Source organism: Leptosomus discolor, chromosome 1 (genome assembly GCF_034619465.1).
Source record: "Leptosomus discolor isolate bLepDis1 chromosome 1, bLepDis1.hap2, whole genome shotgun sequence".
NCBI classification, from domain to species: Eukaryota; Metazoa; Chordata; class Aves; order Leptosomiformes; family Leptosomidae; genus Leptosomus; species Leptosomus discolor.
Window position 1 is genome coordinate 2,782,105 of NC_141391.1, and position 141,037 is coordinate 2,923,141.

A 141,037-nucleotide genomic window follows, 5' to 3' on the forward strand; every position below is an offset into this window, starting at 1 on the left:
CGGGGATGCCTGGCTCCGTGGCTGCACCCTGCCCCAGAGGAGGAGGAGGAGGGTGGGGAGCTCTGGGGTGCAGGGACCCCCCCCAGTCAGCTGGGCCCGTCGTGTCCCCCTCTTCACCCAGGGGGTCAGGACTGTCCCTGCTGAGCCCCACGCGCTGCTCCGTGGGGCAGCCCCCCACCCGTCTTGTCCTGGCAGGGCCCTACTCTGGCCACGGTGCTGGGGTGGCCGTTGCCAGCCCCTTCCCTGCTCTCTGGGGTGCTGGTGGGGGCTGAGACCCCCCCCCACTTTGGGCTGCAGGAGGCCATAGGGCAGCAGGGGAACAGCCCCCTGGCAGGAGATTCCCCCCCCGGGACCCCTCAAGCAGGAGCCGGGGTGCAGCAGGCGTCGCTCTGCGGGATGCTCTGGATGTGAGAGGAGTGGGGGGGGGGGGGTGGGGGGGTGGCGGAGGGGCTGGAGAAGACCCTGGCTGCAGCCCCCACCAGCTGCCCCCGGCCCAGGGAGCCGCAGGAAACCCCCGGGGACACCCCGCTGCCACAGCAAGTCTTTATTCCTCAGGGAGCCAGGGCAAGGCGAGCGGCGGAGCGGCCGGCTGGGCAGGGTCACCCCCAAAAGTAGCCCTGCTGCGTCCCCGCAGGTGTGTCCCCCCCTCCCATCAGCACCAACCCCCGTCCGGGGTGGGGGCAGCTTCTTGCAGACCCCACGCTCAGCTTCACCCCAAAGCCCCAGCCTCCAGCTCGGCAAAAGGCTCCGCTGGTGTCCCGGGGCTGCCGGCGTGTCCCGGGCTGGGTGGCACCACGGCAGGGCTTGAGCTGGGCACGGGGGGCTGCCACGCGGGGCCATCCCTGTGCCCCCAGTCCCTCCTGCTGCCCCATCCCATCCCACCGTCTCCGTGGAGCTGGTGGTTCCCATTCCGGACCCCTTTTCCTCGCCGTGGCGGGGGGCGGCAGCGGTGGCGTCGCGGCTCAGGGTCCCTTGGCAGCTGCCAGGGCCGTGGCTGCCAGGAGGAGCCCCCAGAGGTGCGGGGGGTCCCTGGGGACGCTCCTGCCTGGGGGTGGTGGAGAGGGAGAGTCAGGGGCAGCCGGGGGGGGGAGGAGGGGGCCCAGCTGGTGGGTCGCCCACCCCGGCTGCAGCAGGGGGGGGGTCTCGGCTCACCTGCGCTGAAGACGCACGGCCGGGTCTTGCATCTCTTCTCTGCCAAAGAAACCAACTCTGTCTGCAACGCCCCGACCCAGCCATGCCGTGCCGTGCCATGCCGTGCCATGCTGTGCCATGCCGTGCCGTGCCATGCCGTGCCATGCTTTGCTGCAGTGGTGTGTCCCCCCCCCCCCTCCATTGCAAACCCCGGGAGATGTTCGAGGACGCCCGCCACGCTCCCCAAGCCAAGCTCCCGCCGTTGCCCTCCCCGTGATCGAGGACCCCCCGCCTTTCCCAGCAGAGCTGGTGGGACTGGGTCACCCCCTGCGCCCCCGTCCCCTGCACCCCGGCGGCGCGGCGGGGCAGTCCCGCGGGGGCCGTCACCTTTCACGAACTCGCAGTTGTAGGTGCTGAGCGCAGCCTGGGAGCGGAGCTGGATGAGGGCTCTGTCCCCGTCGCGGGCGATGCCGGTGACCTCGAAGCTCTCGAAGGGCGGGATGAGAACCTCCTGCTCCTCGGGGAAGAAGGAGAAGTCCCTGATGGGGACGCCGTAGCAGGTCTCCACCGAGAAGAAGGTGTCCTGGCCGAAGGGCAGGGTGCTCTCGTTTCGGAGGGAGGCCGAGGTGAAGCGGCCGAAGCGGACGGCCTGGCGGTGCCGGGCGGTGAAGCGGATGCCCCGCACACCCCGGTAGACGCGGTGGCAGCAGCGGGGCCCGGTGTCCCGCAGGGTTCTCAGGGCCTGGCTCAGGAGGAAATGCAGCACCTTGAAGTGGAAGGCGCCCAGGTATTCCTCCCGGGAGCGCCCGGCCTCCCGCACGGCTGCGTTGAACACCCGGTGCAGGGGATTCTGCAGGGTGTACGCCAGGAGGGCGACCGCCTGCTCCGGCCGCAGCGCCGGCGGCTGGGGGACGCGGCGCCGCCGGCTCCGCCATTCCGCGGCGGCGAGGGTCCAGGCTTCGGCGTAGACGCTGTTGTTGGCGAACTCGGTGCGGTTGAGCTCCTCCAGCTCCTCCTCCATCAGGCGGCCGCAGCCGCGGTACTGGTCGTCGAAAGCGGTGGGGGCCATGTCCAGCGCCACCTCCTTGATGGGGTCGAGGTCTCGCCGGTGCCTGCCGGTGGTCAGGGTGCCGGCCAGCAGCACCAAGCCCAGCACCAGGTGCTCCATGGTGGGCAGAGCCAGGGCTCTGGCTGGGGCGAGAAGCGTTACCCGCGCCCCACGGCCAGCGCAGGGTCGTGGTGCTGCTCCCCGGCCCCCGCGACCCCCAGCCCTTGGGCCCCCACCCGCTGCCGGCCGGAGAGGTGAGAAGCGGCAGCGCTCTTTTTATAGCAGCCCCGGGCCCGGCTCCAGCCCCCACCTCCCTGATATTTTTAACACCGAGGGCTCGGCCTTTCCCTGCCGCCGAATCCAGCCCTGCTGACCCGGGACGCGATGCTGGCACCGATCCCCCCCCGTCACGCTGCTGAGGACGGGGCAGGTTGTGGCAGAGGTGGCACTGGGCCAGGGGGCATCCATGGCGGGTCAGCCCCCCGCCTGCAGCCCCCCGGGTTGTGGAGGGGGTTGGAAGGCAGGAGGCAGGGCAGGGTGCAGGCAGCACGGTTGGGCACGGCCCGGTCCCTGCCTGCTCCGGGCCAAGGAAACGTCCCCATCACAGTGCTCACAGGGACAGAGAGAGGTGACAAAGGCCGGGGGGGGCTCAGAGCTCACCCCCGCTGTGGGATCACACCCAACGGGCCGGGTAGAGCGCCCGCTCCCACCCTGAGCAGCACCGGTGCCACCGCTCCCCCAGCACCCTTCCCTCCCCAGCCGCTGCTCGGAGGAGCCAGGGGGCTTTGGGGGGGTGCAGCACTCCCCTCGGGCAGGGACCCCTCGCAAGGGGTCAGAGCCCCCCCCCACCCCTCGCACCCATGACGGGTTGCTCCGTGGTCTTGTTTGCACGCACCGAACATCTAAGATAGGTGGAGGAAGGTGGCGCCATGACCTTGGGATCCCATCCCGACGTTACCTGTGGGGCTGTGGGTGACCCCAGGCAGTGTGTGGGGGCGGGTCTGGGTGTCCCAGACCCCAACAAGCCTGGGGCAGAGGGGTGGCCAAGGGCTTCGAGCCGCTGAAGCAGGGACGCCCCAGACAGCAGGACTCCTGGCGGGGGAGTGAAGGTGCCCTGGTGCCGAGCTCAGGAACAGGCTTCGCATCGTCCGCGGCCATCCTGGGAGCGGAGCGCTCAGGGGCGCCAGCTCAGGGACCCCTTGGGGCAGCAGAGTTGGGGGAGGGGGGATGGACCCAGGGCCAGGCTGAGGCGCGTGCCCTGTGCCCAAACCTCTGCCAACAGCAGCCCTGGCCAGACCACTTGAAATCAAAAGCATTGAAGGATCCCCCTCAGTGCTGAGCCCAGGTCCTGCCCAAACCCGCCCCGGGTTGCCTCCATGCTCAGCCAGCAGCCAAACCATGCCCCCCTCCACCAACCCCATCTGCAGCCAGAAAGGGGGTGAATTAAGAGAACAAACACAAGAACTAAAGGTAACTCTTGGCTGGAGGCAAAGCCACTTTCATTAGCGAAAGGAAATGAAGCTCCAAAGCCCCAAGAGGTGCCCGGTGCCAGCAGCCGAGCAGGGCAATGCCCAGGCCGGGCTTGACCGAGGGCTGCTGTGGAAAAGCCCTCCCCCCAATCTGAGTGGGCAGCAGGGGAGGGACCCCTCCTCTCAGGGCAAAAGGGAGATGGGGGGCGTCCTTCCCCACAGGGCAAAGGTCCTCGTTCCTGCTCTTGCTCGGTCCTCAGCGGCAGTTCCACACACGATCCTACTCGGACGCTGTCCCTCACGCCCCCGTCTCTCCTCCTCCTTGCTGACCTTCGGTTTCTCGACCCGCTGCAAGCTCCACCACTGCATCGGCTGGATGGCTTGAACGTGAGAAATCCACGGAGGACCTTGAGTTGCTCCCCTCAGGCCTAGAGGAAGGAGACGGGGTCACCTCCCCCTACCCCCTCCAGCCAACAGACTGCAGGGAGAATGGGTTGTCCACAGAGTTAAGGTTACGCCTCTCTTCTGGCCCCGCAGAGGAAGGAGAGAGAAGAGACCCCCGCTGCACCATGGACCCTCTAGCGGGACCCGCGGGCAGCGCCCGCTCCTCGGCCGGCGGGCACGGCTGGGCAGCGCAGGCAGGGGCAGGGCACAGGGTGAGGGGCTGGGGCAGGATTTGGGATCCCCCCCAGCACTCACAGGATCTCCTCCACCGGTACCCATTCTTCCTCCCACGAATCTGCCAAGGACGGAGAGAGAGTTGAGGGTCCGGCAGCCCCAGCACAGCCCTGGCTCAGGGCTGCCGTGGGGTGTGGGCCGTTTGTGGGGTGCTCAGCGCCGGGGCCACTCTGCCCCTCCAGCCGGGCTCTCGCTGTGCGTGTGAGCCTGCTAAGACCAGAGCAGCTCCTGGCCCCACATCACAGCCCTCACGCCACGCCGCGCCAAGAGGGGGGCGGCCCGCCCCTCCTCTACAGGCTGGCGAGGGAGGGGAGTGGGGGGCAGCCCTTTCGGGCCTCCTTTCTGCACACTCCATAGAGCCCCCTAACACCCTCCTCCCCTGGCGCCCGCGCCATCTCCAAAGCTGCTCCCCCACCACCCACATGGCGAGAACCAGCTCGGGACACCCTCCCCCGTGGCCATGGCCACCGGGTCCCCACCAGGCCATCATCAGGGTCCCCCAGAGCTGCCTGACACGGGAGCCCTCTTGCCGAGTCTCTCTAAACAGACTAGGCAGACACTCCACAGGAGCCCCCTTCGCAGCAAAACTGCGTAACCGGGGACTAACGCGGCGTTCCTGCCCGCCCCGAGGCCTTCACGCTGCCACAAGCACGCCCGAACGCAGGCGCTGGTGCCTGTCGCACGGTGTCGTCCCCACCAGGCCGGCTGAGGCCGATATTCCCCCGCCAAGGGCTCCTGGCCTCCCTCAGCCGCCGGCCCAGCCGCACCGCGCAGACCCTGCCCCCGCCCCCCACCAGCGCCTCAAAATGGCCGCCTGACCCCTCCACCACCCAGCGCCTCAAAATGGCCGCACCAGCGCCTCAAAATGGCCGCCCGACCCCTCCGCCGCCCAGCGCCTCAAAATGGCCGCCCGCGGCGCCGCGTGGCGCTCGCGCGGCCGCGCCTCACATGGGCAGCGTCGAGAAGCTTCTCTCGGCCCCGCCGCCTCATTGGCCGGCGGCCTTGCCTGTCAGACGCCGGGCCCCGCCTCTCCCACCCCGCTGCCCGCGGTGGCTCCGCTCCGGAGCTCGGCCGCCATTTGAGCTGCGGGCGGGAGCCGGCCCTGCCGCTCGCCGCCTTCTCCTCCTCCCGGCCCCGGAGAGCTGACCCGCTCCTCGGCTTCCCCCTGGCCGGGTTCGGGGTGGGCTCCCGGCGGCTCTCCCGGCAGGGCGCAGCAAGAAGGGCCGCGAGCGCTTTCCCGAGCCGCCTTGGGCAGGTGGTGGCCAGGCGAGTCGCTGGCAACCGCCCTCGGCCCAAGCTGCGGGAGGTCGGTTCTGGCAGAGCTTTCCCCAGGCGATGCTTTCGGCGATGGAGCTTTCTGTCAAAGCAGAGCTGGCGCTTGCAGGTCCCCCTGGAGCAGAGGCGGGGGGCGGTTACTGCCAGCGAGGAGCCGTTCCTGCAAAGGGCGCCGCTCCCGAGGGTCCTGCCGTTGTCCGTGCTGCGAGGTCGGGCCGGCTCTGCCCAACAGCCTTGGCTGGGCTGGAAGCCCCGTTGAGGAAGGTCTAACGTGACGTTGCCACTCAATATTGTTCATCTCCTTGCCACCAGCCTAGAAAAGGGGCATTTTCCTCTGATCTCTCGTGCCCCAGGGGCCAGCCCCAGTCTCACCCAAGTTTCAACCCCCCTTCCGAGCCGAGCTCACGGACAAACGACTCCTCCCGAGCTGTTTTGCTGCGGTTGGCTTTCCCTCCTCTCGCCAAGCTGAGGAGCGCAGCGCTAAGAGCCTCACTTCGAATCCGTCTCTGGCCCGTGGTGCGTTTAACGCTTTTGATGGATTCAGCGGAAGACTCACTGGGGGTGCCCTGGTGCTGCCGGTACCGTCCCCTGTGCCTACGTTTTCCCGCTTAGGCCCTTGCCTGTGTGCCGCAGGGCTTCTTGGGGAGGGGCTGCCTTTGCCACACACGGCACCCGGAGCAGAAGAGATGGATTTGGACGTCAGTCTCAACGTTAACAGCCGTTGAAGGTATCGCCTCTGACTCAGCGGTGACCACGCTGCGCCTTGCCGGGACAGATGTCGGGCGTTGCTCTCGCCGTGTTGTCCAGGCGCCTTCCTTTGGCCACAAAAAGAGGCTCCTGCCCGTGACGGACCAGCCCTGATGAAGCTGTTCTTACAGTCTCTGTTGAGAAACGGGCGTCTTGGCTTTCCTGGGGACCTGTCTTGCCTTCACCTCAGCGACCTCCTTCCTCTGCTGTTGTTTAGCTTGATATTAAGTGCGTTTGCGCCTCTCCCGTGCTTTAACACTTCCCCGTCCTCCTAACGTTCCTCATTATACCTGCAGGAGTCCTGGTCAGTCTGTCCCTTCCTCTGCACTGGGCTCTATCAGCTCTTTCTGGTTTCAGCCTTCCTGCACTCTTTTATTTGCCCCTTCCTGACAGATGCATTTCTTTTTCCTTCTTGCTGGCGTTTGGCTCACCAACTTGCCTGTTAAAAAACGGAAGGAAAGTCACTTGGGGTCTTTCAGACCTTCCAAAAACGTTTTGTACCTTTTTTTTTTTTGCCTCTTTATGGGCTGGAAGAGGGGACTTGCCACCGCCACCTCTTCTCCCTTATGTCTTTACAGCATTTCGGTCCCATTTTGTCCCCTTTGCCCCAAATCAGAGCTCTCCCTCCAGCAAACACAACTGGAACGAAAGGGTACGTGGACCAAATTTGTAGCAAAAGCACCAGCGCATCCCGAGGTGGGATGTCCCCAGTTTGCTTGGAGACCCTCGTCAGTCAAAGCAGTGTAAGCAGAACGGTGCTGTCTGTAGGGCGCCCACAGCTCGGTTTGATGCAGCCTGGAAGCAGAGCAGGCTCTAAAAAGAAAAAGAGAGGACGTGCTGCCCTCGTGAGGTGCCTGTCAGTGACTCCTCCACGATAAGAAAAAACAAAAATGCTGAGTAGCGATGCCGAGAAACCACTCGGCTAGAATGGGACGGCCTTGGACGAGGAGGAGGCTTGGAGCAGAACTGGATGCGTTACTCTCTGGATGAATACCTTGTCCGTTTAGCCCAAGCAGCAGTACCACATGGAGTAACAAATGGGTTTCTGCAGTGCAAATCCTTCTGCTGGAAAAGGATCCTTGGGAAGACAGTGCTATTTGGTGGCAGTTCAGTTAAATGAAGGTTTTCCCTCTAAGGGAAAATCTGGACCATCCCAAAAGTTGGCGATTTTCTGCTTACTTCTACCCGGTTTTCAAGGGACCACCTTTTGCTGAAAGGGCCGGAGGAAAAAGGCCGATGCAGAGCTTTCTCTGCTCTGCTTTGTGGTTATCTTTTCTTCTTCTGAGCTTGGGGGTGAGGGTGTTTTCACAAGCTGTGAAAGGCTAGAAGAGAAGCCTGGTGGGAATTGGAGCTCCACCCATGGTCTGATCATTGACCGGCCCCCTGGTTTATCCCAAATTGGATTCACCCTTGCTAGCTGAACGCTCATCGGGAGGTTTTCCTGAAGTAGTTCCTGGCTTGGCTCTGCGCTGTCTGTTGAGCTCTGGTGGAGGTCACACAGCGCAGGATGGCCCTCCCGTCGTGTTTGCCTGAGCCAGATATCAGCCCCTGTGCCCAGCTCGCACATCCCCGTTACGTGGCATCCCCAAAGCGCTCTTGCTGTGGATTCCTTCGTGCAAACACTGCTGCCTCATAGTCTTCTCCAAGTCAGGCACCAGAAAGAGCTGGACTGACATCTATTCTCCCACCCTGAGAGTGTGAGTTTTGGGGAAACTAGCTCAGTTCTCCAAACTTTAAGTTCTCTGGCCAGAGTTTGCCGTAGACACCAGTAGCTGCTATCGAGCGGTTGCCAGGTTTCTCTACTGTCAGCTGAGCTTTTCCATCTCAAGCCCACACCGCCAGCAGAGCACGAAGAGATGTTGACCTCCATCCTGACCACAGGTGTATCCCTGACCAAGTGACTGGGCTGCTTGAACGTCTTGGGACGTGTCTCGTTCAGCGAACTAACGGGAGGGTTAGGCAGTTGCATGGGGCTCTTCTGGGTGACTGGTTGGAGGCAGTGGATGGCAGACGCCTTATCCAAACCGGTTGCAGAGCAGCAGCAACCATACCGCCCATCCATTCTCCCTCCTGGTCACATCGGAGGACCTGGATGGCCCTTCCAACAAATTCTTTCTAAATGGGTGAACCGGTTTCACCGGTGAGGAGTCAGTCAAAGCGTTACGACCTACAAACGGCACCAAATAAGTCAGAGATCAAGAATATTTCAATGGCTTGGGGTATGGCACTATATTGCCCGGGAGGTGCTTATAGACTATGAGAAGACAAAGGTTTGGTACAAATGCTGTCCCGGGGAGGCTTCGGAGCCACTGGGCTCCCAGCCAATGTGTATATTGATTATTTTTTCACCTTACATATGCTGAGCTTTCATACTCACTAACAGCTCATCCTGCAGAGGCATTCCATTCAAAGGGCCTTAAAGAGCTCGATAAATATTCCACGGAAGGATTTACTTTGCCCATTGGTGCAATGCAACCACTTCTGGGGTGGAGAGTCCAACCATTTCACAGAGACGAAACGAGGAAATCACAATGCCACCTCCGCAAGATGAAAATGCCGATGCAGTAAAGGGAGGGACTTTAATTTAAGCGGAATTCAGAGATTAAACTCCTTCAGGATCTTCCGGCAATGTGGCAGGGGATATTTCATGACCATACCTACACAGGAGCTTGGGATATTTGCATCTTGCTTGGAAGACAGTCCTCGCAGCGACTGGCAGAGCCAGTGCTTCTTCAGTGGTGAACCACCAGCCTTCGGCCTCGATATGCAGCCCGCTGAAATCAGAAAGCATCTTCTGGTTGCCTTGGCTGGGCTTTTAAAGTAGTTTCCAGTGAGGGTGAGTGACCGGTGATGGACACTTTGAGGTGGGTGGGTGTGATGGGACCCCATGTGCTAAAAGGTCACTGAGCTGCTTTGGTGCGGACGGTCCTGTGCAGATTCAGTGTCTTGTGAGCAGGCAGAAAGCTGTAACTCATGTCATTTCTCTGGCAGTAAAAGATGCTTTAGTGGCTGCTCTGCAGTTGTAGAATGACTTTCAGAGCAAAGAAGTTGCTCGTTGTCAGTTCCTTCTCCAGAGCAATCACTCGTCTTCCTTTGAAGTCAGATACACTGAAGGTTTCTGTTAAAGAATAATTTTCCCACGGGAAAACAGCATTTGAGCGGGTTTTGTACCATGCACTTAAGCTATCAGAGGACAACACTTCAGCTCGATGTACGATCCTATAACAGTTTTTCTAATTTCTTTTCCGACTTCCACAACTTGAAAAAAAAAAAACCAACGACCCCACCAAACCACAGAAGACGTCGACGTGTTGTCATCAGTCCAAGAAGCACCATCAACAGCAGACAAAGCCCGCGTGTCAGACCAGGGCGTTTCAGAGGCAGCCCACTGTCACCAGCCCACCCCTACACCATGGTACACAAGCTGAGACCTGTCACATTTAGAGCTGGTGCAGTCCCAAAGCAGTGAGTGCCGATACGGCCTGCTCCTGAATTCAGCTGGAAACCCTGGGGAAAAAAAATAATCTTGGAGATTACAATCCCTTATCCCAAGATGATTAATTAATTTTTTTTTTTTTTCCTGCTCTGCCTTTTAACTCATTATATGCTTAAATAAATCGGTTCAGCTGCATTTATGTTCGGTAACCACGTATATTTGTACAGCATCTTCCCTTCTAGAGCACATTGAACGACTCGGGGTTTTGGTTTTATGTCTGAACCAAGGTAACAGTTTCCCAACTATCCCAACAGCAATTCAGAGGGCAAAGCAGCACCTCGCCAAGCCTTGATCCAGCAGGCTGCAAGCACTCCTTCCCACGAAGCTCACGTATAGTCCCCACAAAGCCCCAAACCTCCTCTGTTTGACGCAGACGTGTCCCTGAGTAAGCACGCTGCGGGCTGACGGCTTGAATCCCAAAGGCCATTTCCAGGAGGCCTTTGCAAACATCCTTGTCCCCAACTATCTTGGCCTGGTTCTGCCTCGCTTGTGAAACCGAGGCAGAGCCCAGCACGGCTTCGCGGGGCAGCAGGTCTCCTTCACGGCACTCCGAACATAACCCCCGTTAAGAAATAGCTCGTGTTGTTTCCAAACCGAGAAGCTTTTATGAGGTTCTTTGAACGTTTATTGAACTTGTTAAACTGTTTTCCTGGTAAAAGCTTTTCTTTACGGCCACGGTGATGAGGTAATATCCTTCTGAAGGCAGTTTTTACAACCCCCTGCCACTTGACCCCCCTCCAGCTCTTTCGGACAATAAGCTTTTGTTTGGATTTTTCAACAAGCTGATTCAAACAACTCCTAAACTAACTGGCAGCCCTCTTGCAGGAATCAACACGCTGAAATAACTTTTCCAGAGAAAAAAACGCAGGTTCACATACTCGGGTTATGCTATAACCGGTGGATGAGTGTAACATCCCCAAGGTTTGCCAGTATCTTAGATCCATGCATCCATCGTTCCCTGAAAACAAGGCAAAGAACAACAGATTTTAAACGCAGCAGAAAAAAAAATTGGATTTGCCATTAAAGAAAAATTTTCTAGGATAGTTAAGAAGGTCGGAACAGATTGGCTTCATCACAGGTTGGTGAGAAAAGATTGAAAAAAAAGGGCGCCAGGGCCAAGGCAGGTACAACCAGTGCGGTGGCATTCGTGGCTGAGTTGCATCACGGTACCGTGACCAGTTGGTGAACCTCATCCCAAGCCGGCATAACTTGATGAGGTGGGGTCTTTCTTTTTGGAAACCCTCACCATGAGCTTGATCAAACCCCCACCAAAGATGCTTAAATGTAACCTGATGACCTCAGTGGATTTGAGATCGGCCTGTCTTGGTCGGATGACTTCAGCCTACCAACATGTTCCTCAAGCTACCCGGAAAAAACAGCAAAACAACACCCTTTCCCCCAAACCACCATGTTTTAGGATATTGAAGGCTTCAAAGAAATAATGCACACGTGGTTTTTAAGCAATGTGATTTCAAGTACTAAGTGTTTTCCCAGAAATGAGGTTTCTTTTATGGGCTGTTGCTCCATATTTTGCAATTGTGCTGCGGAGACACTGAGAGGGGAAGAGCCCAGGTGCCCAACGCTAAAGCCCACATAGCAAAAAGACACTCGGTGCCTCAAGAAATTACCAAAATTGCCCATTACTTCCTGTACAACCCAGTCGGTGTGGGAATAAATCTGGTTTGTAAGGGTTGATGTGGGGATCACTTTGTTCTGAGAGAGTGCTGCTGTTCTCCTTCATGACTCTGTCTCGTTTAAAACAGATATTTGAATTACGCATTTGAGTCTGAGAAGGCAGTTTTTCCATGAAAAGAATAGCTCTTCTAAGCACCGGGATAATAATAGATATTCTAAGCGTCATTTGTACTCCAAAGCACCAGGAATCTGCTTCCATATCCTCCGTGGAAATTGTCTAACGGTTGCGAGCCAACTTGAAGCTGTCTCCTACCGAAAGGCCATCTCCTCTGTGCCCATAACGTGACCAGAACAGCTTGATGATGTGTCAAAAATACCACAAAGTCTCTCTATCTGAGGTAGGGTTTATCTATATTGGGACACTCAGGAAACTCACGATATATTAATGAATATAACAAAACCATTTATGCATCTGACAGCGATGGTGAAGCTCAAACCACTGTCAGTTTACTTGCAGGTTAATAAACCCCCCTCGGAGTTTAACGTGGTATAACCTGAGCACATCTTTTCATCATCTTGCACTATTGAGCCTCTGATATATTGCACAGGGATGACCAGAAAGTCTTAGATAGTGTCTGTCAGCCGTTTGAAACGGGGGGTAGCGCAACCATCCTCACCTGCAACTAGAAATACAGACACTCAGAAATACCTTGGACGTAAAAGGGTCCAGGGTTTAGCGCCCACAAACCCAGATCTCTCATGGTAGTCTCTGTTGCTTGAGCTTTGCTGCTTGAGCTTGACCTCTCCAAAGGCAAAGCTCAACAAACTCTTTTAACCCCACATCTGTGGCTGTAAGTCACATTATTTAACAGGCATGCAGTGGCAAATCTTAAGCTTTTTCCTCTTCTTTAAACAGCTCACCAACGTGAAGCCTTTTGCTCTGCGCTTGGAATCCTTCCGTCCATCAGTGAAGTATGTTTTCTTGTCTGAGTGATTTTGCAATCATCTCATACCCCAATAAGAAGCATGTTTGACCCAGTCCGTGGCAGAAGGAGAAATTACTGTTAGCCACAAGGTCATCGCTTCCTTTCCCAAAGCTTCCAACACGCCAAAACTTGCAATAAAGTCTAATAAATCACCTCCGTAATGACCTGCAGGCAGTATCTCTCCACCACCCGTCATTTGAAAGGACACCGGCCCACATGCCTCAGATTCGGTGCCACCAAGCAAAAAGAGCACTGCTATAGCAGTGCTTCAAGTAGTGGCGCTTAAGTCTTCAAACAGCATTTCAGACAACTCCTGAGTGGTATTTCACCTGGCTGTCTCCAGAGTGAGAGACACATGCTTTATCCTGCAAGACTGTTTACTCTATTTTGTTAAAATTGCATTTAGAAATTCTGTTAATAGTAATTTAAATTATTTTCTGGCTTTGCTTTCCACAAAAAATGTCCAGAAGAAACTGCTTCTGGCTTTCCATAAGGTCAAAGCGAGGAGCTCCTGGTGTGAGTTTAGACCACATGTGAACACAAGACACGCTTAGTAATCAGGTGATGTTTTTGAGAACTCTTTTTTTTCTCTCCTATTTGCCTGTTGGCTTCACTTGAAGAAAACTGAAGATCATAGAATCATAGAGTCACAGAGTGGTTTGGGTTGGAAGGGACCTTGCAGATCAGCTTGTCCAACCCCCTGCCATGGGCAGGGACACCTCCCACCAGACCAGGTTGCTCCCAGCTCCATCCAACCTGGCCTTGAGCACTGCCAGGGAGGGGGCAGCCACGGCTGCTCTGGGCAACCTGCGCCAGGGCCTCCCCGCCCTCACAGGGAAGGATTTCTTCTAATATCTAACCTAAATCTCCCCTCTTTCAGTTTGAAATTGCTACCCCTCATCCTGTCACCACATTCCTGACCAAGAGTCCCTCCCCACCTTTCCTGCAGGCCCCCTTTCAGCACTGGAAGCCGCTCTAAGGTCTCCCTGGAGCCTTCTCTCCTCCAGGCTGAACACCCCCAACTCTCAGCCTGTCCTCACAGGGGAGCTGCTCCAGCCCCTCAGCATCTTCGTGGCCTCCTCTGGACCCGCTCCAGCAGGTCCGTGTCTGTCTTGTGCTGGTGCCCCCAGAGCTGGACGCAGCCCTGCAGGGGGGTCTCACCAGAGCGGAGCAGAGGGGCAGAATCCCCTCCCTCGCCCTGCTGCCCACGCTGCTCTGGGTGCAGCCCAGGAGGCCGTTGGCTTTTTGGGCTGGGAGCGCACGTCGCTGGTTCATATTCAGCTTTTCACCCACCGGCACCCCCAAAATTTGTCTCCCCAGCACTGCTCTCCATCCCCCATCTCCCAGCCTGTATCTGTGCTTGGGATTGCCCCGACCCATGTGCAGGACCTTGTTGAACTCCATGAGGTTGGCCTGGGCCCACCTCTCCAGCCTGTCCAGGTCCCTCTGGATGCCCTCCCTTCCCTCCAGCGTGTTGCCCGCACCACACAGCTCGGGCAGACGGGCAGGGCACGGCGGCAGGAGCGCTGCGCGCATCCGTGCGCTTGCTGCAGCGGCAGGAATTGAATCTTTTAGGATCATCAGCCGCAGGAACATCCACTGGAATGTAATAAAGGTCATGCCGTGATCTTCGAAACGACGCAGACAGATAACACCAGCTTTTTATGTGGTTAAAAAATTCAAATGAAGTTTCCTGGGGCACCAGTGAGTTACACGGGGTCCTACATAACGCCACGTACGCAGGTGAGATTGGCAGCGCTGCTCCAGCATTAACGCTCCGAGTGTCTCTGTTCATAAACCAGGGATGAAAGAAGCCACAGTTCTCCCTGGCTGCAGCTTGCAAATACTCTGGTTAAAAGAATCCAACAATCCTTATTAATTAACGAATTATTTGAAGCCCAAAAGGGATGATTATTTTGTTCGAATTCAGGCACAGTCTGGGTTATTAAATGACTCTCGTTGTGTTGAATGGGGACTGCGGTGAGCTATGCAAGGGACCGATTTAACCTCTCAAAGCTGATGAAAATCAAATGTAAGAATGAAACCTTATCCCTAGAGACTCCTCATTTTACAATGCTCTTGCAAACAGTCCCTTGTCTCACTAAGATAGCAAAAAGCAAAGATAAGTCTGAAATTCAGAATGTGAAGCCAAAACCGTAGCTAGCACGAGCTGGAAATCTGCAGGGAGCTCTATCAGTTCCATTGCTATAAAACCATTAATAAATTAACATGGGATTTGGGGTCGTATTTGAATTTTCCTCTGGGGGAAATTTTACTTTTCAGTCCCTGAATTATGGGTTAGAGCTCTCAGTCTACATGAAGCAGCAAATTAAATGCAATCTCCATAAACAGGGCATGTGTGCTGCTATGTTAAGTAACACATTTGAATTTTCTAAACATCAGTATTTTAAGAAAGTTCTGAGATAGTCATCTGCTCCTGTGGAAACAAAGAAAAATAGGAAAATCCTGTAGCGTCGTACGGACTTTAAATTCACCAAACCAGCATGAGTTAGTCACAGAAAAGTCACGTATCATCCGAGGATTGAATTTTTTTAAAAACCCTTTGGTGTTTTGGGCAAAACAAGCAGTGGTATCTTCACACTGCTTCCATAAACTGTTTTTTAGTGATTTATCCCCGGAGTAACTGTTCTTACACCTGCGATCCTCTCTGGTTTTATATGTAATTCTGAGCTGGAATTAGTTTCGCTCACTGGAGGAAACATATCTAGAGTTTCAAATTCAGAAAGCATTCCAAATCTTTTGATGTTAAGATCGTTTTGGTCATTCCAAATGCATTTTTCACACCTTGGGCAAAAAACCCAACAACCCAGATTTCATCTTAAACAGCGAGTTTCGATCCTCCGAGGTGAAGACGGGAAGTTCAAAAGGAAGGAGCACGGGTATTGTAATGAACCAGAAACCAGGAGGTGAATCAAACTGATACAACAGGTCCAAAATTACTAGTTTGAACCTCCTGATCTCGACAACGTGGCTCAGGAGACCGGATGCTTGAAAACAGCCCACGTTGCTACTGAAAATACTGAAATATTAGGGATTTTTTTCATGAGAAGAAAAAAATGGAGGTGCACTGGTTCCCAGAAGATCTTCCAAAGAAAGGCCACTTTTTGGAAATAATTTTCCTGATCAGAGACAGCAACATCCAGAACTCAAACACAACTCCTGGCTCACGATGCCCAAAACTGAAGCTCGAGGTATCGGCTTGATTGAGCACCCACATGTAGAATCGCATGATTTGGTAAAAGTCCACGCTGACGCGTCACTACGTAGTAAACCAGGGAGTTACCACGGGGAAAAGTTTGGCAGCTCTGTTTTCAACTGCTGGAAAGTACTTTGGAGAAAGGCAGACCACGGCTGCGAGGGAAGGAGGAGGACGGAAGAGGATGACTTCTGCAAGGGTGGCCATTGAACTCCAGGAAACTTGATTTTCCACTCCATTTTTCATTATTCTTCCCCTTTTTTCTTATTTTTGATGACTTCACCATTGAATTCCTTAAGACTGTAGTGCATGCTGAAGACAATGCTGGTACCACGCACGTCGACGTAGCATGAATATTGCAAAACCACGAGTACCACAGGTGAACTGGGCTTCCAGCGGGGAAGGTCCCCACTGATGGGAGCTGCACAGGGCTGAGGACAGGAAAGAGGAGGACAAGAGGACAGGAGGAGAGGAGGACAGGAGGACAAGAGGAGGAAAGAAGGAGAAGAGGACAGGGCTTTCCAGCACTGCATGCCACATTCAACACTTCCAGAGCTGCCCGGTCCGGTGGGAACAGGCATTTCCAGTGCTGCGGCACACGCTGGGGACAGGCGTTCCCAGTGCTTCTGCCGGGGCGGCAGGACGGGCGTTCCTGGCGGTGTGGAGACGGGTGTTTTGGCCCAGCCCGTGCCGGTACCTGACAGTGCGATGGGGACGGGCGTCTCCAGCACGGTCACCTATGCCGGGCAGGCGCTGCAGGGTGCCATGGGGACAGGTGGCCCTGGCAGGGCACGAGGACAGGACTGGCGCTCCCGGTGCTGCGCGGTATGTGGGGATGGTCCTTCTGAGCAGGGTGGGCGTCGCTTGGGTGGGGTGGGATGGAGGTGGGTGCCGGGTGGGTGGCTGTGTTGGGCCTCGGCGTGTGTTGGCACCTGATGTGGGGTGGCATTGGCGCCATGCGGGGCGGGTTGGCGTGGGGTGGGTCGGCGTGATGTGGGAAGGGTGGGAGTTACGTGGGGTGGGTCGGTGTAACGCGGGGTGGGTTGGCCCGGCGTGGGGTGGGTTGGTCTGATGTCGGGTGGGTTGGTGCCACGTTGGGTTGGTGGGCATGATGTGGGGCGGGTTGGCGCCACGTTGGGTTGGTGGGCACGAATGTGGGGCGGGCTGGCGCCATGTTGGATTGGTGGGCACAAACATGGGGCGGGTTGGCACCGTGTTGGGTTGGTGGGCACGACGTGGGGTGGGTTGGCGCCATGTTGGGTTGGTGGGCACGACCTGGGGCGGGTTGGCGCCATGTTGGGTTGGTGGGCACGAACGTGGGGCGGGTTGGCGCCATGTTGGGTTGGTTGGCACGAAAGTGGGGCGGGTTGGCGCCGTTTTGGGCACGAACGTGGGGCAGGCTGGCGCCATGTTGGGTTGGTTGGCACGAATGTGGGGCGGGTTGGCGCCATGTTGGGTTGGTGGGCACGACGTGGGGCGGGTTGGCGCCATGTTGGGCTGGTGGGCACGACGTGGGGCAGGTTGGCGCCATGTTGGGTTGGTGGGCACGACGTGGGGCGGGTTGGCACCATGTTGGGCTGGTGGGCACGACGTGGGGCGGGTTGGCGCCATGTTGGGCTGGTGGGCACGACGTGGGGCAGGTTGGCGCCATGTTGGGTTGGTGGGCACGACGTGGGGCGGGTTGGCGCCATGTTGGGTTGGTGGCCACGACCTGGGGCAGGTTGGCGCCATGTTGGGTTGGTGGGCACGACGTGGGGCGGGTTGGCGCCATGTTGGGCTGGTGGGCACGACGTGGGGCGGGTTGGCCTATCAGCAGGGCAGGTCGGGGTGACGTGGGGCAGGTTGGGGGTGCCGTGAGGGTCCAGCCGAGGCACCGCACCCCCTCGGGGACCCCGGGCCCGGCCGCCTCCAGCGCGGCCCCTCAGCAAGGCCCGGGCGGCCCTCAGGGCCAGGCCGCTCCCTGTTGCCATGGCGACAAGCCCCCCCCCCCCCGCGCACCCACCCAGCAAAATATTTTCGTCCCACCACGTGATAAAAACATCTCCCCACACACGTGACGGCGGACGGGCGACGTCAATCCAAACCGCCTTCCCCCAATCATCAGCCGCTCCTTCGGGCGTCGTCCCGCCTTCCGGAAGTCGGCGCTCCAATCGGCGCCGGCTCCCGTTCCAACGGTTTGACAGAGGCCGAGGAGAGGAGCGTTGATTGGCGTTCCTTGCAGCCAGTAGCGTCTCAACGACGCCCCCGGGCTCCCGCCTCAGGGGACCGCTGGCCAATGAGCGAGCGGGATGCTCCTTCCCTCCCGCCCCCCGCCGCCCGCCCCCCCAGCACTGCGGTAATATGGCTCCGTAGCGAGCGGCCCGGGCCGGTGCTGCTGCCGCCATTAACCCCTGGGTGCCCGGTGGCGGCGGTCGGGGGGACGGAGGAGGAGGAGCGGCCCGCGGGGCTCCTGCGCAGACGCTGCAGGTGCTGCCCGGCCGTTGCCCTGCCGTGAGGATGAGCTCGGCCGCCGGCCCCGCCGCCTTACCCCCGGGCTCCGCCGCCCGGGCCTTGCATGTGGAGCTGCCCTCGCAGCAGGTACGGCGGGCCTCGGGGGAGGGGCGGCCCGCAGCGGAGGGGTGCCCCGAGGTGAAGGGGAGGGGATGCTCCGCGAGGTGTGGGGTGCCCCGAGGTGAAGAGGGGGTGCTCCTCCCCGAGGTGAAGAGGGGGTGCTGCTCCCCGAGGTGAAGGGGGGTGCTCCCGGAGGTGTGGGGTGCCCCTAGGTGAAGGGGTGCCGCTCCCCGAGGTGAAGAGGTGCCGCTCCCCGAGGTGTGGGGTGCCGCTCCCCGAGGTGAAGGGGGGTGCTCCCGGAGGTGTGGGGTGCCCCGAGGTGAAGGGGTGCCGCTCCCCGAGGTGAAGGGGTGCCGCTCCCCGAGGTGAAGAGGGGGTGCTCCCGGAGGTGTGGGGTGCGCCGAGGTGAAGGGGGGCTGTGGTCCCCGAGGTGAAGCGGGGTTGCTCCCCGAGGTGTGGGGTGCTGCTCCCCGAGGTGAAGGGGGGGTGCTCCCGGAGATGTGGGGCGCCCCGAGGTAAAGAGGCGCTCCCTGCGGTGTAAGGGGGAACTCCCTGAGGTATGAGGCCACCTGAGGCCGAGTCCCTGAGCAGATGGAAGGAGGATCCCCTGAGGCGAGGGGTTTTGAGCACCCTTCGCTTGGGCTGGCAGGAAGATGAGAGGGTGAGGTTCCCTTTGCATGGGGGCAGGGGGCTGTGCTTTTCTCCTGCCAGTACTGGAGAGTCAAGAGTGGGAGTTCCCTCTCTCCGAGAGGCTGCTTCTGTGCCCATAGTGGTGCTGGGGTGCAAACTGTGAAGCTGGGAGTTGCAGGGTAGGTAACACCCAGATAAACTGGCTTCCAGCTTGAGTAACTGGTGAGGGGGGAGCCACTGGGGTGCCCTGTCCTCTCCTGCTGTGTCTCTTAACAAGGTGGGGGGTTGAGCACGGATAAAACGTGCAATGTATTCTGAAAAGTGGTGAAATATTCCCTCCCCATCACATCCTTCCTTCAGCTAACTGTGTTTTTCCTGTTTGCTGATAGTTGGCGTTTGGTTTACTGGGCAACCGTCCCACGTTTTAATTTTGGAGAGCATTGGGAGCGACGTTAAGTGAGGAAGTCCAGGCTCCGCGAGAGGGTTTAGCAATCCGTATCAAACCGAGTCTGTGCCCTTTCCCCTCTTGCGTGCAGTGACTTGGGAGCTCAGGCAGTGGTGGAGGGGGCAATAATTACTTGGCAAAGGCACACTTTTCTTTAGAAATACTCTTAAGAAGTTTTGGTTCATTGCCTCGGAGCAGTCGACGTTATTAAGCAGTAGACATGCGATCTGAGTTACTTGAGCTGTGTGTTACCAGGTGTGAAAATGAAGAATTAACTAGGGAAAAATCAAGAGATGGCCACTCGAAATGGAGAGATAAGTGCTTCTCAGAGAAATGTGATTTACCAGACATCCACTTCAGGGCCAAGGGAAGGGAATGGAGATGGCTCTTGGCCACAGGAGCCGTGCGAGTATTGACCCTAGTCGGAGAGCAAGCACTTACTGTAAAATGTGGGCCTGTTCTGGGGTAATGGGCATAAGCATGAGCACTGCTTTGGGTGAACTTGACAGGGAGCAGTGGGTCGTTCAGGAGATCAAGTGTGGCCTTCTGCCTGCTAAATTTTTGGTTTTATTCTTTCCCAGGCTTGTGCAAGAATTGAGTGAATGCTGCAGGGAGAAGCCTCAGTTATTAGTCATTGGACTTGGGTTTGTGAAAGTGAGATCAAAACACAGGCTTTTTTTTTTTATAGGAGCAGAAGCTTTTGTAGGAGTTTGTAGGAGCAGCAACTGAATCATCAATTATAGGATGTTCCAGTCGTGTAAATATTTAGTTTAAGTCATGTAGGGTGCTTGTGTGCGTGCTGAGGAAACGTTAATTGTAGTGAGCGTAAGGCTGTGACAAAGTTGGAGGTGTTGTTTTGCTGTGTGCTCTGCGGATACGAGGACCACGTGTGGAGGTATCTGTATGCTGTGTCTGGGCTTGCAATCAAATCAAGAAGCTGTGGAGCTGCAGTGGAATACCCCGATAACAAATCGTCCTCCTGCACTGTATTATCTGAGCTTAAAGTCTGCTACTGAATTGCAAGATACCTTGAAGGGGCCAATCACCCTGGAGATACTTTACTGCAGAATCATGAAAAAGCATGGAAAAGTCATTCCAGTCCGTGGTACCACTTCTATAATGCAGAAATTTGGCTGATCAGAGTGTGCTGCTACGTAACACGGGGTAATTGTTTGCTACCTGCAGCACAGAAATCAACTCGGTGGTTTGTTTCCGTAGGCAATTTTCTCTAGAACACCTAGTGCTGCATTTTTTGACTGTAAGAATGAGAGTAAGACAGTCTGAGTCATGACTATAAATCTCTCTAAAGAGCAATTTCTCGAGTGTGAGTGCTTTCAATGACTGAAGTGACTTTTTTCCAACTGAAATGCTGAAGGTATAATTTGGGTTTAGTCTAGGTTTAATTATGTGAGTGGAATTCACATTGATTAGAAAACAAAGCTCCTACTCCTGGCACATTTGCAGGAATGAAAGGTCACGTCCCAAACCTTTTGCTGCTGTGACCACGTTTGTGTCAGACCGACGAACCTGTTCTTTAGCCTGTGTGTTGGTGACGGGGTGACCTGGCCTAAAAGTGCCTTTTGCTGTCGTACTCTACATTTCAAGTGGGAGAAATAGAAGATATGGCTGTAAAGAAATGCATCTGGTTAAGCATAAAATTCCAATTTGTCTCCCTAAGTAATTGTGCCGGGATATCGTTTTCGTTTGCTGGAAGAATAAGTCTGACAGACCTGAAAATGTGTGGTGAAATAATGACACTTGAAAAGCAGAGATTCTTTAGCATTATCTCTTCCTGGTCGCTCGAGGTGAGAAAGCCGGGGATGTCATGGTAACTTACAGATTTCTAAATGCTCCAGACAGACTTTTCAGTGCTGTCCTCCTAAGCAGCTCAAAGCCACGGGGGGGAGTGGGGGAGCCAAACCTTTCAGACTCTTACCTTCTAGGTGGAAAGGGTTGGACAGAGAAAGGCAGTCTTCCCCGAGAGCGCCGGTCACGCTGCAGTCAAATGATCTGTTGAATGTTAGCGTGCTAATTGCTGACCAAACCAGATGTCATGGGTGGTTGTCTAGAGACGGGGAAGCACATCTTCGTGGCCTCCAGCACTTCAAACTTTTGCTTTGTGCTGAAATCGAGACGTTTTTACTACCAATTCCAACATTAGAGAGACCGAAGCTTCTCGTGAACTGTGAGACAGTGTTTGAAGACCCTCAAACCTGAACTTGCACTGCGTGTGCTGTTGTACCGACAGCTGTACTGACGCACAGCTTGTCCTGAGTGATCAGCGAGTTGTGAGGAAGAAAAAGAACCCATACTCTTTTTTTTTTTTTTTGAAAAAACAAATGATTTGCAGTGAGTGTGTGGTTCAGGCATTGAGTGAGATCCATGTCTGTAGTCTGAAGCGTCCCTCTTGTCTGGATGGACGTCCCTCTTGTCTGGATGGACGTCCCTCTTGTCTGGATGGACGTCCCTCTTGTCTGGATGGACGTCCCTCTTGTCTGGATGGACGTCCCTCTTGTCTGGATGGACGTCCCTCTTGTCTGGATGGACAAGCAGGGTATGAATAAACTACAGGCATAATTGGTTTTGGGTGGGGTGGAGGAGGATCCCTCAGAAATAATGGCCAGAACCACTTTAGAAAATGACAGAAACGTGCCCTACTTTTTTTGTTGGGAGAAGGCAGATGTTGGGAGAAGGCAGATGTTGGGAGAAGGCAGATGTTGGGAGAAGGCAGATGTTGGGAGAAGGCAGATGTTGGGAGAAGGCAGATGTTGGGAGAAGGCAGATGTTGGGAGAAGGCAGATGTTGGGAGAAGGCAGATGTTGGGAGAAAAGCAAACAAACCCTAGTGTGGATTCCAGCGTGGTAGGTGAGTACTAAGTCGTATGTGTAACGGCTTAGCACTTCTGTGCCTTGGCTCCTTGTGAGGTGTTTTCAGCTGCTCGTTCCCAAGGGGCCTGGCGGAACACCCACTGCGGGGACAACGCTCGTCAGCATCTGGTCCTCTCGTCAGCGTGAGGTTGCATCTTCCCCGGTTACTGCCACCGGTGCTTGCCAGTTGGAAGTGAAGAAGTTTGGTCTGCTCGTGTTGCTGACTTCCACTGGCCTGAGTGATGAGCGGTTGCCAGAGGCTTTCTTCTGAAGACAGTCTGGGGCTTGCTTCCGAGTTATAGAGGGAAAACCAATACGTGATGTTTAGGCTGTACGTGAGGCAGCCAGATCACCTCTGTCTCTATCTGCTTTTTTTCCCCAGGAAAGGGTTCACCTCTTGGACCCGTGTTGTTGACACCTTGATGTAAGCCATTTTCTGCTCCCTGGAGACAGCCTGGGTAATGGGGGGAAAAAAAGCTGGATATTACAGATACGGGGGGATGCACTAGGAGCTGTACACAGATTTGGGTCTTTTCCACCAGAAGTTTCAGTTCCAGTTCAGTGTTGGTCAGCAGCCCTTCGGTATGCCCTGTGTAGGGGTGTCCAAGGTGGGTTTCCAAGATGAGCTGCTCCAAGACTTTGGATATATTGCGTGGGAGGGAGTTAGGTGTGCCCTGGTGGGTATGGACGTGGTGGTGAGAAGGGAAGGGGTAAAGTGTGCCGCTGTGCGCAGCCATGAATAGTGTGAGACCAAAGTCCAGGTGACCCAATATCTTCTACGTCTTCCAGTTCACAGATGTCTCTTGTCAGATGGTGAAAGTTTCTGTGGAAAGGAGCAGCAATGAGCTTTCAGCCACTGATGGCAGGTGTTTAGGGCAGAGCAAACTGTTAGTGAAACTTCCCAAGGACACTCTGTAGCCTCCGTTCACTTCCAGACTGGGATTCATAAAGAACCAGTTGGAGTTCGATGGGTTTTTAGGAGCAACGCTTAGCGAACACTGCTCCTGTGGCTTCCGTGCTAGCTTAGCTCTGGAGCAGTTCAGCTCGCATAACGTGGGGCCGAGGTTTGAGATGAGGGCAAGGGAGATGAGCTGGTTCCATGATGAGCCACGTGAGGCTTCCTTGCACTCTGAACTTCAGCGAACTGCGGAGAATCACATTTGTTTACGCTCAGTACCGATACAGACTTGTCAGACTAGATGCACGTTGGTCTCATGAAATCCATGTTGGCATTTCCAGTAGCCAGGTAAAAATACCATGTGGCCAGGATATGTTTTCTTCCATCCCACTGCTGCTCAAACAACGGGTTATCCCCATCCTAAACCTGTTTGGCAGGGAAGCGTCCTTTGTTTTGGATACTGCAGATGAAAATGTTACTTAGGAAGTGAAAAACTTCTTTCAGCCGAAGCTCTGGAGCAGACCCCTAAGTGGTAGGAAGAGAATGCCCAGAAATCTACTTCGAACATGAAACCACACTGTAATGTTTACCCTCCATGAACGGGTTGACTGCAATAAAGGGATTGAATTCAAAGACTCTGAATGTCCTTTTCAGGTTTATACTCTTATTCCATGATCTTTCCTATAAAGTTGATGACAAAACCTGAATATCTCCTTGAGGACCGTAGAAGGGAAGATTCTATCCATTCTGTGACATTTCTTGCCCAAGAAATCATTCCATTGAGCTACGTTCAAAGAAAGGATACAACATTTAACAGTCTCTGAGCTTTTGGGGGTTTGGTGATTGCACAAGCTTAGTGGACACGCTTCAGAACCTTGCGTTGCTGCCCTGTTTGAATGCGGGATGGAAAGGAAAGATGCTTTTTCTTTTGAAAGTACTTCTGGAAAGAACTTCCCAGAAAAAAAAAAAGTAGTAGCAGCTTGCAGGTACTTCTGGATTCCAATAATAAATAAAACCATATTTCAGCAGTTGGAAGCGACAATCTCGTTTAATCCAGTATCTTGAGTATATATCTAGCTATTTGAGGTGATCCAAGTGAGCAGAGGGAAAGCACCAGCAGAAGGATATGGGTGAATTAGAACAAGGTTAAGCTTCAGTAGTTACTCCCTTTAAAGGCACTCGTCCCCAGCAGCTTGGGTGAGGTGGCAGAAACGGGCGATTCGGAGTGCGCTGGCAAACGAGTTTGAGAGGCGTTGTGCGGGGGAGAGGTGAAGCAAGGGACTAGATCTTCAGCTCGAACTGTGTGAAAAGAGCGTCTTTTTTTGAAACAGTTTTGTGTGGCTGTTGTTACATATTCCACTGAGTAATATGAAAACAAAGGCTGACTCTTAAATATTTTGCTTCCTCTTTCCTACTAAGTGTGCTGGGGGAAATCAGAATAGCGGCTGGAAAGTGTCGCATTTGAATATTGCTTTCACTTCTCTTTGCCGTGCGCTGGCTTTAAAGTGCTGCTCCAGTGAAACACCCCAGTGCGAGTGTCGACCTGGTGATCTTGCACAGTCGTATCCGTGTCCAGCTGTATCAGTGTCTCCTATTTGTGGGTTTTCAGTGTGAAATTGTGGCTGTAGCCCAAAAGGTTGGCTGTTGATCTGGGGCTGGGTTTTTGCCACCTGCAGTGTGCTTCCCACCCCCTCCCCTCAAGGGGTGCGAGGGTGTTTTGCAGACTGAAGATTTCTTGATATGTTGAGAGAGAGAGAGACTGTTCTGTCCGCAGCTTTGACAGTAAATCAGTTTTGATGCTTTATTTAGAGGATCTGGGGGGGGTTGTTAGGGAATATCCTTAATTGAGTGAAGGAAAAGCCTTGGTAGCCGGTAACTAAAGACTTATTTATGAAGAGAGGCTTGCTGGTTTGCCCTTGGTTTGTCGTCCAGTCGTATGATAAACATTAAGATGCGTCACCTTATTAATTGGCGTATGGTGTTTGCTTGGGCAGCTTGGCACGTACTTAAAATCAAGTGGTTCTTTAAGGTGAAAAGTGCCTTTGCTTTGGTTTTGTTGATGCTTTATTCCATAAGGCCCTGTTTACGTTTGGGGTCCTTCCTTCTAAGCATCATCTTGTTTTCCATCGCTTAATTCCCAGGTCATTCCCACCGCTAATACGGACTAATACTCTCCTGCCTAAGGTGGTGTTAAGAGGCTTAAGGGACTTCTCTGAGCTGCTACAGGTATTTATGAGGGCGCTTGCACCCCTACGTTCTCTTTCCTACCCCATGGCATAGTTCCCGTGTTGTGTCAAAGAAGCAGTGCCAGTTTTGGTCTTTCATCTTGCAAGTTGAGTAAATATTTATTTGGACAAACTCGGAGGAAAGCATCAGTAAGGAAAGATGGTATTTCTAGCTGCTGCTTCTTAAAGGTCTTGGTTAGAGATGGAAAGGCTGCCGATCTGGTTCCTTGTTATTTGTGTCTTCTATAAACACCCGGCAAGAGGAGCTTTGTCTGGCCAGCCGTCAGGGCTTGTAAGATTTTTCTTAACCCCCAGTTAAGAGCCATATTTTAGGGTGTGCTGACAGTTTTTATTCTTGAGAGTTGTGGTGTTGGCCAGCCCGCTTGGTCTGTCGCTCTTGATGTTGTAGTGACCATAACCAAACACAGCTGTTGAAACAATACGCCGAAAGAACTTGTCCTGCATGGGCTTAGGGTTTTGCTTTTAAACCCTTCCTGCTAACATTACCCATCAGTAAATCCTACGTTTTGAGTCTCGTTTTGTCGCCAGTTAAATAACAGGCTCTGTCAGTCTTTCGGCAGAGGTGAGCACCAATTTTGGATGTAGAAAGAAGGACGAGGATGCAGAAGATCAGTGAAGAGTGCGAACAGCTTTGCACTGAATATCAGTTTTGGTCTTGGATATCTCGTTGGTTCTGAGCTCTAAAAAAGCAGTGTAGCTTTTCCACGTGGGATTTTGGTGTGCAAAGAGAAGATTTCTTGCTCCTGCTGAACAGTTACCACCCGTTCACGTCGTTGCTCTGAGGTAGAAGTTGAATTCTGAGTCGCTCCCCAGTGTGAATGCAGTTATTTAGTGAGGAAAGAGTTCAGTGGGCTAGCGAGTAAGAGGGGCTGCAGGGGAGGGTAGACCAAAGGACATAGCTGCCTTTTAAGAGTAATATATAGCTGTCTTAATTTTTTTCCCGATTACTGTGTAATTAGCTATCTTAGTTACTTTCTGATACTACTGTTGCTGTTTTAATTAACATTAAAGGAGCGGGTTGTGCCGTAGACTGATGTATTTTGTCAGGTACAACGTTGGCTTCACACGTTGAGTTCTTTAACTCTGGGTTGAGCTAACGAAGGGCTCTTTCGAAATTCAAGTAGCTGGAGAATAATTATACTTCTGCATGGGCCGTGTCAAGTAGAGAGATGTTCCTTATTCTTCCTCTTCTGCTTTCTCCTGGTACGAATTAGGGAAGATTTGATGCCTTTTCCGTGGGCTGACTGTCCTTGTTGAAACCCTCAGTACAGTGCAGAAACAGGAGGGGTTGTGGCAGAGTGTGGATGATTCAAAACCTGTGTTGAACCTTCATGTGTTCAGGTGAAAGCTTCCTAGGTGTTTTCTGTCGAAAGTGAACCTTTCAAAAGCCTTCCAGGTGCCCCAAGTGTAACGGAAAGGAAGCTCCTCGATTTAAGGAACCGTGAACTAAAATCCACAGTTGTGAAAACTTTGAGCCCACGTCGATGAAAGTAGTTTTGACTTTTCTTGGGGTCTTTTATTCTGGACACAGATTCAGCGTGTCTCGTTCCTTGCCTCCAACCTTTAGGAAAGTGAGGGGGGAAAGCGTCGCGTGTTTGTCGCATCTTCACAGGAAAAACTGCGGGTACCTTCCTACCGTGCGCCTTTGAAGTGGTGTTGGCCTTGGGCACGGTTCACAGCAGACGTAACCTTTTGGAGGAGGGTTGCCAGAAAGGAGCGAAGCCTTACAAAGGGAGACGAGTTACTGAACTGCTCTTGAATCCCATCACTCGACGCGAGGAGATTGAGATAGGGAAGGGTTGCGATTATAAGGAGATCCACAAGCAATTCCTTGCGCTAATGGTGGTTGTGTAGCTTGGAGGGCCTTGCTGCCTTCCAGCGTGTGCTGGAAGGACATTAAAATAGAATTCCAAAAATTCCTTACGCTGTGTCCTACAAAATTGCCTGTCAAGTGCTTCTGCTTCGCTTCTGAAGTCGATCTGAAGTCCTGCGTGGTTCTCTTGACTCTGAGCTGCCAAAAGCTGAACTGTGGAAACCTGTTTGATTACAAAACTTCTAAATAAATCTTCCAGCAGGTGTGTAAATTGGAGCACAAGCATTTTCTTGTCCTTCCTGTGGGTTTTAAGCAACAATGCATCTGGATAGTACCTAAACCTCCCACTGTACATGCCTTGGCTGTTAAAGGCTTTGCGCCCTGCAGCAGACTTGACCCAAACCTTCTGCAAGGTGTGGGTTTGTTTTTTTTTGTGGTGGAATGTATCAAATTGGAAAAGAAGGCAGCTTGAAAATTGATATAAAATTGAATTAAGTGTGCATTCTTGTCTACCGCTCGGCTGCCGAGGACTCGGATCACGAGTACAGCTAGGTGAAAGCAAGTGGTTAGTGAAAATCTGAGGAAGTAGGAAGCTGTAATAACGAGGTGTGGAGCAGTGCTGTGACAATAAATAATGCTTATGTTGACTAAATACTGTTCGTATTTAGATGGGTTTCTTTCTTAGAGCTAGAGCTTTTATGCTGCTGACCACCGTGAACTACAAAACACGCAGCCCTGTGGGTTTTTTTTATGACTTAATTATGACAAGTCTTCAGAGACCCAAATAGCTGCCCTTGCAAGCTCAGTTTTGTTAAGTTTGAAATAACTAGAATTGCTGTAGTAACGTTTGTGTCGCTGACTAATCTTTGCACCCTGCTTTAATGCTGAAATAGTTGGAAGGATTTTGCTTAAATTCTTCCAGAGCTACTGTGGGTCATAAAAAGCAAGGAAGCCAGGAAACTCATGGGAAAGCCAGGTAAAACCAGAATATGTACCAGCTTGTGCAGAGGTCAGAGCTGATCCTGACCCGAAAAGGATTTATGGAATATTCTCCCTCCAAACAGTCGGGAGGAGGGCAGCAGGCTGAAAATCAGGGATGAAGGCTATGTCTTGGTGTTTGTTTAAAAACTCTCTGATGGGTAGGATGCTCCGTTAAAGGCTGAGTAGGGGGAATTCGTGCTGAAGTCGTAGCCGGTGTTGTGAGTCCTGTGCAGGGTGTCTTCTGGAGGAAAAATGATGGCTTTTCAGGTCATGGGGCCTCTGTGCGAACCCGGAGCGGTGAGTTGCTTTTTGGCAACTTTGGGCTTTTTAAATAGATTCTGTAAATTGTGACTTTGCTTGTACAAGATGGATTCCCAGCCTTCTTAGGCTGGTTTGACAGTTGTCTTTACACTTCAAGCAGACGTTAAGTTGTTTGTGTGGTGGTGTTTTTTTTTCTTTTTCCACCCCTCTACTCATTCTTTGTTGAATGAGAAACGCTCCCTTGAACCTGGATGATACTTTGTGCTTTACATGGGTTATACAGGATGTCACCAGGGGTGATGGCATGGGGGTGGCGGGGGGGGAAGCCTATTTCCAATCCGGGCACAGATTTATAAAGATTGCTGACTGGCCAGTTGAATTGAAACTTCGTTCTGCAAGAGGTGTTCGAATCTACCGAGTTCTTTAAAAATCAGACGATTCGAACAGACTGTCTGAAACTTGCTCGTGGGCAGGGATGCAGCAGGGCCGCTGTCACGCCTGGGTTAACATCTGGAAGAGGTTTCGGCCGAACCCTGCTTTCGTGGAGGGGGCTATTTGACAGCATCTTGGGCAGCCGCTGCTGGAAGGAACTAAACCGCCTGCCTTAAGTTCAGATGCTCCTTTGACACCTTTGCAAGTTGATTTAACGTGTCAAAGTGCTAGTGTTTCTGCTGGGGGCAGGAATTCATGAATAGTTTTGCTGAAAGAGCCAGTGCTGAAGAGGGCAGACCGTGCAACTGGGAGAGAGGGTGGGAGGAGTCAGATGGGGGACGGAAAGAAGACAGAGCTCCCCCTTTTCCCAGCAGCAAGCCATTAGATCATCTCAGCTGCTAATAAAATGATAGCCTTCATGTGATAAAGAATAAGGCGAGGCTGTCGCCCATATTAATGGCCTGAGCTTCACCATTCATAGCTGGAGCCTGAGCTGGTAAGTGTGGTAGATCAGTGGTGAAAATAGAAAAATGATGTTTGGCTGTGGTCTCATCCGGCTTGGATATACTTATATTCTTGTTGTTTTTTTTTTTTTCTCAGGGTCATCAGGTTCTTGTAAGAGAATAATAATGTGGTTAAGATGGAAGAGGAGTTGGAAGTCTCTGTGTTTGTTTTTGCTATTCATTATGTGACCTTGAACAAATAGTTCTGAAATGCCGTGAATACTTCAGGCTGTTGTAGGTAGTCACTGTTCTCCTTGGGGTTCCACGAGCAGTCCAGACCTTTTGTTAACAGCAGCGCACTTCTCTCTCTTGTTTTGACTTACTGCCTCTTCTTCCCTTCCTCCCCTCTCCCCATCTCTGCAGGGATTTTTATCAATGGTACCAGATTGTTAGACAAAAAAAACCCAACAACCCAGTGAATAGCCTTGTCACTGCAGTTTCACTGCGGTTTCTCAGGCCTGGAGAGAAGCAAAGACTGGTGTCTGCGTTGGTTTAAGCCGTCAAGAAACTGCAGCGTTAAAAAAGCTTGCCTGCGCTGTCCTGCTTCTGTGGTGGGCGCATCTGTGCAGCTGCAGTGAGCTGAATGGGAGGAACTTACCCAAGTTTCGGACTAACTTCTCTTTTTGCCAGCTTTACCTTGGTTAAATTCTCTGACCCTCACCATGAGGCTGCAACAAATGCACAAGAAAACACTGTGTGGGATGGGAACAAGTGTCTAGATGCAGAAGGTGGTATTTTAGGCAGAGGTAGTGAAAGATTATGGTATCTTAGTGTTGAGGGAACTAAAGCGTGAAGGGACCAGGCAGTTTCAGTCTTTTGAACTCATAAGACTTGGTAGACTGTAGAGTTCTGGGATCATCTGGTGAAAAAGCAAAGTATTAACAAGGCGGTTGATCAAAATACTTTATTCTTTAGCAGCCTGACTTGTTTATGCCCTGTGGTAAATCTGGAGAGGTTCCCAGAAAGTCATTGAATGGGAACACTGGCTACCTTAAACAACTGATAATAGTTCTTCGGAATGATGAAAACCGAGTGCTTTGCTTAAATAGGAAAAAAAAGACCCCTGGCTTTTGAGGGAAGCTGGTCATTGCTGAGTGTCTCTCGCCGCCGTCCGTAGCAGCTCTGTCAAGATGCTGCCGTTGAGTCTCGGGAAGCCAGTTCTGTGGGATGTAACCTGGTGGTGGGCTCTGCTCTGCTGAGCTCTTCTGATCAGCCTTTCTCTATACCTTTGGCATGCGTATAACCTGGAGCATCTTTGCCTCCAGCAGGGTTTTTTAAAACAAAAGCTACTGCTCAGAATTTCTTCTGAGGGAGGATTAGTGGATCTCTTCCCCTGGTTTGCAGTGATTTATTTTCAAGGTAGAAGAAAGCGCTGATTTCCTTCACGTAGGTCAACACGTAGCGTTGCTGTGCAGCAGTTGCTTTTACTCAGTTGCAACTTAGACTGGCGATGAAATCAGATGTTAACAAGGCCCACCGTGTGATTTCACTGCTCCATTGACTTTCTCGGGAATTGCAAAGGACTGGGACAACTGCGGTAATCAAAAGAACTTCTGTGTCACAAACCTAGAAGGAGCTGTTAAACCTGCTCTGCTGAGCCACGATCCAGATACACCGTCCTTCAGGCTGCCTGCACTGACTTCACCGCTGTTGGAGGAGTTAAATAGAGTTTTTAATGGTGTCAGCGCAGCTTGTCAGAGCTTCCATAAATCAGTGCTCTGCTGAAAAACAGCTGCTTTTTTTTTTTTTTGCAGTAGTATATCTTAAAATGCCTGGTATAGCACCGAGATCTTCAGTCCTATGTTGTTGATAGACTGTCAACTGTTTGAGGAGGTAGCAGTGAAAATTATCTGTACTCATCTGCATATTTTGCTTATTTTTTGTTGTTGTGGTTGTGAAAGCAGATCCTGCGCTATCAGCTTGCAAACGCAGCTGGCCTGTTTTAAGTTCTGTCGCTCGTGAGGCTGCCAAAGCGCTCTACCTTTGGGTTTTTTTAGCGCTCGTATTTTGGTTTTTAAACCGGGCTTTTTGGAATGGCTGCGCTGGTGGCAACACATCGCATCTGTGGGGGATCCTTCCTTGGGATGAAGATTTCTCGATACTTTTATGGAAAGAACAAATAGCTGCCACTCGGCTCTAACGCGAAGCGACTACTCCTTCCCGCTTCACCTAAAAGGAAATGGGAGAACTCTGGATGATTTGCAGCTCCTGTGTTCCCTCGAAAGTGCGATGGGTCGCTCCTCCGCAAAGAGCTGCCGTTTGAAATGTGCTGAAATCTCCTCGTGAACCCCTTTTCCCTTTGCCTGTAGAAGCGCCAGCCTGTACGGAGCTCCAGCTTCCAGTTTTCCAGTGATCCTGCCTCCCTTCGGCCGCTCGTTGCTGCGCTGCCCCCTCTTTCAGCGGCCCAGCTGCTTGTCCAGCCCCGCTGTGAACCGTGCCGAGGAACTGAGCGGGTGGAACTCACCCAGCAAGAGGGGGGTGGTTGGTTTTGGTCCAGATGAGTTCCCAGCAAGAGGGAGGGGGGTTGGTTTTCATCCCGATGGGTTCCCCAGTGCGATCCGCTGGGCAGCTGCGCGAGTGCTTAGTTGTGGCGGTACGAACGAGGGGGGCGACGCGGCGGGGGCGGCTTGGCTGATGCTGGTGATGGCTGAACTGCAGCGCAGTGGGTGTTTTGGTTTGTGCATTCTGATATCTTGAGGGGAAAAAATGATATGAAACGCATGGGAGGTAACAACAGAGATTTGGAAATTCCCTTGAAGTAATGCTTGTCGTCCAGAGGAGCTGCAAGCCCTTGATGAAGAATTTTAGAGCCGATTTGATTTGTCTCTTGGGTACGTCTTTGTGCTGATGGTCCCCTGGCTAAAGCTGTTTTATCTTTGGTGAGGAGAGGTTAATTAGCTCTGAATGCTGCCCCTGAGGAAGTCTGAATAATGCGGTATAATATTAGCGACAACGTAGTGCGCAAACTGGAAGGTTTATTTTCAGGATCCGAGTCCCTCTGTCATCATGACCTCATACTAAAGAACGTGAACAAGAAAATGGTCCATGTCGTTGGAAACTTTATTCCCTGTCAGCTAGGCTAACTGGACAAGTAGTGGGACAGGAGGGAGGAGGAGGGGGATGACTGAGTTGGTGACTTCAATAGACGTTCCTTGCCTGTTGCATGCGTGGTCCTGAACTCTGCTGTGGTCTCACAGCCCCACATTTAATGTTCCTCTTCCAGGTCGTTTGGGAGAAGTGAGGCTTTAGACTTTGGGGTAAATTCCAGCCTTTGAAGGGTGCAGAGAAGTCACAAACCATGGAGATAAGGACTTTGCTCTGGTCCAGAGATGCAGGTGTAGGTTACGACACTCTACAGCTTTTTCCAAACCTCATGGCATACAGCGAAAGATGAGAAACCTGTTGGGCTTTGCCTGAGGGCCACTTCGTTGTCGTGCACTACTTAAACCAGTCACACAATTAGTTGGCAATGCTAAAAAGACCTGGAGAAAGTTGCCCTCCCTGGTCCATGCTGTGTGGGCTAATCTTCTTAGGTTCTAAGGGATTTGGGAAAAAAAAAAAAAAAAAGGGAGGAATGAGCACGGTAGATGATTGATTGGTGTGCTGCTGCTGAGAGATACAGCACATAAAACTCTTGAATAATTTTTATAGGGAGTGCAATGTATGTTCAAAGCCGTTTCTTAAGGATTGTTTGACTTGCTTGTAAAAATGGGCAGCAAAACTACACGGCTTTAAGGTTGGTTTGACATAATGTGCAAGGTCCGTGTAGGTTTTATTTTTTAAGTGAGGCTTACTTTTTCTGTTGGTGTTCTTGATATCAATTTCTAACAAAATAATACCATGTAGTTCTGCAATTAAGCAGCTTAGAAGGTTCTTTTTTTGGCACTGCATGCATATACTAGAGGTATCTGGGCATCCCGTCTCAAGCTCTGTTTTTAGTCTAACTCATAATAGACTTTGCAGGAATGAATCCACTCAAAACTGTGGGTTTTTGAGTCTGTCATATGAACAGAAATTTAATCTTCCTCTTCTACAATTCCAGGAGGGAAAACTCATATTTTGCTTAAGCGATACTAAGTGATATGAAGTGTCATACAGTGATTTCAAAACAGATGATGGCCTTTCAGCTCATTTAAAAAGCTTTTTAGGACAAGCTGCAAACAGAAAAGCCGTCTTTTGGTTTCAAAAGCATTTTAAGTCTGTGTTTAGTCAATGCGAGAGTGTTTCTTTTAAGGTGGATCCAGTCTTAAAAATTAAGAAGCTTTTGGGAAAAAGTAGTATGCTGTATGAACTGAACTGCGTGGTAAAAGGGTGCGCTAAACCTCTTGTTTGAGGCTTGTAGGTGGTTTGTGGTGATCCAAAAAAGGACAGGGAGCCCTTTGTCAACATCCCCGTGGCAGATGGGCGAGACCCTGGTAGGTTCCAAGATCGATCGGGAGACTGTGATGCTGAAGGATTTGGTGAGAACTTCATGGATTTGAACTGGCCGTTTGCTGAGCGCTGAGGTCGTGGTAGTCCGCTTTAAGCGTGCGTGGGTTTTTCAGGGTTAAGAACCACAGCGAAGCGATGATTGGAGAGTGACCGGACAGCCCTGCAAAATTCCTTTGTTAACTAGTTAAGCTGAGCAATAATTTATTAATATTAAATATTTGTTGAAGACCAAGGGCGTAGTATGCTTTGAAACCGAGGATTTTAGCCACAGCTCTTAAAGCTGTTTGGCGCTTAGAGGGAGAGAGGTGGCGGGGGGAGAGAGATTGATTCAATAAGATGACTTTCATTCAAGAACATGATATTGTGGTAAACTAACACAATGTTGGAGTTGAATGGAATCACTTAAAGATTCTAGTGATATCTTCTAGTGTGTTCAATCCAAGAGGAAAGGACTCGGTTCTCCCAGCAGAAGGTAGCTGACAGACCTCACAAATGTGACTGTGCCCTTAACATTCCCTGGAAACCTGGCTATGTCCTTCTGCTGCCTTTTACTTCTATTTAAGGTTGTTACAGCGGTTTCCAGGATTACTGTGAATTCAGGCAGCTTTGTTCAGCTGGTTGCACGTGGCTCGGGCTGAGGTGGTGGTTTGTGTCGGAGCTCTTTGTCCGCTGCTGTGGCTGGGAAGCGTTTGCGGTGTGACGGCGCAGAACACCCGGGTGGTACTGCTGCTGTTTGATGCTAAATATCACTGCTCAAGTGCTTGGGGTGGTTTAGACCTGTGGAATAAAAATGATGTATAGGGCATGAGTAGGAATAGCTTGTCTTGTGTATCAGTGCTGCTTCATCTGAGCTCGTAGGTGCTGGTTGTGGCTTGCCCAGTCGGTTTCCCGTGGCTGGGCTGAACGCTTCGTGTTCACACTAGCTTTCTGCCAAAGAAAATGACGTGGGTGGTGGGATTTTTTTTTTTTGACAACAATTCTTTGGAGATCATTCAATTGCTTTAATAAAAAAAAAAAAAAGGTGAGAGGGTTCACTTTCCATCTAAGAGTTCTTTAACTATTTAGGTTTTTTTCTTATTTTTAGCGCCGGCTTCGTCATCTTCGGAATATCGCTGCACGTAACATTATCAATAAGAACGGTTACCGCCTTTTGGATACGTACTTCACTCTTCACTTGTGTGATAACACCAAGATATACAAAGGTAAACCAGGCCTGTTGTCAACTTTTTTACTAGTTAATCTTTGAATTCTTACGGTACGAATTCTCTGTCCTTTTTTTTTTTGCCTTGACAACCTGCTGCTGTTATTTGTATCCTAACAGTGGAAAAGAGCTCCTGAAGTTTCCTGAACTTTGTAAAAGCTTTCAGTATTGGCAGCCAAGGAAGCAAAACAGATGACAGATTTGGTAGAGTCTCTTAAATCAGCCTATTTTTGTTGTTGCTCTCCCCCCCCCCCCCCCCCCCCCGCCGCCGATAACTTGAGAAACTTGGGGACTTCCAAGAGCACAGAAAAGTTAAAGCTTTTGGAGCTTTAGTCGCTTTGCGCGGGGGAGAGCGTACCACTCTTGTGCAAACCAGTTAGTTTATGGAGCATAAACCAGCGCTTACTATTAGCGAAGTTTTCCAAAAATAGAATTACCAGCCCATGACACGAAGCACCCAGGCATCTGTTCTGCTTTCAGTAACTCTGGGCATTCATTTCTTTTTAAGAGCCTTCCACGACAAAGTGTAGCTCTTCATTTTGGAGAGATGCTGCTGAAAATATGGGTTTTTTTTTTTTTATGCTCCTCTTGATATGATCGACAGTTGGAGCTTTGCAGGCGGATTTTGTTTTTCTCCCGCTTTGTATGTTCGGCGAGTGTAGTGGAACCTTGGTTTTTTTTTGTCAAGGTCGCTGTTTTAGAAGAGTAAGGGTGCATAACCTGAGCTGGCTACCTGGAATTTCTCGTGGTGGTTGGCTGAAGCTGTAAGGGATCGCTGTTTCTGCAGGACTGTTCTGCACTCCCTCAGAGCTTTAATCTCCGACTCCAGGGATATTGTACAAAATCTGTATTCCAGCCTCCAGAGCTGCCTACCTAAAGACTTGAAGCTCTCACTTGGGCTGGGAAAGCCAAGGTCCGTGTGTCAGCAGTTGCTTATTTCCATTTAAATCCCGGGTTCTTGGCACCCCTGTGAGGCAGTTGGGCTGTTCACTTCCTAAGCATCTGGAACAGGTCACCCTTGCTCTTCAGGAAAGCAGCGCAATTAGTTTATCCGTGCTGCACCCCCCCCGGGGAGATGCTGTACGACAGACTGGTCACTTTGCAAATGTCATCCAAATATTGTGAAGTACTGGGGCGCGTTCTTTCCCCAGAAACCAAAGCCTCAGTGAATCCTTGAGGCTTATCTTGGGTATAAAGATGAAATGCTAAATTTAAGTAATGACTTCTAATAATTAAGTGTGAGGGAGTACTTTTAGTCAGAAGCATGACTGCATTTTAAAGTCTTTCTCGTGATCTGTTACCGATAAACTAGACCCACTAGCATTTGTCTTTCCTGAATGTTACTTCTTTTAGCCTTTTCTATTTCAAATACTAAGCTTTGTATCAGTGTTTAAGCTAATCTAAAGGTGTTTCTTTTTTTTACTCATTTTTTCCTTCAGAATTTTACAAGAGTGAGGTGATCAAGAATTCTCTGGTAAGTTGTTTTCATATGGAACAACTTCTTTTTAAAAACAGTGTATTTACTCCAGTATATCGATTTCTCTGCTGAGTACCATAACTAGTAAATGTCTGTTTCCACTCTTCAGTTCCGCTAGGAGCATCACATTCTTCTGCTTTTCGGGCTCTTTTCACGAGGGTTGGAATAGCAAGTTACTGAACAGTAGAAATGCAGGTTCCTTGTAAGAGCTGCGGAGCAATGGCCTGTTGGTGCTGCGGCAGAGGGGGCTAAACCCTCCACCGGTGGGGCATTTCCACCTGAAAACTGTCCAGAGCTCAGGTGAAGCTTTACAATGTAGATCCCTTTTAAGTATCGAGAACACCAGAGTAATGTTAACTGGATTTTTGCTGGTTTAACTTCTTTCAGTATCTGCGAAGCGTAGGTGTCATAAGTCAGGTTTGTTTACAGTTCATCCTTTGGGTTTTTTTTTTTCTTTTTTTGGTGGTGTTAGCGACAGAATTAGCTGCTTTTATTTAAATGTCTGCGAAGTGCTTATTCAAGGAGCACTTGTGCTGTGCACTTGAGCAACCCTGGTGTAGAAGCAGATGGGCCCTGCTTGAAACACCTCAGATAAAGGGAGAGTCAAACCCGCATATATATCCATCTATATTCCTTGAAGAGCCAAGAGCTTTAAGGAACTGAAGTTTGACAATTTCTTAAGAGAGTTTCTAAATTTTCCAGTTCAGGTCAGTGAAGGGACCAGAACAGAACGGTTTATTACCACTGAGAAGGGGTAGGTCTCTTTGAGAGTAGGGTGTTGTGAGCGTTGGGTAGGGGAGTTTGAAAACCTGCTAAACAGACTTTCTAATGTCTGCATTGAAAGGTAGAACTCACCATTTATAGCACGCTGGGGCTGTGCGTGCTTGGAAAACCACCGGAACGGAGGAAGAGCTGTCTGTGTCCACAAGGCTGTTAGCTTGTCCAAGAGACAAGTTCCTTCTGACTTCAGGATTTGGAGTTCTGCCTATTCTAAATCAGGAAAAGGAAATCTAACCGAAGCAAATATGAAATGGGGTGACAAAAATCTAAATAAAAGATGTCCTGAGCGAATTCCCTCCATCACCTCTGGGTGTTTGAATGACCTGGTATTCTTGTGCCCACATAGCTACCAGATATCCCTTTTCCTTAGGAAAACTTGATTCGTGCTTTCCTTCCGTCATACTTACTGGGTCACTGCTCCTCTCTTCTTTTTTTTTTTCAGAGGCTTCTTACTCTAAATCGCCTGATACCAGTTCAGAGATGCTTGGCCTGTTCCAAGCTGTTTGAGCACTGGAAGGAAAGGCTTGTTCTTTAGGGGGTGGTGGGTTCCTACCTTTATGGTTTGGAGGAGCTACCGTCTGTGTGCATCAGAGGAAGGAGATACAAAAAGCACTTTCCCATTTCTGCATTTGGACACCCGGTGGTTTACGGCCAGTGGAAATCCTGCGCTTGGTGTCTGGCTCTTGGCACCAGCAGCGTTGGGTTGACCTGGTTTGGTTGCCGCTCGTGCCGATGACAGCAGTTTCCGTCAATCTTTCCTTTGTTGTCAGATGTGAGTGCGAGTTCTCGGGATGTCTCGTGCCGGTAGATCTTGAGTTCTAGTGGAAGAGGTGTTTGCAGTTTAGCCGCTTTTGCAGTGTGCGGCTTCTGTAAAGCCCGAGATACAAGCCTGGTCTCTCAAAGTGAAGAGGAGCTCTTAGTGCCAGCGCTTGAGGATTGCCATCCGCGCCACTCGAGGGGGAGCAGGATGTGAACAAACCTGTCAATCAATTAGGCAAGCTTAATTATTGGGGAATAGATCAGCGTTTTAAATCTAGCTTTTGGAATGTAAGCTGTACTCTGGTTCTCAGAAGCTGATTTGTGACTTGGAAAGGAATATTCCATGCGCTGTTCAAGTTCCTGGTTCGGCTAAGCTGAATGAGTAAATTCTGAAGTAAATTTCTCAACGTCTTGTAATGGAAGGGAGCGGAGCCCACTCTGAGTTTCTGAAGTACTTTATGGCATGTAGCTCTTAACCCAGGAATTCTCTGTAGAAAACAGAATAAGGAAGCAGCAGAGCCTGTTGGTTTCAACTGTGTAAACCTTGACGTGGCTGATGTTCATTATTCTTAGGGTTTTTTTTTTTTAAAAAAAATCCTCGACATGGACTTTACTTTCTGAATTGTATCTTTTAGGACTACTTTCAGCTTGTTTGTGTTGGTTTTGTTCCTCTTTGAATACCTACAGAATCCGACATGGAGGAGTCTGGACTTTGGAATAATGCCTGATCATCTTGATACCTCTGTCTCTTGTTTTGTTGTGAGGATCTGGGGTGGCAAGAAGGAGCACTTTCAGCTTTTGATTGAGTGGAAGGTCAATCTGGATGGGTTAAAGTACTTGGGCCAGCAGGTAATGTGAAAACAGTTTTTTCTCAACTCTTTACTTAAGGAAACAAAAGATCTGGATGAACCAATATATAGAATGCTGAGAAAGGAAATGGATACGTTTGGAGGATGTATTTTAAAATGTGATTGCAGAGATTCGGCTTAGCTTACCTCAGAGCTTTAAATCTTGCCTAGCTGAATATTTTAAGTTACCCTTGTTGACTCAAAGGATGCTGCTAGCGCTCGCTGCTCTAAATTGCAATGCCAGGAAATAGTGATGTGATTGTAGAGTTTAATGGACACAGATTGTGACGTTTGTGTACAGGGTTAGTCCATTCTCATAGTAATGACAGCCCATCAAAGCTCTTCAGTCCGAGGAAGATAAGATCTGTTTAGTTCTGGTATTTGTCTCTTACTAGTAGCCTTTTGAAAGAGGCGAAAGGTGAGGTCTTTTCTGGATTGTGGAGGTTACAGAAGAAGTGGCTGAAAAAGAAATCCACATCACGTAAATAATAAAAAGACCAAAAAATTCAGTGCCTAATGGGCGCTTTTTGATTAACTGGTAGGATGTATTTAGAATAGATCACAGTTTATTTCTTGCTTTAAAACGAAATGGTTCTTTTTTGGTTTAAATTGGAAGGTTTCGAAGCCTGGGAAGAAAGCTTCATGGGGAATGAGTTGATCCTGGCCAGCACCCCCTGCACTGTGGGCTGGGAGAGAGCCAGAGGAGCAGAAGTGAGAAAAATCTCACGGGTTCAGATAAAGACAGTTTAATAACTGCAAGCAAAAAAAACCCAAACCAACCCCAAACACAAAACACCTCCCACCAGCAGACTGATGCCCAGCTAGTCCCTGAGCAAACAGCTACCTTGCAAAGACTGACCCCTGTTTTTTACTGCTACGAGCGGTGTTACACGCTCAGGAATATCCCTTGGGGCAGTTCAGGTCGTCTGTCCCGGCTGTGTCCCCTCCCAAACCTTTGCACACCCCTGTGGGGGCCGAGTGAGAACCAGAGGAGGCCACGACGCTGTGCAAGCACCGTTCGGCAGGAGCTAAAACACTGGTGTGTTACTGAGAGCGTGTTAGTCACAGATCTAAACCACAGCACCATATGGACTGCTGTGAGGAAAGTTAACTCCATCGCAGCCAAACCCAGTACCCTTCATGTTGTGGCTTTCTTTCCATTTGTTTTTGCTGGACAGAAGAACTGGCTTCCTGAAGAATATTCTCTAGTGCTTGATTTTACTTGAAATAATGTTCTTTACATCAGTAGCAGGATATTTGCTGTAACACTGAACGCTAATTTTGTGTCTGCTATGACCGCAAAAGCCCCGTTTGAGTATCATTTTAGGTAATATCGAGTGAAAGCTGATTACTCTTGAGATTTATCTCCAATTATTTTCCTGGTCTTTTATTTTTGTGAGCTGGAAATGCAACAACAGGAAGGATGCTCTGGCCAGTGTTTCTGATTTCAGGGTGGAATGGTTGAACGTACTCGATGGCTGTTATTAAAGCTGTGAAGCAAATGTGGGTTTTTTTTTCTATGGTTAAATTCAGTTTTCTCTTAGGTTTCATGTGTGTCTAGAATTACAGGTGCTGAAAAACTGCATTTGCCTGTCAAGCAGAGCGATTTATGCTTGTTTGCAGTGTGAAGTCATGGTGAGCTGACCGTAAAATGACTTGTTGCCTCTTACAGATACATGCAAGAAACCCAAATGAGATTATTTTTGGTCTCAATGATGGTTATTACGGAGCTTCATTTGAACAGAAGGTAAGGGTGTGGCTTGTTAGTACTGGTGACAACCTGAAATTCAACTTCTAAACTTAAATTTTCACACTTGGATGCTCAGAAGGTTAAAGTGCTTAGTTTTGAGAAGAAATACGTTTTTGACATAACAGATAAGAGCTGTTCTCTCGCCTCTGTTGCACGGACATCTGAGCTGTTCTGGGAAGACTTAAAGCACAGCATTTTAAGTCAAAAAAAAAAAAGAAAAAAGACAAAGCCTGGTTACTGGAAGCAAACCTTGACTTTATTCTTTGAGGCAGACACTTCATGCAAACGTAGAACGTTTTGGAAATGGTGTGGCTGTTGAGCCTCGTGTTCATGGCAAATACAAAAGTGAAGTTTTGGTTCTCACTCTGAAAACCAGAGTTGGTAGCATGGGAAGCTATTGATTCGCTCTATGTTGCGGCTGTTTCACCCCATGTTGTTGTTTTTCCCCGAAAGGCTCCGCTGCACCGTTTGTGCTCGTTCAGCCAATATTGGGATTGCAGCCAAATTAACGACACGGCGGTGCTGATTACGACATCCATGATGAAAAAGGTTAAACTTCCCTATTGCAAATAGCACAGTTGACAGGGTTTTTTTCTGGTTTTAATCCCAAATTGCTAGGGTTTTTTTCTGGTTTTAATCCCAAATTTCTGGGTTTTTTTTCTGGTTTTAATCCCAAATTGCTAGGGTTTTTTTTTCTGGTTTTAATCCCAAATTGCTAGGGTTTTTTTTTTCTGGTTTTAATCCCAAATTGCTAGGGGTTTTTTTTCTGGTTTTAATCCCAAATTGCTAGGGTGTTTTTTTCTGGTTTTAATCCCAAATTGCTGGTGGCAGTACTGTGGTATAGATAAATTGTCTAAGGAGTCCTCAACTGGCCAGAAAATGACTCCTTGATGCATAGCTACAGCTTCTGTGTTACCCACAACCAGCAAGGCTGGTCTTGTGGGGCCTGAATGGAGACAGTGGCTTTGCAGTCAGCCACGCAGGTAACCATCCATCCGTGGGGAGCGTGGAGCCAGGGACGAGGTGGCCACGTGTGCGGAACACTCTGGCTGCGTGCAAGCGTCCAGGCTGTGTTTTGGGGGTTGGCCTTCCAGTTGTACGTGGTTTGGTACGTAGCTCAGGCTCTGCTTCCTGCTGCTGTTACCTCAGCTTTCCTGAAGCAGGATACACTTCCAATTTGTCAGGATTTCGGTGTTACTAACCCAGGCCCGGATTCAGTCCGGGTAAGGCTGTCCTCTTTCCCGATTGATTGTTGTCAGGACTTGCTCCCTAGCTTTAAAAGTACATAGAATCACAGAAGGGTTTGGGTTGGAAGGGACCTTAAAGATCACCTCATTCCAACTCCCCTGCCACGGGCAGGGACACCTTCCACTACACCAGGTTCCTCAAAGCATCTTGGTTTTGGGTCTCGTACATGCTCTGTCACCGAGCTGCAAATGCGGTCGTAGCCTGTGTAGAGCACAAATAATCTCCTCCTTCGTCCCTCCCTATAATTTATTCAGCTCTTTCTGGTTGCAAGAGCTCGAAACTTATTTTGCCACCCTGCTTGGGAGCCTCTGATTGCTTTCTTTGTCAGGTCCTTGACGTAAATCTCTTCTGGTATAGTACATACCTCCTGTAGTTCACTGGCTTGTCTGCCATTCAAGCCCAACTAGTTGGCACAAGCAAACTCCTCCTGAAACCTTCAGGAGCTGTGTGCACCTAAAGGCTTTTTCTTTCTTTGCCTATTTCTGCTCTTGGTTGGTCTTGCTTTATAATTTTCACAGCAGTGCTGGATATTCTAAATATTATTCACCCGCACTTTGGTGGTTGTACTAAATATTGCTTATGAAGCACCTGCCTTCTGTAGGGAGGGATTTTTGGTGTCAGGATTCTGATCTCCTGCCGTGCTTTTTTTTTTTCTTGCTGGTGGTCGTGATGGGTCTCTCGAGTACTTCAAGACATCTTAGTCGTAAGCCTCAGTTTTTTGAGAGAATGCGTGGAGGGAATAGCGGTTTTAGTTTGGTGCAGGTGGAACTTTGTTATGAAAATAGATGCTTACAAATATCGTTTTGCAAGTCTAATGAAAACCTTGTGGACAAAGACACTTCAGTCAATGTTGGGAGTGTCCTTCTATTTTTACAGTCTTCCCTCCAGCTCAAAAAAAAAAAACCCTTGTTACTTTAATAATTCTTTGGACTAGGAATTAATTGCCACAGTAGATTTCTGGAGTCTTACAATACAATGCATTTTATTAGTATACAAGATATCTTTGTCATTAATGAAGACCACTTATGAGCCAAGAAAATGGTTGGAAGCTGACTAAACCATTCTGGTGAGATTTCATGGACTCAGAGTTCCCAAACACGCTGTAGATGTAGTTCTGAGCATTGCTTGATCCAGCTGGAACTAAATGCAGGTTCCCCTTTTCCGTCCTGTGAAGTGGGAGCCTAAAAGCTGTATCAGGATAAGCCTGAAGGAACATTAGGGACTGTCACAAATGCTGGTTTTACTGATGAAAATTGTGGATTTGTTGATTAAATGCGTGTCTCCCTCGTAAACAAAACCAGCAAGAGCAACATGCTTGAATAGGAATATTCTAATTGCTAAATTTAGTTTAATTTAAAATCGAAGCACTGGAAGCTTACAGCTTCGCTGGGTAACGTGCTTGAGCTGCTGTTTTAGAACCTTCAAGCCCACTTGCATATAAGGTAACCTTCCAAATACAGGTTTTCGCTCAAAATGCGTGCTTGGTAGGAAGCTCCTGTCATATAGAGGAGCAAAGTAGAAAACTCCCGCAGCAATACTTGGGGGGAAATTCTAGGTAAACCAGACAGTTGTCCTGTAGCAATTATTGTCTTAACAGAATAAAAGATCCATATCCAGGGCCTCTTTGTTGTTAATACCATCACTGACTCCTCACTTGTTTCTACTTGTGTCAAAAAGCCTTTAAATTCTGTCTCCTTGACAATATATAGGTATCAGGAATTTTGCCTTTCTTCCATCTCTCCAGCAGCAGCTTGGCTGTTGCCGATACGCGATGAGAAAAGGAACGTTTTCTTTGGGTAATGTTCTTAGTCCAGTTGCAGTTTTCTTGCTGCAGTGGACCCTTGGCTCATGGCAAGAAAAACAGCTGGGAAATAAGGTTTCAGAAGCCTTTGTGCGTGCCTTGTGAGCCCTGAAGGGTCTTGCTGCTTTACTGTAGGCGTCCGACGCTGCTCCTGGAACTCTTCTGGCGATTACAGCTTTTCTTCTCAATCTGTTGTGCTGCCAATATTGCTGCTTTGCTCTTAACCGTATTCGACTTCCACATAATCATACTTCCAACTTCTGGTTTTGTTCGAGCTTTTTTATTACTCTTTTTTTTTTTGTAGTAGATTATGCAGGAGAAGATTTCAGCAGGATTCTACTTCTTTCATCCCAACCATGCCCAATTTATTTTCCTGTTTCCTTTCTGGCATGGGACCACTGGCTTGTTCCTCTCTTAGTTTCATCCTCTCTAGTAATCGTACAGCGAAACTCTGTTTGGATTTGCTTGAACTGGACCAATGTTTGAATAACATGGATGTCAGCTTTTTATTTTTTGAAGCTGCCAACCTGGACGCATTTCGCAGTTTTTTGGATCTTGCTTGGCTTTGTCCAAGACTGCGTGCTTGTGTGTAAAACCGCCGGTTTACCCAGGTTCAACAAAATCGGTTCTGGGTGCTAGATTTGCTTTCCTAAAACCAGATTTCTCCTTCTCTGGTTTCCTCGATGCCTTCCTGGCTTTCAGGTTTTCTTTTGAACCTTTCATGCTCGCTGCTACAAACTGCTGAGACTTGCCCTTGCTCTTGCAGCGCTGTCTTTTCAGAAAGCGCATTTAGGGGAAGCAAGTATAGCTTTTAGTTAATGACTAGCTTTCTGTTGTCTCCTTAAAGAGATAAAAGCAGAACTAGTCTATACAGCTCTCCATAACTCAGATTTGGCTGTGGTCAGGGGTACGGTGGAACAGAAGAAGAACTTATATTCTTCAGGGATACTGAATTGTAGCTACTTTTTCAACTGCCAAGCAAGGAAGACCCTTATCTTTGGAAATCTGCATCTCTCCCTCCAGTATGTGGTCTCCATCAATGCAGGTAGAGTCTTTCCCAGCATATGCATTTATTTCAGCTGTTTTGGGTTTTTTTTTTTTTAGCAGCTACATCCTGGCCACTTTGTACCAGCAAAGTGGTGGTTTTCTGTGTTTCCAAATACACGTGCCTGTATCTAATAAATGCTGTGGCAGAGCAGTAGTTTCAAAGGGGAAACTCCTTTAATAATCAAGTCAGAAACTCTTCCACTGCAAAGTTTCTGCCAGTTTCCTCAGGGAAGAGCAGTTTGTGTAGACCACTTAGTGTCTGGCTCTTTGGGAATTCCCTTTCAACACGTTGCAGAACAGGGGGGGGGGGAAAGAAAAGGCTAAAATACGTTACTGCTCCAAATCCTTTTGCTCCTGAAACTAGTTCTTCTAGGCTGCTCCACTTGGTCTCTGAAAAACGTTGTGCTTTGCTTTCCGAAGGCAGTGTTTCTTGTCGTGGCATCAACTTCGTGGTGGAACATGGTGATGCTGGTAGCTGTGCATTTTCAGTTTCCCACCATCCTAGTTCACGCAGGCATTAAGATGTCTTCATGTTTGGTATTTTTTCGGGGGATATACGTATGGATTTCAGCAGGTAGGATCCAACACCTTGAGACTGGCCATGAGGAGCTGAGACAGCTGCTGATACGGTGCCTCTGTTGCAATATGGTGCATGATGTAGTGTATAGATGTCATGATTCTTTAGGTGGGACCTTCTTTTGGTGGAAAGGAATGTCTGCTGCGTGGCCTGGGGCTGACAGGCCACCTCAACGCCTGTAACGCTGCATTTCAGCATCTGCTGTGTGGAAAGAGCCTGTTGAGGCAGGAAAGAACACGTAGGCAGGGATTGTGGTACTCGGAAGATTATCTGGTCACAAGTACCAGCTGGGGCTACTTCATACACTAAAATAAATGCCTTCTTTTTTTCTTACAATCCATAAACTTTCTGACAATGCTGCCAGGTGGTTTGACCTACTTAGAATTTGCTTTATCACATGAAGAAACAGTTCTGAGTTTGTGGCGTTTCTCGGAATTTGTGTGGCTACGCCTGATAGGGAAAAGCTCAGTATCTGACCTTTGCAGCATGAAGAATTGCTGTTTCTGTTCCTGTTTCGGTGCCTCTTGTGCAGAATGTACACTTTGGTCTCTTAAGAATGGCACAAGGTTTTCTGTAACTTCCAGAAACTTGTTCACATCATTCGAGACTAAGGTTGCTTTGATCTTTTCAACGTGGTACAGCGTGGATAAAGGGCAGAGCTTTAGCTCGAGGTCTTGTGCACCTCTGGCACGTTACTGACTGGGCTCTGAGAGCTGAAGCTGGAGCATGGCAGTACTGTACATTGCATCCTTCAGTATTTCTGTGCGTAAAATTTGTGCAGTAATGGATTATAAAGTTCAAGAAAACACACCGTGTGTCTAGAACACAGATAAAGTGGTAGGTTGTTAACATCTTTCTAGGTAAGTGCTGTTGTAGGCCAGACTTGAACTTGGTGTTACTGCTGCCTGAAATTGTTTCTACCTATGGTACATAAACCTGTATGAAGACAGATTTAAAATACATTAAATTTTATGGATTATAAATAGAAGACAGATTTAAAATACATTAAATGCAAGATCATTTGTTCTCCTACCGAAAGTGCATGCTTTTAGTCAAGATGGAAAAATTTTTGATTCTTAAATTAACACTCTTTCTTTGCCTTCAGGATCACTCAGGTACCCTGAAGAATAGCCTTCTCCAGGTGGATCAGAACTGTGTTCGTAACTCTTACGATGTCTTCTCTTTGCTTAGGTAAGGTTTTGGAGAATATTCTGTGTAGCTGTTGTAACTTCTTGAGTGTGTGTGGAAGGAGCCTTTCCAAATATTAAAGAAACAAACAAAAAAAAACCCCACCAAACCCCAAACCTTCTGGACTGGAATGTGCAAAAGAGATACCAAGGTAGTGCTGATTTACTGGTGGTAGCAAGGAGATGGGGCTTGGGGTATGTACGTGCCTTGGTGGTCTCTGGGCTTCGGCCATGTGGACACCTGAGGGCTCTGAACTAGAGCTGGCTGTGGAGCTAGCCCACGGACCTGCCTTGTGAATGTTGAAATCATGGAGCGTCTTTGTTGGACAGCTTCTGTGGGAAGCCCCTCCTCTGTTCTCAACAAAAATTAAAGTTTATTTAAATAAATTAAAACAGTGGGGAAAGAAGCAACTTGCCGAGACTTAACTTGGTCGGATGCTGCTGTAGCTGGAATGACACAGCTACACACCTAAGCGTGTGTGTGGAGTTTTTTGTGTTTGTTTTAATGTTGTGGGCCCAGGCCATCCGCATGGAGTTCAACAAGGCCAAGTGCAAGGCCCTGCACGTGGGTCGGGACAATCCCAAGCACAGGTACAGGCTGAGGGATGGAGAGCAGTGCTGGGGAGAAGGACTTGGGGGTGCTGGTGGGTGAAAAGCCGAATATGAACCAGCGACGTGCGCTCCCAGCCCAAAAAGCCAACGGTATCCTGGGCTGCACCCAGAGCAGCGTGGGCAGCAGGGCGAGGGAGGGGATTCTGCCCCTCTGCTCCACTCTGGTGAGACCCCACCTGGAATATGGCGTCCAGCTCCAGAGCCCCCAACACAAGAAAGACTTGGAGCTGTTGGAGCAAGTCCCGAGGAGGGCTACCAAGATGGTCAGAGGGTTGGGACACTTTTACTATAAAGACAAGCTGAGAGAGTTGGGGTTGTTCAGCCTGGAGAAGAGAAGGCTCCAGGGAGACCTTCTAGTGGCCTTCCAGTACCTGAAGGGGGGCTACGAGAAGGCCAGGGAGGGACTTCTTACAGGGGCCTGCAGTGACAGGAGAAGGGGTAATGGTGGGAAGCTGGGAGAGGGCAGGTTTAGCCTAGATACAAGGAAGAAGTTCTTCACCCTGAGGGTGGTGAGACACTGGCACAGGTTGCCTAAGGAAGTTGTGGCTGCTCCATCCCTGGCAGTGCTCAAGGCCAGGCTGGATGGAGCCTTGAGCAGCCTGGTCTAGTGGGAGGTGTCCCTGCCATGGCAGGGAGGTTGGAACGAGATGGTCTTTGAGGTCCCTTCCAACCCAAACCATTCTGTGATTCTATGAGTTGAATTTACCTTTTGCATAATTCCCCCTCATAATCTAGAAAAGAGGCTGCGTAGTGTTTATATGGTATAAGAAAAGCATGGTGGCTGCACTTTTGGGTGGTTATGTAGGTGTGTCTGGTGGTGAAACCCACAAAATGCTAGTATGAAGGTACCCAAGAAGGCCTTTTCAGATCTGCTTTAATTATTTCAAGAAGGGTAGCTATGGGGAAATAGAATAGAGGTTTTAAACACTGTCAGGTTGGTTTTGAGAAATTTGTGTTTAAAAGGCATTTTACAACAGGTTGATAACTTCAGTTCTACAGTGATAGCGATAGATGTGTTAGAAAGCAAACTCTTGAAAAGGAAATGTTTAATATTCTTTGAAAAGTCTTTGGAAAAACACGTTTGGTTTCTTTATCAGTTGGAAAAGTTGAATCCATTTGGTGGTGTTAACAGTAGGTGTCAGTGTTGCCTGTATGAAGCGTTAGCTCTGTGCAGTGAAGAAAGTGGTAGGAAAAGTTAACTCTAGGTGGCTTGTTCAGGAATCTTGATTTTATAAATGCGCTTAAAATTGAAATGTGCTGTTTCTTGATTCTGTAAAGTGTATCTGAGCTAAAGGCTGCTTTCTAACTGACTGGCTCTTGTGCTTTTGGTGGAAAATGACCGCAGGGCGCATCGAGAGGTGGTTACGTTCTGTCACAGTCCGTTAGACTAGAACTCTTATGCTACCTAACGTTGTGTCTGTGTTAAATAGAAGGAAGAAAATGGGTGCTGGTCATCCTGCTTGCTTTGTTCACGTGCTGGTGGGGTTTTTTTTTCCCATTTCTCTTGCGCTTCTTTGTAGTATGAAGCACACTGCAGGAAAAAAACACTCACTGTTATACCAGCTGGTCATGAACTTGACCAACTGGAGCCCTCTCTAACCCTATCTAACCTGAACTGTGGTCCTTCTGAAAGCATCTGACTGTCATAAAGCTGACAAGAAATGAAGATGTCAGCTCTGCTAAAGCTCCCCTTGCTGGATGCTCACCAGTGCTGTTTGCTGGAGCCCTGTGCTTTGCTTCCCGGTCTTGGGAAGGTGAGAGTCCAGGCGCTGTCTTTCACAGTTTCTAGCCATGCTGTTGGGTGTAGCTCCTGGTTGGCCCTGCCTCTGAGCTAAGACATCCTCCTTTCTCTTTGCTTTGTCCTAAAAGGAACAGTTTTTTCCAGGCCTCAGCACCAGGCCTGCTGTTGATTGTATTTCCGTGGATTCTACGTACCCTATCAAGGAATATATATTGCCTTGTCTAGTTCCAGCAAAAGTTAGGTGATCCATACCTAGATGCTGTTTTTCCCTGCTTCCTTCCTAGCTAAGGGACCGAGGGAAAGCGCTCTGTGTACTCCTGAATCCTTTCTAGTCCCTCTCACGTTAACTTTGCCTTTTTACGGGTACCTTTCCCTGCTGCTGCTGCTGCCCTTTAACACCTAGCTCAAAAGACATGACAGCGTTTCTTTCTTTTAAAACAATCTCTGCTCTCTTCTTGTGAGGTGTCCTTTTTCTCCGACCATGCAGTCTGGTTTGCCACCTCCTCCAGGAGTCCAGGCTCCAGCAACTAGCCCGTGAGCCCTTTCCAAAGGTAGTTTTTTTTTTTGTGAGAGCGTAATCCACTTACAACCAGGAGAGAGAGAGGGGCACAGTTTGGGTTGTGATTCATTTGACAGGACATGTACTTTGGGAGGAAACGAATTGCTGTCTGCCTGCTCCTGTCCTTTGGCTATAAAGAGAACAGGGAGGTGTCTACACCGTGAAGGTTTGAATCTGGTCACATAAATCCCTCGTTTTAAAGACTTTCTCATTCTATATTTGTCTGTAAAATATATTTTAGCTGCACGTGTGGCTTCCTCATGTTTTCATGAGACATGTGAATGGGAAGAACAGCTTGTACTGGCTTTGGTTAAGCTTCTCAAAGAAGGAAGTAACTCTTGATGGTGCTGGTACCTGCACCCCAGATATTCGGATGGTACCGTGCTGCCAGGTGGGGCGTAGCCACTGTGGTCGGCTGCACAGTGGGAAAACGGATTGAGAGCACCGGTTCTAGCTCAACCCTTAACTCCTGAAAAGCTGCAAAATCAGAACATCTATGGTTGGTCTCTGTCTGCTCTTGAGATGGCTTTTTGGGGGAGAAATTATTTAATTTAATCTTTTTTTTTTTTTAACTTCTCAGAAGAAGTGAATAGCTAAAACTTAAGAAGCTTGTGAATAAGCCTTAATGGAAAGCACGTGCTTGGCTCAAAGTATGTTGATTTAAAAGAATTAATTAGGAATGGCAGAGTGTGTGAACAGTAGAAAATTTTTTTGAGTGTTGGATTAAAATAGTGCCTGTGTGCTCAGATGCTTAATTACATGGATTTACAAGTTAATTAAGCAGGAGGAAAGGTTTAAGTACCCAGGCAGCTTAGCTTTACACAAGGAAGTTCTCAGCACCTCTGTAGCTCATGAACCTCCTGGTTTTGGGGCAGGGACAAGATCCTGAGGCAAACAGTGCTGCTAATAAGTTGTTATGCCATATGGAAATGACGAATGTTCTTCCAGCCATTTGTTGTAACAAGGCCAACTAACAAAAATTAACCACCCCAACTGGAAAGCTAAAATTTGGAGGTTTTTGTCCCTTGGCCATATTGTCAGATTTCCTCAAATCTCCTAAATGTGATGTAGCTGGTAGTAATAGGTTGTACAATAACACATTTCACCTTTCACATAATGCTCAGGATGGGCCAGATTCATCTGAGGTCGTGTTCTGGACGTGGCTCCATAATCAAGCTCTCAGCACGTTTGCAGCACTAATGGGAATAGGTTTGTATTTAGTATTATCTGGGTTTTCTATCCTTTCTTTTCTTTCAGCTTTGAAAAACAGACCTTTCAGTATGAAGTAGTGTTGGGAAGATGGGATATACTGGCAATCTGTGTGTTAAAATTTTTACTTCTGTTCCTAAATACAAAAAGTAATACCTTGTATTCTACAGCAGCTCTTCATGGCATTGTGGTGCTTAGGGCAGTTGGCCTGCTAATAGCTTTTGTGCCTCTGAGCATGCAAGTGCCTGAAATCCTCCCAAATTCTGCCTGGAGACAAAAAGTGCTCTAAGAACTAGTGAACCCTGCCCCTTTGAAGATTTGCTTCCTGTATTTTTATCTCTTCAGTCCAAATCGCTTTCTCTGTGGTTTAACCATTCCTTCAAGCAGATGGGATGGCATGTTTGTGCTGTTTAGGCAGGCGGTTAGTGCAAATGGAGAACGTTTTGGTTGAATTTTTGTTCAAATACTGTTTTTTTTTAACAACAACAACAATAAAATCTGACCTTGGTACAATTAGAGTGCTGGAGATGAGACCAGCTCCAGGCAACTCCTGTAATATTGCTAATATCTCATCTGGCTGAAGTCGATTTAAGTAATACTTCTAGATGTTAAAGGGCTTCCTCTGCTACTGTCACACGGGCATCTGATCTGGTGGATTCAATCTCGAAAACTAAAGCAACTCCAGAGGCCACCCAGGCTGCGCCTTCATTAAAAACAACAGGTTCTCGCAGTTCTGGTACTAAGCAAATCAACGTGGCTGGAGTGCCCTGGGCAAGTAAACACAGCTTTTTGGAACCAAACTGTGACATGAAGTGAACCGTTGCCCTGTGTTTCCCATCACAGCAATGATGGCCCAGGTTCAGTGACTTTAAAGCGGTCCAGGATTGCCGGTGCCGAGACACTGCTCTGGGGAGGACTAGAGCCCAACTTCTGAACTCGCAGCTAATCGCTACGTTCTAGGTTAGGGGCTCGAAGAACCTTGCAGGGCGCTGTTGAGCACTGGGCGTGTGGGTACATGACAAATAAAATATCTGTGAAGTCCCAGTGCCTTAACTGTGCCCGTGGTCTTTAGATTTCGTAATGTCATAGGCCAGGGGTGTGCTTCAAGTGACGGGCTTTGTGTCAGGATTTGTAGTTGCCATTTCTAATGTAACTGTTCCTTTAAAGAAGCGTGTGTGTCTTCTCACGGGAGAGAGATTATTTAACGGGAGAGAGATTATTTAACGGGAGAGAGATTATTTAACGGGAGAGAGATTATTTAACGGGAGAGAGATTATTTAACGGGAGAGAGATTATTTAACGGGAGAGAGATTATTTAACGGGAGAGAGATTATTTAACGGGAGAGAGATTATTTAACGGGAGAGAGATTATTTAACGGGAGAGAGATTATTTAACGGGAGAGAGATTATTTAACGGGAGAGAGATTATTTAACGGGAGAGAGATTATTTAACAATACAAATGTAGGTAGTGTTTGTCTGCGGCCTGAAACTTTGAGATGTTGGTAAAATCAACTGTCTTAGGTGACCAAGCCTAAAATAGGGGGACACCATATAAAATCAGCTTTTGTTTAGCTCTACCTGCCTTCGGAAAGAAGCTTTTTAACACATATATCGCTTGTGTGTGTTAATTCTTCCATCTTTTGTTAGCAGTCTTATTGCATGAGGAGAATTTACACAAGGTGATCTCTGAAACTGGAAATGGAGACAAAAGCACGCCGTTGGCATAAGCGGTTGCAGTGTTGAGAAACTCATTGGTAGCTCCGAGTGGTTTCTCTGAGCCTACAGAGTCAGAGGAATTGCCCGTGCCAAATGCAGTGACGGCCTTTGGGCAGCTATTTTTGGCACATGGAAACGGTGCTAAACTCGAAGCTGCTTTTCATAAGCTCTCTAAGTGGGGAATGATGGAGTGAGCGAGGTCTTCGTGAGCTTAAACTGCTCTGTGCTAAGGGGTATCTCAGGGGTACGCTGACCCTAAGGAGGAGCACGAGACGTGTCAGTCTTGAACAACGTCAGCGTGTCCCGTCTTGACAGCCGGTAGCTCAGACTTCGCTATTGTGTAGTTGCTGTAAGCAGCAACCCCAAACTTGAGGTTTCCAAATGTTTGGTGGGGTGAAACGGAGGGAAAGCAGGAAGAAAACGTGCCCTCAGCTGCCCTCAGACTTGGGAGGGTTGCACAGCATCTGATAACTCACCCAGAGGTGAGCCCCCCAAAGCTTCCCTGGTGTTCCTCTATTTCTGGCCTCATCTCCACGAAAAAAGTGAACCCAATGGAGCTGTGCAGTAGGTAGGATTCGGCCTGTAGCCTCTGCAGTTCTGACTGCATGGAAAGAGAGTTGCTCTTCGCTACCCCGTTCCTTCTAGCGTGCTGGTAGATGCCTAGAGAGAAGGGGAGGTGGGGAAGATTATTTCTTTTTAAATGTTAAAATACGCACTGACAGTGAAGTCTTTTGTTTCTAGCTTGTTCCCTTTGCTTTTCTTTCCTCAGAGAAGGGTCCCGACTCGTAGCCTTGACCGAAACCTTTCCAAACGTTGTAGTTACGGATGTTCACGCAGCGGCAGCAGCGCCGCATCCTGAGAAGATGGGGTGTACGTGGCAGGAAAAGGTGGTCACTAATAGCCTGATGCTCTTGCAGTGCCTTGTTCTAGCTTTTTTCTGTGAGCATCTCGGGAATCAGATTGCTGGCTCGCACTGCAGGCTTTCAGATTTTAATGTTACTGCTGCTGCTGCTGCCATCACCCTTTCCCAGCAGATGTGGAAATAACCCCGCCTCAAGTGTGGAGTGGGTAGCCGGATTCCTCTTAGCCTGACCTGTGCTCTTAAATCAGCAAGTTCCTCTGCTAAAACTTCCCTTTGCCTAGTGATAAGTGTGGTTGTTTTTCCGTGATGGCCAGGCTTGATGTTTCTAACTAGGAAAGATTTCCACCTGGAAGACTTGGCTCTTTGTGTTGTATAGGCAGCCAAGGCAGGGCAGGCATCCCCTTGGCTTTGGACACGAAAACCCAGTGGCCGAAGGCCAGCGTAAATAAATCTGAGTTGTAATCGGACCTCTTGAGTGCCTCTGTGTGCTTTAATAAGCAGTACTGAAATGGCTGAACAGTGTAACAAGTGTCATCTCTCTTGGCCTAAAAACCACGTGGGTTGGAATTGTGGGCTGGTGCCTTCCTGGGAAGGAGCAATGGAGATGGAAACCGGGATCTGAAATTTGGTTTTTTGACAAGTTCCTTAGGGATTTTGATCTGTGGAATCAGGCTTTTGGACAAATCTGTTCCCAGGCATTTTACTCGTGTGGTGCTAAGCTGTACGGAAACTGAGGCTAATCAGTCATCAGAAAAGTCCATTTACAAGCCTGATTTTTGCTAAAATATGTAGAAGAGAGCGGCGTGGGTCAGGGCGAGTTGAAACAGTCCATGAAACGGGGGAGAGGTGGGGTTTTTTGGTGTGTTAACTGCAGGGTTAGTAGTCGTCTGCTGCTCTTAACTTCACCTTTCCTCATATGCCCTAAAGCATCCGTACAGCGGGAGCTTTTGAGCATAAGCGTGCTGGGCACGTTGCTAGCTCGTGATCAAATTCGGTTTGAGCACTGTTTGAAAGAGATGTTACACAGAGCTGTGCAGAACTTCAAAAAATAGCTTTGTTCTGCTGCTTTGTTTGTGCCAGCACGTAAAAGACCGTATCGATGAAGCAATGTTCAATTAGATTAGAAGTCAAACCCCAGTCCTCCTCCTTTTTCTGGCTTTATTAGAGCTGATGAAAACCAGAGCACGTCACTTAGCTGAAGAATTTTCTAACAGGTACCTGAAAGTGTTTAAGAAGGAGGATTTTGTGAGCAGTTGGGATTCTTTTATTTTTGTTACGACTTTGCCCTGGCTATGGCCGTAGGAATGGTGCTGCTCATTGCTTGATCTTTCAGCGTAGGCAAAGCTTTCAGTGAACGCGGCCCTGTCTCCAAAATGCTCAGGGATACCCAACTGCATCGGGGGGAAAGTCAACGCTGCGTTTTGAGAACAAATAAAATGGATTCAAGGTCTTGCACTGGGGAAAACCATCTCTTTGATAGTGGAAAACAGGGCAGGGTAGGGAATGCAGCTGTGACTGAGAAGCTGCGGGACGCTCCGGTGAGCGTTTCCACCATCCCTTTGTCTGGGGAGGAGGGGATCTCGCTTCTCTACTTCCGCTGCAGAACTCCGCTGCTCTTGGAAGCAAGCTTTGGTTTGAGTTTGGGGATCGCTTCCAGGAAAAACTGCGGCAGCATGCAGCCTGGAAAAGCGAGTCACCTGAATATTTGGTGTTTCTCCTCGTTCTTCCTCCAGTGGGTCAGGCCTGTGCTCAGTGGTCCCAAACACCTTCGCAGTTGCGTGGACTGCGATTGGAAGAACACCATCGACTTGAGAGCCGCTGTTTCCCTTTTTGGGTGGAGCCTGTAACCCATTCCAGCTGAATTTGTGCATCTTTCTTTTCAGTTGTGCGGTTAACTCCCGACTTAGGCTCGCTTACTGTCTCAGACTGAGAACTGAAACTTATATTAAGATTTGTTGGCGAGTTACAGGCCGGCAAAAGGCTGTTGGGTTCTACTGGTGTCGCTGTCCTTCTGGTAGGAGTCATCTTTACGTGTTTGAGCCCTTTGGAAAATCGATTTGCGTGTAATTTGCCTTTCTACCATGTGCCGTGTGTTGAATGGGATTCTGTCTGTTGCCCTGGTAGCAAGGTTTCTGTAATCACAAACTGATAAGCACCAGTACAAAGAACAAAAAGAAACTTCCTTTGTTACTTGGCACGAATAAGTTCGTTCTTTGGATAAAAAAGTCCAATCCATAAATCTCTCACAAGGCTGGAGTGAACTCTGTGAATTGGAAGGAGAGGACGAGAGACATCTCAGGTTTTGTGACTTCGTTTCTGGAAAAAAATTGTGCTCCACATTAAGACTCTCCTTATCTGTTCGTGCCCTGGGTATGAAGGGGATCTGTGTGCTAGCTTGCTCCTTTAGACGTTCATCACACTGGAGGCCAGCACCTCCCCTGCTGCCAGCCTGACAGATAAATTTTTTTTCCTTTTCTTTCTCCATTTGCAAATAGCTCAAAGCCTCCAGTGTTGCAGCGTCCACATGGACTTGATTATTCAGAAACTTAATTTGAGTCTTACACATGTAAGTCAATTCCGAGCTCTTTGAAAGAATGATGGAAAGTGTCTGTGCTTCCACAGCGCTGTCTTGTTGGAGTTTCTTACAGCCCTGGCTCTTGTAGGGGTTTAACACCATAAATGAACAAGTCAGACTTGCATTTCATTCTCTCCTTACTCCCTACTGTCTTCTCTCGCCCTACATCTGCTTTTGACAAATTGTAGGTATAGGTTTCTGAGGAAATTGGAAAAGGGAGTATATGATTATAAATTAGAAAAGTTTTTTTTCTTGTGGGAAAGCAGATGTAGCAAATAATGGTTTAAGGGGCTATGTAAAAAATATGTTATAGCTGGCTGGCACTCTCTGTAATCTAATTTCTGGACTGATATAAAGTAGCGTGCATTCCATTTTTTGTATTTAATGGGAAAGTCTTGGATTATTTTTTTTTTTTTCTTTAATGATAGGTTTGGGTATTTTACTTCCAGGATCCTACATCTCGCTTATTGCCAGAAGTGTTCTGTTCTATTTTCTAAATCCCTGGTAGTAATTCTCAGTTTAAATTTAGTCTCATTGTAAACTAAGGTTGTTCTGGCAAATAAGACCGTAGTCCTTTTTTTTTTTTTTTTTTTTTTTTTTTTTTTGTTTCTCTTATGAGAAGTAGCTGTAGTATGTGACTGCTGTAATTAATTGATGTATTTATGGCTTAAAGTTCTGTACATGAAAAATCCAGATGGGTCTGATAGAAGCAAATAGCTATTTGCAGTGTATGACAGAACTACAAAATCGTGTATCAAATGTCCAATAAAGTTGAGACTCTTTCATTAATGTAAATATAAGCATATGGGAGCTTAATAGGCACAACTGTCACTACACTCCAGCTTTCAGTTTTTTAAAGACTACAGCCAGGAATGAACTTGCTCTATAAACTAGTAAATCCCTAGACTGAGTCGTGACCAAGGGGGAGATCTTAGTTGCAGGATACTGCAGCATGTCTTAAAGTGCTTCAGCTGAACCTTCACCATTGCCCCAAACTTACTGCAAGCTGGAAGAGAGCAAATGCGTTGTTACAGCACATTCCCAAGTTGCAAAGCCGAGTTGTGTTGGATCACTGCATTGTGCAGTCTTGGGAAGTCAGGAAAACCGCCTGATCTTGCAAACGAGACAAGGATGCTGTTGCAAAGAAATCCTGTCATGGTGAAGGAGTCCAAAACCTGGCAACTTTTTTTTTTTTTCCCCTCCTCCAAGTCAGTTGGATTGATTGGCAGAACTTTCTATACCAGAATTGTTTCAAATCTTACAGCCAGGGTAGAAAGTAGGGCTGTTGGGGCGGGAAAAGGAGCAGTTTTATTTCAGGCTTGAAAAGCTTTGAAGAAATACCCCAAATAGCCCATATTTCAGCACCTTGGGAGCTAGCGAGCAGAGAGGAGAAATGTTGATATATTGCCTGGCAGTTTTTCCTGGATCAATTGGGGATGCAGCTTTTGTTGGTCTTAGCTTACAGTACGTGGCTAATGTTTTTATATCTATCCCACTGTCTTTTAGACTTCCAAAGGAAGGGAGAGTATTTGGTTTATTCTCGGTCTCCCTCATCTCAAAGCAGGTGACACGAGAATGGCAGTAGAACATGTGGATCTCCACCTCCAAACTATATCGGGGTCATAAGGCATTTTAACGGCTCTTTTACTTTCTAGTTCTTTCCCAGGCAGCAGCCTGCAGCTCACCTGATGCTGGACAATGGCACAGCAGCTCTCGGGGCCCTGCAGTAAATCTGTCACACTTTAACGTTCGTGTGACTCCGCTGCTGGCTGACAATGGCTGTGAGCTGCTGCAGAGACACCAGAGCAGCCTGCAGGCACAGGGTGACGACACTGTTGGCTGAGCTGTCTCTTCAAAAAGGCCTGAATTTCTGCTGGAACTGGCTTGGCTTTCCTGACCGCTGAAGGAAATTTTGGTAGCAGGCCAGTGGCCTCTTGAAGACCTGAATTAGCTCTTAAAGTGCTGTGGAAGTGCTAATTTTAATAAAAAATAATAACCCCCCCCCCCGCTCTTGAACGATCTGGGAAGAATCCTGAATTGGCTGATAGCGCGTGGATTACCATCAGTTGGCTCGTTGCTGTCGATTACTGAACCAAGCCAGATTGTACTTAAAGCCCAAATTGTGCTGACTTTAGGCTGTGCTCTTGGACTTCCATTCAGAGTAGGAATGGAAACAATATGCAGTCAATCAGCGTTGAAGTGTGTCTCCATTCATTTAGTAGAAATTTTAATCCAGATTTGTGGCCTCGACTTGCTGATCTCCGTTCGTTGGTGCGATCGTAATTGCATGCACGAGTCAGACTTTGTTGGAGGCAGAAACGATGGGCAGAATTTCCGTGCTGGTGCTCTTACGGCTTAGTTTGTCTTCCCGTTGTTGGATGACTGACGATTTCCATGTGGGTGCAGCGGGGGCTTTTTTGGCTGGGGAAGGGAGATTCCTGTTGGTAGTTGCTGCTTGTGTGACATGAAGTCCCTAAAACTTGAGTCTTGGAAGACTTCGCTTCGGATGTGGTCATGATCTTACTGTTGCCATTTAGAAGTTCATGGAAGAACAGGGAACAGACTGGGAAGGAGTCGACCCGTATCAGTAAGTTTTCTGTCTTGCGATGCAAATGGCACTATTTGGCCTCAAGGCAGCCAAGTTTAACTGTAGGGTTTTTTTTAATATTGCCAGAAATGACTGGAGGATGTTTGGCTTGAAACGAAAACCATTTCTTATTAGAACCAGACTTGTTTGCTGAATTATTTTGTATAGCAGTCTTTATGGGTTAGGCATATATCTTTAGATATAGAGTCACCAAACTGAAGAAGTATCCTGAGGTATGTACTGCTTTGAGAAGCCAGTCTGGATAGATGTTTGTTCCTTATGCTTGGGCATGGGTAGAAGAACTTGAAGCTATTCCAGAACTTGTAGGTTGTCAGCTGAGTATTGATCCAATGAATCACTGTGAGGAACTCAAGAGGGCAAATGACCCTTCTAACAACTTATCAGTTACATAAATGCTCTTTCAATGAGTAAAATGCTGTTGAAACAAAAGGTCTTAAGTGATTCCTCTGGATTCTTTAGAGCTTCTCGGACTGGCACAAGCAGCCTAGGAGCTTCTTAGGGGGAGCTGTGCCCCATCCAAAGGTAGATTTTGTCACCTTAATGGCGTGACGTGAAAACTTGTGAAAGGTCTTTCTTAATCACCTAAGAGACTAAACCAAGAGTGTTCTTCCAGTATAAAATGAGATGAAGGGGAAGGAGGGGGAAAGGGAAATGCCACTCAGTTATTGCTCTTTACCTCAAGTTTTAGCTTTGGGTAAGGCTTTCTTATGTCTGGCAAGAAAATGTTCCAGACTTGGAAAGAGGTAGGCTGGAAACTTGAAGTAGGAAACCTAGACCCTACTGTATGATGTGACAGCAGATCTCTGAAGGACGTTGAGGACTGTCACCAAACCTCAGCTTCGACCTGCGTAGCCCTGTGTTACGTAGCCAACAGCCTCAAGATGCGTTCGGGAAGGTGGGAGGTAGAGGTAGGAGTTCTCAGTAGGAAGTAGGTGTTTCCAGGAGGTCTCAGTACTCCCTTAGGGATGTGAGACCAAGCCCTTGGGTGACCCAGTGCTGTTGGCCTCAAGCAGTCTCACCGCCCTCCCCACCCCCAGCAGCAGCCAGCAGAACCGTGCTGCTTGATACGTGATGTGGATGGGGCACAGCTCCCCCGAAGAAGCTCCTAGGCTGCTTGTGCTCGTCCGAGAAGCTCTGAAGAAACCAGAGGAATCACTTAGATGTTTGTTTCCAATTATACTACTGGAGAGAGCAGTGTTTAGGAGAGGCAATAGCGTGAAGGAACTAAAAGTGTCTGATGACTTGAATGTGTTCACTCAGGAGTATTAACACGTCAAAGCCCTGAATTGCAGTGGCCTCGTTTAATGACTGGCGCTGCTTGTCCGTGTTGTCCGCGTATCACCTCCTCTCTGTGCGTTTGTTTGCTGGGCTAGGTGGGTTGGGTGCCGTCCTCACGCTGAGTAAATGAATACGTAACGTGTGCTGTTGAGGTGGGACGCTGAGGGGACGTGGTGTGAGGAGACCTGGTGCTTTGGGGTTACTGGTTATCTTGGTCTGGCTGCGTACAGACCGTTAAAAACCGTTGGCCAAAAACTTTAAATACTGATGTCTCCATTGCTTATAAATCTGCGAGGGGTGAGAGGGGGTGAAAGGAGCTGAGCAGCCTCCTCCGTGTGCTCTAGTGCTTTGGTCCTTGGCGCACAGCAAATCCGTAGCCTTGCTTTTGGAAAATTAAGCATGCCTGGGAAGAGGCAGAGACTTAATTTTGGCAGAATGGAGATGGTCCTTAAAGCATGCGTTGAAGCGGGCTTGGCCTCTTCGTTAGGTCGGCCTGGCAAAGCACTAATACCATACGGTAGGTTATCTGATGGCTTTCGCTGTTCTGGCAAGGTCTTGGTTGAGCTAAGCGTTTACGTGAGCAGCAAGGCTGTCTGAGGAATATCCTTACAAAAGGAGAAGCCAGTGATGGTGAAACTTTGGATGGGAAAAGTAAGCCTGGGTTTGCGTGCCTTAAAAGACATAGTCTCTGTCTGCAGCCTGGCTGTAATTTTTTTCTAATAAATAGGTTAACTTCCACTCCATGTTAATTCTAAAAAAGTTGTTAATGCTGCTTTTAGACCTGTTTTTGCCATTGCTTTCTTCTGCCTGATTTATTTTTTTTCAATACTCTGCCCTCGTGAGACCCCACCCGGAATACTGCGTCCGGCTCTGGAGCCCCCAGCACAAATCAGACATGGAGCTGTTGGAGCGAGTCCAGAGGAGGGTCACGAAAACGATCAGGGGGCTGGAGCACCTTTCCTCCAAAGACAGGCTGAGAGAGTTGGGGTTGGTCACCCTGGAGAAGAGAAGGGCCACCAGGCAGACCTTCTAGCGGCCTTCCAGTACCTGAAGGGGGGCTACGAGAAGGCTGGGAGGGACTTTTTACCAGGGTCTGCAGTGACAGGAGAAGGGGTAATGGTGGGAAGCTGGGAGAGGGCAGGTTTAGCCTAGATACAAGGAAGAAGTTCTTCACCCTGAGGGTGGTAAGACACTGGCACAGGTTGCCTAAGGAAACTGTGGCTGCTCCATCCCTGGAAGTGTTCAAGGCCAGGTTGGATGGAGCCTTGAGCAGCCTGGTCTGGCGGGAGGTGTCCCTGCCATGGCAGGGAGGTTGGAACGAGATGGTCTTTGAGGTCCCTTCCAACCCAAACCGTTCTGTGATTCTATGATATGGTTCTATGAATAAATATGGCAAATAATGAGTGCTCTCTCTTCACCCTAAAGCCAGGGTTAATGATCAGAAGCACATAATCATCATCTTTTTCACCCTTCCAATGTGATTCGGTTAGGAAACCCATGGTTTTTGTTACAGAAGGGCTCACAGCCTGCTGGGGGATCCTGAAGGGTGTTCCGTGCTCTTGGCCTGCGCAGCGTAGCTGTGTGTTATCCAAAGGGTGCTTGCTGCTCTTTGGAGCTGGCCTGTGTCAGCAGTGCTCACAGTGGCTGTTGTGTGCGTATCTGTCTTGATGTAAACAGAACTGAATCGTTACCTGCTTTCTCATCTGCATCTGCAGCTTTGCCTTATTGGCATTTATTGAATTTAACTCATGAAGAGGAGATTCGGAACTTGATCGAATTTAGCGACTTGCCGGCTTGCTTTGGATCCTCGTTTATAAACCGTGCAAGTTCCGATTCCTCTCTTCAGGGTTCGTTTCGAAGCAGGAGGTGGCACGCTGAATTTCACAGCGCTGCTGCTGGTTTTGAGGCGACTGGCGCGTTCGCCGTTGGGCTGTGTGTGGGGAACCTTTAGTACGGCTCTAACTCCTCTTCTCCTTGCAGGCTTCACAGAGCCCAGTGTGCAATTAAACAGACTCAGGTAACTGTTCAGAAAATAGGAAGGGAGATTGAAGAAAAGCTGAGATGCACATCTACAAGCAACGAACTGGTAAGTTTGGTTATTGACACCCGTGTTCTGCAGGCTTGTTGAAGCCTCTGGCTGATGACTTTGGCCGTAAAGTGGTTTTTCCAACGTTTTACCTGGAAATCTTTTTTTTTTTTTTTTTAAACCTGCGATTTCAAATGGGAGCTCATGTGAGAAGCGTAATGTGATGGACATCTAAAATAGATCTCTGTGTGTCGCTCAGATGGATTGATGGATTGCTTATCCTATTCTTACCTTAAGTTTGTAGAATTGCTTTTATACTTGTCACGGGTTGAGCCTGGGCCGGCCACTAAGGAATGACAGATGCTCTCTATGAACCCCTCTCCCCTCCCAAAAGGGAAAAGGAGAGAGAACAAGGGAGACTTACTTTACGGTTTGGAAAAGAAAAGTAAAACAGCTTTAATGGAACAATAACAATAAAAGAAAAGATAAATAATAAGAATAAGGAAAAAATGAAATCTCTACAATATGTACAAATAGATACCAACCCAATACCGAACCCAACTGCCCCCGCCCTGATGACAATACGTCCCCCCCACGCTGCAGGGCTGGCACTGGGGCAGTTCCAGGCTGGACTGGGCAGCAGACAGGGATGGGATACAGGAGCTGGACTCAGGCCCTGGATTCAGGGATGCACGGATCAGTCCTCCTCAGATGTTGGCCATCGAAGAAGAGAGGAAGAGGGCGAGACCCTCGTGATCTCTCAGCTTTACCCTGAATATGACGTCTACGGGATGGAACACTCTGTGGGTCAGGTTTGGGTCACCTGTCCAGTTCGCTCCTCCCTGTAGGTGCGACCCTTTTCACTCCCAGCACCCCAACATGGAGCACAAGACTCAGCAGTGACCTTGGTCGCCATAAGAACAAGTCCCAGCCAGGGCCTCTCTGCAGCCCATCCCTTGGTACGAGCTATAAACACCAGGCCTTAGCACTGCTGGGAGCAGTCACTGTCTGGAAAAACAGGCTGCTGGTTCAGAAAATGCCATTAGTTAGAGGAGACTTAACTGAAAAGTTAAAAGCACTAAACCAGAAGTAGTTCTGATTTAGCCCAAACCAGGACACTACTATAAAAGCGTAAACATTGCACAGTGCACGAGAGAGGTTTGTGAGGAAACCCAGACTTTTTATGATTTAAATAAATCTTGACAGGAACCTGTGGTGGATTTAGAGTGAGGTGTATCTCCTGACTGTATCTTCTTGCACCCTGTTGCCTTTGGGTGAATAGAATTCACGCAAAAGCTGCCACTCAAGTGGCGCTTTCATTTTAAGCAGGAATTCTATTAGATCTTGTGATAGCTTTTGACAGTTTGTTTTGCCTGTCCTCTTGCCCTCTCCAAGTCAGTGTGCTGGTGCTAGTTCCTGCTTTCCCCCCAGAAAGGCTGAGCTCAGCTCAAAGCGGTGAGTTGGCAGAACAGGAGCGGCTCGTGGTGATTTCGGTGCATTGATCCTCGCTGGCACGTGTCGGGTGCCTTGTGTAGGAAAGGGCAAACTTGCGATGCGGTTACTTTTATTGCTCTAAGGTAGATTCTGGGTTGAGAGTACTCAGCTGACTTCCAAAAGTGTCAAACTGGTTGAAGAGTTTGACCAAACGGAAAAATAGGAGTTTGTTTACCCACTCGAACTACAGGGTCGCGTTGTAGGCGAAAAAGCAAAGAAATCAGCTCCTTTAGTGGGCAGTATAGCATCTCCCGTGAGTGATTCCAACCCCGAGCTTCTGCTGGTATCTTGGCTGTTAAAAGGTTTTTAACCACCTTTTCTTTTCAGTTATGGATATCCTTGCCCCTCTCTACAAAGGCCTTTCTTTTATAAGTAGGTGTGAGCAAAGCTATATAGAGACCACCAAAAATGGCAGCGATCGTACACGTGATGCAGCTTCTCGGCGACCGCGGCCTGCGGTACGAGGAAGCAGCCATGGTCTGTGGTACAAGGAAATGATGACCTGTTTTTCTTTTCCTTTGTTCAATAGTGGAAACTCCCGTTGGGCTCCAATTCCCTTTTATAGGTGTGTGAACTGCAGTTTCATTCCTCGAGTCCTGTTTCCTGCTGCAGTCTTGAACCAGAAGGCTGAGCGTACGTGTGTAATCGAAGCAAATATGAACTGGAAAGAAGAGTTCAGCAACAGCTGACTTTTTTTTTTTCCCAGGCAGCTAGTGTTGAAATACCATTATTTCCATTAACTGCTTGAAAAAGGGAGAGCTGGAAGAGTTACACAGGGTGACAGTGCCTGGTGCTGACACCAGACTTGCTCACGAGTAGGTCTGACTGCTCCTTTAGGCTTTGAACTCTACCAGGGGTATGACTGGACTGAGGAGATGTAACTTCTCTTTTCCATTTTGAGTCTGTCTTTGGTTGTTCTCACCAAGTATCTATGAAGCACGTCAGGTATTCCCTCCTTAAATTGGAATCCGCCTTGTAAAAGGAAATTTTGCTGTAGAAGATGCTGCTTCGCTGTGCACGTGGCAGCACAATGTCTTAGTGGGGACGGTGCATCCAAGAAAATAACAGATTTCTTTTTTAAACACAGGAGTAGATTTAGAGCAGGTGCAGGACCATTCCTAAAACTTTTAAGGGGTCCTTCAACTGTAATTCTGTGTAAAGATGCAATCTGCTCCGTGTTGTGTTCTTTCCTTTTGTATCCTTTTGCTTTTTTTTTCTTTCTCATCACCCTGAAGCTGGGAATTGGATCTAATAGTGCAGCTCGGACATCTCCAACCTTTTTCCAGCCCCCCGCCTCAATTCTGTGTAGAGTCCTTGTTGCTCACCTTCTCTTGTTGCCGAACCCTTTCCCTGGGAACGAATGCCCCTGCTCTGCTGCGAGTGTCTATGTACTTGTCCTGAGGAAGAGTCCTCCCAGGGTCCTTCCTCCCTTGACTTCTGCCCTGGGTCAGGTTGTGTTGCTGAGCACAAGAGAGGAGATGCATCCCACGGGAGGAACAAGCTCTGTGGGACATCGCTGAGTTTCTCTCCTTCCAGCGCAGCGAAATAATTAGGATTTTTGGTAATTGGTGAAGTCAGCCGTTAGTCTGGCAGGCATTCGTCGCGTCCTGGTTTTTCCCTTCCCTCCTATCACCCCTTTTATGGAGCTATTTGTGTGCAGAAGACCTTATTTTAAACAAAAATATCTTTTTTTTTTCTTGCACTAGAAAAAGGAGAGTGAATGTTTACAGTTGAAGATCCTGGTGCTACGTAATGAACTGGAAAGGCAGAAGAAGGCCCTTGGCCAAGAAGTAGCCTTGTTGCATAAGGAAAAGAGGACTTTGCATGACAGAGGTGAGTGTAGGAACGTTACTGCTTATGTTGCAGACATTCATGATCCGCTGATCATAGCAGTAGTAGCCTACCTAATGATCATGGTGGCCAAAATGAAGGTGCTGTTTCGTTTTGGGTGTTTTCTTTGGCTCTCATGTGGTTGTGTGTTTCTTTATCTGAAGTTTGCAGCCAGATATAATGTCTTCACCATGTGTGTTACACTGAATTCGGGACAGCAGGTTCTGGTGTCCTGTCTCTAAATAACTTCTTAGTATTACACCTCTCTCAAGCAATGCTTAAATCTGTGCTTAATTAAAATTTTATGGGAAAAAAAATGAGAAAAGCTGCAGCGTAATGCAGTGAACAGGGGCTTGATGCAGGCACGTTATAATGTCGTGGAGGATGTTGCTGTGCCTGTGATTAGGCTCCCGTTTTAAGTGATAGAAGACAAAAATCTCTCTTAATAGCTTGTTGTGTAGGTGAAAAGTGAAATGCTCAGTCTTCTTGGTATTTTCTTTTACTGGGAAAGTGTTGTATAGTAAAATGCTGTATCGCTGTCTCTTTGGAGCTCGCCAGAGACCAAACTACACAAGTATTTGATCTTGTTGCAGGACTACTTTTTTTTTTTTAATACTTCCTTGAGCCTAAAATAATTAGTCACTACTAAAAATTACTTAATTCTGACTATACAAGTGTTGAGATGCCTTAACTGGATTATTCCACTACTGCAGGTATGAGGGGAACAGGCGTTAAAGGAGAATGAGGTTTCGTTGGTTGTATTTGGCTGGTGAATGGTGTGTAGTGTGTGAGGGCTTGTGTTCCTCCAGCGCTGTCATGCCCTAGTTTGGCAGAGAAACGTGGAATCTAAGAGTAAATGGAGGATTATTGCCAATGTTTGTGTCGGTATTTACTTTTAAAACTTCAAATAACTGAGAAAATAATCGGTGCTGGTGTTTTTCCTGATTCCTCGTATTGTTTAGAAGATGCATTTGAGGCTGAATACCAGAAACTTCAAGAGCATAACGAATCCCTGCATGAATTAAGAAAGGAAAGCACTGCTAAGAGGTAAAAGGACCTTTGCTTTTTCTGCAATGGGGAAGGAAATAACAGGCTCGAGTAGGCCATTTGAAGTGGGACTCCTGGCACCAAACTCTTCCTAATGTCACCCCAAAGCTTCTGTTAAGACGTCTCTGCTACAAATTGTAGGTATCTAAAGTGATAATTAACAGTGGCTAGTCTAGAAGAGAAGAAAACAGATGCTTGATGGCACGTGTAGACTGTGATAGGACTTTTAAGTCTGTTTTAGTGTAACAAAGCCGTGTAATACTTCATTGTCACAGTCAAAATATGCCTATAGTATGAGGTACTGCTGAAAATGAGGAGTTAGCTTTGTCTTCTGGGTTGTTTTTTTTTTTTCTTTTGGGAATTACCTAGCTTTTTTGGGGAGGTGATACTTGGAAAGACGCAGAAGGATAAGAGGGCTTGATACCTTTGCTTAACGCTTTTGAAGAAACTAATGGTTTTGGGATCTCTCTTCCCCAAAGAGAACTGTTTTTGAAGACAAACGCCCAGCAGACTATTCGATGCAAGCAATTGCTGTCGGAGCTATCCTATATCTACCCTATCGATCTGGTATGTTTTTGGCATTCTCAAAACCGCCTTGATGTGAAATGATCTTCCTATTTATGACACTGTGAGCAGATCCCGTGTTTTGTTCACGATGACACTTGCTCTTCACTCACGCTGTTTTTCCCAGCTTTTTCTTGGGTTTGGTCCTTAGATTGCAAGCCTCACGGGGAGAGGACTTAGGCCAGCATCTCTCAGATAGTCTCCACTGTAAAAGCAGAATAGCTGTAGCCGTAATTTAATGGATACTTTCAGTTTATGTAAAGTAACCCTGACAGTAGGCTAGCTGAACTCTAGCAGAGTGCACCTAAACAGTGTCAAAACATTGAGCTCCAAAACCTTTTATATAATGAATTGATTAAGATGAAACTCTTCCTTCTTTAAAAAAGTTGCATTTATTTGTGAATTATATGAAATACGGACTAAAACACCGTGTCAAAGTCACTCTGGGTTTCGTTGAGTATATATTTTTTTTTTTTTCTCTTTACAAAAATGCTAAGTTGTCATCGGATTTTGTGCAGGTTTCTGTTTTCTGGATGTTACTGTTCCATTCTCACTTTCCGTTGTTGATTTTAAACTTACAGAATGATCAAAAGGATTACTTTGTTTGTGGAGTCAAGCTTCCTAATTCTGAAGACTTTCAAGGTAGCTGGATATTCTTAATTTAGTTGTTACAGTTGACACTGCTGCTAAACTTCATGAGATTGAGTAAACTGATAGCAATGGCTTAGGACCCAAATTTCTGACTGGGAAGGTCTAGACTAGAAGAAAACCGATGAATTATTTATTCCTGCTTCCTGACTAGTACAAAGGCAGTTACTGTTGACTCTGTAGCCCTGTATTTGAAGTACCTCTGTATTCCAAGGCTCAATACTGAAACAGATTACCCAGAGAAGCTGTGGAGTCTCCATCCTTGGGGATGCTCAAAACCCAACTGGACCCAGTCCTGGGCAACCTGTGGTAGCTGATGTTACCCTGAGCAGGGGGCTGGGACTGCGCCGTTCCCGGTGGTGCCTTCCAAACTTAGTGATTCTGGAAAATATTTGCATTTGACTTGAAATTCCATTGTTGCTGCTTTCAGCCCATAAATCTTGATGGGGCAAGGCGTGTGAATCCCCCTTCAGTTCGCTGTAGTTGCGGGTAAACTTAGCAAATAAATATCTTGCAGAAGTAAGACTTTAAAGCTGGCTGACAGTATGGAGTATTTTACAAGTCAGCTTCTACTTGAACTGTCTACGATCATCCTGGTGTAGAAGCAAATATATAACGTGCCTGTCTGTGTAACAGTTGTCCAGGTAATGGCATGCCTTCGTCTACAGATGGTTGACATGAATTAAAATTCCCTTGAGAATTTCTTGCTCCCAGCACTTGCTCGCTCCAAGGCATGCGGTTTCTTGAGCAAAAACCTCAGTCCGTTGCCTAACCCTTTAAAGGCATCCCGTAGGAATTAACCTGTGCTAGCAACACGTGTATTGGATGGTAGAATGATGGAGGGATAATCTTTAAAACAAATTGATTTGGCAAATATGACAAAAATCAGTCTGCTTGGTTTGCCTGATTGTGGTAATGAAGTCAGTTTGGTAATTCCTGAGAAGTCAGTAGCGTGCATCTTTTGGCCTGTTTTCAGTTTACTGTTAGTAATTCTTTTGTGAGGAATTAATAATTCTTTATCAAAGCCTCTAGAAATACTGTATGACGTGGAAGAAGTCCTAAGCATTCACCTTGGTGAGGTGTGCAGTTAAATTTGAAAACGAGCTGTCGGACATGTGTCTTCTTTCAGACTCTCAATAGAGAATATTTTAAAGACCTCAAGCATCTGAAGTATCAAAACAATTTAATTCCCTAAAAAGTCAGTTTTGCTGCAAGTGAACTCTTTTTACAAAATCCTCTTTGAAAGGGGCGTAAGCTTTAAATCTGTAGATCGTGTCGTGTTCTAACAGAGCTCAGTGTGATTTCATAGTTGCTGAACATCGTCGTAAGCTTTCTTAGAAGGTCCTCTGTGCGGTTGATTTCACGGGGACCCCCTTGAGCCTCGGAAGGGATGACTGTGTTGTGTTTTTAGTGTTGATGTGTTCACTTACAAAGAAGAAAACCAGAGAAAACAGAAAGGAAAAGCCCTCACGTGGCTAAGGGATGTCATTTGAATGGCACGACCTGTGCGTGGTCCCGGCGGGTGCAGTTTAAGGTTGAGAACTTCAGTGTTGTTTAAGGTTGAGAACTTCAGTGTTGTTTAAGGTTGAGAACTTCAGTGTTGTTTAAGGTTGAGAACTTCAGTGTTGTTTAAGGTTGAGAACTTCAGTGTTGTTTAAGGCTGAGAACTTCAGTGTTGTTTAAGGCTGAGAACTTCAGTGTTGTTTAAGGCTGAGAACTTCAGTGTTGTTTAAGGCTGAGAACTTCAGTGTTGTTTAAGGCTGAGAACTTCAGTGTTGTTTAAGGCTGAGAACTTCAGTGTTGTTTAAGGCTGAGAACTTCAGTGTTGTTTAAGGCTGAGAACTTCAGTGTTGTTTAAGGCTGAGAACTTCAGTGTTGTTTAAGGCTGAGAACTTCAGTGTTGTTTAAGGCTGAGAACTTCAGTGTTGTTTAAGGCTGAGAACTTCAGTGTTGTTTAAGGCTGAGAACTTCAGTGTTGTTTAAGGCTGAGAACTTCAGTGTTGTTTAAGGCTGAGAACTTCAGTGTTGTTTAAGGCTGAGAACTTCAGTGTTGTTTAAGGCTGAGAACTTCAGTGTTGTTTAAGGCTGAGAACTTCAGTGTTGTTTAAGGCTGAGAACTTCAGTGTTGTTTAAGGCTGAGAACTTCAGTGTTGTTTAAGGCTGAGAACTTCAGTGTTGTTTAAGGCTGAGAACTTCAGTGTTGTTTAAGGCTGAGAACTTCAGTGTTGTTTAAGGCTGAGAACTTCAGTGTTGTTTAAGGCTGAGAACTTCAGTGTTGTTTAAGGCTGAGAACTTCAGTGTTGTTTAAGGCTGAGAACTTCAGTGTTGTTTAAGGCTGAGAACTTCAGTGTTGTTTAAGGCTGAGAACTTCAGTGTTGTTTAAGGCTGAGAACTTCAGTGTTGTTTAAGGCTGAGAACTTCAGTGTTGTTTAAGGCTGAGAACTTCAGTGTTGTTTAAGGCTGAGAACTTCAGTGTTGTTTAAGGCTGAGAACTTCAGTGTTGTTTAAGGCTGAGAACTTCAGTGTTGTTTAAGGCTGAGAACTTCAGTGTTGTTTAAGGCTGAGAACTTCAGTGTTGTTTAAGGCTGAGAACTTCAGTGTCAAATTGAAAAATGATATTTTAAGACAAAGGGTTAACCTGAGTTCTTCCAGTTATTGGCAGAGAACAGAGTTCACACCCCGGGGTCGGTGTCTCTCCAACTGGTCCCACTAAGGAACAACGCTAGGGAGGAATGCAGCTTTCCCTGACCCCGGCCATACGTGTCAGCTACATCTAGGGGAACGCAGAAAGATTAAGGCTTCAGTTTTGTCTTGGGAGTTTTGTTTCACTTTTCCTGTCGCTTCTTTACCCTCCCCCTTCCCAGCCAAAAATCGAGAAGAGTAACTTTTAGCTTGGAAAGTGTAAAATCGGCAGGAGAAGCAGCCATCACCCGTGTGACATTGCCCTGAAATGAGGGAGGCAAATACAGCGAACTGCAAACAATTGTAAAATCTGCGTTTATTTCCGACTGGCACCTATTCTGTGACCGCTTCTGATAGCTTCATTAGTGACATCATTCTCTAAGCAATAAGGGGGAACTTGTGCTGAGCCTGCGGTGAGATCCAGTGGATTAACTGACGGAATCTTTTTGTTATTGGCAGCAAAAGATGATGGAAGCATTGCTGTTGCCCTGGGCTACACCGCTCACTTGGTTTCAATGATCTCCTACTTCTTACAAGTGCCACTCAGGTATCCTATCATTCACAAGGGCTCCCGGTCTACAATCAAAGATAATATCAATGACAAACTGACGGAGAAAGAGCGAGAGTAAGTATGTTGCAAATATATTTCTGTACTTTCTTCAAAACAACAAATCCACAAAAAAAGCCTGAACCCCTGAACAGTTTTGGGTAGAAGTGACACGGAGTTGGAAGTTACTCGTTCCTGCTTTCGGTAGCCGTGGGACAGTCGTTTGAGCTTCTCCTGTTGGAGTTCTGGGATCGAATGGAGTAGTTCAGCTCTGCCATTCTAGGCCTGTTGGCCTGCCTAGGTTGGGTTTCTAATAATCTAGAAAAACCTAAATAGTGTGTCTTATTTTGTAAGTTTTGGCTGGTGATTGGAAAACTTGCCTTTCGTGTGCTGCTACAGGGATAAACTGCAGACAGCAAGCGTAGCTTCAGTAAGGAGTTGGTGGCAGTACTGGAGTAGGGCCTGATAAACATGAGAAAACATTTTTTTTCTTGAATGGAGTGGATTTTAATTGATTGAAAAAGAGCACTTTAAGTGTTATCTACTATAAATCAACTTAATACTCCATGAAGAGTTCTTCATTTGTTCTGTGATCATTGTCTTCCAACGTGTAGCACCCTATTGTTATTGCTGTGCTACTAGGAGACTGTCTTGCTGCCCTGAAATTCCCTCTCTGAAGGCCTTCTCCTGCATTTTGGCACTTCTTTCCCCCCTGTCTTTGCACCCACGTGCTCTAATTCCAAATAGTGGCAGTTATTGGTCCACCTTCCTCTCGTAGCCTGCAGCTGCAGAACTCAAAGGGGTTTATGGGCTGCTCTGCTCTGGTCCCGTATGTGCAGGGGAGGCTGCAGGATCAGGCTGGCGGCACCAGTACCTTGGCTTTGCCGTGTGCAGGGTTTGAAAAGGGAGCAAAGGAAAGGGCGAGGGGAGACACATCTGTGGAAAGTCGCTGTCTCTCTGGGTGTGGAGACTGTCTGAGCCTCTCCTCTTCGGCGGTATGCGATCAAAGTATTGTGATATTTTTGACACTAATTCCTGATAGTCCAAATCAAGATGGGAGGGTCTGATTGTGCGTGGTTGGCAGGATTTGGAGGCTTGGGAGTGTCTGAGTTCACTTTGAAGCTCAGTGGCTTTGGTAGGACAGCAGAGGGAACTTGCCTGAAGAGTTAAACTCACTGAGGTCTTCCTGTTTTGACACCATAATATATGACTGTATAATTATGACTTGCAAATTAATTTTGATACCATTTTAATGACTTGTCCAAACACTTCCTGGGTAACTTAATAGAACGTTAATCTGTTTTGCTTCAGTTTAGTTCTCTGAGCATATGATCACACTCCTTTCTGGACGTCCCTTTCAGAAGGGTAGCAAACTACAACATTTATATCTGGAAAACAAATTTCTGAGGAGTAGAGCTGCCTGTGTGTGGGTGTATAAAGATTAAAACAATTTCCTGTTGTCTGAGACGGATTGGAAGGTTTAGTCCTTCAGGCTATAGCCTTCCCAACCCTCATGACTTAATGCTTTATTTCACAACAGATTTCTGAAAAGGAGAAAGTTTAGCAAAGCGCATGAATCCCTGTTGGGCCATTTACCTGTGTTCTGCAAGATTTTTTCAGGATTAGCTCCTGCCTCAGATCTTCTCTTCCCAGTTATTGGAGGGTCAATCCTACCAACTCTCAAAGGACTCTGGTTGCTATAGAAAACCTTGAATGTCTTAACTTGCAGTTTTCTTTCTAAACTAAGCTCATGTTTCTCACCTGCTCCTCACTGAATTGAACATAGCAATTAGCAGGCTTTATTAAATGTCTTTCTTTAATGAAGAAATATTTATTCTTATTCAGTCACCTGTCCTTTGGCATCTTTTCAAACTCCAACATAAACTGTTCAGTAATTACTGTGAGGTTTTCTGTATACTCAGTCTTTACTGTAACACATAGCATCATGGTTATGGACTGAGTTAAACATTTTACTTGGCTTTGTGCTTTTTTTTTTTGGACTGCAGGATTGCGCTGAGATCCATATTAAGAGCTTCTAAAAATCGTGCTTTGGGGGAATAGCTGAAGTTTCCACTTGAGAGCAGTTTCCTAAGTACACGTTTGTTTTTAATGTTATACTGTATAAATGCGTTACTTCACTTTCAAGTTTCTTTACCAGCTTTTTAAAGCCTTTATGATAAGCTGATTAAATATTTTGAGAGCTTTCAGAATGTCAGTTTACGTTTGGGAAATACTTCATCAGATTGGTTTACTGGGATGATGCAGGTCACGTAAATGTCAAGGTTCTTGTAGAAGTATTCCATTTTGTCTGCTGCAATTGCTGTTATATCGGAACTTAAGAGTGTACAAAAGAGGTAGGAGGCCGTGGTGAGAACTTAGCACTTGTCTGGCCACATTACTGAAGGCAGAATGAGGTAGAGAATGCCTGCCAGTAGCGTACAACCTGTGGTCAGCTTTGTAATTGTAGAGGAAAATAGTGTTTGTAATGTATTCAGTGGCTGCTCCCTGCTTGTGTTCCATGAAATAGTTTGGGTAGTACTAAAAGACTGTCCGTTTTCTCCCATAAATCTAATTTTATGACTTTCTGAACCACCGAGATAAGGCAAGAAAACAATTTTCACTAAATATCTCGGTAATGCACTTCTTGAGTGGTCCCTTTCAACATCCCCCGAGCGCATCGAATGCGTAGGAAGAAAGAGTACCGCTCCTCGAAAGCGGCGGAGTCGGAAAGACTCCAAAGCAAACGATGGATATATAACTCCCAAATTTAAGCTACTTAAGACTGCAGCATGTTCCCCTCTCCAGTGACGAACAAACAACTTTGCTGAACGAACCACCTAAACTCTTTGGCGCTGTTCTGGTGGAACTGAAACCTGGCACTGGAGCACGTTCTCCTAAACATAGCGAGACTGCTGAGATGAAGCTATTTGTGATATGTTGTGGTGCTCTCTGTCCAGCCCTGCATTTCAGGCTTCTGTTAGTCTGCTCCCAGATTTTAAAATAAAGAATAGCTTCCAGTTTAGAGTGAAACAAGGAGGGTTACGTCTGGGGTGAGACAGACTTTGTGAAGTTGCCTGTGTTGGTGTTGCTGCTATTGTTGTAGTATTCATTTTTTTTTTAATATCATCTTCGCTTCAGTTCTCTTCTTTCCATGCTGTTACAAGCTAAACATCTCTCAAAATAAATGCCTGCGTTTTGCTGGCTCGAAGCTACTGAATCTTTTGAAACCGCATCAGTCTCCTTGGTAGTTCTAAAGCGAAGCACACGTACGCCATCTGTTTGGGAGTCTTTTGGCATCTCTGTGGACTCCAAGCTATGCTCAGTTGCTACTATTGATAATTGAAACTTCTCATGGTGCTTCTACAACCTGCCAGATGATTATTTAAAATACTCCTTTAATCCAATCACATTAGACAGCTTGGAAAGAGGTGTAGTCTCCTAAGAAAAATAATGTTCTTTGGAGTTTAATCACCTTTCTGGTACCCTGTGTGTGTCAGGACAGGTGAAACGCACATTCAGAGAAATCATTTCTGTTTGTATTCATGCTGTGTCTTTTAAAAGTTTTTCAAGAACTTTTACTTCCCTGCTAGGGCATTTGGAAATGAGAATGGTTTCAATAAATAGTTTTGCTAACGTTGCTTCCCTGTAGTAATAGTAAAGAGAAATCAAATAGGACGTGCAGTCTGTTCTGGCTCCTGCTGCACCTTCTTCCCACCAAAATATGTTAAGGGAGGATTAGGAAACGAGCATAGTGAGAAAGTAACCACCTCAAAGTCCTATTTCAGGTTAGGGGGGAAAAAAAAAAAAGAAGGGATAGAATACATGATCTAAAAAGGTTTTGTATTTAAGAGACAAAAAGAACATCACCGTTTTCAAGCATAGCTACTGGAGCACATACAGCCGTTTCAGAGTTGTCTGATCTCGAAGAACTGTTGTTTTTTCCTTGGGTTGTATGTTTGAATAGGGAGCTTGTTGCCACTTAATGTTATAAAGGTCAAAAATATAGATGAAGTTTGAAAACAAAATCAAAAAAAAAAAAGACCCAAACAGGCTCTAGGCAGTCATGGAAGAAGCCTGATCTTGTCTGGTGTATTTTTTTGCAGGAATATTTGGTATTAGCTGATCGGAGATAACAGTAAACTGTTGTAAAGGTTTCCTTGGCATTTAATAGAAGGATTTAAGGTCTTGTCTTCCACTGTGCTTGACAAACACAGGCATCAACAGGCCGAAGGATACACAAACAGCTCCGGTGCAGTCTTGGGCATCTGCATTCAAAGGCATCTGAGGTCTTTGCAGTTACGTTTTATGATTTTTATGTGCCTCAGGAACCAAATGGTTGTATGAAATGGCACGAGGAGGAGTGAAATTGAGCGTGCTGCAGTGGCTTTCTAAATTACACTGCTGCTTGTCCTGCCTGAACACCTCCTGTTGTCACTAAACAGAGGGAACGTCAGTCTCTTGCACTGCTGTGTCCTCACGGTAAAGAGGATAAAAGCGTATGCCCTGTTTGCAGCTAAAAGTGACAGGTCTGATCCTTAAGTAATTTCCTGGAAACTCTTTCTGTGATTTGGAGTTATTCCTCAAAATGGCTTTTTTCTGGAGCTCGGCTTCATCATTATTGAGCACTTCAAGCATGCCAGAAGATCGTAGTGATCAGTCCCTTTTTTGCCTTCATGTTTCAATTAGGTGGGGCTTCCAGAAGTAGCTGTGCTGAGCCAGGCTTGTGAAGATCTGCTGGCCTCAGACCTCAGCTGGAAACAAAGTCTGATTGCACCTGACCTCATATCGCAGAGCTGGAAACCAGCTGTAATTCTCGGGAAGCCAAAAAACTTAGAGGCCAGTTTCGTATCGTTGCTGTAGCCCACGTGGGAAGTGCAAGGGCGTCTTTCACTGGGGTGAAGCGGTCTTGTAGCCGCTGAAGAGCGTATCGAGCATGAAAGGCAGCTGCCCTTGTGGACTCTTCAGAGTAGTTGTAGGTTCCTGAAGGGTGTAAAGCCCTGAGTGAGTTTATCCCACTTACTTCTGGACAGCTAAAGGTGAGGTGCAAGTGCAGGACCGCACTGTGTGTGGTGAGTGTTAACGTATCCGCGTGGCTTGCGGACCGAGTCTGGGATTCAAACCAGGAGGTGGGTTCGCTCCAGTTTGGGATGCTTGTAATTAGTTTAGGGAGCCAAATTTGAGAGAAGCGGAGAAGTTAAGGGTAGTCGTTAAGATGCACTTTTAATCTGCACGTGCTCAAGCAGTTAATTTGATGTGTTGGTGGTGTATTTTTAGACATACTCATTTGCACCGATGAAGAACATTTTCCCCTATATTGTGTGTGGTTCACGCGGTGTGAAGTCATGCAATATGGGTTATTTACACCAGCATAAGCTCTGGTGTAAAAAAAGTTTCCCTTCTCAGGCCTGTGAGCAAAGCAAAGGTGGTCTCAAAGCCGGTTCTGCTGCCAAACTGCTTCCAAATTGCCTTTCTCAATCTGTTGTCTTTCAGTTCTTTCAAGGATGACAAGCTGGATTTGCAAATAAGTGGAGATAAGCGTTGCTGAGCAGGCATATGGATGACTTTGGAGCGTTTGGAAATCACTTGTTGCATGAGTGTAGTCTAAAAGTGATCCTCCCTGCTGTGGCCTTGCTCCTGTTCTGAAGAATGGGAGAAAAAAAGAATCGGAGTTTCAGCTCTAGTAGCTTTAGTACAACCGAAGGTGGTTGTTGCTTTGTGCCTGCTAACAGATAAGCCACTTGCAACAAAGCCATCTGAAAAATTGTGGTACAAGCAAGTGAAAAATAACTTTTCACTGACGTGAACATCTTCCAGCTCAATCGAGAAGGCTTTAATCGTATTGGGTGCTTCGGCTCCGATAATGAAATGGCAGCTTTGGGAAGAAATCTTGGCAAACTTAAATCAGATGGAGTGAGATGGTTTGTTGAGAAATCTAATAGCTGTCAAAGCAAAGCTGATTCTTTGTGGTAGATGGAGTGTGTGTTAAGTGTTCAACTACATTGCTCAAATAATACTTTTTGCCATGAACTTATCTTGAACTGCATTTTTACGTTCCACATTCTTGAGGACATTTAATTGGAATCCTGGCTTATTTTATTCTTGATCACCAAACTAATGCCTTCATTGGGTCAGCAAACATCACTGTGTGTAGATTAAGAATGAGATCAGGTGTGCTTTAATAAATTTAGAGACTCTTAAAGCTATTTCTGGGAACTAGAAGCTTTTCGCTGCTGGCCAGTCTGAGAAAGCGGATTTTGTTTGCAGTAGATGAGACCACTAACCCCAGACATCCACAGCTGAGAAATGTTTCTGTGAAGACACACTAGTCTTAATTTACTCCCGTTGGAACACTGTGCTCCTGACGAAGATGATTTTTCAAAACATTACTTCATTTTTCAGTGAGCGGGGACTTGACCTGTATGAAGTGTCCTCTCGTTTAAAAATGATCCTTCAGTGGCCGGGAGGTTTAAAGCCCCGATAGCGAGGTTGTCCGCTTACAGATCGTCCTGGCGGTGCGATATCCATCACGGCTGGGATGGAGCAAGCCTTGAATTCCAGCCGAAATGTGTCACCGAAACGCACCGTTTGCAGAAAGCCGCCAGTGTCGCTCGTGCCACGGATTGCTCGCGGTGGTTTTGAGGTGCTTGAAAGCCTTGTTTGCTGAAGCAGTAGGGCGAGACCCTCTTGGCTAAATTGACTGTCTTATCGAGAACTGCCTGACTTGGATAATCTGGGTCTTCGCTTGCTTTTCCTGCGCGCAGCCTGTGCATATTGAAACCATCGTACGTTCTCCCAGAGCAAGGTCACAGCAGTTAGACTTCTTAATAGAAGGATGGCAGTGCTTCTGCTTTCGATTATCTTCTTGTGGAGCTATTCAGAGAGGCATTTTGAAAATACATTTCATAAAGTTAAACTGCCAATGTGTTTTCCTTCCCCTGTAAACTAATTATCTTTGTATTGTGTAAAGCTTGAATGAGGATATCCTTCTTCCCCTTGGCAGTCTGTACTTTTGTCATCAATTTTGTTTTACAAGTGGAGCTCTTTCTCTCAAGTAGAAACTAAAAACCATACGGTAATCGAATCTGAATTCACTTGTGCTTTGTGATTCGTGTTAATGTCTTAATCTCATCTCTAACAAAGCAAAGTGCACACTTGTGATCCCTTTTTTTTTTTTTTTTTTCCTGCCTTTTCATCTGATTTTGGTGTTGCTCACCGGGTGGGGAATCTTAACTTTTTCCTTTAAACCTTTTCCAGTCATGCTGATTGTTGACGGACTAGGTAGCTGCTCATGGTGGGCTGGTAGTCGCCCTGAGGTCAGTTTGTGGCCTCCACCATCAGCTGGTAGTCGGAGCTAAAAAGGATCTGAAGCGCTCTGTGTGGCATCTCTATGACTGAGAAGTCTGGTGGTGACAACAGTTTCATACCATTGTATTTTGGTTGTGTTCCTTCCAACAAGCACTCACCTTCCTTGGGTTTGCTACTTAAGATCTGCGCCAGCCTCTGCTCTGGAGCTGGTAGAACCGTGGTGCAGCTTATCGGAGATGGAAGCGGGTTTTGAAGCTGTGCAGCCAAAGCTTCTTGCGCCTTGGTCTTCTGGTGGAGTGCGAAGAGGTTGGAGGTAGTGGGTGTTTTGGTGGCTCTTCACCAGCCTGCTTTTCCTAATGCTTTATTCCCCAGGACGCTTTGGATCACGCTGTCGAGTGAGCTGGCTGGACAATGGCAGTCCTCACTTAGAAGGCTTTCAAGGTTTGCTTTCTTCTGGTTCAGGAAAGTCCCAGCACTTTTAACTAAGGCAAGCTTTCTCCTCTGGATACAACATTCCTTTACGATGAGCAAACAGGATGCGGTTAGGACAGAGGGAAAACACTAGCTCCTTCCTCCCCTGCCTGCCCCCCCTCGCAGACCCCCAAAAGGGGCTGAGATTGAAATAACTCAAGCTTCAATAAATATTTAAACCTGGTTCTTGTACACTCCTCATACTTGAGTCATATCAAGCAAGAACTTGTGACTTTTTCAGATCATTCTCTTATCTGGATTGGGCTGTTGAGTTCTGCCCTTGTATAGGGTGTCCTGTCCATGGGCTTAAGCTTGAAATTCATCATTTTCTAAATGGCCCTATTTTTTGGTGGTGTTGTGGGAGGTGCAGTTGTTCCCTAGATCTGATGGATGACTCTGCTGTCAGACCAGCGACTGCTACAGTCACAGAAATTGCATATTCTTTATCTGTAGAACAGTGAATAATTGGCTTTCAGCTGCATTCTGCCAAGTCTGCTCTGCAGTCGTCTCCCCGCAGCCATTCTGCTTACTGTCCTCGAAAACAAGAAGTGAGGGGAAAAAAGCCATGTCAAGCTTGTTCTCTGACCAGTTCCTTGGATGCAGTTGGGTAGGAAGCATCAAGGTACTGCAAGTACGGTGATGTGAAAGTACAGCGGTACCAGCTTTGGTTAGTCGGTGGACTAAGTTTCTGATCTTCAGTTAACCACTGGAGAATGAGGTGTTCTTAAACCATAAAATGTCCTTGCTGTTCATTAAGCTTGCAAAGCTACAAATATTAGTGGTCCTCAGACTTTTTGCATCACTTGGAAAATTAAGGTTATCCAACACAATTCCAAACTAGATTTGGAATTTTGCTTACATTTGCCAGATGGGCTGTAATACGCTGTTTAAATTGTGCCACGCTTCAGCCTGTGCAAAACAGTTAGATGTGATGTGTAGAAATCGTTATTTTACTGACTTCTTCCCTAAAGAGCTTTCTGAAGTAGAGATTAAACTTTGAGACTTTAATATAATTTGGGATATGGCAGAAGTCTGAACAGAAGAGAGAATAAAAGATCTAAAACATATGGTGTAATACCAAAGTAGAAGCAGGTGAAAGCAGTTAAAAATGAAGCAATTTCTTAAGTCTTAAAAATAGTTTGTATTAAAGACAGGCGGTTATAGACAATAAAAATTGGCCACCAATATATTGGTACACATGTGATTTTTCTGGATACAGAGGAGTTCATAAATCACAGAACGCAACAGTAAATGCATTTGGACTTGAATTCGTAGGAGATGTTTGAGGTCTGAAATAAATGTATGGAATAAGGATTCTTTCAGCTTTTCCTAACAGTTACCATCTGACTGAACCAAGAATCCTGTGGTGATTTACTGCATGTTCATCAAACACTAAAGTTACTGTGTAAAACAGCTAAAGATTAGCTGAGGATATAAAATTAAATGAGATCTTGATGGCTGGTAAGTACTTGTCTAAGGTCAGCTGAAAAAGGGAGGACAGTGAGGAGGGGTTCTTAGTGGATAGAGCAGAATATTTAGCACAGCGTTTGAGTTGTCAGAAGGGTGGCCTAATGCCTAAAACACTGCCATTAGGCTAATCACATCTTCAGCTTTGCAGCAGACCTCTGGTTTTCCAGAATCAATACCTGTGGGCAACATGAGCAATCTTTAAAAGACCTTTTTTTTTTTTTTTTCCTGTAGTCAGTTTTCTGATTTTTTTAAATAGGTCAAGTATTGGTGAGCGGTTTTGGTTGGAGACACTGTAGTGGCAAACTTCCTGCCCATGCTGTTTTATCGAAACCAGTGGTTTAGTCCGTTTATTTAGAAGTCAGTGAGGGTTAAACCCCTTTCTTTTACTAAAAAGTGACATAAGGAAAAAACCCACCGAACCTGATTGATCCAAACTGCAGGTATCTCACCTTAAACTGGAAAATACTGAAAAAGAAAAACCCCTTGCAAGAGGCTTTCCTCTACCATCTACCCCTGAAATTTCTCAGACTTACTTTCAGCAGCATATCAGCACAGTCTCCTTCGTTATGCCTTGAGCCATAGAAAATATGGCTGAAATCAACACTGGAAGGTAGTTTAGACAATCTTCCCACCCCAAGGAAGGATGAAGTTTATTGAGAGGGAAGCGTTACACAGCTGAGAAGACAGAGTGGTTCGAACTTGCCTTGGAGATGATGCACTAGACTTGTTTGTAGCTTTATGAGTATAAGACGATCTGCTGGTGTCTGGATGAAGGGGTAGTTTCAGCAGTGTGGAGCGCTGGCCGGTGGTCTCGTGAGGCTGCACCTTTTGGACTGGGTTGCTGCCAAGATGCTGTAGAGTCAGAGTCTACTTCCAGCAGAAATGCCTGCTATAAAAACTCCTATACTGCCCCCGGACCACAAATGTCTTCAGGTCTATTCAATACATCTTGAACTGAAAATTGAAATTTGCCTTGGTTTAGCACTGATACTTCTGTTTAGCTGTTTTCATCTTAATGATTCAGCTGTAGTGGAAGTGATGGCAACCAGCCGCTGTGAGCTTTCCATATTGACTGGAAATGCATCTATTGAGGATTTTTTTTATAACAAAGACTTTCAAACCAGAGTTGACGATTTAGTACCCAGTCTACAGTCTTTGTAACCTTAAAAATGGGATTTGCTGTAGTAAGATTACACTTGGCTTTTCAGTTTCTCAGGGGTGTGGTTGTTACGTCTAAGAGATGTTCTACTTGACTAAATACTGTGTTAGAAAAATACCTCAGAGTAAAGGCTCCCAAGGAACAGCTCCCTAAGAGTCCTGTTGATGGTGTAGTTGAGTACCTGTAAGCTTGATAACCATCGGAACGGTATTTCTTATGCAAATGGTCAAACTGACTATTTTAAAACTTAGCATATGTGAAGCGTTGCGAGATCCTTGAAGAACTCAAAATTCAGTTCCATTGTCGAAGGTAGGGTGCCGGTTCTGCCGTTTCAACCTGGAGAACAGGTTGACTTTCAGCCCCGTTCTTCATTTAAAAGGCTAACTTGAGGTTACTTTTCCCTGTCAGAGTAGAGGTGAACAAAGCACATAACCTTTGCCTCGCCTCTTTTGTTTCCACAACTCTTTCGGGAGGGTTTAATGAGGCTTAGTACCCTGGAAACTTTCCCGTGGAGTCTACAGCGTAAAAGAACACCAATAGCTTCACTTTAGCCACTCCTTTTAGCTGGGATTTCTTCCTTTTCCACCCCTGTTTGCCTGGGCAGTTTACAAGGCAATTCAAGATTCCTCCTTTTAGGCTTGCACCAATCTGTGTTCTGACCTTTGAGTGCGCACTTTGATTTGTTGGTCTCATTTGAGTTTCCTACAAGTAGATGGATCTGGTTTATGTAGATCAGCGTTACTGCACGCCTTGACCTGTTCATGCTTGTTTGCTCACCCGTTGCCTGTCAGCAGAACCTCCTTGTGTGTAAACAGACAGAAAAGCAGTTGCCCCATGTACTTCAAAAGCCCTTTGTTTGTCCTTAGGACGGCTCAGGGTTAGTGGCATCCAGTTGTGTTTAGACCCAGGATTTCGGTGCTAAGAATAGGATCTGATTTGAGTATCAGGTGCTTTAGATGGAAGAGGAGAGTTTCTTGACTAGCTGTTGACAATGTGCCTCTTCCTGACTTCCATGCCAGGTTGTCTTGGATGAGGTTTAAGCTGAAGAGTTCTTTATCCAGCAGCTGACGTCCGCTTAGGAAGCGTGGCAGTAGTTAATAGGGGAGAAGTCGAAATAAAGCAATTGGTGTCGACTTGTGGGAATTAAGATTGCAGGTAGAGAGGAGATGCTTATTCTCGGGAACCCTCCAGGCAGGAGAGATGGGAGAGAGGTAAGGTGGGGGTGGATGAGTTGCCATCTCTATTCTAAACTCGGCTAAAATGAAATTATCCGATGATAATTAAAAGTGCCTTGTAATGTCTTCTGTGATTTTTAAAAAAAAAAATATTTTTTTAAACTGTTGCCCGTGAGAAATGGCAATAAAACCCCTCTTCTTGCGAGAGTGGGAAAACTTGGGTCTTTATTAGTGTCAGTGTAAGCCTCGTGTGCTTTGAGGCTGTAAGCACGACCTTGTTCTGGTTCACCGTGGAGGAAACCGTTCTGCCATTGTGGTGTCACAAGTGGAAGAGTACCACTTTTGTCCAGAGTAACGTGCTGTGAAAGGGGAGGTGTGTCTAAAAACGTCACCCGTGTGTGTTTCGTGGTTTATTAGGCATTTACCTCTGTTCCTGCAGCGTGGCTGGGTAGCACTGGCCATCTGACTTGTACCCCAGCGAGTCCCATAAAGCAGAACACAGGACCTAAAAAAAGTTAATAAAACCTTTGCGTTTGTCACAGTCCTTCAGGATTCAGTAAGCAAAACACAAAGCTTCCGAAAGAAATGTAAATTTTTGAGATGGAGAATCCTCTCTCGGTTATCTTCGGTCTTACAGGCACGTATTGACCATCTGGCTGAAATCAGTCTGCTGTGCGCTTTGGATCACTCTTACACGACGTTCTTCACCTTCTGAATTCAGAGTGGGACTTGTTTAATTTCAGCACCTTGGGCACAGTTGACGTAGAACCTTAAAGCTGCTTTTCCGTGTGCCTCCTAGCTTGTTACTCCCTTTATCGCTCCTAGTCCCTGTGCTTTTCCCCAGCTCACACTCTTACCGCTGCTGACCTGTCAGATGTCTGGAGCGAAGCAAGAACAGCCTCGAGTACGGTGGAAACACGAGGTGCAGAAACAACTCCAAATGGGCTTAACCTGGTGTAGGTTACTAAGTGTTGTGGGTTTTTTCTTGCAGCAGACATCTGTAGCTTTTTTTTTTCCCCCTTCTTTCCACTAAACATACCACTCCTTTGAATTTGTCCTCTCGGAGCGAGTGGCTCCGTGCTCCTCTCGGAGCGAGCGGCTCTGTTCTGTTTTAAAGGAGCTTAATGATTTTTTTTTTTTCTCCCCCGCCCAACGTATCAGCAAGAATGAGAACAAGGAAGGTACGTGTTGGCGTAGAATGGGCAGGCGGATGCCAATTTGCGCTTTATTGAGTGCTTTGTGATTATAAAAATATAAAATAGTAGTTTTCAACTGTATTTTCTGAGCAAGTATAACTCAAACCTTACACAGCAGACTTAACTTTTTGCAGCATGTCAAAGTGAGAGATTTCGCTTACAGTTGTGCTTTTCTAAGGGGCAGGCAAGAAGAATTTCGTCTAGGGAGCCAGCAGTTAAAGTTGCATTCAATTATACTCAATGAAGCACTATATAAAATGTCGTGGGTTTTTTTCCCCCTCAGGTTTATTGTTTGTGACCAGGCTTAGTGGGCAAGCAAGATAACACATAGAGAGGGAGACGTAAAAGTTGGTAGTATTTTTCTCTGAGTCATAAACGTGCATGCAGAAAGACATCCCTGACGTTTTTCAAGACTTTCATGTGAATGATTATGTTATGAAAGCTGACACGAGGGTGTATGTAGTTTAGCGTCTTTCAAGATTAATTAGTGGAAGTTAGAGGGTAGAAATGTGAATATTAGCAAAGCAGCAGAAATAACGTGATAAATAGAAAAGCTTAGTCTTTACTAATTAAAAGAAACTGTGTGTGGGAGGTGGTAGTGAGCACTGTAGGATGGTTTTTATCCTCTTTTCTGTACTGCATGTGTCAAAGAGCTCTGTGTCCAATAATAGAATACACGGTTCCCATTACTAGTGACTTAGTGAAATCCCGTCTCCTAGAGAAACATGTTCGTAATGGTGCTTTTATTGTCAAGCTTGAGTTAGTTTTATACTGTTAATTGTAAAGGTATCCTTTAAATCCAAATCCTGCTCTATTTGAGCAGTGTGATTGTAGCTATTGAAATGAATTCCTTTTGGTTTGTATTTGACACTTAGGATAATGGGTTGTGGAGCTTTTGTAGCATGGGTTCATTTTGAAAGGTTTTAGTTTCTTGCGTGGGGAACTAGCTGGATTTATAGCTCTGTTAAGCAAGGTGAGCTAGATATAGACTATTCACAGTGATTTTTATACTCCTCAACTTGAAGTGACCTAGTGAGTTTGTAAGAAGCATAAAACTTGAAGCTTAATATTTGATCTGCTGTGATCGTGACCTGTTAACCTTTAGCTTTAATGGCGCTATATAATTCTCCTTAAAACTAGCGAACGTATTCTACCGTGGGGCTGATGGATGATAACGTACGCTTTGCGTAATCGCCCCTCTAGGATGTCTGTTGTTTCTGGTAGATACTGATCTCCTGCGTTTGTTATCTTACATTTGAGAGAGGCTTTGGTTTCTGATGTAATGTGGGTTTTGTGCAGATAATAGGCTCAGCGTCTCGGTTAGGAGCTACAGAACATACAGTTCTTGAAAAGGCAAAAGCTCGTTTCATGGTGTAGTTCCCATAAACATACAATGCAGGTTGAACTAAGATTACCGTATTGACCATGGTGACCTCATAACCTCTGGTGGTCAGGAAGAGTCGTGGAGTCATAGAATCATTCAGATGGAAAAGACCTTTGAGATCAAGTCCAACCACCAACCCTGCTCTACCAAGGACGCCCCTACACCGTGTCTCCAAGCACCGCATCTAAACAACCTTTAAACACAGTGAGGGATGGTGACTCCACCCCCTCCCTGGGCAGCCTGTTCCAATGCCTGACAACCCTTCCAGTGAAACAGTTTTTCCTGATGTCAAGCCTAAACGTATCCTGGTGCAGCCGGAGTCCATTCCCTCTTGTTCTGTCGTTACTTACCTGTGAGAAGAGACCAGCACCTGCCTCTCTGCTGTGGCCTCTCAGGTAGTTGTAGAGAGCCATAAGGTCTCCCCTCAGCCTCCTTTTCACCATCCTTTAATGTCTTTTCACCAGACATTAAAGCTGTTTGAGAACTGCTTCGCTTAAGCGAAGATTCCTAGGACGTACACGTTCTCTAACGCAGCCTGCCAACCCGCCTCGGTACTGTAGGGACTGCAGTTTTGGTTCTCTGACCACGCAGCAGTCAAGACAGAAGTAAGCTGTGCTGCTTTCTTGTAAGCTGTTTGCTACATCTGGGTATTTAAAATGGTGAAAAATGCTTTATTAAAGAAGAAAAATAAACGTTAGGAATACAATAGTTGCAAGGGCTGTAGTGACCGATGATGCTGACTTGAGCCTTTGGAGGGGGTGTGTGTGAAGCTTGTTGAAAGGAATCACACGTGTGCTCTGTGCGTTGTTCTGCGGTAAGCGAGCCTGCGGATGTATTCGGTGCGTGAGGAGATTTATGCTCTTTCAGTCTCCAAATAACAATCGAAAGAGATCACCTTTCGTAAAAGACGATTTTCTGTTTGGAAACGAGCTAACCGAATGCGGGTGGCTGAACGCGAAGGGGTGACGTGGGACCTGGTGTTGCCCTTCGCTTCGTGAGAGGAATGTTGCAGCACTGGGCGAGGCATAAAGCATATTTTAAAACCCTAGAATACGTTAGAAAGTGCAATTCATGAATTGAATTGTGTCATCAGTTTTGAAAAGGCTGATTGACTGGAGTTGCAGAGGGTTCCTAAGCCCCTCCTGTGGAGGGGCTTCCTGGGAGAAGGACGCTTTTTAAAACCTATATATTCTCAGAAAAGGAGTCTGTGGCTTTTTGAAGTTAACTTAAGCATCTGAATAATTTCACCTTAAATGTGTTTTTTTTTTTCCCCTTTTTTCTTTCCCATCAGATTTCCATTATATCCAAAAGGAGGGGAGAAGCTTCAGTTTGAATATGGAGTGTATCTTCTCAACAAAAATATAGCACAGGTTGGTACACTGAGAGGTTTTTTTTTTTTTTTTAAATTTATATCTCCTGTCTGTTCAGAGTCAGTATGGCCTGAGTGTGCATCTGCTGTCTTGTGGTGCTGTTCTCTGTGGTGAACATCAGCGGACTGGTGGAGTTGTTCTTCAAATCGTTCTCTTCGCTTGCTTTACGGCTTTGCGCTTGAGATTTTCTTCTGTGGTGCTTAGAGAAGGGCTCGCCAGCTGATAACGAATCTTTTCCTTTTCAAATAGTAAATGCTGTGAGTCTGTACACACTGTTTTGAAAATTGTAAGTGTTTTCTGTTGGTTTTATTCTGTCATACTTGAAGATTCACATGTGTCATTCTCATTGCCGTGCCTTTAATTTTGCTGTATTATTACTTTAACTAGTATTCTTCCCCTGTACATACGATAAGAAAACACAAGCTGGAAAATCTTAAGTCTTGCAAAATGCTTGGCTTTATATTTTAAAAAAAAACCCCACCTCCTCTGATCATGCTTGCTTCCTTGCTCTTAACGTGTTTTAAAAATCATCCTTTACTTTGGCAAACGCGTGAGAGTTTACAAGTTTGCAAACTCGTGTTTGAGGTGGTATTAATACCTGCTGCGGACTCATTTGGGGTGGAATTCGGAAAATGTTCAAAAAGCTGCTCTGAAAGGGACCTGGGGAGGCCGTTTAGACTGTTGTCACATGCTGGGGTAGGGTCAGCTGCTCTTATGCTATCCCTGGTAGATGTTTGTGTAACTTTCCCTGAAGGAAAGCCTGTGATCCAAGTACTGCTTAGTTCCGCTGCTTGACTGTCTTGGCCATTAAAGTCTTTTCTAACATCTAATCCAAATCTGTCTTGCTGCCATTTAATCACGTAATCGTTTATTATAATAATGTGTTCATTTAAGTCTCTTCCTCTTTGCAAACTTTTATGTGTTGAAAGACAACCTCTGCTTTTTATAGTGTTGTCTCACGGGTCGTGCCTGTCTTGTTGTCTCCTATTCTCTGTCTGAATCCACATCTTCCTCGAAGCGCAGCGCCCAGAGCTGGGTACGCTGTGCAGTGTTGCCTTCAAAACATGGAGTAGGATGGGAGAAATGCTTCACAGATCGTGTCTTTTTTTTTTTTTCCCAGTTCATTATGTTACGGTAGTTTTGTGCTTTTAACAGCCTCACAGGGTGGATTTTGTGATTCAGTGCAGCCAGCAATACCCAGTCTCTTCTGCATTGCATCAAAAAGGTCCGTTCTGAATTTGTGCAGGTGACTCAACTCGTGTGTGACAGGTTGTGTCTTCAATGTGCCTTAGATGCCCCTTTCCCTCCTTAATTGTGCTTCTGATTTGGTGACATAACTCTACAAGATGGGGAAAGGTAGGTTGAGAACTCAAGCTCGGCTTCGTGCTGTCTGCATCTGAGCCTATTCTCTGCCCAGGTCACCTAATTAAAATATTGACTAGAACTGGAGTAAAGCCTAGACCCAGGTGGAGCCCTGCTTCCCTAGCACTTCCCTTTACAGCAGCGAACCGTTGTCTAACTACACCCAAAGAGTACTTGCTTGCTCTGTATTCATTCATACTTCATCAATATCCCATTTCCCCAGCATGCTTGCGAGCATATTACGCTGCGAAGTGCCAAGAGACTTACTTAAATTCCAACAGAAATATGACATTTCAGTTTCTAACCTGTTTGTAAGGCTTGAAATTAGATTGGTCTGACAGTTTTATTCTTGAAAAACCTGACCCTTTTTTATGCTGAGTTTCTAGTTGTTCAGTTTGTTTTTCCAGTTCTCTCTCCCACCACTTTTTTTCCCCCCATACCCTACCCCAAATTGAAGTAAAGCTTCTGGGTCTTTTTTGTGTTGTTTGTTTTTGAAGCTTGGATCGCATGTACCGTTTTCCAGACTTCTGGTATCTTGCCCGTGCTTAGTGTATTTTGGAAGATAACCTCCAATGGCTCTGAAATGACTTAAAGGCTAAAATGTCTTAAGATGAAGTTAATCAAGCCCTGCTAATCTTGGAAATTCACTTAACCAAGCTGTTAATGTAACTTAGACTGTGACTCTTTGCTGCTGGTATTAATAATGGCAGCCAGCTGTTCCCACTTGCCTTTCATAGGGAAGACTGGTGAGAGAAAGGGATTAAATACTCTCTTTTGAACGCTTTGGTGGCTTTCTCTCTCCATTGCTATCAAACCAATGCTTTCCTTAATCACTACTTAGGTAAATATGTTAATTCACTCTCGAACTTGTGAGTCGTGAGGCTGCTTGCTTTGCTTTTCAGCCTTCCCGGTGGTGGTTCTCTTCTGGGGTTTGCTGTTCAGTTGTGTGCACTGTGCTTCCTTCTTGACTGAGATTATGCCCTCCTCGTTCAGCCCAAGTTGGTGGTCTTTCCACTTCTTGTGGTCTGGGTTAGTTGGCACTTGTGCCCCTACTATTTTTTTAATAGGAACTGTCACCACTTCGCTTGTTTTCTTGTTTTTCTCTTTGCCTGGTCGTCTCCGGGTTGTTACCGCTGTTGGACCTACTGAAAATCTCTCGTTGCAATTTTGTTCTTGTCTTATTTCTAAAGAGCTATGAACGGTTGAACACATGGTCACTCACCCGTGGTGCCTTCCAAGTCCTTGCAGTTGGTTCCTGGCACGTGTTTAAACTCATAAAAGTAAATGAAGACTTTAAGTACGTATTTGTATAAAAAAAGGTTCCAAATTTACATAGGGTCACTGGTGCTGGTGCAAGCTCGAGTACTCGGTGGCCAGCCTTTGAAGTGGTTTGTACAACACCAGTGGTTCACATGTTAATGCTCGAGATTTGTGTGCTGTTGAATATAAAAACATAATAAAAGTAAATCGGAATTTTTGGGGGGCTTCTACTACTCATTTAATCAGGAAAGTGTTATTGAAGTCCGTATAAACTGTTGTAGTCACCTTTGTTTTGATATCCTTGGTCAAATATTGCAGCTTTTTATAGTCCTGCCAAGGGGAAATTCCATTGTGAAAGCAGGACAGGTAGATAACACGCAGAAATACATCACAAAACTTGTGTACTCAGGGGCTGACCCGATCTAAAAACCTGAGAGCGTTTGAATCCTTTGTGTGCCGCTTTGGAGGCTGGAACTGTTGAATTTCAGTAGCTTTTAGGAGATCTTAAGGGTGCTTTGAGAGAAGCTTCCAGATATGCTTAGTTCATGTGAATGTGTGAAAATAGTGAAGTTTGGGTGGAGAATGAGCTGCTGCCTCTTTCTTATCTCTAGACCATCACAACCTGGGAAGGGATCCTTTCAAGGCCCGAAAGTGTTGGCCTGAATTCAGAGAACCAGTCCTGCAAATTATTCTGCCGGGAATAAATGCAGAGCGGTTGCTTAATTCCCTCTGGGTGCTGTGGGAAGACTGGAGGTGCCTAGGAAGAGCAGTGCTGACTCTGCTGGAGGGTTAAGAGAAGAGCTTGGGTCTCCATCACCTTGCTTGAGTCATTCATGCAAGTCTTGATCACTGTGGGTACCAAAGAGCCTGGAAAAAACTCTTATCAACTTAAAAGAAATGCTTGAAAGGATTTGTGTAAGCTTCCCTGCTTTCATAGATTTTGATATTTATTTTTCTTTCCTTTCACAATTACCTGGAGTTCTGGTGGCGAGGAGAAACGTGAGTGGGGAAGAAGTGAGGCTGGGTTAATATTAAGTAAAATTACTGAAATAAAAACTCTTCTAGAGATAAAGTGGTACTGTTTTGTTGAACAGCGGGATAATAACAATGAAAACCACATCTTGCACTCGGGAGAATTCAGCTGGAATTAGAAGCAGCTCAGTGCTAGCTTGGTAGAGCATTTATTTGGAGAAACTTGCTTTGCTGTTACATTCCGAAGTCAAAACAATGTGTGTTAATTCCGAGAGTTCATAATAACTTCCATCTGTATGTGAGCACAAATTGTTTCAATCCCCATATTTTCTATCTGTAAAATTGAATCCCTCACGAAGTTCACAGAGTAGCTTTTTAAGTTGGGTAGTATTAGGTAAGACCATAAATTTCCAGGTTAAGATTTCAGCTCTTTGGCTCTAATGAACGTACAAATATGTTGCTTTTTTCAAAGGGAAATTAGTGACTTACGTCTCGTAACATCAACAACAACAAAAATCGCTGTCGTTCCAGAGCACTGTGAAAGGTGAAGCACAATACAGTTGCTAAAAACAGGAGCGGATTGCTCAGCTCTCAAAAGCGTTAGGCACTGGGAGATCGTTCCGTAAGTAGCTGGCCCCGAACTGCAGCTGCTAAGTTATGGATAGGTGTGGAGTATCTGAGGAAGATGAGGCTTTAGTAGGAGGATGAAATGAACTCTTGCTGGTTTTCACAGTGGAGCAGTTGTGATTATACCGTGAAAACTCCGTGTTACAGTGGATGGATGTTAGGAACTCACTGAGGCTTTGTGAGGCTTTTTGGGGGGCGGTAAGCGCACACACAGCACGGGCATCTCCGTTCTCATCGCTCTGGACATACACTGCGTGTGGCACACAGCTCGGCTAGGGCATAGATGTGGACCTTGCGAAGCTGAGCTCTCACACATCCTTCAGCAGTGGTCTTGGTGCTCCAGATTTTTATCTCTGTTAATTATTATTAATATTTTTTTAACTTCAGAATGCGTGGGGGTGAGTGCAGTGGCTTTGAGTTTCCAATCTCAAAGCCTGTAGAAAGAAAGAAGCTTTATTACTGGCTGTTTTGCTGTCTTTCCTTCATTCCCAGAGCCTTGATTCCTTGTGTCTGGCTTCAATGTAGGTTCTTTGTTACGTATGAAGAGACGATCTTATTTTAGCGACCATCCTTCTTGAGGTGAGTCCTTAGTTGAGCACGCACCGTGTCGCTACCCGAGAACATCTGGCCCAAAGTTGTACGCAAGATGGTATCACGTCATTATTTCTAACCCATGCATATGTGATGTGTAGTCATTGAGGAGAGCACGACCATCTCTGGTTCATGAAACTTCCAGGTCCTTCAGGTGTTCAAGAGTTGTCTCTTCTATGAGATTTGACAGGAGCTATTCCTCATCCCATTGCGAGATTGCTTGGAAAGGAAATGCGTCGTACCTGTAGAGCTCGTTTCTTCTGGTCCCGTCCAGAAGGGCATTTATTGCACGGGACAATCAACTTCTTTGCAGCTTTGAGTATCAAACGATGACTTGGTGTTTCAGTCAGCCACCGAAGCGGGTGGAGCTTGGTTCATCTCTTGATCTGGATTTCTTCATCTGAGTGTCAGCCCAGCCTCACCATAGTACCGTGGGCCAGAACAGTGATCACCGCGAGACCTCTTTTAGTCTTGTTGCTGCTGTGACCTTGGTCGTGACCTTGGTCATGGCCTTCATCTGCCGTTAGCGGACGTGGCCTCAGGAGTGGTGGTGTTCTGTCTTTGTCTCAATTACTGGCTCATGAAAGGAGACTTGCAAAGCCGGGTATCGAGTAGTTTGGACTGTTCTGCAACTCTCTGAGTTCCTGGAGGTAAGCTAAAGAGTGAACGTACCCCGTCTTACCCCAGTTCGTTGCTGGTGTTTGCCGGGGAGGATCTGCAGTTGGTGGCAGTCAGAGCGTCGCTTCCAGGTTTTGTGAGATCTGTTGGTTCGTTACACTGCATGAGTTAAGGGTTTGGTTTTTTTTCTGTTCAGGCTGAATGCGTGCTCACCATCACCTCACAAGGCAAGGCCCCTCTTCTGATCCGGCCTTGGTTTCTTTTGTGAGACAAATACCGAGCGGTGTTAGACGGATACCCCTAGTCCCATTGGCATGATTTGCTCAGCCCTGGCCGAAGAGTAGTGCTGCTTTCATCTGACAGTCGTTAGCAACAGATGAACTTTGCTATTCGACATGAAAAAGCAAAAAATCCCTCAAACAATCTTTTGTCAGCTCCCCCAAGGGTGTTTGTTTTCACGGCAGCGCGATGCACATCCAAGCAAGTAACTCGTGTCTAGCCCTCCCTTTGTGTGCCCAGAGCCGCTGTGTCCACATGGTGGCAGACAACGTTTATGTGCTTTGTGTAACCTGCTAGAGATGTGGATCAGCCAACGCTGCTCTCGTGGGAACGGTGCTTTTTGGTTCAGTTGCTTGTCGAATGCACGAGGTGAGTAACGTTCACAGAAGAAAAGCAAAATGCTTCTTGGTGCGTTTTAGTTGCAGTCAAACTGATATCTTTCTAATAGCCGCGTGGAATAAAAGTTGCTTATGTACCAGTGCCATATGTAAGAGACTGAACTGAAATTCAGCTCTTAAACGTGAAATGAGGCAAGATGTTCAGTTTCTGGCTCTATTAGACTATCAAACATGTGAGAAAATCGACTTTATAATAGAAACTATTAAACTTTTCCATGGGAAGTTGAACAGCAGAAATGTTAGGGCTAGAAATTTGTCTTGGCAATAAACACTACCGAGCAGAAGTGTCTTTAAGAGTTCTGTGGGTATCGGTGTAGATGCAGTGGTTATGACCCTTTGAATGTAGGATACTGTGACTTGCACACTACATCTTTTATGAGGCCCCTAAACTAAGGCCATAAAACGTACAGTTCAGAAAGAATGCACTGTCTGAATTTGTGGCCAATTTAACTGCACAGGGAAAAAGTGTTCTTGAAAGAGCGCAGGTTGAAGCCAGAGTCGAGTCCTCATCTTGTAAAGTGCCAAGCATTCATTTTAATGTTAAGAGGAAGGGGCTGCACCTGAAAAACCACCAAGTACCTTCTCCAGCTGTGTAGAGCCAAAAGCTTTTAGGAGAGATTTCATTCCTGAAAGTCTCCTAGGGTAGGAATGGGCTGATACCTAGCCAGATCATTTAGAATTGGGGAATTTACATATGTTTTTTGCAAACTTGTTGGAAGGCTTGCTTGCTTTCCTTTCCTGTCACCCATGCCAAGATAAAATAGGTTGAAATGGGACTGGATTAGCTGTAACAACAGTCACCCTTTCCTTCAGATGAAAGCCTGCCTCTCCCTGCCCGTAGGCAATCTGTACAGGTCAGCGAAGGCCCGTGTTGACTTGTGGTGTAGAGGAGCAGGTCTTGGCTCTCCCACCTCTACTGATCACCTCACCTGCAGCTCGGGCCCAGGCTGGAGGCTGGGTCGCTCGCTCCGGTTGCGGGGAGCGCGGAGCAGATGAGGTGGGGTGAGCGACGCGGTTGGGGGAAACAGGAGAGGTGGCATCACCAGCTGTACCTTAGAGTCACTCCTCCAGGTTTTGGGGACCACCCCCTGCAAGCGTGCCCTGCGTGCTGGATCACTTGTGTACTGTGTAGCTGTCATCGTCTCCGTGCGTTAACTCTTCGGCCTGCTGAGTCTTGTCTTTTTTTTTCTTTTAAAATGAGTATGTGTTTAAAATAGACCCAGAATTCAGTAATCAAAAGGAAAATGGATTCCTGATACAGTTAAGCTGACATAAACACATGTGATTTGCCAACTTAAACTGCTTTCTAGTAGATGTAAGCGCTACATTTGTAAATTGAAAGAGATAGGAAAGTGGGAAGTCTGTTATCAAGCCATGGCACAATGTGTTAGTGTAGGAAAAAAGATGTATAATTTTCCCCCAACGAGTAGGGTGTGTGCTCTGGAGACAAAGCTTGACTGTAGAGATAAAGTGTTAACACCTGTGGAGTTCACAGACCTCTTTTGGGAGCCTGTCTCTTCCTTCGGGAGCCTTCCCGCTTTCTGCCGTGTTGCCGTCTCTTAACGGGGAAAGAAAAACCGTGCTCAAATGCGTATCGTTTCCCGAACCCTCACTTGCTTTAATGCATAAAAATGACTCAAAAATGACTCTTTATCTGTCACTAGCAAGCAAGTGACAAGCTGTGACTTTTTTTTTGGCTAAACCTCTGTTATTTTCGCTTCTCCATCCACATCCTTTGTTCTTCTGTTGTATAGTTTAGTATGTATGTTTTGTGCTCCATGAGGCAGGGTTTGTCTTGTACTTCTCTGCATAGGATTTGGCACATCAGGGCATAAATCCTGTTTTAAAAGCTTTGGATATGACAGCTGCTTAATCATCCATAAATGCCTTTCAGGCTTATACACTGTGGTTGAAGTTTAGAGCAAGCTGCTCTCCGACAATAAAAGGAGTAAAAGCGTCTGATAGGTATTGGCTCATTTACTTTTTGATCAATCCAGAACGCTTGGGAATCCACAATTAAAGTATTTTGTTTTTCAAGAGACTGGAAATACTAAAGGGGCTGCTGTATCTTTCTTTGCTGGCCTTGTGGGTAATACATGTGCATATTTCTCAAGTTAATATTGTGTAAACAGAAGAAACAAGCTGCGGTTCAGCTTAGCAAATACGAGTTGCTAGTCGTTTGCAGGAAGGCCGTTGCTGAGCAGACCTTGGTTTACAGCTCCCCGGCCTCAGCTTTTTAGGTTTGAAAAATCATCCATTATACGAGAAAAGATTTCCAGTACTGGTGTGTCTTTGGTGCCATTCGGTGTTCCCGGCCTGACGGTGTTATCCTGATAGGAAGCAAGCCTTACGCAGGTTAAACTATCGATTCTATACTCCTCGAATGAGAGGTTTTCCCCATTTGATTAAAAATCTAATTTTTTTTTTTTAGAAGTCGTCTTTGCCTGCTAAAAGTAGCAGAATGGATACCTGCGAAGCAGTTTAGCTTGGGTGAAACGTGGGGCTGGGAGCCACGAATCCCCAAATTCTTTGGGCTCAGTGGCGTGGGCCGAATCACTTGCTCTTTGAGCAATACTTTCTCGAAGCGAGAGCCTTTTCGCTTGAAGGAGCAGCGTTCACAAACCTGGGTGAAGGCATTAGAAAAACTGCCAAAAGCTCCGTTTTATCCATGGTAAACCAAGGGCTTTCCCAACATAGAATGAAAGAAGAAATAGTTGAAAGACTTTGTCTTTGCAGTACCGAATGGAGTGCCGCCTTCGTGCACACCGAAATAATCCTTCAGGTTCCTTTCCCGCAACGTCTTAAGGTACAAGGTAAAGCTGGACTGATGCCCAAGGGGGTCTCCCAAGTAATTAGTGAATAGGACAAGAGGAAATGACCTCAAGTTGTGCCAGGGAAGGTTTAGATCGGACATCAGGAAGAATTTCTTCACCAAAAGCGTTGTCAAGCGCTGGAACAACCTGCCCAGGGAAGTGGTGGAGTCGCCATCCCTGGAGGTGTTCAAAAACCCGAGTTGATGTAGCACTTCTGGGCATGGTTGAGTGGGCACGGTGGGGTTGGGTCGACGGTTGGACTTGATGGTCTCAGAGGTCTGTTCCAACCTTACGATTCTAGGATTTGTCAAAATAGGAAGGTAACGAATAAATGTCGGAGGAGCGAGTAGCACCGTATGCGGATTTCCAGAAACGTATTTGGAAACTTCACTGTGTCGCTCTGGACTGTCACCAAGCGATGGAACTCGGTGCCAGCAGAGAGGAGTTCCCAGGCTTACGTGGGTGGGTGGGTGGGTGGGTGGGGATGTCCCTCCAACCCCCCCCGAGCTGATGGCCTGGCCGTGCAGCCGTTCAGCCTGGCTGACGGGTTTGGGCTCTGTGCTGTATTCCCTCTGATTTCCAGCCAGGACAAAGTGGTCGAGTTCTCTGTAGCTGCCTGTGCGCTCCTGAGACTCTTGCCCTTTTGGTGAATATAGGTCAAAAGCAAACTTGAGTGCTCTCCTGCAGCGCAAAATTACTCTTGGGGACCTAAACGTGTCAAGAAAACGTCACTTTTAAAGCGGAGATACAAAACGTTGCTGCTTGTTCTTCTGGCTCTTGCACGTCTGACCTTTTATTCTGTGCCTGATGCAACGAGCTTTTAGTACAACAGCTCGGGATGAATGAGGCCATAGGAAGTAAGTGTGCCCACGTCTTACAATCCAAGAAACACCGCTTTGTGATCCCGAGCTGTTTTCAGAAGCTCTGACCTGAACCTGGAAAGGTTGGGCTGCACGGTTTCACCGCATCGAGCTGTAACGCAGCAAGACGACAGCCCACCAGTAAACGTGGTTTTCGTTAGTTGAGTGCTACACTGGGGAAGGGGGGAAGCTTTTCTGAGGCCAGGAACTGCTCTGTCTTCTAAATTGCCTTTTTTAATATTCTTTGTGTAGAATGGTCGTGGTATGAGAGGCACCTTTATGGGCAAGGGGGCCCGTGAACGTTGTTTTTATAACGAGCTCGCTAGCCACCAGATTTTACAGGAATTGGTTATTTAGGTGAGTGGCTGTTTCCCCCAGCCTGTCTTTGACGATGGTTTCCCATCTCTTTGCTGGGACGCCGGACTCGAAGCATGAAGGCGAAGGTTTGAGACCTCTCTGGAGGGATATTGTGTTTACTCTCAGGAAGGGCTTCACAAATACGAGTGAGCGAGTCCTGGAGGAAACGTGGCTTTTGGCTCATCGAGATGTTGAGTTCAACAGTGTGTTCTGCATGTACTCAAACACGTACTCTTATTTCCTTATTTTCTTGTGGTCTATCTCCAATAAACGCTATTGCTGTGAAACCAAAATCCAGTATTAAATATTGCCTATTATCACATTTCAGTTTTAAAAATCAGAAGAAAACTACTTCATAAATGTTTGGCAGAATATTCCAAGTTCCTGAGCATTAGCATCCAGGCTGCTGCTGTGTTTGAATAATGATCTGACTTTGTATTTTGGTGGATGTGCGGGGAAAGAAGCAGCTTGATGTCATTCGGAGGGAAATAGGTCTGCTGTCAGATGAGAATAGGGTTTCCCTGCTCGCTGCTGAATCGCTCCTGTACTTTGATTTCATGCACGAATTTCCCCTGCCTTTCAGATGGAAGCGAATTAAAATTCTCCAGGCTGAGAGGAAAGGAGACCGGCTGTTCTTGGGGCAGCAAGACCCGGTGGGTGACAAAAAGTTACCGTAGGAATTTGATGCAGTTTGGGAGAACCGAATCCCTTGGAGCTCTGTGCTAGCCTGCCGCCCGCAGACGCTTAGCCATAACACAGAGACGAGCATTTCCCAATTTCGGCATTGACTGTCTTGGAGCAGTGACTTTGCAACACCTTGACTGTTAGTTATCCCCGTGGCAGCTCAGAATAAAAGAGGGGGAAATTCTTTTACTGGTAGCAGCTCGCTGCCTTGTAACTGGGGGGGAATCAGGCTGGTTTAGACTAAGCGTGTTTTAAACGGCAAGGTTGTGAGCAGCCTGTGAAGGGACAGCACCGAATGGAGCTGTTATCTCTTGGTCCCGCTTTGGTTGCTGTTTGTGTGCCTTATTGGTTCATGCTGCATCAAAACCGTGATGGGAGGCCTTTAAGAGGGTTTCAACGAAGGCTTGTTTTGAGGCGCGCTGGGTCGGCTTGAGGAGCTCGAACGCGTGCGCCCAGCGGGTTAACGAAGGACACGGGTCTTCAAGGATGGTGATGTAACTCCTTTTTCTTCTTCGTTTAGTCCTCTTAAGAAGGATTGCAAAGTAAACGTCTTGCTTTTCAGGGTGGACCTCTGAACAGCGTTGAAATCCACTCGGGGGGGGGGGGGGGGGGGGGAGAGAGGCAGGCGTCGGCGTATCAAGATCTCCACAAAAATAGCTGTGTGTTCGAGCGCTTCCTCTTGTGGGGATGAGGGCTGTCACTGCTGTGACAGTCCCCTGTTTGCTCCTTCTGAAAGCACGATTGAGGACTTGAAGACTTGTTGCAGCCACAGTGCTTGCTATGGTGCTGCTTTTTTCTCCCCTCTCCTACTTCCCCAAGAAACTTTAAAAAAAAAAAAAAGGCAAAAAAAAAAAAGCGCCTTGATTAGGTTGCTTTCCAAACTGTGATGAATACATACTGACAGTCTTTTGAATATGAAAAATCAAAATGAATTTTAACTGTTTGGCTTTGAGATATGCTATCTAAAGAGCTAATTGGTACCGCCGTGTGTTTCACTAACGTTGCAGCTTAAGGGTGGTTTTTTTTTTTCGGTAAACCCCGCGTAGCTGTTTAGAACTAGAACCACCAGCCAGATTTAATAAAACAAAGGCGAGCAACACGTTCAGAGTGCAAATAATCTACAATTTTATAATTTCCCCCAAAAGGTATAAACACACACAGCTGTTTATATAGCAGCAGGCATTATTTCACTGATCCCCCAAGGTTGTTTATATAGCAACAGGCATTATAACAACACTTTCTGTTTTCATTATTGCCGTGCTTAGTCATCTGAATCCCAGCCAGTGCTCCTTCATACTCTGAAAAGTCATCCAGGATCTTGTAAAACAATTAACTATGTCATTTTATTAAAACTTGCATTTTATATTTCTGTCCCAGCGTTTGACATCCTCTGAAAACCTTCTGTAAATGCTTGGCTTCCAACCAATGCTGCGAACTTGATTGAAAGAACACTTTTTTTGCTTCTATTTTTGTCGGTGGGTTTTCACATTTGTGGAGCAGATGTCCTTTGAAATGCTTGGTGCTATCGAGAGGAGCTCCTTCTTGAACTGAAAATAATTCAGAATTGCTCTTGACTGCCTTAGTGCGTGAGCTTGCGTAGGGGAGTGAGGGGTTGGGGTCAGCCTCTTGTGTAGATGCAGGCGGTGCTACGACACCGAGGACCGGTTGCCTGGAGTAGGGACGAAGAGAAATGCAAAAATACCGGAGGTTTCGGCGTAGGCTCGAGTGTTCTGCAGAACATGTACTGAAGTGGCTGGTGTTTTGAACTTGATTAACATAGTCTGAGCTGCAAGACTGCTTCCACATGGCTTCGCTAGAACAAGCCTGGGGAAACAATAGGGTAAATGGTGAACAGATGAGTTCAGAATTGGAGTCATTCTGCACTCCTCCGAAAAAAAAAAAAAAAAAGGATATTCCAGTCCAGGTACTCTGTGGTTTCTGGCTGGAGGTAAATGCGTGTGCTGGTGTACCATTAGTCATTAAACACTGTTACAGCAATTAGCGTAGAAAATGGGCTATTCTTCTTTGCACGTAAATGCAGGATGTTGTTTTTCTCAAGAGGCAGTCCCTTAGTGGCAAGAGCCCTCGTTTTGATCTGGGCTGCCATCTGATATTACCCAGAAATAAGAAAGATAGCTAAATGGGTTCTTTTTAAGCCAGCTTATTTGAAAAACATTAATAATTCTAGTACTTACCTTTCTGAGAGAGTAGCCGCAGCTTTGCAGGTTTGTGTTTTAATACCTTAACAAACGAGGCAGCTACACTCGTCATGACTTGGGTGAATGAATGTTTTAGCACTGAATTGTTGCCTTAAGGAAGGTGGTCACCTTTTAATGTTGTCTGACGTGATTTTAATTAACCGTACTTGTCTGGTTGACAGAGTAAATTACCTGGAAGGTGTTTGGATAGCAGGCGTGGTTTGGAGACGCTCCGGGTGGAGCTGATTCCCTGCCAAGGACTGAAAACTTCCTTCCAATAGGAGTGCAAACCGTTGCACAGAAGGAAATGCTGGTAGAACCCTGAGCGACTGAGTATTTATTTATTTATTTTCCCTCTTCCTGAAGAGTCTAAACCAATTATGCCCGGCTTGTTAGGAGTTAACTTTAATTTGTTTGTCATGCCTCACCTACAGTCGCGTTAGCTGGAACAGTTTTCTTAGTCTTTGATGGAAATGAAGTGTGCCAACGTTGTATTAGAAAGCTAATAAAAGTTCTAAGAATAAATCTACATTTCACTCTGAGAACGACCGCTTTAAATGCAGCTTATTTCAACACTTTGGGTTTTCCGTGGTGTTGGAATAAATGGCAAATATAATATAAAATACCCCCTGGTATGATAGGCTGGTGTTCTGTAGGGGTAGAGTTGGCCTTACCAGGAATGTAGTCTCCTCTTTCCTCAGATTGTCCTGTACGGATGTTTCCTGAGATTGTCTGAGGACAGAAAAAACCTTCAGGTTTTACAGCAGCAGTTTAGGCAGTTACCTACTGACAGTTACAGCGGCTGTCTGTCCTCTTCTCAAAGTCTTGTAACGCTGAAATTCTGACGTTTATCACGCTGGATTTACAGTGTCAGAGGTTTGAGATACAAGTGCTTTAAGAAAGGAATCAAATTGGATGAATCTAGAGTTGTTTTCTAAAATCTTGTAGAAACATGAATATGTACCTTTTTTTTAAAGTTATATCTGATTAGCTACTTGCGTCTCTAATTAAATAATTTGGAACGATGTCAGTTAACTTAGAAGCCAAAGCAACAAAAGGACAGTAAAATCTTGAAGCTTTGAGATGAGTAAAAGGAGTTAATCTGTGCAATTAAGGAAATTACAAAGTGAGGGTTTTTTTTTCCCCCTTAAATTTCAGTACCCTTATGTTCTTGTGTCTTGAACTATTCATAAAATCCGATGCATCTCTTATCTGCCACATCTTGTTTCTGTGGAGTAAGTATTGCTGGTAACTGGTGTGAGAGCAGACTCGGAGCCCTGTTGGAAGCGTCTGATGTCTTCGGCTTTTTTCCCAGTTCACGTTGACTCTGTGTTTTTGTTCAATCAAGTAACATTTCACGCAGCACTTGGGAAAACAAAGCTGTATGTCGGAGCTTAAATACTCGCGAGGTAACAGCAATTAGTGTTTTATTACTTGAACATCGTTAATGATTTACTCACAGTCCCACAGAGAATACGCGGTCATAAATGCGAACACAAATCTTGGACACTTGTTCCCTCCGAACAGGCACGTTTTCTTTGGATGGCCGGGCCTGTAATGTCCTGAAGGAACAACCTGATCTTCAAATCAAAGGCTGCTTTTGCAAACGACACTTGGTTCCTTTGGAACCTGCGGGGCGGGTGGAGGTGGGTGACGCTTAATAGCCATAACTGAAACGTGAGCTCCTTGCCTCTTCTCTTTATATCTTCTATAAGGCTAAATTCTATCTTTTAAGTTGCTTTTAGCTGTCGTGAGCAAAGCAGCTGTCCTCTCCCTGCATCCTTCTGTTTGGAAAATGATTTTGGTGTCAAAGGGTACTTGTACGAATCCTGCCGGCCCAGGGGACGGTTATTGCTGCTGTTCAGTGTCTCACGGTTTATTTCTTGAGGTGTAGTAACCACCCCTGTGCGTGCGGTGTTGGCTGTTACAACATAGGGAACTTAAGGGAAGGTGTATGAGAAATGTTTGGTGGTTTGGGGGGGAAAAAAGCCCCAGTCCTTACTAGTGATGCAGAGGGTAAGAGCAGGAGGAAGAGGAGTTCTGCTCCTGTAAGTAAAAGAGAAATCTCTCTTTCCCCCCGCTCCGTCCAAGCTCCCGTTTGCTGTGTGCTGTCCGTGTCGTGGGCTCTCTCACTCGGCGGAGGTGCAGAGGTTGCTTTTTGGGGGTGCGCGAGCCTACCGCAGACCTCTGCGAAGTCGGAGGGAACCTCGTTGCGTTCGTGGGGAGGTAATTTTGGAAGCAGACTAAAACCTGGGAAGCGGCTCGTGGCCGTGATGCTTCAGCTGAGGTTGGTTTTTTTTTTTTTTCCCTGTCACTAGAAGGCAGATGCGTTTTTCAGCAGCCTCTGGGTTTACTTGTAGGTTTGTTTCGTAAGTACATCGTTATCAGCTTGTGCTGATACAGACACACGAGGCGATATTGCTCTGTAAGCTCTTACAAAGCCAAAACAGAGGGCAGTTTATAAAGTTCTATCGTGTTTTTTCTGGAGCTTACATCCTAACTTCGCTTACTGTGCGTCTCTACTGTTTGCAGTATGAAAATGTGTTTTAGCAGAAACTGGTTTTGCTCATGTTTGGGTACGAGTCTCGCACGCATGCCTCTGGTCTTGGCTGTTGGAAGGGGAGGGATCCCTTAATCCAATTCGTTTCATGCTCTGAAACCTTAGAATTTAAGGATGACTGTAAAAAGGGGTATTCTGCGAACATTTGATTGTAGTAGGAGGAACAAATGTAATGGTTTTGATTTGGCGCTTTTTTTTTTTCTTTTTTATTTCTTTTGCCCCAGGCTAGTTCCTTGGTTAACCAAATCCACTGTAATCCCATCAGGAGAATGTGGTGATCGTTCAGTAATTTATATTGTATGGTTGTCTTAATCCAGGTTCTGTCACTGTAGCAGAAAATATGAAGCCAAGCCCACCATATGACTTGGCTGTGTCCATATGGAAATAATAAACTGTGTAATAAATGGCCTCCTGTTGTACAATGAAGTACTGAGGATGATTATTTTTTTTTTTTTTCCTTCCAAAGCAATTTTTCTTTCTAAAACTCAGACAAGCGTAGAAATCATTCCCAGTTTCAAGTCTTTTTCTGTGAAAAACTGAGTGGTCCGTTGGTCGGGAGAAGTCAGGAATCTTTCTTAGAGGATGCTTGCCTACACCTTACTTTCATGAATTATGGAAGCAGGTGTGTAATTCTGAAGAACAAATTTAACTTTGAGCGGGTGTCTTGGTTTGAAAGGCAGGTGTCTGCGGAGGAAGGCAGGAGCCTCCCTTGAAATGGAAAGTGCAACCCCCTTCCCTCCAAATTATTATAATTTTGAAATCAACGGGCCTTCAGGCAAAGATATGGGGAATAGGAATAACAGTTCTTTACATATATATATATATATATATATATATATATAAAAAAGAAAAACCACAACGCAGAAAAAAAACCCAACCCCCTGGTTTACACTGACAGAGTCAGGAATACAACCTGACCCCCTGTTAGGGTGGCAGTAGCAGTCCGATAAGATGCTGGCTGCAGTCCTCCTGAAGCGATGGGTGTAGTTCTGTGGAAGCAGCAATCAGGTAAAAGGGTCTGGTCTTCCTCCGAAGGTCCAGTGGTAGGTAGGTAGCTCTTGTCCTCTGGAACTCCAGTGGGGGGAAAAGCTCCTCTGGGAATCCAGTGGAAGAAGGCTGCTAGGGTGTTGGAGATCTCCGTTTTTATTTGGCATGGACTGCTTGGCTCCTTCCCCCCGGGCGGAGCATCTCACCATGGGATGGGGAGTCGTGAGGCAGTTCCTTGATGGGCCATGAACAGGAGATAGCCCAGGAGCGAGTTATCGATGGGTCAGGCGATAAGGCATTGTTGTGCCCATGAACAGGAGATGGTCCAGAGGGGGGAGGCAGGGAGCACCGCCCCACCTGGTCTCAACAGCTCCTGAAGACGGTAATAGAATACTTTTTTTTTCTCCTTTTGGCACATTTTACACTGTAACCTGGGACAGCGGGCTTGTTCCGTGTTTCAGCAAGTAGCTCCGTCGGCATCAAACCTGTGCAGTTACTGTGTGTGCCTACCGGAGGCTCGCTGTGACTTCCAGAGGGTGTTGACGCCTGCTGAGAACTGCTCCTTAAGCTCACGCTGCTTCATTCCCACAATCTTAAAGATGCTGGAATTTGGGGATTTTTCTTTTTAACGTATTTTAACCGCATGAGGGATAAATTTCCCTGAAGTTTTGAGATTCAAACTTGAAAGAAAGACTTTGTCCTCTCCAGGGGCTGTTTTCTTCAGAGGTTGTTTTTAGTTTGGGGATTTCTTAAATAAGGAGTTTGTAATTACCAGCAGTGACAGTTGTGTCACGTGTACTTCATTTGATAATCTGAGGGTAAAAGCGAGCTGTGGTTTGCAGGGAGCCAGTGTATTGAGTCCCTTCATAAAGGAGTTAATATTTGGGTTAAAATCAGTGTTTGAAGCCTTTCTCTTAGCTACCTGGCACTTGAACGCTGGGTTTAATTATGAGAATGATAGCAGCAGTTTAAATGTTGATGTAAACTGCATAAGGAACACCGAGCTGGGTCAGTTGTGTGACACTATGTGCTGTTAGTAGTTGATATTAATGGGATAATTCCACCACTGGCTCCAGCATACATGGATACGCTCAGGATGACAGATGATTCTTGCACACAAATAAATCGGTAAATACGGAACGTTGTGTTGAAATTCGGTCTTTTCACTTAATGACTGTATTTTGATGAAGCTGTGAGGCTGCTCTCCTGTTACAGATAGGAAATGGAAAAAGTGTAATGAGGTTAAACCGTCAGATTGACTGATTATTTTGTCCCTGTGCTTGGGTGGGTTTTGCTAATATGTGGTTATGAGTATTAAATGGAACATTTCCTTAAGAGGAACAGATCTCTTGGAACTGCTTGATTAGCCTGCGTTTTCTTTGAAAACCTAGTAAATTAACTGACCATAACGTTCTGTTCGTTGGAATCTGGGATTTGGAAGGCGGTGCTGATTTCCTTTTTTTTTTTTCCTGTTCTTGTAGCTTAGATACCAACATGGGCTGAGTACTCCAGATCTACGGCAAACTCTTCCTAACCTGAAAAACTTCATGGAGCTTGGGCTGATGGTTAGGTGGTGAGTATTTTTGCCTGTGATTAAAGAGGTGGGTGCTACAAGGGATTTAGATCTAAGGACTTTTCACAAACAAGCAGCTCCTCTTTACGAGAGTTAAACGTGCTCAGGGAAGATTGTGACTTTCCCAAAATACAGACCGTGTGAATCTCCACAATATGCTACAATTTTCTTTTGCTTTTATAGTATTTTCCATATGATGGGCCTGCAATGCTTCTCTGAGGTGTAAGGAGCAGGGGGGGGGGAAGAATGAACAGTGTTCTTCACTAGAGGGAGGCGAAATAATTGTTCTCTTCAGACTGTATCTAAGGCTTGGTAGCAAATGCATCTTCTTATTGTGATAGTCCAGGAGGGTAGAAAGGCATAACCACCTTAGCAGAACAGGCCTTAGCCTGATCAGTACCTGGCTTCCCATTGCTTTAAACGTGTGATTCGAGGGAGCTGCCTGGGGATCTGAATTCTAGTCGACACGGTTTGCGTTGAGTTTAATTGCTGCTGCTGAAAATCTGTCGCCGTTGCTGAATGGGAGGCTACGTTAATAAGGAACTGAAGGTTGTAGGAACCTCCCAGGGGAATCTTGAGTGCTCCTGTCCTGATTCGCTCCGGAGGATCCAGGCTTGCTCCCCACTGTCTGTGCAGAAAATCAAAGCGGTCTGGTTTCCTTGTTACAGGACTGAAGTTAGCGTAGGCTTGTCTTGCAGCAGTTGTTTGAGCGTGAGGCTTCACCCGCTCTCCTCAAACCCCCTGAGATAAACTTTACTAAGCGTGGAAGGCGTAATTCACTAGCAAGTGTGTTTCTGCAGGCGTCAGATGCTTTGCATTCTCATTTTTTTTTTTTTAATTCGTGGTCTCTGAACTGTGTGCGCTCATGCAGCCTCTGACCTGAAGCAATTATTTTGTCCTGCATTCTCATCATCACCCTTTGGGTGCCTGAATCCCACCCAAACGTTGCGTTGTGCCGTTTTACGATCCCTAGGTTAAATTATTCCCTGCTCCAAAGTTGCACAGGCCTTGTGTGGTCCCCGTGTCCTACCTGGCCCCATGCAGATGCCCTGGGTACCCCAAAATACCCAGCCTGAGGTAACCCCACCAGGTTTTGCTGCCAGATCCTCTGGTGATGGGACACAGACTCCCTCGCTGCTTCGCTTGGTCTGAGAAATAATTTCTTCTGGCACATACTATGCTAAATGGAGGTGAAGGAGTGCTTCCAGTCTTCCTGATGGAAACTAATTATTCCTAATGAGAGCGCGAACAACAAAGCACTAATGCCCAAACCTTAATCTTTTGGGGCTAGTATATGACTTTTAGGGGAGACTCCAAACCAGGCTTGAACTAGTTTTCAAATCTGATGTGAAATGATGCTAACCATCCCGGCCCTGGCCCTCCTTTAGCAGCGGAGTCAGAGCTTTCTAGAGCTGTTCACGTTATATCTGAAGTCCTCACCCGTCCAACCAGCAGGAGGAGCAAAGCCTTTGTTAGCCCAGCGCGGCCTCGTCTCTTGCCACGCTGCGTGACGGGATGGGGGTAGAGGCAGCGTAGCCCAAGGTGGGTTTTTGTAGGGTTGGAAATACCCGTCCGAAATGAATGCAGAGAAAGTGGTGCGTGCTAAATAGTTTGGGGTTGAAACCCAGCAAACTGCTGATGCACAGCCTTCCCTTACGCACCCAGTTCTGTAACTTTTGAAGGATTTTACTACTCCAGCAGCATTCTTAATGCTGTATTTTAGTAGGGTCCTAAAATGTTGCAAAGACTTTCTTTTTTTTAAAATTATTTTTTCCTGCGCTATGCCGAGCGTGGGGAGAGCGGCGCATCAGCGCCCAAGACAGTGTGTGATCAGGCATCCTTTTGTGCAAAAACGAAACCGAGCTTTCTGTTACTGCTCCACGTGGACATGAGAAGGCAGGGTTGGTGCCTCGGAGTAGCACAGCTCCACAGAGCAAACCTTTGGGACCTAAAATTCTACTTCGGCGGGTAACGGTGATGAAAATCCTGCGGGATGTCATCACGCCACAGCCCTTGCCAGCCCTGATTTCTGTGCCGCTCTTTGCCTCTGTCATCTTTCCTTCCCTGCACAGAAATGCTGATCCATGTGAACTCGAAGTGATTGTTGGAGGAGAGCCTTGGCCACGGAAAAGAAGTACAGGGGTAGAAAAAGTACCATCTTTGAGCAATACTGTATAAAGCGTTGCCTGATGGTAATTCAACTCGGCCAACAAAACAGGGGGAACAAACAGGCCCTGAGAGAAGGAAGCTCGGTCCCTTGTGCAGCTTTATTCTGGCCAGGGATAGTGGAAGCTTTAGTTATGCCCTAGAGCTTTTGCCATCCTACAGCCAGGGTTGCTTTTTTTTTTTTCCTATAGGTGGTACACAGTCATTAGCAAGACAAAACACATTTTTTGGCTGGATAATATTTCAAAACAAGTAGGAATATTAAGCCTAGTTCTCTGGGAGTATCACATTCCCTCCTTCACCCCCCCGTGAATGTCTATGCCTCATTTCCTTCTCACCTCCAAAACCTGTATGAATAGTTGTTCATTTTTAACATTTTTTTTTTTAAGGCTAATGATTCTAAACAATGCTTCTTGGTACTTCCTAATAATATAAATGGAAATGAGGCTTTGCAGGGAGTCTGGCTCACGGGGAGAGCTGGCTAGGCTTTCCTAGGAGGGCATTGCAGTTGAGCACACACGTAGCAGAGCACAGATGCCCTCTGTCTTGTGGATAATATCTGGTTACATATATTTTAAACAAGCATAAAAGCCGCCAGCTGTTAAAATGAAGATTTGAAGGAATGTGTTGTTTTGGGGAATACCGTAGGTGAGTCGTCTGCTACCCTCTGCCACAAACTGTAGTCAGTGAAGCGTTTCCAGGTTATCCTTCGTTTGCAGGATGAGCGCAGGGATGTACGAGGCAGTGATGGGTTTTTCTTATCTACAGATTCCCTTGCACTGCCTGGATTGTTTGGTTTTGTGGCTGCAGGTCTTCGGTTCCCTTTCTGAGCGCTGTAGCTGGGTTTTGCTGAATTTAGGTTCTGTCGAATCACAGTCACCCTGGTAAAAACCAACGCTTACACTGAATTTGGTTTCTCTTTGAACGGGGCTGGTTTTAACTCCGAGCCCATGCATTGTCCTCGTTTTTGCTTTTCACCGGAGACATCTGTGTTTCTCTGCAGTCTGGAATGGAACTGAACCCCCTGGATATTCAGGGTAACAGAAATACCTCGTTATTTCCGTCTTCACCTCTTTCTCGATAAGCATCAATTTAGACTTGAGCACAAATGAGTTTCTTCACTCCTTCAGATTAAAACCAACTAACCAAAAAAACCCTCATAACTTCCGTGGAAGAGCCCACTTGTTTCATACCTTCTCTCAGCCCGAGTTTGGCAGTCCTCTTTGAAGTCTCTGCTTGAGGCTTCCGTGAGCTCAGGTGAGCTCTGAAGTTCTGCCGCGTCCGGTGCCTTTGCCCCAAGGTTTAACTGCGGTGCTGCCGGATTTCTCTGCCTGGTGAGATGGGTGTTGTTTTGGGTTTTCAGGCGTGACAGTTAAAGGATTAATACGTGTTTTCACATCCCAACGCGCGCGATTTATCGCGGCAAGCTTGCAGGCCTACAAGCTCCGCATCCGGCTTCGTATCTCTCCTGGCACCTATATTCTGCTGTTGTTTACTTTTCTTCCCCCTTCCCCCTGCTGCACAATATTATTGGTGCTGTACGTGGGTGAAACCAAGATCTGTTGGTGCCTGCACGTGGAGGCTACAGAGCTGCAAACACTTACTGTTCTGGTGTCAGAGCTGGGTGCTGACTCCTCGGTTGAAAGATGATGAGCCAGAGTTGTTGTTGATTTAGGCTGTCTTAGTTGTGCTCCCCCCCAATCTTTTCTCTTTCCTTTTGGGAATAATTGTCTCTGTTTCCAGTTTTTTAGTCCTAGAGTCTCGCTGGCTTCCAGAAAAGCAGCTCGTTTTTAAGATGAGCTTTTGCTGATGCAGAAGGCCCTATGCGGTTGTTCTCTTAAATTATTTTTCTTCCGAGTGTGCAGTTTATCCCAGCTTTTTGAGACCAAATCTCTGCTTCTGCACAGCCTGTACGTTTTGAGCATTGCTTTATTCCTTTTTTGCATGTTCAGCTTTATCTTTCAGAAGTCAGGCTCTTTAGGTCATGGTTGCATTAAATCAAGAGACTCTTTCATTCTCTCTCCTATCCTTCAGCTTAATTGTATTTACTCTCTCTAACTCTTGAGGGGTTGTATTTGTAATTATTAATGGCGAGTAAAGAGCACACTGCAAACTGGAGCAGTCCAGTGAGAAGGAGACTTTCTCCTGGTGAACAGATTAGACCATAGCCTTATCTAATGCTGGCAAACATGAGATACTCCTTCTGAAGGCCTTGTCAGGGAGATGTCCTTTCGAGCCTGCGTTCGAAAGCTTTACTGGAAAACGCTTGTGTGCCAAGGCTGAAATTTGTGTTTCGAAGGTATGTCTTGATTCATACGCTGCTAGATTCAAGAGGAGTCTAAAACTTCATGTTTGAGTTCAGAACGCTCTGGTAGCTGAATTTATGAAGAATTTTTCTTTTAAAAAAACCCCCCAAAACCCCTGTGTGTCAGAATTTCTTAGCTGCCAAAAGACGCAATTTCACCTTAATTTCATATTGGCAGCCTCCCTTTGCAGCCCTGTCACTATTGTGCGTTATTTAACCAGTAATCTCTAAGAAGGTGTGAAACTATTATTGCTTTTTAGCAGAGTTGACATGATATTGGCTCGGAGCTGCGCCTGGAGCTTCAAACATCTCGGATGGCTATAAACCAACTTAAACACCTTCATTTAGCGTTCTGACTGCCATGAGGTCATAGTTTGCAACAAAAAAGATCAAATGGTGTTTAAGTTTGGGGTGGTTTTTTTTTTTTTTTAAAAGTATTCTCATACCAAAGAGCTGTAGCTGTGGATTTTGGCTTTTGGCCAGACCATCAAGATTTAGTATTTTGACCAGCTGTGATCCACTAATGTTCCTCAGAGGAAACATTTTGTGGGGAGGAAAAGATACATATTTGAGCCTGCAAATTGTGTTCTGTCTCTCGTACTCCTTTACAGTTTCTCCGAGCCCCTCGCAGACAGAGTAAATGATCACGAGTGAATCCGACTGAAGAAACTTTTTTAATCAAAACTGCAAACAGAATCTGTTCACTAAGAAAATAACTTTAGAAACGTTCGTGTCCTACTTTGGTCGCTTTCTCTTGCCTGTTCCAGCATGGAGTCTGTCTCTTGTGCCTTAGGTCTGTAAGAATGCCCAGATGGACTAATTATTAACTAGCAAAAACTAGCATTTTTTGGGAGGAGAAGACAGCTACTTTATAATTTTGCTGCCAGTAAAGCTTACAGCTGAAGTTAGACTGTTAGGAGTTGGCTTTTGAGATTTGGATGCAATTGAAACATTGAGATTGGTGATGATGTAATTCTCTTATCTATAATGACCCATAAATCTGAGGTTTCTCTTCTTTTTTTTTTTTTAATAAATTTAGAAATCCTGCTTCCTGAGAGGAACTATACGTACTCCTATACGTAAGCAGTTCTAGTCTCATCCAACTTGATGACTAAAAGTCATTAAGGGCCTGATGACAGTTCACCAGATCAGTTTTTGCACTCTGCGAGTCGCCGGCCGGTTTTTTTTTTTTTGGCCAGGTGTCCACATCTGCTTGCTGTCTCAGAAGACTGACCAAGTAATTGTGGCTGGAAGCTGAACCAGCTCAACCCTGGTACTTCAGGTCAAGGTTGGGCCTTAGAGCGAAGGGCTGCGCTCCCGCAAGCCAGACCCTTTTCACTGGTGACGATACCTCGCAGTCTCTCAAGTTTCTGGGCAATTAAAGGATAGTTTTCTAATGTGACTTGCTTTTTTAGTATGTTTTATTAATTCCATGAGCTGTGAAGCTGATAAAGCGTCTCTTTCTTTGGACTTTGCCTTGATGCAGGGCTGTGAATTCTGGTAACGGTACAGCTTTCTCCTCAAGGAAGACGCAAATGGAATAGAGACGCTCCGTCAGCTGCTTGTTTTCATGAAGATTAATGGCAACCTAATATTTCTGAGCTCCGTGCCTCTCTGTAAAGATTACTTTTGAACCAAAACCTCGGTTTGGCTTCTCATTCTCACCTGGAGGGAGGTGGTGGAACAGGAAAAGACCCGTTTACAGTGGGTTAAGCGATTACGTGCCTAGAGCCATTTTGTTTTTGTTTTACTTGCCTGTGAGACTACGACCATTGTTCTACTTAAAAGTTTACAGAGAGCTCCCCATCCTCTCATGCTGCCTTCTAGACACCCGTTGTGCCGCCTAAACTAGTTGCCTAGGCTGCCCCTGTGGTCAAGAAGAGGCATCTTGCGAGGGTGATTGCCCCACTGATCGTAAATGGCCGTCGAGAGGGTATTGCCCACCCTTCTCTCCAGAGCTCATTTTCTCTCCGCAGTGACTGTGGAAGGAGCCTAGGCAATGAACTCTTAGATGGCTGATCTCCAACGTCCTTCATGCGTATTTACTTTTATCTAAACACCTTAGATCACATTTGTTGAGCAGTTACGCCATTCTGTTGACTTCACTCCTGCTTTCTCAGATTTGGGCTGTTCTCCCCGTCTCTATTCCTGACTGAAGCTAAACCCATCCTAGTCATGTTTATTGGCAGCAGTGGACAGTTTCAGAAATCTGCCTTGCATCTGCCTCCAGCAGCTTAAACCCTGGTTTTGCAGCCTTAAGTAAGGTCCATTTCATGGCGTGTAGCTTAAGGAACCTGGCTGCCAGTGCTTTTTGTTCTAATTCATTAGTTTAAACGCTTGCATGATAAATGAACATCATTCCTGCTTTACTGCCCTATGGGGCAGCCCTGATGTACTCTATTAACTGGGAAGTTATTTTGTAGACGAGGGAGATTAGCTTTGTATTGCTGCTACGTGGAGGCTGTTAGATCACTTAGTATAGATCATTCTGCCAGTTCAGCTTACTAAGGAAGGGAAGATTTGTTTTGGCTGCTGGACTAAAGAGGTATTGTTCAGGCATACATAACGTGTTAGCTTGAATAGCCTTGTCATAACAAACTCTTTAAAAACTCTCCTGGTCCTGCAAACTAATTAATTTCTCACCCATTTGCCTGTAAGGCCTCGATTTACAAAGGAATTCAGGCGTGTTTCTCTTCAGGAGGAACTTAAATTTACACGCCCGCCAGAGGAGTTTGTAAAGCTGCTTCTCTCGAGCTAATTAGATACCACAGTTTTCACGCTGGTTTACTCCAACACTTAACATTTCTGCTGCTGCTTTCTTCTGCTGCGTAGAAAATTTCCTCTAGTGCCTAAATCGGGCCGCTCGGCGCTTGCTGAAGGTAATTTGGGGTTTGTGAATTAGGCAGCCTCACGCCATACTTGAGTCCTTGCCCTTTAAAGAGTCTGGTCTAAGAGGAATTAGTTTGAGTGAGTTTGAAGCACAGTCCAGCCCAACAAATAAGAGCAGCAGGTATGACTTGTTCGGGTGGCCTTTGCCTTGACTTGGAGCTCACTCGCGTTGGGCGTCACGGCGCCCTTCTGCCGCTTCAGGAGGCAGGGTTCAACCTTAGGATTGCCTTCTGCCCTTCTTTCCCGGCGTGTCCTCCTCGTCTGACACGGCTCTTCCTCTTGTGAGATCTTGCGTCTTGTGCTGCAAGGCGATGTATTCAATGGAGGGCCCGCTCCAGAGCGGTCTGTGGGTGGTGTTCAGGCCACTGTGCAACTGGTCTGGGCCCTTTTCTGACTGCTCACGTTGCAGGCAAGAGCTTTCATCACTAAAGCATTGCTTGAGGAGTAGATAGCCTTGTGGCTGTTTTGAGAAACACTCATCTGTACTTCAGTCCACAAGGTACAGCTCGAAATTCTTCCTGGATTAGATTTTAATCTTGGAAATGCCTGTTCCAGCCTGCGGAGGGTTGAACAGAATCCAGAGAAAGGGCAGAATTCCCTATAAACCCTTCTTGTCGTTGTGCCTAGATCAGGAGATAGGAAGCCCTCGCTGCTAGACGGGGTGTTGCAAATCTGATGCTTTGTCCTGGTTTGGGCTAAACCAGAACTAATTCTGCTTCAGTGCTTTAACTTTTCAGTTCATTCCCCCCCAACTGACGGCCCTGTCTGAACCAGCAGCACGTGTCCCCAGCCAGGGACTGCTCCCAGCAGTGCCAACCCCTGAGGGTCACAGCCAGCCCCAAGGGATGGGCTGCAGAGAGGCCCTGCCTGGGACTGGTTCTTGGAGCCACCAAGGTCACTGCTGAGTCTTGTGCCCGTGTTGGGCTGCGGGAGGGAAAAGGGTCCCCAGCCCGAAAAAGGCCGCCCCTGCAGGGAGGAGCCAACCGGCCAGGGGACCCAAACCTGACCCACCGAGTGTTCCACCCCACGGACGGCACGGTCAGTGCAAAGCTGAGGGGTCCCCAGGGTCAAGCTCTCTCCTTCGGTGGCGACACCTGAGGAGGGCTCTGTCTGTCCTTCTGTCGTCCATCCCGCCCCGTGCGTCCCTGAATCCAGGGCCTGAGCCCAGCTCTTGCCTCCCGTCCCTGTCTGCTGCCCAGTCCAGCCTGGGACTGCCCCAGTGCCAGCCCTGCAGCGTGGGGGGGACGGGTCGTCATCGGGGTGGGGGCAGTTGGGTTCGGTATTGGTGCTGTATCTATTTGTACATATTGTAGAGATTTCATTATTCCCTTGTTATTATCTTTTCTTTATTGTTACTGTTCCATTAAAGCTGTTTCAGTTTCTTTTCCAAACCGTAAAGTCTCTCTCCCTTGTTCTCTCTCCTCTTCCCTTTTGGGAGGGGAGAGGGGTTTGTAGAGACCGTCTGTCATTCCTTAGTGGCCCGCCCAGCCTCAACCCGTGACATGCTTTGACGTCAGACTCTTCCTTTACCTTGCAAACGATACAGGCATCTTGTACCGGGACTTCTGCAGCCTGTGGGCTGTTCCAGCTGTCACTGCTGAAGTCCCCTGGTGAACCTGGACCCAGACTGTCTGCAGAACAACTAACACGCTACATCTATGCATCTGCCCTCTGTTGTAATTTTGGGGCGAAAAGAGTTATCCTTTTCTGCCTGTGCCCCTTGGATTATTCCTAGTCTTGCTTTTTTTTCTTATTTCGAATGCGTGGGGTTGTTTCTCTGGAATCTGCAGCCCTCCTGGGCTCCAGTTCAGCAGGAATAGCTTCCCATTTGACTCATCGCTGACATCTTGATAGAAACATGAATTTTAGCATTATGGTTGCAGGGAAGGTAATACTGGAACCCTTTCTGGGAGCAGCCCTTTTCTTTTGGAAAGGGGTGGCAATAAATGGCCTTTGAGTTTGAAATGGAGCTTGTATGAGAAGGGCGTTCTCTTGCACCCCACCTTCTTCTTGAGCTGCCTCCGTGCTCGCTGTCTTAGGTGGTACCAGGCAACTGGTTTTCCAAACAGGAACACATTTTATATAGCTCATTCCAGAGCTGCAAAATCAAGTGTGTTGCCTTTTGGATCTTGACCTGACAATACAGTGCAAACAAAACAAAACAAACTTCAGCAACAGGGTTTGTCGTGGGGTTCCCCCCCCCCCCCCCCCAACCTAAAATACTGGACTGAGCACAGAACCCAGCTCTCCTTTTTTTGCCTGTCTCTCTTTAGAGCCCCAAAGCGATGGATCACCCCAGCGCTCACATCCAAGCCCTTGTAGCACAAAGCTCGTAGCTCTCCTGCCTGGAGGCTCCCATTTGTAATCCTCAAGACTCGTGGCAGGCTTAGGCTCCTCTTAGCAGCAAGACTGGTCCCAGCCTGTGCTTTGGGCTCGGTTTTGTAAGGAAGAGGGGAGGAGGGAGGCCTTTCCTGCCCGGTCCCGCAGTACCCAGCCACTGCTTGTCCGTGTTTCTGTGCCTCAGGGTGGGACATGCATCTTACTGCATCTTTGATGTGCACATCACCACGTTACGTGCTATCTTGTCCAAGTAGAAGGGAGGTAACTCAGCTCTGCCCATCTGGAATGGGAACAAACCAGCAAAACCTTCGATATCTTGCACTGAAAAGCACCATCTACCTCGTTGCAAAGTGTCTTAGAATTTGAACGGTGATCTGTAGTAACCAGTTACCACTTGTCCGTGGGGAGTTAGCTCATGTAAACAGAGAATGATGCGCCCTTGGACCCAGAGAAGTGTCCTGAATGTTACCTGGCTTTGTGAATATACGTGCATCTTGGAATTTGGGTAAATTCCTAAAACTTAACCATTTAATTGGAAAGTTTCTAATAGCTTGATACAGAGCAAAGTACCTTGTTTTGCTGCAGTTTGCTGTTAAAGCTGAAAACATAGCACTCTCTTTCCTGTGCCCTTTCTCAAGGAAGATTCAGGAAACCTAGAAGGGATGTGGAAAAGCGTCTTAGCTAAGATTTAAGATAAACAGAATCTAATCAAAGACGTATTCATTAATTTTCTGAATCCGGAGAAAGCACTGAGCTGAGGGGAGGGCAAAACAAACCATCCCCGATCTGCCTGCAGCGCACATTGCCCAAGTAAAGTTCACAAGTGTCCCGCCTCAGATTCTTGTGTTTGTCCTATTACCTCATTTTAAAAATAAAGTGGTTGATCGTGTAGGGATTGGGTGAAGAATTTTAAAGGCTGTGGTCAGTGAGGGACTTGAGGGCTGGTCTCCAAGGCCACGTACGCAGCACTCACCAGCATCTGTGGCACATACTGCTCTCTGGTTTGTCACCTCTGTTAAGAACGCTCCGAACCGCCCCAAACGACGCTGCGACCGCTGTGCAGAGTTTGCATCAAAAAGCTCTGAAACAGCAGCTGAAACCTAAGCAGAAAGTTGCTGGGTTTGCTGCTAGCTGCATGGGTGGCGCTTATCTCTCTGCCTCGCTGTCTGCAGCTGTGAATTCTGAAAATTGACTTTTCCTTAATGTAATTCGGGGGTTTTATGGAAGAAAGGGAGCCCTGGACGTGTATTGAGGGGCAGACTGGGAGGAGGAAGGAGAGGAGAGGAAATGAAAGAGCAGTAGTACTCCACGTCTGCTGTCCCGTGGGGATGCTTATTTTCCACAGAGGGACTTTTTGCAGTCTCACTTAATCTGGTTTACAAAGGGGAGCGAAAAAAATAATAATGTGGAAAAGGATCCAGACTTGGGGCTACTCGTAGCTGCTCTTCCAAGATTTTCCCCTGCAAGACAGATCCCAAAATGTATCAGGCCTTGAGCAGGAGGAGTTCTTTTAAATGGAGTTAGTGAAGGAGGCTTATACTGACAGCAGCTGAATCTTGGGGTTATATGTTCAGCCGATCAGTAAGAGCTGTATTTATTTTTTTTTATAAATTTGGAAGGAAAATGAACCAGTTGCTTAAGTTAATGTACAACATACTATTTGCATATGAGATGGTGATTATATTTGGATAAAGATTAAGCTGGTGAAGGAAAGAAAATTCACGTAACGCACCCCAGATGACATAAAGTGGGTGTTCCAAATCACAGAACCTGAGACAGCGCAAGTGGTCGGTGGAACCGTGTGAAATAGTAAAATCAGACTTGTAAATTAAGCTCGATTAGTTCATGTTCCTCAAGAAACCGAGGTAGACGTTGGTCCAAAAAGTTTTGGAACGCTTGGCACAGAAAGGCAGAAGATCCGGCAAAAATAATCCTCTGCAACTAGCGAAGGGAGGGTGTTCTTTCTCCTCAGCGCAGCTGTCTGGGAAGTCCACTGTTGGACGAAGCCTCTCGTAGAGGATTCGGCCGTTATTACTGAATTTTGGAGAGTTTATGGTGGCCCACTACAGGCCGTAAATACACAAATGTACGGTCAACAGTAATAATTCATAAAAGTCCAGCTCGATGCTGTAAAATGGCGTTAACAGTAGCAATTAACATCGTGCGGCGGTTTCTTGGGTGACTGACTCTTCAAACCGTAGAGCTTTGTAAATGTTCCTGCTCGATCTTCCTGGTTCTCAGCAAAGCTGTCCTCTGGGGTGTCTTCTGTAGTTCATAGAGCATTAAACACGTTTGGGGTTTTAGCACTTGAGGATACAAGCAGTTGGCCTAAGCGGAGCCTGGAGTTGTGATAAAATAATTGCTTCAGCCTTCGCTTGAACATCTGTATTGCTCATGAGCGTGCCTGACAGCTGTGATTTATCCTTCCCTCCTCCTGCAGTGATCGACACCACACATCCAGTGCAATCCCCGTTCCAAAGAGACAGAGCTCTAGCTTCGGCAGATTGGATATTGGCTTTTCCAGCGGGCTTCCTTCTCCGGATAAAGGACTCCGAAAACGAGCCAGCACGGGGAACGAAAGACTACAGTACAAAACTCCTCCTCCCAGTTACAACTCGGCTTTAACGCAGCCTGTGGCCGTCGCGGCGCACGTAGGAGAGTTGGAGAAAAAGCCTGGATCGATATCTTCTTCCTTGGATACCTCTGTGGACTCCTCGAAAGGAAATACCAAGAAAGGCGAGGACACGTGCAGCAGCTTAAACGGGGAAAACGGGAGCCCAAACAATCCCCAAGACCGGCAGGAGCCTTTCCTAGGACATACTGGTGCAATAAACGGGGCGTTCCTGCCCGGTGAGTGCTCCGGCGCCGCCAGCGCCGAGCAACCCCGTGAGTTTCGTCCTTCGCTCGGCCCCGTCCTCTGCTGCACCGTGGAGCAAGCGGAGGAGATCATGGGGATGGAAGCGACGGGGTTCAGCCCGGGAGATCAGCTCGAAGACTTTAACTCCATCCCGGTGGAGCACGCCGTGGCGGTGGAGTGCGATGAACAAGTCCTCGGGGAGTTTGAGGAGTTCTCTCGGAGGATCTATGCACTGAACGAAAACATGTCCAGCTTCCGCAGACCACGGAAAAGTTCGGACAAGTGAGCTGGGGCAGGGATTTGATGGCAGACGTTGGGGTGAAATCAGTGTCTGGAATAGAGATAAAATTGCACTTATTCTTTATATTAATTATAAAAATAAATAAATAAAAAAGCTAAAGCTATTCCTCTGGTGTTAGACAAATGGACTTGAGCATGATGACACAGGGTCATGGTATATGCACAGCCCAGGTAAATTTTGATTCTGCTTCCAGCCCTCTTATGTCTGGTATTTATAATCTGTTGGAATTTTTTTTTTTTTAGGCATTGGAATCCACTTATAAAGTCTCTCCTGGAAACAGCTTCTAGTGCTGTTCAGGCCCTTCTGTGATTATTTGTTAATTTCTTAATTATTATTTAGAGTTAAATTTATTTTAACCTTTTCAGAAGGAAAAAAAAAAAGTTAATTTAAAAGTACGTTTATGGTAAGACCTCTTTACCTACTCCCATGTCTCCCTGAGCAATGCAGTCGGTGTTCCAGAAATACCATGAATTTGTTATAATCCGACAGCTTTCTCCTGGCTGTGCTCTGTAGCCTTGGAAGTTCTGGTTTGTGCTGGTGGGTCTTCAGTTGGCGGTGTCAGAGAAGGAGCATCCGTGTGATATCTGCAGTTTCCTTGCACCTCATTAATCAGAAATGACTTTTTTTTTTTTTTTTCCCTTTTCTTTTGGCCCCTCCTTTCCTCCATCCTCCCTGTTCCTGCCAGCAGAAGCCTTGAGGACTAAGTCTCCTCTAAGGTTTGGTATCAAAATCTCTGCCTGGCCGTTTCCCCGCTTCGGCTGGGCGCAGACCTCATCACTAGAGACCTCAGGAGCGGGGTTAACCGCCACCTGAGCGGGGTTAACTGCCCCCCTCAAGGTCTCCCATGGGGCCAGCGTGCCGTGAGGCGCTTCCCAGGCGTCTTCCTGAAAACCCAGCCTGAAAACGCAGTCGGCGCTTCGGAATTTGGCGAGTTTGCGGCATCGCTCCACCCTCTGTGGAAAGGAGGCACTTGACATGGTGCATCGAAATGAAAATACCCTTTTAACCGTCTGTACTTGCAAGGAAGAAGCTTCCAGCGGGGCGCGGGAGGCGCGGGTGGCTGGTAGGGAGGGTACCGCTGGCACGTGGGTCCGGCTGCACTAACGGGAAAGCGATTTTTGTGATTCCTGGTATTGATTTCAGTTCGGATTTCGTTGCTCTTGCTTTCTGTATTGTATACCCAAGAACTGGGGCTCGGTCGTGAGCCCTTAAGTATAAAAGTATATAGCAGAATAAAAACCACTTCATCCTGCCTGGCTTTTTTTTTTCCCCTCCCTGGTCTATGCTTTCTTTTGAACCAATGACCTAGTCTTTTTTTTTTTTCCTCCCTTCACCATAAGGCTAGCCTAAATTAACTTTTTAAGCTGTGGGTATGCATAATCTCAACTATCTGTTGTCAAAACCAGACACGTACGTGAGAGCCAATAGCACTGCTCTAGAATACGCATTTTGCCGGATGACACCTTCATGATTGTATTAAAATGATATGCGCACTTCTTCGGTTGGCTTTTGACGGTCCTGTCTGGGGTTGAGTTGTTGGGTTGAGCCTTTCTACGGTGATTTCATTCTCTTTGGTCTGTCTCGCTGCTAGATAGAAGCACTCAGGAGCAGAGACCTCTGCTCTGTAAGATGCTGAAGGTGATTCCGGCTGCAAACTTGGGCGTGAAGTTGGACACGTTCACGAGTATCTTCTCCCCTGAAGAATCTCCTCTGTTCCAGCCTCATGAAAAGCTTTTCCCTAGAGGAGATGCTGCAGCCCCTTAAAGCGCTGCTGTCCTCTTTGAGAAGACGCGGGTAGGAAATTCTCACCGTGCTTTGGCGTCCCAAGGGCCAGAAGGGAACACCTGGAAGCGCAGCACTTGCTCATGAAGTGGCCATAAGGTCCTCTGTCCTGTGAGTCTCTCTTACCCTCTTCTGATAGCAGGACCATTTTAGGTGAGATTGGGGAACGCTGGGCCTGTTGGGCACGCTCGGAGCAGCCCAGACCCGTGGGTAGGCACCTCGTCTTGCTCTCTAACGGAGAGCACGGTACCTTGTGCGCAGTGGTGACTTCTCCAAGGAACCCAAAGAGCCGTTGGGAAGCCAGGAAGCGACGCATGGAATTAGGTTCGTGGAACGTCGGTGGGATTTGGGAATTCTTTTCTTTTTCCTGAGCTGCGCGTTTCCTCAGGTTGCCCGCCCAAACGAGGTCTGATTTTCCTCCCTGCCGTTGTGTGGCTGTTCCTGCTGGAGCCCTGAACTGCGTCAAACGCGACGGTTGATTTCTGTCGCACGATTTCTGGGTGTCCTTGGAGGTGGATGTGTCCTGAGGAGGCCTTAAGTTGTCCCCACGTCTGTCTGTCGCGAAGGTGGCGCGAATTGGGACGGCACCCTCGGGCTCCTCGGCAAACTTCTTGCTGCGGGGATGGGGGGGCGGGGGGGTCGTACAGACCCCCCTTCGTGGATTTTGTGATTATTCCCCCCTTCCCCCTAAACTACTTAGAAAACAGCGTGGTGGGAGAGAAACAAAGAGCAGGTTTGAAGGCGAGATGATCTATCACAGCGTGCTTCAACCTGTCAAGAGCCTGTCAGTGCCTGCGCCGCTGTGACGCTGTTAAACGTCTGCAAATGTCTTCAAGTGGAGAAAACATTTCGTTGCCATCCCTTCCCCTCACTAGGAATTCCTGAGATTTTTGAGAATATTAGTTTTGGAAGATCGTATCCCACTCTATTTTTATAGCGAGCACAACAGCATTGGCTTGTCCTTGCTTGGCCAGGCATTTAAAATCAGCACAACCCGAATATCGAATAGGAAGTGACACGTTAAAACTATGTTGGTAGCTGCAGGAAAGCTCATCTGTATTTATAAAATAAAGCTGATGAGTATCGCTCATCTCTCGTGTGTCTTCTCTTAACGGCTCCTTTGTGTTGGTTTCCTTTACGGGCCCGATTCCAGCCGCAACGTCCTCCCCTGCCCACCCTCCCCCCCTCAACTCTTTGGCTTATTATTCACCAGCCCCATATATTGATCCAAATGTGAATATTCGGGCAAAGAGCGTTTGCTGGAAGACCCGCCTGCCCTGTTGGCTCCAAACCCCGTTTCACAGGAGGCGGTGCTGCAGTTCTTTTTCGCGCGCCTTCCCAAAAAGGTGGCACGCAGCTGGAAAAACAGCGTACGGCGGGGCTGGGGGACAGCTGGGTTTCACGGATAGTCAGAACCTGTGTTCCCTCATCGGGGAGGCATTGCTGCTCCTCCAGCACCTCCTGTGATCCGGGCTAATACGGAACATCTGGCTGCCCAAAAAAGCTTGTGTTCTGCTTGAACAGGAGCCTCGGGAGGAGACTGTCCACGACACGGAGTCGCTGGTGGGGAGCAGCGTAACGTGAAGAGCTACGGGCGCGCTCCAGGCGTTATCAGAGCAACAGGGTTTTCTGTTGGTTTTTCCTGTTAAAATTTTTTTTCCCCACCCATTCTGTCTCTCAGCAATGCCAAGACACCCACTGGAATAGTCCTGGAGCCGAAGTGGGAAGATAGAGGAGGAAGATTTTACTTTCGGCTGTTTTGCCGCATTGAACAGCTTTATCGAAATACGGTTGTGTTGAAGTGAAGGATTAGCTCCGAGTGGAGGAGGAGAGTAGCTGGGGGTGCTGGTGGAGGGAGTGGACTTGTTCTAGAGAAGCCTCGGGCTCTCCTGTACCTCATTTTGTCACCTTTCAGTGGCTGGAGAGGCCATTTCTCCTTGGCTTCTGGATGTTGATCTGTTGCGGGTGGAAGGGTGCTCTGTGCCCTCGGAAGTGATCCGGTTTAGCTGGTATCTTCGGGTGGCCGCAAGCACCTCCTGTCTGCAGGCAGGGTCTTCTAGCCCCAGGTGAAAAAGGGACTATAATTTTCCAGGAAAAGAATACCTAAGACATCATTTTAATTGCGAATTATTTTGGTGTCAGCTTCTTTTGTGTATGGCAGAATGCAACATCGCTTTACGATTTTTCATTAAAAACAGGACAAAAACTTCTTTTCCATCAAGTAATTGACTGTCAGATGTCAGCTCTGCTGCTGCTGGAATTTGTCCTGGGGGTATTGCATTGACTAGCTTGACGTGGGATCTGTCAGACCCTTCAATCTGGCTTTATCAGGTTACTTGTAATAGGGTGCTTGATCAAAACCATGCTTGAATTTCTGAATTTCTAGTGCTTGAATGTCTGAATTTTTGATACTTGAATGTCTGAATTTCCAATGCTTGGATTTCTGAATTTCCAGTGCTTGAATGTCTGAATTTCCGATGCTTGAATGTCTGAATTTCCGATGCTTGGATTTCTGAATTTTCGATACTTGAATGTCTGAATTTCCGATGCTTGAATGTCTGAATTTCCAATGCTTGGATTTCTGAATTTCCAATGCTTGAATGTCTGAATTTTCGATACTTGAATGTCTGAATTTCCAATGCTTGAATCTCCAGAACAGCCGTATCTATTCTGGTCTGCCTTGTCTTGGTTTTAGCAGGGACAGAAAGTCCCTTTCTGTGTTGCGCTGCCTTGTTAAAAGAAACTAAAGCACTGCCCATCGAAAAACGATAATTAAAAAAAAACAAAAAGAAAAGAAAAAAAATGCTTTCTGCTCATCAGATATTACAAAGCTCTCATTGACATGGGTCCATAAAGCCTTGAACTGGCTCGAGTAACCCACGTGAACTGGCGCTGCTTTCCCCAGCTCCAGCAAGCAGATGCTTTCTGCTCCCGCCCCGGGGCAGCGCTCTCCCGAGCCGGGAGCGGAGGAGAACGTCACCTCTGTCTTCTGCTGCGCCTCCAAGCCGGCAGGAGAGGGGGGCAGCAACCCCCAGCCTGACACCCGGCGCCTGTAGCGATGCCCCACGGGAACTGCCACAGGTTCAGGCTGTTTTAGGCAAAACTAAGCACGGTTTCCTTGGCTGGGCGGAGGTGAGATGTGGAATCAATCTATCACGCGCTCTAATTATCGATTCTTGGTCTTTTGGCAGCAGCGCTCCGGCTTTCTCCGGCTCCGCGCGGTCTGTGTGCCGGTGCCTGAGGCATCGTGTAGCCGCAGCAGCCAGCCCGCGTGCCGTTAGCTCCGCCGCAGGCGGTGTCAGCGAGGCCTTCATCCCCGTTTTGTGAGAGAAATAACGCTCTTCAGTGAGTATCGCTGGCAGCAGCTGATGCCTCCTGGTGATGGGGCGTGAAACCGAGCCGAAACTGCTCGAGTCGGGCTTGCCAGCTCTCTGGCCGCCTGGTGGCTTTCCCGTGTCTCTTGTTGAAAGGGCGTTCGCAGATCAGGTTGTGTGGTCACGTCGAAGGCGTTCAACTGCGACCGCGGGCGGCTCCTGAGTGCGTTGACGCTGATGTGAACGCATCTGCGGGCGTACAACAGCCTCAGCTGCCTAAAAATTTCATACAGGACGCCTGTATTTTTTAAACAGCGTAATGAGGGGGTTCAGCCAATTAAGCTGCACACGCGTGAGAAGCTGTTGAGCTTGAACGTGCGGTTGGCGCGGCCCAGCCGTCACGCTTCTGCCGAGCACGTTGGCCGGCTCGTCGCTGCCAATGCTCCCGGGGCCGAGTGCTTCTATTTTCAGCTGAGACTTGCATGTGCTACAAGCAAGGCACTTTCCAGGAGGAAAATCTCCTTTTCCTTGCAGGGTATCTCCTGACGGAGGACGTGCACGCCGCCTTGTAAAGCTCCGTGGCAGAAATCTCCTCTCAGCTCTTGCTTCTCCGGTCTTGTTTTCAGGAGAGACTGGTTTCAGCCGTTGCTCTGAAATTTAGAAAGAGTCTCGGGTGGAGTTTGGGCTTGTCTTCTGCAGTTTCGTCTGAGCTGGCTAGCGCCGCTCACAACGTGGCTGCTGGGTTTGGAAGTCATTTTCTCGTATTAATCGTCTTCTCCCTGCAAACTTGCAGCGATGGTGAAATTTCACGGCAACCCGATACACCCTTGGGTTTAATTGGAGACACGAGCGTGCCGGCAGAAAGACAGAGGACTCTTACGGATATCTGTGTTCTGTGACTTTGGTTCTACGTGCCTAGGGCAGGACCGAGAGGGAAGGATTCCTCGAGGGGAGCTGGGGCATCTGACAGACACAGGACAGACGTTTTCATAACATCTCAGCTTTGTGGTAATCTCACAGAGTTCCTCCCTTCTTTCACAGATATTTAAGCCGATGCTGAAAGGAGTGGCAGTAAACTGAGTTCACCTCTAACTCGGTCCCTGCAAAGTTCTCCTGTGTCTCGATGCCTGGTCTGGAATACGTTGAGGGTTTCTGGACCGCTCGGCCCCTGGCCACAGCTTAACACCTGTCCCTTAGAGAGCCAAAATCCAGTATACCTGGTTTTAGAAGATCCCTGGGCAGCTCCAGCTCTGGAGCTGGAGGATTCTGGGCTTTTAGCACTGCAATCGCTGGTTTTACTCAGCTCCAGAGGCGCGTTGGGTTTCCTCAGTCTTTTGCAGCAGGCGGAGATGCTCTGTGCTGAATTGCAACAGCACCACCAGTGTGCTCTTCCTGCACCTCGAAACCAAAATGCTGGATTACGACGCTGTTTTTCTCCCGTATGTTCACTGCAGAGCCAAGCGGCTACGGAGGAGCTTTAGGTCCGTCCTTACGACCTGGCTGCAATTGCCTTGGGGTGGGCGTCGTGCTGGAGGAGCGTGTGTGGCGAGATGGGTTCAGAGGAGGAATCTCAGCCACCGTGCTGGAATTAAAAAGCGCCTTTCTGGAGGCAAACGAAGGTAATGCCACGCTGGCTGTGGGGGCGATCGGGGCAGCGCGCAAGCGCAGCACCTCTCCTGGTGACCAGAAACACGGGACTGGGATTCTGGCTCCAAGATACTTGGCTTTGAAGAGCAGGAACACAACTCTTCCTTGGTGATGGGCTGCTCCTCCTCCGTCGCAGGTTGTGTTCAGGCAAGAAACCTCCAGTTCCTGGGCAAGAGAAGGACAGAAGCAACAGGGCGGTGGTTTCCTGCAGTCCAGGACCCCCTTTCTTCCAAGCAGCATTGGCAGGCTGAAGGATAGCTGGGGATCCATAAAAACATTCCCTATTTTCTGTTTCTCAGTAACACTTGTCACCAAAAAAAAAAATTGAATTTATTTATTTTGAAAAGAGGTTAATTTACTTCACGTATTTTCAGATGGCCTGCAAGGGAGAGAGTGCCCTGGGGACTCTGTGGGGCTTCTCCACCCGTTGATGTCTGTCACCTCTCCCTTTTTTGCTGTCATTGGCACTGTTGCAGGCTGGGTGTTGTTTGCTGTAGGCTGGGTGTTGTTTGCTGTAGGCCGGGTGTTTGCAACCCAATTAATTGCAGGCTCCGCAGTTGCTGGCCTCTACCAGCAACTCTTAATAACAGCTCTACCTGGATATTGCTGGGATGTTTGCCAAACCACGAGCCATCAGCAAGGTTTAAGCACTTTCCCGTGAGCTGGAACCATAGTCTTGGTGCTGGGGTGAAAAAACGAGTATCGTGGTTGTGAAGAGCTGCTCATGTGTGTGTAGAGCAACGGTGAAACGAGGAGATCCGGCTGCATATGGAGAAAGGGCAGGAGGCACCGAGGTGTTCTCCTCCATAGATGTTCTGTGGAAGGGGTGCTTAACGTCCACGTAACATCACACGCCTTTCCACTTCCCATCTACATTTGCTAGAAGAGCATGTGCCGACGGGCTGGGCTGAGGTTTTGGGCCGGTCTTGCCTAACCAGTTACACTGTACGGGCCACAGAGCTTCACCTAGATTTTTTCAGTGTATTATTTGCAATATAAACCCTCGTATTTCAGGAAATCTTTCCTGGCATAGCAGATGGTCAGGAAGAGACGAGGACCGTTCGGAGCATTGGCTTGAGCAGCTGAAAACACTTAACTTGCAACCGCAGCATCTTCTTATTTAATTCCCAGTTGAGCTTCAGCACATTCAGCCGTGCTCCTGTCGCACCTTTTTATCATCTACCTCGTCTAGTTTCAACATCCAGCCTTTGGATTTCATACTCGTCATCTGCCGGACGGAGCACTCCTTTGACAGATCACCTTTCTCAGACCCTGGACGCTGATCTACAGCGAGTGCAGCTCCACAAACCTGCGGCAGCAATCGTTACCTTTGCCTCTCTGTGTATCTTTAATAACCTTTTCCCCTGTGCTAGCAGGAAATGCTCTCATGCTGGAGTAGGCGGAGGGCCCCGGCTGGCTTGGCTCCGGCTTGCTTTCATAGCGATAACTTTGTCAACGGCCCGTGGTGTGACAACGCGAAGCGGTTGTTTGGCTACCCCTTCATCCACGGAGGAGAATTGCTAAGTTGAGGTAGGATTTGTCCTGGGTGAGAAGTCCAAGATGCTGTCAGCTTTGCTGGGAACTGCAGACGGCCGAAGAGGGAAGCTTTAATCCTCCCTGCCCTGACGTTAGCCAGATATCAGGCGCTGGAGTACGTGGGCCGATCAGCGTGGGCTTGCTCTGTGCAGCAAAGCTTCCAGCCGTAACGAAAAGCGTTCCTGCCTCGAGAGAGTGTTTGTCAGGTTGGGGACCAGCAGAGTAGAGCAGCGTTTTTCATGCTCTTCGGCTGAGCATCTCTGAGGGCAGCAACCTCTCTCTGCCTGTGCTGTGATTTTCGGCACACGATGAACAGATAAATCGTGCCGTCAACCCTTCCCTACCTGCCAAAGCAAAGGAGGCCCAAAGCTTTTCGTCATTGTCATTAAAGGGTCATCAAGCGCTGAAACAGGCTGCCCACGGATGTGGTTGAGTCGCCAGCCCTGGAGGTATTTAAAAGACGTGTAGATGTGGTGCTTAGGGACATGGTTTAGTGGTGGCCTTGGACTTGATGGTTGGATTCAATGATCATAAAGGTCTTTTCCAACCTAAATGATCCCATGATCGACCTTCCTCCCTGACAAAACCAGTGTAAAACAGGTGGTGGCTTTAGTCTGACCCCATATCCCTGACTTTCATTTCAGTACTGGTGTAGTTGGTGAGATTGGAGTGAATTAGAGGCTGAGGAATACAAAACACACAACAGCCCCCAAAAACAGAGGAAAGAAGGGAGAGCGAGCAGTCTCCAACGGGGATTCTCGATTACTTGGATGGGGAAATGCTTCCACCTCGAGCTGTTCCCAGTGACTGGAAGCCAGAGGGATGGATGGACAAAGGGATGGAGGTGACCAGCTCCTCACGTGGCTGAAGATTTACAGGGAGGAAAAGAGACTGCAAGTGCCCTGAGAACCCCATCCCTGACCTCCATAACTGCACTGGGGCCCGTGGCCACAGCCTCACAGCTGAGTGTGTGTGTGTGTGCACATGCAAGGGAGAGGAAGCTCAACGTTTCCTCAAAGCAAACGAAGGGCTGATCTCATTGCCAGCTTCACGACAAACTGGTTAGAGAAATATGGGCGAGGGAGGGGAGATCTGGGTTCACGAAAGCAGATCTATTGGTTTATTCATCTGTTTAAGACTTTGGTCCTGTGGCCTTTGATGGGAGGAACCAGATTTCACCTTCCTTTTCTCCAGGTCTCTTCTCCATCCAGCTAACCGTAAGAGGCTGTAGTCTTCACGAGAAGGATTTAGGAGGAAAACTCAGGGAACTGGGGAAAACACCAAGGTTGCAGATGATAACATTAGCACCCAGCTCACAGAAGCTTTAGCAAACCCATTTATTTAGAGGTGGTGTGCGTATTTGCATCTGGTTCTTGTCCTCTGTTTCGGAATGACTTTAAAAACCAGACCATGACTTATCCCCTGGGATTTAAACTTCCACTTGGCATCCCCTTGGTAGGGTACCTTCTTCCATCCCCGTGTGATGGTATCACCCCTTCTGCCTGCTCTGCCTGCCCCGCGGGTGCCGCGCTGCCGTTGCAGTGAGCGGTGGGCGGCAGAAGAGGATCCGTTCTCCCCGCAGAGTGCTTGGGATGGAGCACGAGAAACGGAGATCCTCAGCTTTCTGGTCCAGCCTCTCTGCTTCTGCCTGGGGGCTGCGGAGAAAAGGGGATGGATGGCAAGACAGGCACCAGCTGCCTGCAGCCCCTGAACCAGGGCGCAGGGCTGTGGCCACGTGCCTGGAGAGGAAGGTGTAAATTATCCCTCCTGCCCCTATGCACCTCTCTTCTTGCATCCCGTGCTCCAGGTGAATTCCTGTCTGTCTTTAGCCCAAGGCTGGGGGGCAAGAGCTTGTCTTCACCTGCGTGTGCTGAGCGTCTGGGAGGACGGGAATCCTGATTGTGCCTGGGACTTCGGCCTCCCAGAATGACACAAGTGGCAGTGATTTAGACATGCACTAATAGAGGGATTGAGCCTCCCAACGCATCTGACTAGTCCTGAGCTCTTTGGGCAGCCTCTGATGAAGCATCCCCATGCAAGGAAGCCCCCCGTGCAAAGTGCAGGAAGGCGCTGGGCAGAGGAGGAGGGGGCTCATCTCCAAGACGCAGTAGGTTTGTTCAGTTTTCGTTGTTATGTTTGCACAGGGAAAAATATAAATCAAGGCTGTGCTGGTCTGGATCTGGCCAGTTTCAATCTGGAGTTCCTGACAGGTGACCCCAGGGTACGGTTGCATGCTCTCAGTGCTTATTTTTGACGTTGTAATCCAAATTGACATTCAGTGCTTGAATATACAATAAGTTCATTACAGCTAAACCCTCTGACTCGGGGATTTCCTGTTGGTAAGTCTCGGAAAAATCAGGATTCCCAGCGGTATGGGGCTGAAAACGTTTGCAGATAAAACTCAAGTTAGCAAGTTATGCCAAAATGTTTTTGGAGCCACGAGTGGAGCTGTATTTTCTGTCCAGCACAGTGATGCCTTATCCTTCCCTCTTGCTTGGGATCGGAGGCGGAGGCCCCTGCCCTGCACAGCTCCCCAAAACAGCGTCTTGGTGCTGCTTTCGAGGGGAGCTCCTTAAAAAGCGGTGGATGAATGCACAATCCGGTGGCTGAGCACGTTTCTTGAGTGTGTTTTTGGAACCCAAACTGCTGCCTCTCGCCAAGAGAGCAAGAGAAAAATCTACGCAGCGTCCTACCAAAACAGCCTGTGATCGGCCACAATGAGCTCAACAAGCAGATAAGACTTTAGAGATCCCCAGTACCTCCACGAGCGGGACGGATCTCCTGCTCTTCCCATGTCTACCTGAGGGTTGCAACACAGTGGAGTTACTACTCAAGCCCTTGGCCTGCTGGTTAATAAGCTGTTATGGTGAGGTGTGAAGTCCCTTGGTTTGGGACTTGTCCGTGCCCGTCTGTGGCACATGGACAGCATCTCTTCTGCTTCCACCTCCTCTCCTCGATGAAACTGATACCTTACAAGAACAGGTACAGCTCTCTCCATCCGATGGGTCTCAGCTGGGATTTTCAAACTGCCGCTGGTTTTCTAATAGGATGAGGGGACAACGTTGCTGTGTCCCAAAGGGGGAACGTGAAGTGGCTCCGGGTGGGGGTTGAGTGGTGGGAGAGGAGCCGAGAGGTTCCCCATCAGAGGTGGTGCAAGAGCCAGAAGTGACGCTGTTACGAAAAAGGGACGCATCTCCCGCAAAGCGTTAGCAAGGTGGGATGCAAAGAAGAGAGCAGGCAAGGTCTCATTTCTACACACCCACTGCCGCGGGGCGAGAAGAAACGCATGCTCACGCGGCAAATGTGCACTTTGTAGATTTTAGGGAAAATTTCAGAACTGTATAAGTACAAAATATTCGAGGACGTGCTGCAAGGAAACTGTAATTCCTGCTGCTGGCGGGTGTGATGACAGACAAAGACATATGGAGTAACCAGGATGGAAAGGCCAGCTTTGAAGTTTGATCTGAGGTTGCCCAGGGTTTGTTTTTTTTTTTTTTGGGGGGGGAGAGTTTTGAGAATCTTCAAAGACGGAGATTCCCCCAACTGGGATCCCTGTTCCAGTGTTTGACAACCTTCATGGGGAAAAGCTTTTCCTAATGGGAATTTCTTGTGTTCTAACTAGACTGTTGACTCTCTTCCTATCACCGAGCATCTCCCAGGAGAGTCTGTCTCTCTCTCTCTCATCTCCACACTGTCCCAGCTGGGAGTTGCAGGCAGTGATCAATTCCCCCTTTGTCTTCTACTCTCACTGCACACCCACCTATCAGCCTCTGCTTGCATGCCCCGAGCTCCACTCCCAACCAGCTTGGTGGCCTCACAGGGATCTCTCACCATCTGCCTGGTACTGGGGAGCCCAATCTGGTCCCACTGCCCTAAACGGAGAGGGAGAACCCTTTCTCCTGTCCTGCTGCCTCCACTCCTGCCACCACCACCCACGGCATGGTTTGTCTTCGTTGTCCCGGGTTCTTTCTCCAAAAGCTGTTCTCCAGCCCATCAGACCCCGGCCTGTGCTACACCATCCCCGAGAGATGTCCCACACCGATGTGATCCTGTCTCAGCAACCGAGGGTGGTCTGCGCAGGCTCCTGAACTCCTTTCCAGCTCCGTGTTTTTGTTCATCCAAATCACACCTATCTGTAATTCCCTAAGAATTCAATAAAAAGCTCAGGAAAAGGTTGCTATGCTTTCCTCCCCGGGTGGTTTTTAAATTTTACACGTCTTAAACCCAATTAATTTGCTAGTCACTGGAAGCATAGCATCCTATATGGCTCCTGTGAGAAGAACACGTGATAAAAGTAGGATTATCACTTGCAAGAGCAGCGCAATGGCACAAGAACAAATATGGTCAATGTTTCCTTCTGAAGCGTGGGACCTTTGGTGAAGGATCAGCCATGAGCTCTGCAGAGAAAGTTGTGAGACTTCCTCGTTGTGGTCTGCTCTTTGCTCCTCTTGATAGCTTGTGGTTGTGACAAATGACCCACCACGGCTTTTCCTACAGGCAAAAGTGTCTGGAAGCAGGAGCTGAGGTGGAGAGCCTCGTTCCTCCAAGGGCTGCCTGGTCACCTAGAAGGGGATGGAGCTCTTCCTGGTGGCCACATCCAGCCTTCCCCTAGGATTTGGGGAGCAGGGGCTGCTGTGGCGTTTGGCAAAGGATGGATCCAGGGCTGAGCGAGTCCTGCACAGTGTGCTCTTTAAAAAATGCCCTAAAGGAAGGAACAGAAACCTGCCCACGCTAGAGGCGCGGACCTTCCCCGCCCAATTTCTAACGACTCAGAATAAACCTAGGTCTTAAAATTTCACATTTCTAGGACTCGTACATTCCCAAATTGTTCCTTCTTCCTGCCCCTGTGTCCTTCCTCCTCCTCTTCCCCAGCCACGTGAGGGTAAGAAGCTGCCACTGCCAGGAAGGGAACACCAGACTCTGGTCCCCATAGCTTGGTGTGACGGCCAGTTGCTGCTCCAGCTATCACCTTTGTCTACAGTGCTTTACAAATTTTGCTGGAGCAGGGCCAGGGGCAGGACCCTCTGTCCTCATCCAGGGTGTGGAGGTTTCTCCTGGCTGGCACTCGCTGCTCAAGGAGCCGCTGCTCATATCTGAGGAGGGGGCGAGCTGAATGGCGGTGGGGGGGGGGTGAGATCTGGCGTGCCAGAGGGTGGCAATGATCCCGGTGCTGTGTCCCTCCCTGCCTTGCATATCTCAGCCTAGGTGGAAAGCAAGCTGTTGAGGTCGGCCTTGAAGGGTTTCTGGTCCTGAGGAGCTGGAGCATCCCTCCTACGTAATCAGCACATTGCTTTTACTGGCTGCCTTCCCTATGGCTATAGGGGAGGAAAAAATAAGGGTACGTGTCCACCCAGTTATGTTCCTCAGCAAAATGCTTGGAACCCCTCGCAAAGCTCGTCCCAAGGGGATCAGCAAGGCCTTCTGCTCACATGGCCCATACACTAACATCTCCACCTTTCCGAGGACCACCGTCCGTGTAGCTTTTGGAAGCCAGGACCTACTTTTCATCCGAGGGATGCTCAGCTATAATTTAAGGCCCTGACCCTGGGGAAGTCAGAGCCAAGGACACTGGCTGGTGTCGGTCGCTCAGGTGACGGGCTGTGGGGAGAGAGAAGGGTTGGAAACAGGAATTTGGTCCAGCTCCATCGTGTTTCCATTGGGTCTCGGTTTATAAATAGTTCAGGTCAACCGTGTGCCTCTTACTTTGACACTTTTGCGAGGCTGAGGACGCTTTGGGTTTTATACTTAGAAACTTTCCTTTCCTGGCTGCCCCTGTCTCCCTGCCTGCCAGGAAAGTCCAGCACAAGAGTCAAAAAGGTGCCTGTCTGGATTAACCAGGAGCCTGCCACAGCCAGCTTTGCCCAGGGCACGGCCTGGATGACAGCGAGGAGCCCCTAAAGCAACGTGGGTCCTGGGTGCTGAGCTGCTGTGGGTCTCCCCCAAATGAGGGAAGGGGTGGGAGTGGGTTTCTCCACTGTCCTCCGCAGTGGGGAAGCAAGCTGGGAAGTCAGGTAGGAGCGGTGCTCGCCAAGGGTAGTTAAACATATGGAAATCATTAGCTGCCAAGTCACCAAGGCGTGCAGAACTGTGTCTTCCTTTGCCGAAAAGAAGTTGGGTTTTGTCTCCTGTCCTTGTGCGTTTCTCTGCCGAGCAGGCGGGCGTTGCAACGCCCACCCGGCTGGATGGCAGCTGCGTGGCCAGACTCGCGGGCTGAGAAGTCGTATTTGCTCCCGGAGCTCTCTCCTAGCAGTGTTTGGGGTGGGGAACAACCGATGCCCCTTTGGCCGTGGGGTGGGTGAAACAAGCCCCGCAGCAGCCATCTCCTGAGGGTGGGTGAGGACACTAAAGCTGGTGGGGAAGAAGCTTGTTTGCAGAGATGTTTGCACTGCAGACCACTACAGTTTAACTGGTCACGCTGGGCTCCAGTTGGAGTCAACGAAGAGGAGTGAGCGTGGCGTCCCGTTCTTGGGATGCCTGCTTCGGGATGAGGTAAGTCTCGCTGTAAAAGCTTTGTTTTTCCCTATCGGCCGTAGAAACAGCCTGGGAGGAGCAGCACGTACGGAGCCATTCCTGCAGAGCTGCGACCCTAGCCAGACCTACAGGTTGCACTTTTCCTAGGGGACTGTTTTTCCTTCTTTCTCCAGGATTACACTGTGACTTCACGACTCCGATGCCTCCCCCAAACCAGCCTCCAAATCCCCGGGCAGGCAGTGCACAGGCAGATCCTGGGAGACAGGGTTCGATAGCTCGTACACTCACCTCCAGCAGTGATGCCTTTGAGTTCTTATTCTGAATGGCATGGAAGCTGAAAACCCTTGGGAATACTTCACAGTCTTTGGGTTGTACACACCACTCGCTGGGGTGTGCGGTGAACCTTCTCGCAAGTGCTGAAGTACCAGTGAGAAAGCAAGCTGGAACACGCCTGGAAACCCAGAGGCTGAAGCATCCTCTCCACAAGTTACAGGAGTTGAGGTAATTCTGCTGGGTTGTGGGTTCTAATTCTTCTGTTAATGGCGCAATGGTTGGGTGTGATTTCTTACCACCATCCAAGGAACTGGTCTGTTTGCTGCCGGGTGGTGGTGATGGGGAAAGAGAGAAGCCACATTGCTTTCCTCAAAGCAGGTAGTGCAGCAGGATCAGCTTCAGGTTTTTTTCAAGCCCAGCGTGTCCAAAGGGTTTAGGTCAGGGATCTGCAATCTACGACGTGGCCCTCAAAGGTGAAACGTGGGGGGGATTGGCAATGACTCGCTGGGAACCTCCAGAACTTCATAGAGGCAACAGGCGGCGCTTCCTGGTGCTTGGGCCCCTCTGAGGTCTGAACACCAAGAACGTGGGACCGCCTCGTCAGAGAGGTCTGAGTTGAGCTGTAGACAACCGGCTAACTCGGGAGACGCTGTCCTCTGGTTCCTCTGCTTTTCTCTTGGCGCGTTGAGTTTCAGAGGTGGCAGGAGAAAGCGTGGTCTGACACAGTGCTCCTGGGCTGTGATGCGGGCAGAGCGTGGCTGTCCCTCCTTGAGCAGTAGTACCTCAGTCCACAGCTGCTGTAGGAGAAGGTGGGGGAAGAGAAAAAGGGCGACGCCTGCTCTTCTTACCCTTTCTGGTGTTGGAAATGGATGCAACCTCTGAGTGGCAGTTCATCCCAGGCTTAATTTAGTCTGGATAGGTGCCGAGGTTGACAAATTTATGCTGTTGGCTTGTTCCAGGCTTGTTCTCGTTCATCGTGCTGCTTAGAGGCTGTGCATCAGCATCTCTGCTGAGCCCAACGTTGCGTGATTCAGTGTTTCATGCTCGCTAATCACATGCATCTCTGAAATCTGCGTGGCTTATTCAGCCAAAACAAAGATGGTGGGACAGCAAGGTCAAATCCTTGTCTTGCAAGAGATATCTACACACAGTCACATCTTCAAGACTGTTGCAAGGACAGTCGTAGCGTTGGTGGACTGCTGATACTCTCTCCAGCTCATCGACTCTCATCTGCTTTGTGCTGGGAGTCCCGAAGCAGCGATCGTGCTGACTTTGTTAAAACCAAAAATCCAGCCTGGCTCCTCAACGAAGGGATGTGTTGGTCAGAAAACTTCTAGAGGGCTTTAATGGAACTAGTCGATGGAATTTTTCCTGAGTGCCTCATGTCTTTCTTCCAGTGGAAATGTTATATTCGGTTTTGTGTGGAGACTTTGGCACAGATGAGCAGAGGAGGAGCAACCCCTGCCCCAAAGAGCTTGAAGTCTAAATGTGAAAGAAGAAAGAGAAAGAGGATGTAGGTGACTGAGGAAATGATGAAACAGTAAATTAGCGAGGGGGAAAGTGTTCTCCGTACTTGAAGGTCCTTGATCAAATCCTTCGCAAGTGTCTTGATGAATGAGGATTTTTGCAGCCCTGGCGCTGCGCGTGGGGGTTGCCCTTGAATTCAGGCCTTGGAACAGCCCTGGGATTGTTCTCCTCATTTCTGTTTGTCCTAGGTTACAGTGTAAAAAGTGCCAAAAGGAAAAAAAAGTATTCTATTACCATCTTCAGGAGCTGTTGAGACCAGGTGGGGCGGTGCTCCCTGCCTCCCCCCTCTGGACTATCTCCTGTTCATGGGCACAACAATGCCTTATCGCCTGACCCAGCGATAACTCGCTCCTGGACTATCTCCTGTTCATGGCCCATCAAGGAACTGCCTCACGACTCCCCATCCCATGGTGAGATGCTCCGCCCGGGGGGAAGGAGCCAAGCAGTCCATGCCAAATAAAAACTGAGATCTCCAACACCCTAGCAGCCTTCTTCCCCTGGATTCCCAGAGGAGTTTCCCCCCCCCCCCCCCCCTGGAGTTCCAGAGGACAAGAGCTACCTACCTACCACTGGACCTTCGGAGGAAGACCAGACCCTTTTACCTGATCGCTGCTTCCACAGAACTACACCCATCGCTTCAGGAGGACTGCAGCCAGCATCTTATCGGACTGCTACTGCCACCCTAACAGGGTGTCAGGTTGTAGTTCTGACTCTGTCAGTGTAAACCAGTGTTTGTTTTTTTTTTCCCTACCTTGTGTTATATATATATATATATATTAGTAAAGAACTGTTATTCCTATTCCCCATATCTTTGCCTGAAGGCCCGTTAATTTCAAAATTATAATAATTTGGAGGGAAGGGGGTTGCACTTTCCATTTCAAGGGAGGCTCCTGCCTTCCTCCGCAGACACCTGTCTTTCAAACCAAGACACTGTTCAACAATCTGGGATCCTCGTGTCTCCGGGATATCAGTCCGTCAGGCTGCAGAGATTATTCATACGTTAAAATCGTGCACAGAGCACCTGCAGCCTCGGTGTTTTATTATTACAGGTGTGCATCTGCATGTGGGAAGATTTTGGGAATGAAAGAGGATGATGTTACTGCACAACCTGGGAACGGTGCAGCAAGCTGACGGAACGGCAGATTTAGCCACGGACGGTGTGGTAGAGCGATGTGTCCTTCCCTGCCTTCAAGCTCAGGGCTAGGAGGTGTGGGGTGATCTGCCGTTTGGGGGCACGCTTTGCGGCGGAGGTCATAGTTTGCCCTCTCCAAGTGAAAGCAGGGGGAGGAACCGCAGCGTTTTGTGTGAGAGCAAGGCTGAGCAGAACTTGCAGGCTAAAGGTAAGGCTGAGCAACCTGATCTGACAGCTCCTGAGATCGGAGCACAACCTCCAGAGGTCCTCCCAGCCTCAGTTATGGTGTGATCCTGGTTCTCACCGTGATGATGACAGGAGCCACAAGTAACGAGCTCTGGTGCAAACGTCTCAGAGGGTTACGATAAGTGGTGCAAAGCCCACCTGGCGGCCAATAACTAGTGGTATCCCTCGGTAATCTCTGCTGGCATTGATAATGTTGAATGTCTTCACCGGTAACTGAGATGGAGTCCACTCTCAGCAAGCTTGTGAATGGCACCAGGCTGGGGTAGGGGAGTGGCCAACGTGCTGGAGGGCATGGCTGCTACTCTGAGGAGGGTCCTGGGCAGGCTGGAGAAATGAGCTGACAGGAACCAACAAAGTTCAGCAAGGGCAAGTGTGAGTTCTTACACCTGGGATGGAATAACCCCATGCAACGTTGGGGACGGGCAGCTGAACCCTAGGAGACAGCTCTGCAGGAAAGGAAGGGCAAGGCTCTGTCCTGGCCATCATCTCGTGTGGGCAGCTGGGCATGGCAGACTCTTTCTGCTGCCACGAAGGGGTGCGGTTCATCAGGTAGGAGTTTGAAGGCTGCCCTGGATGAAGCACCAAGCCATGTGCCACGGAGAGCTGCAGCACAGCCAAGGAGAGCAGGCGTTTTCCCATCTGTTCAGCATGTCCTGGAGCTTTCCCCAAGAATTGCGTCTTCCAACCTCTGCCCTTCCACCCACGAAAATAACAAAACGATGCACTTAGCAAGGAGAGGAGGCTCTCCACCCAACGTGGTGAAGGGTGAGAGGATGAACCCACCCTCTGACTTTTGTTATTCGTCTTAAATGATGAAGGAAGAAGACAAAGCATGGTGGACACTTGCAAGTCCTGCATTTGTATTTGTGTTCTGCCACAAAGCTCCTCTCTATTAACTCTCCCCATACCGGGGTGTCTGTAGGAGTCCTTCTCACAGGCGTGGTGGTCCAGATCCATCAGAGAGGTGTCAAAGCATGGAGGTATTCCAGGGATGCGGGTGCCCACACTGAATCAGCTGTAGTGGGACAGGGTGAATTATGTCCAAAACTGGGATAAACACAGGCATCTGGGTTGCTGCTCAACTCTGGAGGCGGCTGGGGTGTTCTCCAGCCTTCCCTGCGCTGCCGAGATGCTGCTGAGGGGACGGCTGGAGATGTTGTGTGGCTGAAAAACCCGGGTTGCCTTCCTGGTGCCAGTCAAAATAAAAACCTTGGCTTCTTTTCTGTGTTGGCTGCTGGCACGGAGACCTCTCTGGGGATGGTGCTGGAAGGGCCAGTGTGCAACTGCCCACCGATGACGGGCCTGGTGAACACCTCCTTGGGCTGAAGTGAAAAATGACAGTAATTTCCTGCCCCCACCAACCGGGCAGAAATGTTCTCCCGTGAAGTTTTATGAGGCTGCAGAGCCTGGAAATGTATGAAAGGCAGAAAGGACCGATCAGCGGAGAGGGAAAAACTGATTGAAAGGAAATTAATGTTGTTGAAACCTTGTGGAAATTTAGAAACCCCTCTAAAGACCAGGGGCCTGATTCTGACCCGACCCAGCAAGGCAGCAGAACACCACTGAATCCAGCGCCGCGGGTTTGCAGAGCCCCTCACAGAGACTTCAAGATGCTGAAAGCGTTGAGGAACTGGTGCAAAGCGTGGCCACGAAGCAGATGGGTTGCCTGGAGGCTGGTGTCTCCCTGCCCCGGTGCTACAAGGGGTTTATCGTAGATATCCATCCGTTTCGTGGGGTCGCGCGGTGTCTTCAGGAGCGACCCAACCACCAGTGCTCCATGGGGGCTCCCTACGCCCTGCTTGTTGGTGACTCCTTCAGGGGACACCACGGGGAGGGATGTCTCGCCCAGCCCGAGGGCTCATGCACTTATAGGCACATATTTTCAGATGTCCTGGCTCCAACCCAGAGGTGGAGGCGCATACGGGGACACCTCCAAGCCCTGGCTCCTTCTTACACCTTCCCTCCCCAGCAGCCAAAGCTGATGGCTTTCCAGGGGCTGGGTTGTTTTTCAGCCGTTCAAGGCATCAGGACTCAGCTTTTCCAACTCTATCCCCTCCTCTTAGAGCCCTCTTGCCCATGCTGCAGATCCAGAACAGGAGGTCTGGGCTTGGTGTGGCCTCGAGGCACCAGCTGCTTCCCACGGGCTGGACAGGACGGGCTGAAGCAACATCCTTTGTGCAAGAGCCACCAGAGAAACACCCACTCTGGGGGTTGGCTCTGCTGTGTTCCGCTCTTGCACCGTGAGGGAATTCAGTGATGCTGGGGAGTCCAAGGCAGAGGGGCAAGGGAGAATGTAAATGTGAAAAAAAATAGAAAAATGGAGAGAAAAAAAAAGGGAAATATTCTAATTTTCGTGTGTGTTTTGGTATTTGTTGCATTCAATCCCCAAAATACTGAAAAACACAGTAGTTGCGCTGAGCGTGGTCACGCAATTTTTGTGAGGTACCGAACGTGGGGCTTTTGGAAATAACCCCCTTCCTTCTTCAATGTTTCATTTGAAAATGAGCGAGTTCTGATAGAAAAATAAGGCTTTTTGAAGGATCCAGTTTGAGCTATGGGGAGAATGCAGACACGGTTTTCCAAATGCTTTTTGCAATCCCACAGCAGGTTTTGTCTACGGACTCCTTGCTACCCTTGCTGTTAACCTTACTGTGGCTATTTCGTAGATAACATCCCTGTGTCATGAATACCTTGCCCCCAGGTCCTTTTGAGACAAAGGCAGGTTTATTATCTCTGCTTTAGAGGTGGAGAAAACAAGGCATATAGATGGGATTGGTCTGGCATAATGGTTTTTTACACCTGAACTAATTGATCGAGGCCCCCTTTATTGTTGCTGGAGACAAGCAGACATTTTATTTCATATGTTATTAATTCATCCCAATGTACATGAATTAATTTCATCTCTGTAGATTTCTATATAAATTAATTTCATCTATATTAGGATGAATTATTGATTCCATCCTAATATAGGTGGTGAAAACAGGTCAGATGACCGGCCTCAATGTATTTAATGCAGTGTTTGTGATGGGCACCTAAGGGGAGAGGGTGGGGGGAGCAGAGACATCTATATGAATATTTTTTTCTCTTTAACTACAAGATATAAGTATCTAAATACTCACAGGCTCTTTCCTGTGCTAGTACGTGATGATGGATGGATAGATAACCTTTCCCCATAAATATATATATAGTTAAGAGTAAATTTTTCATTGTCATCTCCAGCTTGTGTTTAGCGATTTCTTTTCCTCATTTTTGTTTTTTTTTTTTGCCTTGGAATATTGTTCTGGGTGGAGAGCTCTGACCTGTGTCTAACATAATATTCTTGGATGGGTTTTTTGAGTAACGGCACTGTTATTGTACGACCTCCAGCAAGAACAATTTGCAAAGTGTTGCAAACTTTTCAAAATGACCTGACAACAGCTCTCCAACCAAAGTGGTTTTGCAGGGATCCGTTCCAGCATTGCAGGGCTTGGAAAGAGGGAGGCAAAAAAGAAAAGGCACCGGGGGTCTGCGCAAGCTGCCCTTCGCTTCAGGTTTGTGATGTTGGTAAAGGGGCTTGAGGGCTGATGCTGCGACCTCCGCAGAGAGGAGTCATTCCCTTTGGGGCAAGAGGAGCTCCAAGTGCTGAGTGCATTTCAAATAGCCTAAACCTGGAGTCACAGGGCCACGTTTGCCATTAACTCGGAGGATTTCTCTTCATCCGTGGCCATTCCGCTACGTGAGCGCAGAGCAGGGGTGTGAACACGGGGGCAGCAGGCTTGTGCTCAGACCCTGCAGGGACCCTAAAAACAAGATGGTCACAGAGATGTGGATGTTGATCCCCAGGCTACCAGCCAGCCCTGCCGCCAGGACTTCACCCCAATCTACTTTCTTCAGACCTGCTCGGGGTAAAATCCAGGTCCAATTGCTGTGAAATTAGGGGGAAACCATACCTAGGGGGGATCCCCATGCAAGTGCTCCTGTAGGAACTGAGGTCTTCTTGCCGTAGCATGGGCCGAGCTGATGGATCCAGAAGCCCCTGTGTGGCTTTTGCTAGCCAAGATTTTTAGACATGAATTTCCTCCTCCTTGTGGGGCGTGGGGCCCCCGAGGGGCTGCAAGGAAAGGTGAATGTTCACAACCAGGCTTTAAATCTGCCGAAAGCCAGCTGTCTACCAAGATTTATTGCACGAGCCTGTGGCGGGCAGGTCTAATGTGCGACTCCCATGCGGTCACACCAACGCTCACAGCGACAAGAGGAACTGGATACGGCGTCTGGGTCAGATGGGGTGGGACGCTAACGTTGTGTTAAGGTGCTTTGATGGTTATCGAAGGATTTAAGAGGGGTTTTGCCGTGGGTGGGATGAGGAGACTGTGTGAGAGACGAACAGGTTCGTGGTGTGGAGAAAACTCCAGAGGCGTGGTGGGACCTGGAGTGGCAGGACCGCTGATGCCAGCAGCCTGCGAGCACTGGTGGGGTGGTGGCAGATGGATTTACTGTCTGTAATGAAGCGGTGATTGAACGAGCCGGTCGGGGCCCCGTGCCTGCGTGTGCTAGGCGCTGTGCAAACACCCGTCCGGTGCGTGCCGCGGCTCCCGGGCCCCGAGGGAGGTCAGCATCTTTCCCCTGGTGCCGACGGGTGCTGTGAGTCCCTCACTGTGCAGGTTAGCAGGATCTGGTCACCTCTCCCACCTCTCCCCTTCCAGTGGCGAGGGTCTCTCTTCAGTGTGACAAGAGTGTGGGGTCTCAGCCAGACTCCGTGGCCCGAGTGCCAGGCGCTGCACAAGCACAGCGAAGCCAAGACAACCGTAATGAGGGAAAGAGGCTGCCTTGTGAATTGTGGATGAGGAACCAAGGGCAGGGACGAAGCAAGCTGTCTGGGCTGGCAGACTAGGTGGTTGTAAATCTCCCCAAACCGCCTCAGTCTTCTTGATCATGTTTCAACTCGGGGAGCCCCATGCTGATAATCCACCTCCCGGCAACCTCTGCCCATGGCATTGCTCCATGCAGTGAGCCTGAAAGCAGGGATGCAAGCGACACACCAAATTCACCCGGGCCCCCAAAGATGTGTGACCCATACCCCCTTGCTCCCCACTGAATAAAACTGCGGGCAGCTGATCTCCTGCCCGTGTTCCCATGCGATGAGCCCTTCCTCCTTTGTGCTAACAGGCTCCTCTGGAAGCAGTAAAGTTGGCTTGAACCATTATTAAAATAATAGAGAGACCCCAGAGGATCTTTAACGGGGTGATCTTTAATAATTACTACCTCCAAGACTCTTGCTACTCCATTTGAACCAGGATTTCTCATGCTATCCGAGTCCTGGAGCAGAGCTCAAGTCCGTTCCCACAGGGCTACGAGTGCCATGTGACTTAATTGTCCTCGATATTTTCCTAGTCACGTCAAGGGCTTCCTTGGAAATGTTATATAGCTGAGAAAGAGTTTATTATTTGCTGTCAGGGGGCAAATAACACCAGGGCATCTCTGAAGACGTCTATAACGTATCTGCGTAATGTGAAGGTTAAAATAAATCAGTAAAAACAGCCGCTCTCCTGAGGGCAATATACTGTAAAATATTTCATCAGAAGGCCTGGATATTATTGTGCTTGTAATTAATCTTCTTGGTAATAGCATGGCTTGCCTTCTCCTGCCGTGTTATCTCTCTGTGTTTTCGCCGGCCGCTAGATGTCGGGGAAAACCCTTTCGGCATCGGTTTTGAGGAAATTTCCTCCCAAGTTGGGAGCTGCTGAGTTTCTCCATTCGTTTGAGGCCCAGGAAAATACCCGGTGCAGTTGGGAAGTGCTGCTTTCAGCTGCCAGCATACAAGCTGCAAAGCTGACCCGTCCCCCAGCTTCTCCCCTCAGTTCGCAGCCACAGATCACTTTGTACAGCTGAAGAGGCTTAGCACGGGTGAAATTATACCCACAGCGCTGACCATCTTTCGCCTGCTGCACGCAAATCGCCTGTATTTTTACCATTGCCCTTCCTGGATTTCACCTGGGTTTTAAACCCGGGGCTTTCCCAAGCGTTTGTATCCCTTCTGGTCTCAGATCATCACATTGCAAGCGTGCCGTGACTTGATTTTTATGACCAGAGGGAGGAGGTTTTTGTCTGCAAGATGAGTGATGGGGACAAGTCTTGTGCAACAAGTACACGCCCTCAAGGAGCCATGACTCCAAATGGACTCTGGGAGTCC

General features: G+C 47.7%; 2 protein-coding genes across 2 annotated transcripts; one reads left to right on the forward strand and one right to left on the reverse strand.

Annotated features, from left to right (window-relative positions):
• Positions 1-962: 962 nt before the first annotated feature.
• ART1 (ADP-ribosyltransferase 1) lies at positions 963-2,299 on the reverse strand. The gene is made up of 3 exons (XM_086481632.1): positions 1,519-2,299; positions 1,153-1,191; positions 963-1,045 (listed from the first exon to the last, which is right to left on the reverse strand). Exons 1-3 carry the CDS (start codon positions 2,297-2,299, stop codon positions 963-965), a joined length of 903 nt encoding a protein of 300 aa, XP_086337758.1.
• Positions 2,300-18,178: 15,879 nt separating this feature from the next.
• On the forward strand, positions 18,179-117,043 carry UVRAG (UV radiation resistance associated). Its single transcript, XM_086481634.1, has 15 exons — positions 18,179-18,259; positions 34,824-34,941; positions 36,380-36,414; positions 38,644-38,805; positions 40,477-40,551; positions 46,333-46,418; positions 61,556-61,661; positions 64,802-64,928; positions 65,888-65,972; positions 66,452-66,539; positions 67,118-67,178; positions 70,326-70,491; positions 85,865-85,943; positions 103,991-104,082; positions 116,223-117,043. The coding sequence occupies exons 1-15, from the start codon at positions 18,179-18,181 to the stop codon at positions 116,923-116,925; spliced, it is 2,064 nt and encodes a 687-aa protein (XP_086337760.1). The 3' UTR covers positions 116,926-117,043.
• Positions 117,044-141,037: the final 23,994 nt, after the last annotated feature.

Bases quoted from the DNA above. Each gene is read 5' to 3' on its own strand.
- ART1 (XM_086481632.1), bottom strand. From the start codon at position 2,299: ATGGAGCACCTGGTGCTGGGCTTGGTGCTGCTGGCCGGCACCCTGACC. The intron at 1,192-1,518 runs GTGACGGCCCCC...TTTCTTTGGCAG, and splicing joins CAACTGCGAGTTCGTGAAAG to AGAAGAGATGCAAGACCCGG. The intron at 1,046-1,152 runs GTGAGCCGAGAC...CACCACCCCCAG, and splicing joins GCCGTGCGTCTTCAGCGCAG to GCAGGAGCGTCCCCAGGGAC.
- UVRAG (XM_086481634.1), top strand. From the start codon at position 18,179: ATGAGCTCGGCCGCCGGCCCCGCCGCCTTACCCCCGGGCTCCGCCGCC. The intron at 36,415-38,643 runs GTAAGTTGTTTT...GAATACCTACAG, and splicing joins AGGTGATCAAGAATTCTCTG to AATCCGACATGGAGGAGTCT. The intron at 70,492-85,864 runs GTAAGTATGTTG...CTTTCCCATCAG, and splicing joins CTGACGGAGAAAGAGCGAGA to ATTTCCATTATATCCAAAAG.